General features: G+C 38.2%; 1 protein-coding gene across 2 annotated transcripts; it reads left to right on the top strand.

Moving 5' to 3' along the window:
* The first annotated feature begins 55,134 nt into the window (after positions 1 to 55,134).
* SENP6 (SUMO specific peptidase 6) lies at positions 55,135 to 141,050 on the top strand. 2 transcript variants are annotated; one of them, XM_086608266.1, is made up of 24 exons: positions 55,135 to 55,227; positions 77,022 to 77,115; positions 85,959 to 86,022; positions 87,079 to 87,221; positions 94,187 to 94,288; positions 99,123 to 99,143; positions 104,373 to 104,443; positions 105,997 to 106,142; positions 109,532 to 109,934; positions 110,807 to 111,039; positions 113,611 to 113,781; positions 114,607 to 114,649; positions 117,888 to 118,067; positions 119,714 to 119,940; positions 120,516 to 120,622; positions 120,707 to 120,823; positions 121,702 to 121,824; positions 122,077 to 122,169; positions 128,257 to 128,690; positions 131,672 to 131,775; positions 133,900 to 133,988; positions 136,806 to 136,874; positions 136,960 to 137,110; positions 140,013 to 141,050. In XM_086608266.1, exons 1-24 carry the CDS (start codon positions 55,176 to 55,178, stop codon positions 140,220 to 140,222), a joined length of 3,447 nt encoding a protein of 1,148 aa, XP_086464392.1. In that variant the 5' UTR covers positions 55,135 to 55,175; the 3' UTR covers positions 140,223 to 141,050. The 2 variants fall into 2 exon arrangements, with proteins under 2 accessions (XP_086464392.1, XP_086464393.1); XM_086608267.1 differs by lacking the exon at positions 99,123 to 99,143.
* Positions 141,051 to 144,179: the final 3,129 nt, after the last annotated feature.

Below are 144,179 nucleotides of genomic sequence, written 5' to 3'. Positions count from 1 at the left end.
ATAAAGTGTCAAATAATGAAATGTTAAAAAAAAAGAATGGACAAGCTGCATAGCTATATATGCAATATTATTTTTATTTCCAGATTCAGGTCCCTATTTCCATAGAGCGTGTGAGGCGAGATGAAGCAAGGGAAAGAAGAGAAGCTCTTGCTGTGCCATTAGTAACAGTGGGATGGCTGATGTGCTTCCCCAACACATGACCTGACTGCAGCCCTATTTCTGCGGCTTGTAATGACAAGGGACCAGTAGAAACAATTGCATAGTTACAGAGTTGCACTGTGATGAAGGTAAAGCCATGAGGAAGGCAGCATTTTCAGTGTAAGTAAGGGAGCCTTGAGGTAGGGTTGATGTTGGGGTGAACTGAAACGTTATCTGTCAGCTGTAGCTGTCAGCAAAAATATTAAAGAAAGAGCAGCTGCCTCATGCCACAAGCAGGGGAGTGGAGCAATCGTAGCTCCAAAATAGATTTTAGAGTCAGACAGAGTTTTCTTTTAATGAATCCCATTAATAGTCATGGACTGTTTATTTTCAAGCCTGCTTTGAGCCAGTTGATAATGCTGCTGCTTTTAAAATGTTTTAAACAAATGCTTGAGATGCAAGTAAAGATGAGCTATTTAGAATAGGACTTAGTATGTTACCACTTCTATAAAACGTAATTTTTCCTACTAATTATTTTCAGCTTCTGTAGCTCTAAATTTACCCTCATAATTTTAGTATATAAGTGCTGATACAGCAATAAAATTGATATGACAATATAAAATCATAACCATGTTTCTCAGCTGGAAGAAAAATTATTGGCTCATTATAGCTTCTGTAGCATTTATTCTTCCTTTTCACAACATTTAGTTAATAAGATACTAAGCTATCCTGAAAATATTTATTAAAGAATAACATCTTACAGCCTTTTTGGGTTGTCATTAAAGAAAATAATAAGCAGCAGTCTCTTCTGGATCTTGAATTCAGAGATAAATGTAATAAAGCTTGTGGTGGGGTGTTATTGTTTATTGCTTGGAAAAACTTATGCAACAGCAGAATACTGTTCTGATTTTTGAGCTGCTGCTAATGAAGTACAAGCAGACAGGGTACATTGCCATGAGTCAGGAAATCTGGATGTTCCTGGACAGAGGCCAAGGGAGCTTAAACACATCAGAGATGTGATATATATGTATCCTCTGGGGTCAATACATTGAGTTGTTTTCAAGCATCTCAAGCTGCCTGATTCAAGAAGCAATCAAATGACCACCCTGAAACGAAGTTACTAGCTGTCTGTTTCTCAGAGTGCCTTGTTTTTAGACCAAGAAAACAAGAATGAAGTAGGCTGTCCAGGGGAGCTTAGCGATTAGATACTAGGCTCAGCCTTGAGACAGTAGATCCAAAACCCTGAGGTTATGATTTTGTTTTTTCACTACAAAAAGAAAAAAGAACAAACAAATAAAGAAAAAAAACACACACACACACAAAGAGAATAAAACAAAACGCTTAAATTAAAAGAAAAAAAGCCGATATGCTACAATTTACTGTGAGACGTTAAACAAACCTTTTGAACTTATGGTCTGTTAAAGAATGGAGTTTTTTGTAAGAGCATGGGCGCTACTGTTGTACACATGGGGAGAAGCTCCCCTCTCCACAATGATAAATTGTTTGCGGAAACGTTTCTATGTTTTGGTACAACACTGTGGTGTGTTTGCAACTCCCTAGCATTTTTGGAGCCTTCAAAATATTGTTACCATGGGCCCCTATTTTTCAACAGAAATTAATTGGTTTCCTAAAGCTGGTTGGGATCACATAAAAGGGTGCCACCGATTTCTTTTCCTTTCTACTCCTCTTTCTTGCAGCTAAATATAACAACCCCAGGACACTTTGTCACTCTTCCCCTACGCTTGTTTGGTAGGTACATTTTCTTATCTTCCCACAACCCCTCCCCACATCTTGCCCCAAGGGAGGACTACAGCTTTCACTGCCTCTCGCAGCAGAGCTTTCACCCTACACAGCCTGTGCTGGTACTCCCAGGTACATGGATGGCTGCTTGGACTTCCACATTTTTCACCTTTTATCAGGGGAAGCTCTCACAATAAAGACTTGACTTTCCTTTCATGAAATCCAAGGAAATGTTAGTTATTACCCCATTCTTTTCCCTCCTGAGAAGGCTCTCAAGTAAACTAAGAAATAATTTCCAGACCTTCTGCTTTCATCTGGACTAGCTTCAGGCCTGCCTTCGCAGCTGCCTCTGCCATTACACCGCAGCAGAGCGTGGTGCGGTAGACTTGTGCTGCCTCCAGCAGCGTTTTGGCAGCTGCGGCTGCAAACCTTGGCCTGCCTCTTCTGTGCCGTGGCACATATGTGAGCATAGGACTCTATCCTGCTCTTGGACTCACTGCCCCTTCTGCCTACTGGGTATTGTCAACTGCACATATTTAAAATCTTGAGATAATCTCCCAAAGTTTTGTTTCAGAAGATTTTAAAGCAATACCTTGTGGCATCAGATCATCTAGAGCTCATAGACTTCAACTCTTTTGAAGCCAACAGGATTATTTTTTTCTGATTTTCTGTTTTTAATTAAAGCTGAGAGTCATGTAATGGCAACCTAATCCCTAGAGTAAATCCTTATCAAAAATCTCTAGAGAGTCACCTGAGCCTGTTAAAGCCATTGCTTTAACAAAGTGGGCAGGACTGGGGACCCTGGCTACTTGCTGAGTTTGCAGGAGACAGGCAGCACTGCAGGACAGTTCTGTTTTCCAGGGACTCTCCTTTCCCCCAGCCAGTATGTGGGGCTCATGTGGCCTCCCCCCAGCCCCACAGCAGCTCCAGGGCCAACTCACCACCAGGTAATTTGGGCAGTTGCCACCTGCCTGCCCCTTTCCTCAAAGGTCCTTTTTCCTCCAAGCTGGTTTTTTTTTCTTTTTTTTCCCAGCAGCCTCCTTCTTGTATCAGGAAGCTTGTCCTGAGCACTCTCAAAAAAACAACAAGCCCAGGAGCTGACAGCACCATCTTTACCCTATGAATTACTCTGGTACAACTGAACCAGAGGGAACAGTTTTGTTTTTCCTGAAACCTCTTAGTATTGACACTAGTTTGGTTTCTATTTTGGTACATTTTTGTTCAAGCAGCTTCCTGGCCACATCCTCAGTCCTCCTCTTTCCTTTTTCTGTTGTGCTTTACCATATGGCTGATGTGTTGCTACCTGCAACTCAGGGCACAGCTATGCTTCCCCCTGGAGAGCTCCTCTAAAAATACATATTCTTGTCATTCGGACTAATTCAACTTCTATTCCTACTTCTCCCAGTAGAATCTGGTTTCCAAGGAGGGCTATTTAAGTCTCCTTATTCAAAGCTGTTGACATGATGTTCAATACTGCAACATCTCAGGGTGTCAAAGTCACTACTATATTTATTCTTGTAACATCCTAGGTGTTATTAAAAGTGTAGAAGTAAATAACTTGCTGAGGGTTATACAAGGAGCCACTGATGTGAAAACCAGCCATCTAACCAGCCTTCCTCTCTCTCAGTATGATACTTAGCATCTCGCATTTTAAGGTAACATTATTTGAAAGGGATAAACAACAAAATTCAAACATGGCAGGGGTATTTTGGAGGCCACCTGAATTTAGCGAAGTGTTTCTGATTAATCGGCAGTCTATCAGATGTCCCCTCACTCTTACAGCCTGTTCCCTGCAGTGTCATCCAGTCTTTGTTTATACAACTAATGCTGGAGGTAGCTAAATTAACCCTCCTTGTGTGCAGTTACGCTTGTCTCATTTTTAGATACTCACTGCTGTCTTGGAGGGATTTTTTGAGTTGACAGTAGCAGCCTGTAGAATTGTTCCCGCTCTACTTATTCCTTAACAAACTGTTACAAACTGTTCTGTTTAGGGTATTCACTGAACACTTACGTAGATTATTCAGTTTATTTCTGATATTTTTTTCTGTGGTTCCTTTGTGCTATCTAAGCTAAGGAGAAACTCATTACACTATCTATAGTTAACATCATGTATTTTTCTAGGACTTCATTAGTTTTCAGAGACCTGTGGTAATACAGGTTTTGTGGCTGGTAGTGACATTGAACAGGGGCTAGAAACTAGTATCACTGCAGGGAATTTGTTTTCTTGGAGCCAGGCAGCTGTGTCACTGTCACAGAGAGGCTTCTGAACAGATCTTCTCAGGTCTCCAAGTACCACAGCAATCCTGTTGCATATTTCCATTTACAAATATATCATATTCTATATCAAAGGTACTTACATTGTACCCCCTCCATCTTTCTAATAAAAAGCTGTTTCCAAATAATTTGAGGTTTAAGAATATGTTCTCTGAAAGCAGGAAAATCAGTTTAGTTATTATTTTCTCCAATCCATAAGCTACTTTTAAAACCACTGCCCATATGAATCCAAGGCAGGGTAGTTAAAGATGCTGTTATCTGGCTAACCCATGGTTTAGAGTCCCCTAGCTTTAAAACTAAACTAAACTAAACTAAACTTCCTGGCCCCCTGCTGAAGCACTTCTTGTCTGTCCTAGCCTGTTCTAGTGTCTTCCAAAGAGTGATCCCTTCTTCCTAAATCTCACTAACTTTACTCCCACTGGTGCATATGGCAGCTTTTTTAATTAAAAAGCTGCAAGGGTAATTTGTATGACCTGTGTGTGTGTGCAAGTCATATTAGCTCCTCAAATTCCTCTTGGCAGCAAGTGCTGAGTTTGCTCTAGACAACTACAACGGGATCTGAGATCTCTGTACTTCTCCGGCTGTGAGAATTCCCTAGCCTTTTCCCACTCATCTCTACTGATGATGGCAAAATTTTAGTCACAGTATCCAGTTTTAGGAACATTACTTGCTGATTCATCTAAAGAGAAGAATACCTGTCTTCAGTGGTTATTTTTATTAGCTATGAGAAATCCTACAAGGAAAAACTGCCTACCGCATCCCTTTAAGCACAAGGCCACTACTTTGTCCTTGCTTCATGCTACAGTAATAATGACCAGGTAAATTTAGATGCTTCCACAACCTAGGGCTCTTCTAAACTGAAAGAGCCTCAGCTAGTCTCAGGTTAACCAGAACTCCATTTAGGAGTCCTGTTTGCCATATGTGCATCATGCTCTGTTCTTGATTAGGATACAATTGGAAAGAGATGTGCAGTAAGAAAAGTCTGCTCAGCAGTGGAGGCAGTCTCCAGGGTTTCCCTCCTCAAAAGCAGCATCTCTGTTTTCCTTTCTTATTTGCTTATTACTTACAATCTCAATGCTAGCCTTGCAGCTTACTGGACTACCTGGAAATGTGGATAGCGTATACTTAGCCTTTTATTAGAATTCTTTTGCATAGTGATGACATCTTAATTCTAAATGTTTGGCTTTCAAACAGAATGTGACAGGGAGGAGGAGAAGAAGAGTGTGCATTCTAAAAGCTGGAGTAAACCAGGATAGACAATTTCATACAAGATTTTTTGTTCTTATTATGCTTATTTTAGAATATAACACACCAAACATGACAAAATCAAACAAAAAAACCCTACAGGTACTGCTTCTTTTGCAATTTTGAAAGTGCCAAAGGCACTTTGTGTTACTATCAGCTGTCTCTCCGGCCATCTTTTATTCAGCGTATGGATTTCAGTACACTGATTATCATCACTGGCAAAATATTGCCCAGTCAGACATGTTCAAAACTTCATGATCAAATAAGATATGAGACTTTATAATCATTACAAATTAATAATACTCAAGATAACTGAAAATAATCATAAGCCCCAAGCAACCTGATCAGACTCTGGAGTCAGTCCAACTTTGGGTGAGACTCGATGACTTCTGTCTGTTCCTTCCACCTAAATTCTGGTTGTCTAATTCCATAAGTGGCATCTCTCATTCAGAGGACATGCTACTATGACCCTGTCTTTTACTGTTTGCAATGTGACACCTTTTGTGACTTGGATTCTAGCTTCTGGCTCCTGCTGGTTGAAGCAGCAGTGGTTCCCATAGCCAGCTGCCTTGAAACATGTGCTTCCTCTGGCACTCAGGAGCTCTGTTGCCATGCATGTCCCTCCATATAGAAGGGACATCTTGTTCTGCACCATGTTTGACATGCTTGAGGACATCTAGCACGGCATCATTCCTTTCCTTCCGTCTCCTACCCGAAGTCAAAAATTGAAGTGTTTATTTTTCTCTAAAGAATTTTATCAGGTCGTGGAACTGAAATCCTTATCTATTGTAATACAATTCCCATTTCTTTTTATTACAAAATTTCTTATAGAAGAATAAAAGCAGGACAAATAAGGCACTATAGAAGAACTACTGTAACCTTTACCTTAAAAGTTAGATTCAAGAGGTTTTGTGATTACAGATGGTGGGACAAGCAAGATTTTGGGGATAAGTATGAATGACAGACATAGGAATTGAATAGCTTTCGCATGAGAAATATATGACTAATTTAAAAAAAAAAAATTATTCAGCTCAACACTGAACCAGTCATGGTTAATCCAAATGGTGCTTTGCCACAATTATTTATGTCCTTGCTTATGGCTTTTAAAGGGATATTTTGTCAACAATCTGAATTAAAAATAAGAATGTCTTTTGAGTCACATAACTAGATAACATGAAGTTTTATGAATATCCTGTCTACTGCATTCATAAATTTGAACTTGAGGATAAATAGTATATGTTTTTCTCTAGTGTATATTCGTTGTCACAGTAACCGCAGTTTTCCCAATAAATGGAAATTGCATCGTTTCCTTAGCATTCAGGTTATTGCACTGAAATAGCACCATGAACTCACCACCACTTCTCCCTTCCTGTTGTCAAGCTAGATCTCATTTAGTTACAGGAACAGGCACTAAAACAGGTTAGTTTAGATATGTGCGCATTAGAAAGCTGCAGCAAGTCTGCTTAGCTCCATTACATCCTATGACTCATGCATGTGTGGGAAAGACCTTATTTTCACAGAGATCTCTTAGATAAACAAGGCAAGTTGGCAGCAATTCGATTACACTGATGTTAGCAGTCTCCTGCTTTCTATTGCATTTATTTGCTTTGTATTTTCTCAAAAACGCAAGCAGTCTGATAAACTCTAATGAAAATTCTTGTACCAAGGACACACGAGCTTTCATTTTCAATTACTTTTTTTTAAGAGGAGCAGCCTTAAAATCAGTCTCTAAAAAAATCCTTTTCTGGTATTACAATAGATTCCACTTTTCTCCTGTTTAAATTAAAGTTTGTTCATGAAGCTGTAGCTCTTCCTATTCACAGCCATAACACACTAGTTAGTTAGATACCTCTCCCCTCAAACCTACAAGTCTTTAAATGCTGTGGGCGTCAGGCAGAAAATGGATTTAGCTTCCAAAATATTGCTTTTACATACGCACTGGAACAAACTTTTGAACAGCATAAATCACAAAATATTGTATGCTTCGACACCATTTCCCCAAAAAGGAAAAGCAAAGAAAGGAACTCTTAGTGTATTAAAGAGCTCTTAAAGTATATAAATCAAACTGGAAAAGTTTATGGCAAATTCATTGAGGTTTTTGCTCTTATTGTGAAACCTCACTGGTTTATACCTGAGTGAGTTTGGCCACATCATAGATAATTAAGATTTTAGTTGCCATTTTATCAGCTTTGAAATGAAACTCATTCGGACAATGTACAGCAATCTTTTAGATTCACACACCCCTTTGCTTGTGTCAGCTAACAGCAACTAGACGGGTTGCCCATTTAAGGGAAAAAGTACAAGCTCCAGCCTATTTCCCTGTACTTTGGATGTGTTTGTCCCACTCCTTCAGCAATGCATTCTCTAATGCCAAAAAGCATTTCTTTTCTCACAAAAGGCATGCATGTGTACACACACATATGCACGTTTATGATTAAGCTCTCATAGAGCTCCAAAATTAAGGAACTGGATGCTGGAATTTTTCATTTTCTTCTCAGTTCTGTAAGATCACATTTAGCAATTTTCCATGAACTAGGAGGAAAAAAAAGCAATGCTATTTCATTGCCTCAGAACACTACTCTAAACATCCCAGGATAAATCATGTATTTTAACAGCTGTGTATCTATACAAGAATGATTTCGAAATAAAATGCAATTGTGCTTTTAAGAAACATGCTTTTAATGGTAGGAATTGTCTCTTCCTCTGTATTTGCAAAGTATGTAAACCATTTTGGAGGCGATCACAGTCTATGTAATCTTAATACCATTTTTAGAGCTAGCCCTTGCATGCTTTACTTGTGGAAAAGATTTAGAACTATAGTCCAGCCGAAACAGAACGAGACTGATAGGGCAAAGTCACCCTGAACTTAAAAAAAAAAAAAAAGTTGCCCCAACTTAGGAAGACTTTGTATTTGCATTGATATTAATACTTATTTTATTATGATAATAAGAATAAAAAGTAACACAGAAAATGCAGATTCTCTGCAGAAGCTGAAAGGGTAGGTCACAAGACCCAAAATAAAAAGAAAAATCTAACAGAATATCAAGAAAGGCACAATTTTCACAAATACATTAGGTGTCACACATTCTTCAATATGATTAGAGACACCCACTGTCTCTCCTGAACAGGAAATAGGTACAACTGTTCGTCTCCTTTAGACACCAGTACCTCAAAGGATAACTACAGGACTGTGATATAAATGCTTTATTTTTCTAGTGCCACTGACTTGGTACAAATACTAACTACTAAATGAGAAAAAAAAGATATTAATAAATCTTAATTCTTTACTAATTGTTTCCTTGGTTATCCAATATCCTCCAATATCAAGAAAAAACTGTATTCCCCAAATAATTCCCAGTATTTTGTATAAAATTAGAAACAACTTTCCATAGAAAACACTGAAAGAAATGAAAAGAGAAATGGCTAAAAATGAAAAGCACCAGAATAAAGTGATGAAGCTGAAAAGTATAGGTGTTTGTGCTTCTTGTAAAGAAATATTTAAACTTTTCTGTACAACAGATTATAATTGTATCACATACACTATTTTACCTTTCTAGCTTTCAGTTCTTATCTTAGGTTTTATATACCAAGTATTTTTGGTGAAATAGGACATATGAATAGATGAAGTGGAATTCCTTTTCCTTTGTCTTGTTGTTTCATCTGCTTTCTTCACAAATATTATAGCTGTCTTTCTCCAAATGGCATTTTAGACACTTAGAAGAACAAAATCCCTGCCCTCAAATTCAATTTATATAGTAAGATAGCATGGCAAGCTGCAACAAAAGACTTTGAGAAAGGAGGGGAAGAAACAGGAAATTAGTGAAAAAGTAAAATGTCTCTTAGGAAAAAAATATTTTGGACAGGAATATAGATGATCTATTTTGTTAAATGTTCTTGAGGGGACTGGAAATGTATCTGTTAATTATTGAACACTAAGAGCCGATCATTAAACTCAAAGGAAATCTCATTCCAAATTCAGTGGCATAAACCTGGCCTCTGACTCAGCACACCTCTAAGGCAAATTCTTAATTTATGCCTGGAGGCACATCAACTGAGTTAGACGAGATTATCAAAAGCCTTAAATTAAGCATATGTGGAATCTATGTTGACAGAAGGATCCTGTAGTTTTACTGACACATCTTTATCATTAAAAAGCTTTCAGTATAGAAATGGCTACACTGTCAAAATTATGACCCAAAGGAACAAAACAGGGCATACTAGTAAAAGTAGATTTCACAACATTCTTAGGCTTACTTCACAAGCTGCTTCTAGGAAGCACAACTGTATCTTCAGGAGTCCTGCCTTGGTAGACATAGCTCTGTCAGTAGACACATGATATTCACGTCAGGTGCAACAGTGAGAGGCACTGTTTTCACTAGTATGTCATCAGGTCAGTTTCAAGATTTCTAAATCTAGTAGCATACAGGTTGGACCAGTTACCAGCAGAGCCGAAGGTTAATAGTCTACCAGATAGGAGCGGGAGGAATATAGGAAAATCAGGGAAGATGTAGGCAAGGACAGAACAGTGCTGAGCTTTGAAGATGAATTTCAAGTCTTTGAATGTGGTGTCAAAAAGAGCCAAAAGTTTTATAACGAGATTGAAAGACTGAGGTGATGACAAAACACTCAGTTAGGATGATGTCTTTAGCTGTGCTAGATAGGTTAAAAGAGGCCATAAATTATAATACTGCTGTAATGAAGGTGAAAGAACAAGCCACAGGCAGTCTGGTAGTGGATTCAGATTAGGAAGAATACACAGTCTTTAGCACCATGAAAGCCACCATTCATTCCACAGTTACAGGAATATAAACAAAATCAAAATAATATATAATGGGGAAAATAAATGGGTATGCTATGTCTACTTGTCTTCCAAGAAAATCTCTGCAATGGAGTGTATTGCCAAAACCTAAATTACTTTTTGATTTGATATAAAATTGAGCTTGGTTTCACTATAGTCATTAGTAGAATTGGCTATTTTTCAAATATGAAACCATCTGTCAAATAGCCACATTACATATTCCACAGATTTGATTGGAAAATCCCAGAGCCTCTTTGTGGACACCTGTTGAGAAGAGTAATTTTAGCCGCCTCCTCCATTTTGAAGTGGAAAGGAAGACAGATGTATGTAAAACCACAACTCCATGTGTTAGAGTTGGAAGTTGCTATCAGACTGTTCAAAAGTCACTTCATTTGATAGTTATCAGGCTAACAAATTTGCTTTTAAAAACTTTGCTAAAAGTAAATTGTGCAAGAAAAGTAAAATTGTAAAACCATATATTATGCTGAGCAACAAATAACCAAAAAAGCAGTTAATAATTAGCATAGCATTTTCCCAGATTTTGTCATCCCTACACATTCAGAAGGTCAAATTTGCCTCTTCTCCACAGATTATTAGTTGTCAGTTAACTCAGTCAAAATAAGAACCAGTAATTTTCACTCTAACGTCAAGATGACAAGAAGTGTACAAATCATATTGTCTCAGTTTTAGTTCTCACTGTACAGATTTCTCACAAAAAAAAAAAAAGAGAACTTTCTCAGGATATGTCTATATTAAAAAGTAATGCCAAAGTTTCCTTTTGAGATTTAGATTTGGGATAACATTGTGCTGTAGTAATTCCACAGTAATGATTATCACATTAAATCATGACCACCAAAAAGCATTCCTATTTAGTGCATAAGTAGTGTGCTCCTTGCTATGAAATAAAATGTAAACTATATTCTTTTTCCTTTTAAGAATTTTCCTCCATCCTAATACTTCATTTATCTTATGGTTTCACAGGCAGTTACATTCTCAGCCACCAATTCAAAGTTGCTTCAGAGTATTTTGATTTCACCCAATCTGTAAGTATGTCACTGCTAAGATGTGGTATTGATGTCATTTCTATAGTATGCAGGGATGAAACTAGAATTATTTAGCTAAAGCAAGACCTTCTCATCTTCCTGAGGCAGTCCTAGAGTCCACAGACTAAGTGTCAAACACCACAGACAGACAGCATAGACTCGGTCAGTCCATTCCTTCTTTAGGACAAATATTTTTCATCTGAGACAATTCTACATAAATCTGTGGACAGGGTTTTTGCACAAGTTAAGTGCATTCTTTAAATCTTTGCCTTCATAACTGAATTCATATGGTATACGAATTCATAATCAGTATGTCTTTTAAAAATTCATGCTTACTGGATTTCTTTTGTTTGGAGAAAATGGCTTTAAAAGACAGAGTGGGGGGGATTCATTCTTCAACTGACCAAACAGTTTTTGTCAGTTTAGACAAAGCAAATCATACTAAGCAATTCCTCCCTTAAATTACATGACCGTTATGGGACCACAGGATATGCATTTCCAAGAGACAAACAGGCTTCCATTCTGCTGTCAGGGTACTACATCTGAGAACTGGTTTCTCATTTATTTTGCTAAAAGAAACAAACACTTGAACAACAATGACCTAGCTCGAGCACATTTCAATAAAGTAAACATAAGGTCAGTTTTTAGGATGGTTTCATTATACAGCTAATCAATTGAACAGAGATTAATATTTGTTCTATGTAAAGAAGTACAAGAGGAAGAACCAAGATTGTCACAAGGATAGTATGAAAGGCACCAGGTGTGCCTCTGTGCTGAAAGTAGTAAGGAAACAAAAACTACAAGTGCACTGGGTCACAAAGTATTCAGTTAATTCAGTTACCGAATGGTTATTTTCTCTTACTTATCACACAGGCTGTCACTGTTTTTAATCATTGCTAGGCTATCACCGGTAAAGAATGATATGTATTCTATTCTTAAATGTTGGTTTGTCTTCGGTCAGCATGTAAGCAGATACAAGAAGGTGCTTGTCAAAATCCATACATATTTTTTCATATTACTACTAGCTGCTTGATTATGCTTGTTCTAAGAAGTGCAGAAGTTAAATTTAAGCAATGATTCTCTTTGATGAAAACATAAAAAAAAAATTCTAAAACTTTTATCGCAGCTTTCATCTACTGACACTTCCAAATCATGCAGAAGATTGTTCACAGAAGGGAAGAGAAAATAGTCGGTAGAAAAGAAAATCCTTTTAAAAAGAATGCATTGGAGTGGTTAACTCAGTCTTACCTGTCAGCACGAACACGAACTTGGGAATATGTCCTTTACACCACAAGATCGCAGTAGCTTGTTCCACAGCGCTACCACAGTAGTAGACTGATCCAGTGCAGGAGAACACAAAGAGAGAAACTTTTCCTACTTTTCTAGGTCTACCAGCAGCTGAAGTAATGAAGGAAACAGGGGAGAGAACAGAAGACCGGAGCTGCTTCTGGTAGAAATCCCCGGCAGAAGTAGGAGGTATACTCTGCCTGTGTCTCACCCAGACTTTTGTTTAAAAGTTTTTTCAACTGTTGCTAGGTGGTGTTAGGCTTTGGCAGTTTAGTTCTCAGATTGTATTTCCCCTCTTCTGGTCTCTTCACACAGTGTTACAGCAATGACTTTGTTGAGCTCAGCTCGCTTGTGCTATATTTAACCAGTGTTCTCAGCAAGTCAAGCCTGTCAACAGCTGAGAAGTTTGGAGCGGGCTTTGCTGAGTTCCTCAGCTGCTGAATTATCAGTGGATGTAGCACTGCACAGCCCAGCTACTACATTCCCTGAAAGATTGTGGGGAAACTGTCAAATCCTTTTAAGGGCTTCCAGTGACTTCATGGGAGTAATTACTATTTAAAGCACTAAGTACAAGATGTGTATTTAGGCATATATTTTAGACTGCTACAGAAAGAATACTTGTGTTCACAGCAGATGAGTTCAATTATTTATACAGTGAGGATTTTCCTAGGACAAGTAGGAAGTTTATAATTTGAAAGGTATGCACTTCACTTGAGGAAAAATTACACATGGGGACAACTTTTTGCAGCATAATTTTTTACAGAGTTTAAATACATTAAGATGATACGGAGAAATTACTGAAAGGCTTAGGCTGGAAAGTTTTCAGTGTGATATTTATTCCAAATACAACCTTTTTGTCCCAGACCAAGAGCTTCCTACAGTAATTCCTACTCTGTCTCTGACTCTCACTGAAGAAGAAAAGGAAGCAACACAAATCCTGATTTATTTGATAAGGAACACACTACTCCAGGGCTGTATGCATTCTGATGTATCCCCACTTGCTTCTGGATCTAATTACGGTTCCTAATTCTAAGCCATACGTCTCTTAATCAACAGACCAGCGGTAACATTGGGCAGCTTTCAGCCCACAAACCACCATGATATCAAGATTCTCCAAAGATGTTGCAAATCTCAGACTCCAGAGAGAAGTTCTACCACCTCATGGCAGAACAGCGCCTGTGAATGTCTCTGGCAAGGAAAATTCCTTACTCCAACAACTCTGTTCAGATCTGAGCTGTGCTTCAGAGTGAAATGCAGAATGGGCTTCCTTTGGAAGTTTTTCCCTAGTGATGATTTTCAATATTCATCTAGGGTTAGATGAAGAGGAAAGAAAGAAAGAAGAAAGAGAAGAAAAAGCAGAAAGATGCTAAAAAATTTGCTTGTCAATATTTATACATGGAGACATCCCAACCTCTCACAGCAAAACAAGAAGATTCAGGCAAGTCACAGCAATACCTTTCAGTGATGCTGGGTCACTGCGCAAATAGTAGGATGGGTAGTGAAAAGGTGTCATGCTCTTTGTGGCAATTTCTACATGTAGGAACCTAATTAGCCACAACCGTATGAGATACTAGGGGGTAAGTACAAGGCTTTACATGAAGCAGCTGCAGGATTAGCTGTAGCCTGGTGCTCTAACCCTGTCTCTGGAGTGACTTCTGCTTGATCTGTGTTATTGTCTAATCAAGCAAGGAACAATGAAAAAACACTTTCATTCCCAAGGAACTTATAAGGAGAAAATTAGTTAAATATTTGGTATTATATCAAATAACTGATATTTTGACATTGATGACACATTTATAAATGCACCAAACAGTTCCATCATGTCAAATGCTTTGGAAGTGTTCAAGGCCAGGTTGGATGAGGCTTTGGACAACCCGGTGTAGTGGAGGGTTTCCCTGCCCATGGCAGGGGGGTTGGAACTAGATGGTCTTTGAGGTCCCTTCCAACCCTAACCATTCTGTGATTCTATGATTCTAAATATATTTTATTCTGGAGACCAAGTACTAATTACTAATTTCATGTTGTTTATTTCAATATTTGACTTGGATAGAATAGCCAGAATTTATAAAAACAGAAACACTTCTATTTTACAGAAGAGGCTATGTGGAAGATTATTGTAGAGACAGACAATATATTGGCACAAAGTTTGGTGTTACATGCTTACACTTTGAGTTACATATATCCACATTCTAAAAGAACATCTTACTTTGTTCCCTCCTATAAAATTGAAGTACTCCAATCAGATGAGTAACGTTTTGACTACTCGGGCCTTAACTTCTTGCTCAAAGTGTAATATTAATAGTATTCTATCTGTTCAAGTATAATAAATCAGGCAAACAAAACTATTAATTTGGCTCATAAATCTCATAAAAAAAAACCAACGAATAATTCTCAACATTTCTCTCCCATTAGTTCGTGGCACATTCACTGAGTGGAAAACAATACAACTTCTTAGGAGGCAATCTCTGCTGCCAGCCCTCGTGGGTGGGTTTTGATAGTGACCTGCTGATCCAAGCCTGCTCATTCTTGTACACTTGCAAACTTACTCCCCAGCTGTGCACCATTGATATTAATCCTGTAACACAGTGGGAGTTTCAGTAAAAATTTGGGGAAAATAGGAGATTTTGCAAATGAATCAAAGAAAATATAAGGAAAGAGCGTAATTAATCTGCGTTACTGGAAGTGTAAAACTTTTAACTTTGTGCAGTATGAAAGTGGTTCACATCTAATTATTTCCCCTACTGAATGACAGAAAAAAATATTTATAAATGGATAGGTTGTGAAGACTGGGGAATAAGAGAAAGAACAGAACCACAAAACAGATTTTTAAGTTTGGCATCCTGCATTAGGTCCTAATGTCAATATACAGCATCATCCTAAATCCTAGTGATATCCAAGTCTACAAAGTGACTTTCTGATAATTTCTGATAATTATGTTATTTCTTCATTAAGCAACCAGAATGCTAGAGTCAAAAGTAAATACTCCTAAGAAAATTTTTAATGGAAGCTAAAGCTCTCAGCACTATTTCAATTAAAACACCAAAGGCCAGAGCAATGCAAAGCAAAGCAGACTAAATGTGGCTCTAGAGAGTGAACAAAAGCAGCAGCAAGACCTGTTGCCACTTTTGGAGATAACGTTAGTCACAAATACAGAAGAGGGATTGTCATTGTTCACACTATCATGTTTCTCTGCACTTACTTTACTAGAAAATGGAAGAAAAACTTTTGTGACCTGTGCTGTTCTAGAGAAGTTCCAGGCTTGAGGCAGAAATTTCTGTCAGAAAATCTAGATTACTTTACAGAGAAGATCAAAACATGTCGTCTTCTGACCTTATTGGTCCCTCTTGACCTTAAATGTGTGCCTATAAATAAGCTTTTTCTGGAACACATACAATAGTATTACTACAGAGTTTTTATCTCAACTGTACATCACAGTAGTGTACGAGTATATCTCATTCTCTTAAGTCATAGTCATATAACCTTCTACCTTTGTCCTTTTCAAATATTTTACATCATAATTAACTGGACCAATATATTAGAAACAAATCTACCTTAATGGGCTTATAGTTTCTTAATTGTATGTCCTGAAAAGCTCTACATTGTGTATAATTCTGCATGAGCAAACACTGTCAGTTGCTCCTTAAAAGGCACTGAAGTAAGAGTCATCAGTATTTTAGTTTCTAAAACATGAATTTTTGTTTTCTTGAAGGGCAAATAGAAGGCATAACCTTTATATAATTTAGCTAATAGATTTAGTTTAGCTATTTTATAATCTTGCCAAATTAATGAAAAAAACCCCAAAACTTTACAATATTACACGATCTAGATGTTTTCCCAGGTACGTAAATTATTTTCCTAAGAAAATCATGTAGAATTAAGAAGTGAATTTCATAATTAACACTTCTATTTATATTTTCCTTACACTCTTTACTCCCTTTTATGACATCTGCAAAACATATGCCATTAATCTTAATTTTGCGAGTGGTAAACATGTCAGATGTATAAAGAAAATCCGTACCTTTAGATACTTTCCACAGTCACAAAACTTCAGGAACAGTTACTGGAGTTTTATAGTCTTTCCTGTAATAGTATTGCATACTTTATCAGTGAAACAAAAACAAGCTGACTTTCATTTTGATTCTTCATATGCTGTCTTGATCTATATTATGTCTTCAAAAAGCATTTTTGGTTTGGTTTTATTTTTGGAAATTTTAATGAAAGAATCCTATGAAAAGCCTTGCCCATTTCAGTTATTTTGTATTTCTATTTCTCCATTGCATCAACAAAAACACTGGCATCTCATAAGTCTTCTCCAAATGAAGTGAGGTGCAATTCAAAGACGGCTTGAGACAGATACATAGTCACATCAAGAACATCAGATGGCCCATCAGACTTAGAGGGGCACAACACTGCCTACGAAAAATGACAGAAAAAATAGTGATAACTTTAGAATCATGTTTGGGTACTTTTGAGTCCAAAGCCTCAGAATCTGGCTCTCACTTACAGCTGGGTCAAATGCAGACAGTCCAAAGCACAAGTCTGTAGGGAAATGCCAACTCAGACCTCTAGAAATGGAGTAAATCATCCTATTTGCTTCGCTGCCACACCCCAGGATTGGTATGCAACTTGCTCAAAGACTATGATAAAAATGAGCTGAACATGGATTAATTGCTTTTAAGGCCAGAATAAACTATTTTCACAATCTAATACAACCTCCTACACAGGAAAGGCTGTGGAATTTTCCTCATGCAAAACAGCAAGTTGCAGTGAATTAAAGCACATCTTTTAGAAAGATTATATAAATCAGCTATGGATAATTTGCCACAGCAATGTATAATGCAGTCCAGCAGTTAATTACACTTAACTGTTTCAAGCAAATTGAAACTTTGCAATTTATTTCCAGGTTGATGTTGGCTGACTTTAGCTCCTAGCCCATGAAATGGCCAGTCAGTGGCCTTCAACCTCTCTCAATTTGTTCAATTCTAAAAACGTTCCTGTGGAGATTAACAACCCTGCAGACAAAATTTAAGCCTACAGGAGCTAGCTCTGTTCTTTCTGGGTTTTGTGTCCCCCTTGGAAATAGCGCACAGATGTCCTTGGACTACAGAGTGAAAACAATTCTACATCACTTTTCGCTAAGTAGGTAATTAAAAATCATTATCAAGTCAGTTCTGAGCCTTCTCTTTTAGGGACTAGATACAGTGAGCTTCTTACTGTCCCTTAGCAGATATTTGTATATTATGAAAGGATCCACTCAGATTACCTACAGTTGATAAAAAATAATCAAGCAAATCAGCAAGCATCCTACTTGTCTAATCCCGTGACATTAGATTATCCATCAGATAAATATAGATAAAAATAGAATACTCTTTCAAGGCTTAAATATTTCCTTGAAAGGACACCTAGAATATGTCTCATGAATAGTCCCGTGATGAGATGTTGTACTGAATAAAAATAGTCTTGTATTTTCTCAAGATTTTTTTGTGCACTCTTCAACTCCGAAGGGAGTCCAAAAGAATTGTACAGATTTTTGTAATGTAATTGAAATATCACCTTCCATTTAATGTCAGTAATAATCTTACTTTTATAAAGATGTATCTAAAGGGAAAAACACTTGGAAAGGAACATGAGGATATCAGCTATAGGTAGGCAATTATCAGTAGCACATGCAAAGAATGTTATAAACACTTGCCCTTAATGAACCGAACACAAACTTCACTTACTTACACTTTTAATGGAATAAGACCAAACAAAACATTCTTCTCCTTGTAGCTCAGCTTAACTGTATTCAACCCTCTTAGCATCCCAGTATTTTCAGAAAATCTAACAAGCCGTGAATCAGAAAACTGTAGTTGAATTGCAGTCATTAAATCAACATCTATTTTATTTCAGTGGAGGGTCTGGCCATTTATCTTTTAAGATGGCTTCAGTTCTTTCTCTAATTATGTAACTGCACAGATATTGACAGAACTTCGTAAGATCCCTGTAGATGTGCTCTTTACCAAATCTCTCTCCTCCATGCAAAGGAATGATCTTTAAATGAAATGCAGGAATCTGAGGTGAAACACAGCAGTCTTCATAAACTAAGAACATTTCACAATAAATATGCAGACCAGAAATAACAGGGTATTTTCTCAGATAATCTGAAAATATTATTAAAGCTGTGACACCAAGGAGAGCGCTTCTATCCTTGCAAACAGTGTCATGCACTATTGGATGTCCCGAGGAGGTGAAGCTCTGGTTTTGGCATCTCCAAGAACACAGTGCCACCTATCTATACGTTAGGGTTAATTCATGGTAGACGGTGGGAGAGGATGGGGAGAGAGGGCTGTGTTCCTTGCACCCAATTCTGCACCATCCTTTGCCCCCTCACTTGGTTTCGTGCGAGCTGGGGGGAAGATTCTTCCACTGCACGTCCCCAGACAGCAGCTGCACTTCCCATTAGACACTGGTTTCTGTCATCAACTCAGTGTCATTAACATGTTTCAGTTCAGGTTCTGATGGGTTAAACCTTACTTTGCTTAAGCTAATGTAAGCTAACACTCATATTATTAGTACTCCTGCAGATTTTATTGACAGAAGCCTAAATTCATTATTACATTATCTTGTGGACCTGCAGAACTTGAATTGCTGAGGAGAAAGGAGTGGCTAAAACGTGTCTAAGCATCCTGATAGCTTCAAAATAAGTACCTGCCTGGAATTCTCTATCTATCTAGGAAAGGGTAAGATAGCAGGAGCAGACTGCCTTTTTTTTTTTCTTTTTTTTTTTTTTTCGTCTTCCTGGAAGCCTCAGGACAAGATACCCCAGAGATGAGCCACAAATGTACTCCAGATGTAAATAGCAGTCCAACTGTCTCTACTCCCATGGCCAAACTGTACACATACACCTCTCAAAGACAGTCATAGCGTTTGCAAGAATAATTTGTGCTTAGCAAGCAGGAGAACAAGAGGGAAGGGGTAAGATACTTAGACTCAGGCACAAATTCATGCTTTAGGAACACTTCTACAAGGGGCCAGAAGGGTTTTCAAATTCAAGATTATAATCTCCATGAAGTATCAAATACATACCATTTTAAATATAATTGACAAGTCTTTAAACTAGATTTGAAGGGAGAGAGGGATAACATCAGGCTTGATCAAGAGAAGCTGAGAGCACCTGAAGAGCAGTAGAAAGAGATTCTGGACACTTCAGTCAGTAAGTCAGCTTCATCAGGGGCTCAACTTAAATGCCTCTATGCAAACGCACAAAGCATGGGCAATAAACGGGGATGTGCGCATGGCTGCAGGGCGATGTTCTTGTTGGCAGCATGGAGGTGTCCCTGCCCATGGCAGGAAGGTTGAAACTAGATGATCTTTAAGATTCCTTCCAACCCAAACCATTCTATGATTCTATAATAAAAAAAAAAAAAAAAGAGGGTACATGCAAAATAGCTTGCTTCTGTTCAGCAAACTATAGATCTTGTTCTCCAGATACCTCTGAATCTTTGCCATAATTTGCACTTTGTGGTTTTACTTCTGCAGATGTGTGGAAGAGGAATCTGCTGAAGCACTTCTTTCTACTTCCTCTTATCTAAGAATTTGGTGAACAATAACGAAGGGGGCTCAGTTAAATTGGTGTTCCACTTGCATGAATAGACATTACTTGTCAATGATAGACAAAAATAAAAGTCTTTCCAAATGTCTTGGGCTTAAGCATTGATGTTTAGAACAGTTCTCTAAGCAGACAGTTTACTGGGGAGTGTTAGGAGAGACTTGTTTTGCCTGTTTTATTGACTGTTGAAAGGGCAGGAGAATTTAGGTAACAAAATTTTAACATAACAAGCAAGGATGAAAATAGGAAGTTTGGGAAAAAAAAAAAGTTTTATTGCTTTAGGGCCAGTTTTGCCCCAACTTTTCCATATTAGCATACAAACTTTCTGTATATTTTGGCACTAAAACTATATAATTACTTTTTTTTTTTTTTTTTTGAGAGCAGCAGGAGGATTTGTAATTTTAAAACATATCTGTTGGAAAACATTCTCTGTAAAAATAACCCAAATGTTACTCCTGTTATTACCAGCAAGTCAAGCAGTTGGAATAACAGAAAAAGTTTAAACTATAACATGTTTGTTCCGAATATAAAATCTGCCACCTTCAATCTGACTACAAAACATCATGTTAGAACATCACCCATGGGAGAATTTAGCACTGAAGTAGGAAAAGGGGACCTAGATCACATCAGTACATGACTGACTTAAACCTTATGCTCATAGCGCTAAAGAACAAACTGATAAATACAACCCTTTTTCTTCTATATATAGTGACTATGCAATTGCTTAGAAAATCCATCTGAACCAAAACCTACAATGAATGTCTCATAATCTTACTACAGACTGGTGCCCAATACCTGTCTACTAACACAAATTACTGAGATGTATTAATGTTAGAATAAACCACTTGAGGTTCCTATCTGTCCTTGTAAATAAGAATACAGTTTTTTAGAGAAAGCAAATGAGTGGCAGGAGGTGAAATGGGGAATCCCAAGGCAACAGGGAAATGTGCTTCTGCACAGCGCAGAAATCAAGAGAGGATACACGGAGGAAACTGAACCTGCAGTAGCAAGAGCACTGTAGAATGCCTCCTTGCAAGGCACCTCTTCCTGGAAAATGAGAGGCAGAGAAAGCACCTTAAAAATTCTGTATCTACTAAACTATTGGCTTTCAGGATATAAGCAACATCAACAGAACGAGGTACATACTACGTGAAATGTGAGCAACCATCACCACTGATAGCCACGTAGGTTTTCTTCTTTTTCATTACCTGGCTAATTTAAGCAGGTCTATATTCAGCTAATTCCTAAGTATCCCTTCTTTCAGTACTCAAAAGCATAACAGCATGAAGACTGCTGAGCAGAAAAGTCAGAGTTAGCACTGGCTAAAGAAATTTGTAAGGAAATGTTATTATACTACTTACTTAATTAGGTCACCTTTCTTTTTACAAATTAACAATACTGCTACTTTCTACTTACAATGTCATTTTTTCAAAAGAGATGTCACAGAATCAGACAACAGTCGAGATTAGGAGGGACCTCTGGAGATCATCTCATCCAAGCCTTCTGCTCAAGCAAGGTGACCTAGAGCAGGCTGCCCAGGACCATGCCCAGACCGCTTCTGAATATCTCCAAACATGGAGTCAACATACAAAATGAACAGTATATCAAAGCAGACTTCATCTCACCTTAATCAGCCATGAAGTTAGGTATACAAAACATATGTTTATGCTTCCTCTGTAGTCAATCAAAGTGAATCATTTCATCCAGAGGAGGTGATTAAACATTAATTTTTGGATAGTCTGAGTAATATGAGAATAATCTAGCCTGCAGCACAATTCCACATCTTATATTCATCATTTTTCCAGAGTAACAATTTGTATTATTTTCATTAGTGTATTTAGTAGCATTTTTCATGTTCTATTTTATGTAACACATTTTCAAGAAGTAAATAAAGTTTAAGTTTGACAAGAAAGTAAATAAAGCAGATTTTTTTTTTCCTCAGAAATTCCTGAAGTTCTGGTTATTTTTATGTTTTCAAGACTCATGTGTCAAGACCTAAGTTTTCACAGTTAGCTAAACAAAACAGGGCCAGGCAGCAAGTTGCACTGCTGATTGTTCAAACCGATCGTGCTCTCCTGGTCATTTAAGTGCTACAGGTCTTCCAACACTGAAGAGCACAGTATCTAACTGCCTTTGAAAGTCAGAGTTTAACTACCTAAAAGAAGTCCAAAGAATCTCTTGAACTACACATTTAAGTAATACTGAGGAAACATATGATTCAATTAATATTGAGAGTTGATGCACTTTGTGCTACTTCTGTTGTATTATCCCTAGAATCTATATTAAGTCTAAGATACCTTTAACCAGAAACAGATCTCTTTTTGGCAAATATTACCCTCACATTCCTCCTTTTACAGAAGGTGGGAGGCCAAGATTTTTAAGTGTTTTGTGCTTCTCTCCCACATATATACCTTTAAAAAGAGAGGCTTACTTTATTTTGTCATGTTTTTCCCACAACTCTCTCCTATTAAGTAGATTTTTTTTCTCCCTCAGGTCTAAGTAAATCCTTCTAGAAACTCAAGAAGACACTCATGAATCACAAATTATTCTTCTATATTCCTGTCAAAAGGATGCTCTGCAGATCCACTAAGTGCTTCTGCATTGCTTGGTTTTTAGTGTTGCATGTATGATAGGTTGGGATATAAAAAATTTCCAGCAAATAACAAATCTCCAGGGCACCATCACTAGGACTCTTCTAGGGACAGTTTAATCTTCAGAAAACAAGTAATAGATAAAAAAGCTAATACTCTCCAGACCATAGTGACATAGCTGGGAATTAACTCAAACAGAACAGAATAACATGAGCATTTTAAGTTAAAAACAAGACAAATCAGAAAAACATTGCAAAACAAGTAAAATAGATCATTCTCAACAGAGGGTAACAAAGTACTAAAGCTACTGAAGCAGAACCTGAGCACTTGAAGAAAAGATTAATTCTGCTGCAGCTGGATTGTCACATACAGCTGTAGTGATCTATAAGACAAAGAAACCAAAATAATTGCTTGCTAGTCAAAGAAGGAGCAAAATCTGACGAAGAGCTCTGTATCCTTCACCTTAAATATTAGTAGGAATTGTACCTTCTCTATTAAGCAATAAGCTGACAAATCTGAGAGAAAAAGCTTTTCAGAAACAGTCAAACAAACCATCCAACTCAGAAGGGGAAGAAAATAGAAAAATGTCCTGATGCAGACAAGAAAAGAAATGAGTGAAGAGGTGGATGGGCAGTTAGTGCACTCAATATGTTGTAGCAGCAGTGCAGAAGTTTCCACAATGAGAGTAGTCTAAGAACCTAACTAGACGTAAATGAGTGTTTTGTGCAATCAGTTTGGCTTACACTGCCAGCTGACAGACATTGTTAAACCTAAGTGTCTCCAAATCCAAGAAAAATAAACACTCTTTAGTAGGAGTATGAGTTTCAAGCCTTTACCTGCACTGAGGTTTATTTCTACCATTCATAGGAAAAATGGGGGCCACTACATGGAGCAAGAGACGGCCACCAAGACAGACCTTTAGCTGTAAACATGGGGATTTGACTTTTTTTGATACATATATGTAGAGGAAGATATATAAAGACATATAATAAACCAATTTGCCTCCAAACACCTAAATGAACTTCAACAAGCATTAAACCATTACAATAATCATGGATTATTGTAACATCAGAAGAGAAATATGATGAGAAATAATAACGTAAAATTGTAAGGGATTTCAAATACTTTTCTGTATTGATAACTGAAGCCAGTTAACTACTACACTGAAGTAGAAAGTAGCTTCCTGTGAACATAGATTACTGTAAATACTCTAGCTTCACTCAGGTCTGAGAGAAAGACTTTAATTCAAGATGTTGAAACCTATTTGAGGTTCTACCTGTCCATCACTTCTAAAAGGCCAAAATATTGTACAAATGTTGTGTCTTCAAAACAGTTTCTTTCTGGAAGGGAGCAACAGAAAGAAATGGGCAGCCTGTCTCCTTGTATGGTGAAGGTAACAGGCAGGCAGTGTGTGTGTTTTCCACTTGTTTCCGCATAATCATTTTACATCTTACCACTCATAGGATCAGCCTAATCACAGTGTTCAGATTGCAAAGGAAATACTCTCTGCAATCCTTCAGGAAGTACAGAAAAACTAGAGAAAAATACAGAAAATAACTGTTTTGCATTTGCTAACCAGCATGTTTGGAGTAGGTCTTGGGAGTAACAGAGTGCACCAGGCAGCAGCATACAGACAGTCCCTGGAACTGCGTGATGTGCACAGTACAGCAGCTCATCACAGGCCTTTCACACCCTATGAAGACCTAGAACTGATGGGACCAAGCAAACCCGGACACACTGCATTGAAGTGTAGTTGGTAATCTGTGTGACACTCCTGGGCAACCAAACTACTGATCTCAAGTCAGTTTTACCAGGCTAGTAGGAGAGGATGCAGTTTCTAAGAAGCTTCCTGCTACACATTTTTCCTCTTGAATCTAAAGGAGTTACCAGTAGTTGAGTGTAGTAGTCTCACAGAAAGGCAAAGGAAGGCCGGGGATTGAAGTTACAAGCAGCATTTGACCACACAAAGAGAGTGAGCCTCCACTATGCTGGCAAGGACATAGGCAGGACAAGTCACCCTCAGGAAAACACTGCACCCTAAAGAAAAAGGGACTTGTTTCCCAGTGAAGAGCAGTGTCTCCTTAGTTTGTGATCTTTCTCCATCAAAACCAGTAAAACCTTGTCATGGTTTCATGTGGGGGGGTTCTGGTGGCAGGAGAGGGGATTTTCTCCCTGTGACCTCCCTGGTTTTGGAACTGGGTTAGACCCAGTTCTGGCCACCAGATTGGACTTCCATCCCCCTCGGGGTTGAGCCAATCGGCACCTCTGTGAATTGCCCTATTTAAGTCGGGACAAAGGAACCGGAAAAGGTGCTTTGCCCAGGAGTGAGGAGAGAAGGCAGGAGGGCACTGCCCCTGCTCCCTGGCTCCCGGCCGGGTGGCTGCCTGCGCCAGGCTGGCGCCACCCGCTGAGGATGGCGGCGGCGGAGCCGCTTGGGGAACTCAGGGAGCACCCCGCTCCCGGGGTGCCCACTGGGCCCAGTTCACCCAGAGAGGACTAAGACCTGAGAGAAACGGCCATATAGACACCAGGTCAGAGAGGAGGGAGCAGGACAAGGTGTACCGGAGCTGAGTTTCCCCTGCAACTGGTGGCAGGACAGCAGGCGGCCCCCCTGCAGCCAGGACGGTCTCAGTGGAGCAGAGACCCACTCGCAGCCCGTGGAGAAGAGATGCCTGACGGTCGTGAAGCATGGGACACACGACAAGGTAGAGAAGCATCTTGTGTCTGTGTGACAACCCACTCTCCAGAGTGTTGCGAGTGGCAACAAATCCCCAAGAATCCAAAACTATGGTAAAGGCTGCACCAGAGCAATCTGATGGGGAAGGATTGCATCCTGCGGGTAGGACTCAACGCTGGAGAAGTTTGTGGATTTCTCCTCGTGAGTAGGGGATCCACTGGAGCAAGGGAAAAGGGTGTAAGGAATCCTCCTCCTTTAAGAAAGAAGCAGTAGTAACAACATGGGATGAACTGACCTGCACTCCCCCATTCCCTGTCCTGCTGCACCGCTGGGGGAGGAGGTAGAGCCAGGAAGAAAAGGAAAAGGCCGGGGGGGGGAGGAGAAGGTGTTGTTTTCAAGATCTGGCTTCGTTTCTTTTTGTCCTCTCAAGTAACTGGTTCTGTTTGTCCTTGTTCTTTTAAATAGTTGTTAATAAATTGTTTTGCTTTAAGAAAACAGAGTCTGTTTTGCCCGGGACCATGGTTGGTGGGTGCTCCCTCTGTTCTTGTCTTGATCCTCAGTCCCTTTATTACATTTTTCTCCTCTCCACTTCACTGGGGAAGGAGTGAGAGAGTGGCTGTGTGGAGTTTAGTTGCCGGATCAGCCTAAACCACAACAAACCTTTACAGAGTCACAGTGGGAAGAGGTCCTTCCACTACTGTCTTCAGGTGACGGACAGAAGCAGGAGGGTTTTTAGTGAATACCTTCTGACTGTTTAGTCAGTCTTTTTTTTTGTTACCACTGACTTCCTGTTTTTTGATTTAATCCTAGCTAGTGCATGTCCTTTCATTCTCTCCCAGATTTTTTTCCTGGATACATTACAAGAATGAATGGAAAAATAGGTTACTGCACAAATACTGAGATCTGTACTCTTGAGAGATTCCACAAAGAACAAAAACTAGTCCAAACATCACCATATTATTACATTCCTACCATGGATCATATATATTATGATCAGCTTGGGATTCAGCTCTACTACTATAGAAATCTGTATTGTTCATGAATGCTTTAGAGCTAGTTGCCCAGTCTCCCTGTGCTGTTGAGAAAAACTAGCATTTCTAAAGTGTAGCTCCTCTCCTATTAATACAGTCATTGAAATCACTCTCTAGAAGTGTTTATTTCTCTCCACTGGTCATAAGATACTGAGGTTAAATCAGATGTCCCTGACATCTGAAATTAGATGACATGATTCTCACCCTTACCATCTTAAGCGTTGCTTTGAAATCCCAAGTATCTGTTTGCAACCCTGAAAACAAAACTGTGTTTCCTTCACAAACCCGAAGTTTTCATTTAAGCATCTATTTTAAACAGCTAATTTTCTGTTCTCCGTTTTCATTACATTAAGCAGCCCTGTGTTTTCCATTTTATCTTCAGCTCTTCTTTCTAGCCAGAAAATCATGCCATAGATAGTGAAGACTACTCAGACCAACTGACTAAGGGTCAATAGAGATATGTACCTTGGGAATAAATACACTTAGCTAAGCTAATAATGTTTTTTTCCAAATTTCAACCCATCTTTTCTACTTGAACTTGAAGTAAACTAACTCTGTGGTCATGCTTATATCAGCTGAAGCCATTATAAACAAGGAAGGGCACAGCACAAAATACCAAAACCTCTTGAAAGCATCCTGGTTAACTCAGGAAAGTTTAATGAGTCTGATCCAAGCCTTGTTTACATCAGATCTTTATAAAGAACACTACATCATACTCAGTGTATGCAAAACCAAAAACAACAGAAAAAAAAAAACCCTAAATTTTTAAAAAGCCAGAAAATAATTAAGCTGCCTCAGACAGACTTAGGTTGGTAGGAGACAGACTTACTATGCTATATTAGTTAGCTACATTTGTGTATATGTATGTTCCAGTACATTATTGTTATGGTTTGAAGTGGCGGGGGGGAGGTCCGGGTGGCAGAAGCTGCCCATCACACCGGACTCCCGTCCCCCTCGGGGCTTGAGCCAATCGGCGCCTCTGCGAATTGCCCTATTTACGTCGGACAAAGGAACCGGAAAGGTGTGCCTGTGCCCAGGAGCAAGGAGACGGGGAGGGGGGCACGGCCCCCGCTCCCGGCCAGGCCGGGCCCGCTCCGTCGAGGATGGCGGCGGCGGAGCCGCTTGGGGAACTCGGGGAGAGCCCCGCTGCCGGGGCGCCCACCGGGCCGAGTTCACCCAGACAGGACTGAAATCTAAGAGAAACGGCCACACAGATAAGAGGTCAGTGAAGATGGAACGGAACAACATGTGCCGCGGCTGAGTCCCCCTTGCCAGCAGCCCCTTTGCAAACAAGTCCTCGGTGGAGCAAGCAGAGACCCACTCAACCAGTGGATGACCCACGTCGGGAAGAGATGCCAGAGCCTGAGACTATTGTGAATCATGGGCACAGGTAGAGACACTTTTACGCATTTTACGCATTTTACGCATTCAGAGTCTGTACGGAGACGCATTTAAGGTCGACATGACGACTCACGCCGGAGCACATTTAAAGTTTGTTGATGACCCACGCCAGAGCGAGTGGCTACAGCTCCTTAAAAGCCCAGGACTGGTAAAGCCCGCACTTGGGGCAAATCCGATGGGGTAAGGATTTGCCCCCAGCGGGTAGGATTCACGCTTTCGCCGTGAGTAGGGGATCTACTGGAGCAAGGGACAATGGTGTAAGGACTCCTTTTCCTTTAAGAGAAGCGGCAGTAACAACTTGGAATGAACTGACCTGCACTCCCCCATTCCCTGCCCCCCTGCGCCGCTGGGGGGAGGAGGTAGAGCCGGAAAGAAGAAGCAAAAGGGCGGGGGGAGTGGTGTTGTTTTTAAGACCTGGCCTTGTTTTCTTGTTATTCTCTCAAGTAACCGTTTTTGTGTGCTTTTCTCTTTTGTAGGTAGCTGTTAATAAATAGTTTTGCATTAAGAAAAAGCCTCTTTTGCCCGGGACCGTGGTTGGTGGGTGCTCCTCTGTTCCTGTCTTGATCCTCAGCTCTTTTATTACATTTTTTCTCTCCTCTCCATTCTACTGGACTGGGAGAGCTGCGTGGGTTTGGTTGCCGAACTCGGCCTAACCCACGACAATTATATAGTAAGTAAGTTGAGAAGCTCAACATGAGCCAGCAGTGTGCGCTGGCAGCCTAGAAAGCCAACTGTATCCTGGGCTGCATCCAAAGAAGCGTGGCCAGCAGGTCGAGGGAGGTGATTCTGCCCCTCTACTCTGCTCTTGTGAGACCCTACCTGGAATACTGCGTTCAGCTGTGAAGTCCCTAACACAAGAAGGACAGGGAGCTGCTGGAGCGGGTCCAGAAGAGGGCCACGAAGATGATCCGAGGGCTGGAGCACCTCTGCTATGAAGACAGGCTGAGAGAGTTGGGACTGTTCAGCCTGGAGAAGGGAAGGCTCGGGGTGACCTTATCACAGCCTTCCAGTACTTAAAGAGGGCCTACAGGAAAGCTGGAGAGGGACTTTTTACAAGGGTGTGTAGTGATAGGACAAGGGGCAATGGATTTAAACTGAAAGGGGAGATTTAGATTGGATATAAGGAAGAAATTTTTCACTCAGAGGGTGGTGAGGCAGTGGAACAGGTTGCCCAGAGAAGTTGTGGATGCCCCATCCCTGGAAGTGTTCAAGGCCAGGTTGGATGAGGCTTTTGGCAACCTGGCGTCGTGGAGGGTTTCCCTGCCCATGGCAGGGGGGTTGGAACTAGATGAACTTTGAGGTCGTTTCCAACTCTAACCATTCTATGATTCCATGATTCTAAGTATTATGCTACTATACTATCCAGTGCAGATTGAATGAGTGTGATTGGTAAAAAAGAACAGATTATGTTTATTATAACTGTATTTGAATAGGTTGTATTGTAATTGTAACCTAATTGTATTAGGTTAATCCTAAAAAGAATAAAACTGAAAATAACATCTGTTTTTTAATCTTTGGCTCACATATCCTAACGACATATATTAAAAGCATATGAGATGGAAAGCTTCTTCCTGTAGTGATCCACTGAAGAGTTTGCCTACTCTAGCATTCACTAAAAAAGCTGTCTCTTGAATCTGACAGACACTTGTGCCACAAACGGAGGATTTCCACCACAAACAGCTCTGGAGACGGATGTATCTCTACTCCTTGCTGGTATGACTACCAACAGCCCATTTGAACTACTTAGCACCAAACTGTAGTTATTATTACTATTCCTTTCTTCAGAGAAATGTATGTTATGCAGCAGAAACTTTGGGAAAGATTAAAAAAAAACAGCTCACTTTCTTGTTTTGTAGGTAGTACGAGGGAACAACATCTCTTTTCTCTTACTAGACCTGTCAAATACCTTACACAGAGTATGATACTCATTTCACAGGAGTTTCAGGATTTCCCAATGCTGCACCTCCACCTCAAAGACCAATAGTTGCCTGTCACAGTAATTCTCTTGCCCCAGCACTAAGTATACCACATGCAGCTGGCTGGCCTGTTCCAGCTACATTTTTGCCTGGGGTTACAGACTGACAGGGACCTGCAGCAGGCACATCACTCAGTGTGGTCCCAGGCTCATAGAAGCCCCACTGGCAGGCGTGAGCCCAATCTAAAACTTTATGCTTGAAGCCATCCCTACCCTATGACAGGTCATACATGTGTCATAGACCTTATAGCTAGACTTCTCCCTACCCTAACCAGGCAATGTAGCATCCAGGAGCTGAAATACTGGGACAATACAAAATTGAGACAAAGCTTGGCCTTTCCTCACCTTAAATAGTGTCAAGATTCATTAGTCTAGTAAAGGAAAAGGACTACACAGTTTGCTCAACATAAGGATTGTTTCATCTATTTAAAATAGATCAGAAGTAAGAAATTTTTTAGGAACTTAAAGCATCTACAAACAAGACATACAGATAGGTAAAATTTGATTTTTTCATCAAGATTCTTGAGAAATTTAAAGACTAAATTTGCCCTCATTTACTAAGGTGAATCAACTAGAGCCATACGCCTGTAAAGAATGGGTCAGAATTGGAGCCATTACTAATAGCACAAGCCTTTGGGCTACAGGCATTGTCTGCAGAACTGAGGCATTTGAAAATTAGTTTCTCATGGATATTTTCTCTCATTATGAAGCCATCATAGCAACTGGTAAACTGAATAGACTTTGTTAAAAAAGTCCCAAGGGCTGCAGTGCTCTTGGTAGAGATATACTGAGGCTGCAAATTTTGCATCTGAGACTGGATTTCAAGCACACTAAGGTTCATGAATAATTGGTTCCAGGAGGTAGTCTGATTCTAAACATGGGGAACATTTGCAAAATTCCTAACTGGAAATGAGTGTTGAACATCATCAGGGTTTGAAGTTATTCATCTCCAGGGTTTTAACTGAGACCCATCTGTAGCTGTAAGTCAAGGCTGGATACAAATGGAGGAACTGCAAAAGAAACCTTACATTGTGTGAGTGCATTGCACTTGCAATGCCTTTTTCATCTGTCCCCATTTTTAATATTACTAAATTTTCCAGAGGTTACCTTAAGTGTGTATACACTGCTACTCTGAGCTAATAGCTAGCAATTACTAGCATGCTGTTACAAAAACAATATTCAAATATCATATCTTATGTCCTGCCCTTACAGTGATACCATTAAAAGCATTATAAGACATGTTTATTACTACCTGAAAGCAAAAGGATTTATTTTGGTGCCGTAATACTTGGCGGATTTCACGTTATCTGTCTGGGTTATTAGTATTCTGTGCCTTTCCGTAGTTCCTAAATGACTACACAATGCCATCTAGTGGTGTATGACTTCAGTTCTTTAGAAAACTGCTAAATTGGAAGTTTGTTACTTAATGATGTCTAGTTGTCTCACTTGTGACGAAAATTATCACAATTATGACTTCGGTGTTTAAAATAAAATGATCCTCTAAACTTAAAGATTTCAAAACTTATTATGCATTCAGATTTCAGAGCATATTGTTATCCATTTATAACAGGCACCATAACCAACCAGTTATTTAGAGTCTCAGGGTAAATATATAGCAGCCATTCTCACAACTGATGCAAATATATTTCAGCTATTAGTGAAAGAAAACACAAGGTGCATAGCAAAAAAATAATAATAGTGTGATTATATATTGATAACTCTTCACATTTAACACATATGCTCCACCTGTGGAGGTCATACCTCAGAGTTGGCGGAGAATAGGCCACATGGTACACGGCCCCCTGCTCTATGGTCTCTAAACCAATATGAACCACAGGGGCTCTTATTCTACTGGATCCTTTATACAACTCTTTTGGAAATAAATCCTTTTCTACCAGCCTTTAAATGCCTCCACTCAGCCTCATTACCCTGAGACTGGATTTCTGGCTTCACCACCCCTGGGTACACCTGCATTAGTAATAATACTGTGGCCGCTTGGCTCTCCTTTACCTCCTTCCAGACTGCTTACTAGGAGTGGACTGTGGCCTGTGCTAACCTGACCCTCTCCCAGGCACTTTCTAGGAAATGTTGGTTGGCACAAACCAAAAATTGTCACAGAGTCTGATCCGATACTTTAGTGGTACGGTCATGTGTCAGTGCTCAGGCCCATAGTTTGGATCAGTTTAATTTACCAGTAAAGATGTACCCTCCATTTTTCCATAGCTGTTCTTTCAGCTACATCCATCAAGCTGAGTTTCTATTGGAGAGTTTCCTACTCGGTAGGAGTACAAACCTCTGATGTTCTGGGAGATAACGGGGCAGCCTTTTCAGATAGTCTGCTGGAGCAATAAATGGTGTTAAAGAGAATTCAGATTAGAATGGAATCCAATTCCAATCCTTCTCAGGCCTACAGTATGGTTAACCACAGTTAACTACTGGACAGCAAAATTCCTGTTTCAGAGACTTGACTCAGAATTGAAATTTAGGCACCTGGAGCATTGCATGTGCATTTCCCATTTTCTTTCCAAGGTAAAACTACTTACAAGTCAAGATTCTCTAACAGCTCATGTGTACGAATACAGCCCTGAATACATGAGCTACAACCTTCTCTCATTGCCCATTCTTAAGAAGTTGTCAACACTTTTGGTCTTAGATCATGATAAAAAGTGAATAAAATGAAACATCCATATTTCTCATAAAAATAATTTCAGAAACTCTCCTCCCTTTTCCACTTGCACCCTGTGGTCTCCAAGGAGATCAAAAAGGGAGCAGTTCTGGTGCTTTCTTATGTGATTTTCCCTGAACAGCCCTTTTCAGTCGAAGCTTTCATTTTAAGATGGTGTATTCCTAGCCATTTTCACTGCAAAACTAAATAACACCTAAAGCAAATGGTACCCTTTTCAGTTTGTTAATGACTTTATTTTAAACACTATAGTTCCCATTCAGTTGTGTGCTCCCTGCCTTCTTGCAGAAATGTATGAAATTTTACCATGAGACCAGTAATACAGTGATAAAAAGGCCTTCCTAAAAATTAGAAGCTAAATTATTTTTTCCAACGGTGTTAAACGTACTAAATATCTTATTATCATACACTTTACATATATGCATATGTGTATAAAAGTATATATCACCAAAAAATCGAAGTCAAACAGCATAACCTTTAACAATTATATAAATGACATCTGGTCTTCTTTAATACTTTTATAACATAAAACTTAATTAAAAAAAAACCACTTTCTTACCATCACCTGTGTCACTGTTTTCCAAAAGTTTCTGGGCATTCTACTTTGTGACTGAATTCAAAATCAAAGAGAAAAGATCAGATCTACATCCTGAATGATGTTTTAAAGTCCATAGACAGAAAAAGTCCATTCAAATCCAGAAAGGGCTCAGCTGAAATTTGCAAACAGAGTATGCTGAATGTTTGCCATCTGGTCTGCATCACTGGTTAGATTCTAGAAAATGTCTTAAAGAGTACTTTGATTCTGTTTAAGTGTGGGATGTACTGTCCGCAACAACATTATGCATATTTTTCCCTTACATAATGTCCTGGATACAATGAATAAGGTCAGTACACACCAGATTTACCAGTAGGAGTAATGGAAGCATGGAATAAATATTTGGCATAATAAATACATTTCTGTTTCTCTCATTAACTATTACCATGGGACACTTAAAAACATGAGAAGTATACATAACAATGTATAAATTTAATTAATGCTGTTTTGATGTAAAAAAAGGCAAAGGCAAGCTGACATCTTTCTCTTTTAAAAAAGAAGCATAAATTTCAACAAAAGGCTTTTTAATGCCTTTCTTTTGATCTTAGAACAATCACCACTCTGTAGTTCATCCCACATACACATGACCTGCCACTCGAAAACAGATATCTAAGTCTTTTGCTTATTTGTAACAAATCCTGACATCTGAAGATGCATTTATATATATATGAAGATATAGAAATCCATTTAAATAATTTGTGTTTTAATTTGGCATCAGAATTTAAGATGTCCAATATTTTAGTCAAATATAACTTCTTTTTCCAGAGCTTTTATCACTATACATATATAGATTTAGACACAAATATATACATGTAAACATATATATAGTATGTAAAACTACTATCTAGATTGTTTCCTATAGTTTTCTCATATCTTAACTATCTGAGCTGAAATATTCTACTTGTAATCTCAGTTTCAGGCTCAGGTTATTTTTGAGACACTTTTTTCAGAAAAAAAAAAATTGCTATCTTCTATTGAAGGTTGATTGCAACTCTGCTAAAATTAAGGTTCTTTTTTTGTGTGTCTTGTACACAGAGACCTGATACTTCTGAAGGAGGGTTGCTTTTACAGTGTAAAGCCACCATTTGTCATCAAATTATAACTTTTGAACTACCTTATTTTCACATACTTAAGAGGCAAGTGCTTAAAACTTTGCCTGCTTGTTAGAGTTTTAGAGATAGAGGATTCTGTCTGTACAGACTAGCCTCCATGTTGAAATCTAGAAAACAGACAAATTTTGGCAAAATTCATCCCTGAAACTCAGGCTTGCTTTCATTTCATCATTTGTCTTCCTTTTATTTTCTTTTTGCCAGGTGACACTGGTAATGTTTCTGTTATATGTGGTCAGAAGTGGAAGATACTTTTATCTTTCTCCTGTCAGTAGCTCCTTAATATATTGATTTGTTATTTATATATTTATTTTCCTAGAATCATAGGTATTGAAAATGATATATTCTTTAGTACATATATATGTTCTAAAAATACTTGCTCGAACAAAGTGCTATAGCGCATGTTCAGTCTAAAACTGCTCAGCACAGGAAATGGTGTCATGCTACAACAGAATTTAGCAAGAATTTTAACAGAAATACAATTTTCTTCTTCCTCTTTACAGCATACAGTGAATTCAATGGATTTATTACTTTTTTTCTCTGGTATACAAAGCAAATTTTTGTTATTTATTTTCTAGTTGAAAATTCAGGGTATACTTTAACAGCTCATTTGAGTCAGACACTAGCTTGTGCTAAGTGTTTCAGGTCCTGAGCACAGCCTTATCTTGAAAAATCTGTAAGCTGGAGCACTATTCCTCTTTCAGTATATATGTAAACATAGTGAGATCCAATCATAACATAAATAATTCTGAATGCTCTTAGTTCGAATTCAGTAAATATCAAAAAAGGAAACTTAGTACATTACTTTTCAGTAGCAAATGAAAAGCTAAAAATTAGTAGAATTCTCGAAAGAGAAACAAGAAATGAGGAATATTCAAGTTAAATTAATTTACATCCTTCAGCTGAGTGGACTATTGAGTTATGTTTCTAGCAAACAAACAGACAGGGATGCATTTTGAGGTAAGAATATACTGTTTGAAAAGTGGAGAGTAAAGGACAGAATAAAGGTTTATTTTTTTTAAGAAGGTGGTTTATTTATTAAACTAACTTTCTACTATTTTAATTTACCTTAATAAATAAATTTTATTTTTAAGGGGTACTACACACTATTATCACACGATTACTAGAAACTGTGAAAGAGTTAGAAGTTTTGGAAAGAAGCTTTAATGAAACAAATCTTTCCCATTTGCATTTATAAGTTATAAAAGTTACAAAAAGTGGCAATACTACATTTGCAGTAGTCGACCAGACGCTATGTGAGAAGTGTGATACGTAGAATGGAAAATCCGTTACACTACAGTGTATAATTTCATTTCTTGCATTAAAAAGTTACAAATCTCACAACTGGTTAGTGAACCGACTAGAGAAGGAGCTCCCCTAGACCTGCTGTTTGTGAACAGAGAAGGTCTTGTGGGAGATGTGAAGGTTGGAGGACGCCTGGGGCTTAGTGACCACGAGATAATAGAATTCTCAATTCTAGGGGAAGTTAGGAGGGGGAACACTAAAACGGCCAAGCTGGACTTTAGGAGAGCTGACTTTGGGCTGTTTAGAAGTCTGGTTAACAAAGTCCAATGGGAGACAGCTCTCAAGGGTAAGGGGGGCGCAGGAGGGATGGTTACTATTCAAAAAGGAAATTCTGGAGGCACAGGAGCGAGCTGTCCCTGTGTGCCGGAAGTCGAGCCGCCGGGGTAGAAAACCAGCTTGGATAACAAAGGAGATTTGGGAACATCTCAAAAGAAAAAGGGATGTCTACAAGTCTTGGAAGAATGGGCAGGCATCCAGGAATCAATACAGGGAGGAAGTTAGGGCATGTAGGGAGATAATCAGGGAGGCAAAAGCCCAATTGGAACTTAGACTAGCCAGCTCCGTAAGGGACAACAAAAAGTCTTTCTATAAATATATTAATAACAAAAGGAGGGCTAAAGATCACCTCCAGCCCCTACTGGACTCAGGGGGTACGTTAGTCACTAGGGATGAAGACAAGGCTGAGGTCCTTAATGCCTTCTTTGCCTCAGTCTTTAATAATAAGGTCAGCAGTTCCCAGGTGAGCTGGCCTTCGGTGTCTGAGTGCAGGGAGGGAGAGCAGATCGAAGCTCCTGTGATCCAAGAGGAACGGGTCAAGGATCTGCTCCTTCGGCTGGATGCCCACAAGTCTATGGGGCCTGATGGTATCCACCCGAGAGTCCTGAGAGAGCTGGCAGATGTCATTGCCAAACCCCTGTCCATTATCTTTGGGCAGTCTTGGCTCACTGGGGAAGTTCCGCTGGACTGGAGGCTGGCGGATGTTACCCCCATTTACAAAAAAGGGCGGAAGGAGGATCCGGGGAACTACAGGCCTGTCAGTCTGACCTCGGTGACGGGCAAAGTCATGGAACAGGTTATCTTGAGTGCTATTAATGAGCACATACAGGTTAACCGGGTGATCAGGCCCAGTCAACATGGGTTTATGAAAGGCAGGTCTTGCCAATCAAACCTGATCACCTTCTATGACAGGGTGACCCGCCTGGTTGACGAGGGAAGGGCTGTGGATGTAGTTTTCCTTGACCTCAGTAAAGCCTTTGATACAGTTTCTCATAGTGTTCTGGTGGAGAAACTGGTAAGTGCTGGCCTGGATAGGTACACCCTCCTTTGGGTTAAAAACTGGCTGGATGGCCGGGCCCAAAGAGTGGTGGTAAATGGGGCTAAATCCGGCTGGAGGCCGGTCACCAGTGGGGTTCCCCAAGGCTCAGTGCTGGGTCCAGTTCTGTTTAACATCTTTATCAATGACCTGGATGAGGGGATTGAATGTACCCTCAGTAAATTTGCGGACGACACCAAGCTGGGAGGCTGTGTCGATCTGCTCGAGGGTAGGGAGGCCCTTCAGAGGGATTTGAACAGACTGGATCGTTGGGCTGAGGCCAATGGCATGAGCTTTAATAAGGCCAAGTGCAGAGTCCTTCACTTGGGGTATAAAAAACCCAAGCATCGCTATAGGCTCGGGGAGGAGTGGCTGGAGAACTGCCTGGCGGAAAAGGACCTGGGGGTGTTGGTTGACTACCGGCTTGATATGAGCCAGCAGTGTGCCCAGGTGGCCAAAAAGGCCAATGGGATACTGGCGTGTATCAAGAATAGTGTGACCAGCAGGAGCAGGGAAGTGATCCTGCCCCTGTACTCGGCACTGGTGAGGCCGCACCTGGAATATTGTGTCCAGTTTTGGGCCCCTCGCTTTAAGAGAGATATTGAGCTCCTGGAGCGAGTCCAAAGAAGGGCAACTAAACTGGTCAAGGGGCTGGAAAATAAAACTTATGAGGAGCAGCTGAGGGAGTTGGGGCTGTTTAGCCTGGAGAAGAGGAGGCTGAGGGGAGACCTGATTACGGCCTATAAATACTTGAGAAAAGATGGTGGGGAGTTAGGGGAAGGGCTCTTTACATTAGTGATGGGTGATAGAACAAGAGGAAATGGGCATAAGCTTAGTCAGGGGAGATTCAGGTTGGATGTTAGGAAGTATTTCTTCTCTGAAAGGGTTGTCAGCCACTGGAAGAAGCTGCCCAGGGAGGTGGTTGAGTCCCCATCCCTGGATGTGTTTAAGAATAGGGTGGATGAGCTACTTGAGGATATGGTTTAATGGGGATTAGGGATGGTTGGACTCGATGATCTCTAAGGTCTTTTCCAACCTAGAAATCTATGAAATCTATGAATCTATGAAATACAATCCCCCAGAGCAAGCATTCATTCTGTGATTGAAATATTTAAATAAAAACCTCCTCATTCAATATTGGTAAGAAAATCAAACTGTAGGCAACCATGTATTTCAAGATTCATCAAATGATCAGTCTGAACATATGTCTTCTCTTGTAGATTGATATTGCTAATTGCTGGAAAAAAAATATACACTTCAACAGTACTAATCTGCCCCCTAGTGACAGACTAAGAAAAAGCATTAGATCAATAAAATCCTGGCGGCTTTACACTAAAAAAATTAATTGAGAGTTCAGTAGTGAAACTGAAATCAAAGTTGGGCTGGCTGTATCAAAGCTTCTTGATGCTGTTGTGAGAATTCAGCATCACTAAATGCAGTCCACTAAAAGTCCACCGTAATGCATCCACTAAATGCCAGTCATAGAAGAGGTCTGTCATCAAATAGTGCTCCACCTCCTGATGTCTTATACCAATTCGGGCTACTTTTATCCTAATATTGTGGCTCCTTGTGTCACAGAGTTCAGTGATATGACAGGGCGCTTGAGAAGATTTGTAAATTCTCCTGAAGAGTGAAATGTTCATACATAACTTTCATGGTTACTTTAGATGAACACTGTCAAAACAGAGGGGTTTGTTCTTGTTTTGTAAACGGTACAATTTTTGTTAACGGTACAATCTGGTCAAGACTAGCTTCATAAAAATGAAATATTTTCACCTGGCATTCATCTGAAAAAAAAAAAAGTATAGTTCTAAAAGTACAATTTGAAAAGGTGACGAGATCACATTCAAGGGCACTTGCTTTTATTACTGCACATGCGTAGTTTAGAAAGCCAGGACTGCCTAACTATTGACAGTTACAGGAGCTGTTCTTCAGCTCACTAATTAGAATACTTCCTCAAAAACGTGAAAAGTGTCATTCTTCAGTTTCAACTTTATAAGGGAATGAAACATCAAAAGAACATAATCCTTTAATTTACTTTGTAAATGACTTGTGAAAGCACATTGTTCCACTTTGCTCTGAAGCATAGACAAGTAGTCTATAAATTCTTAAAACTTTGTAATTATGTTCATCAACTGCATAGGACAACACTACAAAATATGCCACAAAAACATAATTTCACGAGATGAAAAAGTTATGAAGAAATTTTCATTCCAGGGATGACAGAAAAGAGAAGTCTTAACTAAAACTGATTAAAGATGCTGCTTCCACAAGTAAAATGACATCTGTGTGAGGCAGGATAAGAAAGAATTTGCTCCAAGCTCTCTATTCCCAGGAGATAACACAACAGTTAAGGGAAAATGTCATATAGCTGTTTCCACAGTAAGTGACGAAGCTAAGAAAAAGGGGGAATAATACTGTGGATGCAATGATTATAGATGCAGACTGCATGAGGTGAAGGTATCACTTGAATTTCCTGAGGAAATTAACACATCATTTTTGTAAAGGCCATCTCACTGGAGAATCTCAGTCTTAACAACACCCCAATGACTGTACATCACATCCTTTGCCCAGTAAAGGACATCCTCTAATCTTAATCACTCTGATTGCAAGTTTAAAAGTAGCTCTTGTTAGTTACTTGTTACTCACACTGATGTAACACCAAATTTGGCTCTCCCTATCTAGAAGACTGGATATTCTTTTCCTTAGAATTATCTACTCAATCAGATCACACAGAACAAAGAAGATGCTATATATTCACCAATTCCAAGACATCAACAGATCTTTTCTATTTTACTTATATGCAATGATCTACTCTATTAAACAGTCATAATCCTAATCAGATGACAAGCAGACTACACAGCTGCAAAAGAGCAGATGGATCCATCCATGGTTTTAACCTTTCAGCAGCTCTGTCTACATGGTTACTTTAGATGGGCCTCAGATCTCCCTGCCTATGTTCTGTGCTGATCGAGTGAGCTCGATAATGCTGCACCATGCCAGAGCTAACGAGGCTGCATGCGGCACGGCTAATTAGCCAGGGCCAGGCACCGAGCGTGCACGCTCTCGGTTGGCTCAGAACACTTGCAGTGTGAGGTGGCATCAGCTCTCAGCACCGGCATAGAAGTAGACTGTGTCTACTCACAGCACGACTTGTAGGCATATTCTGAACATAAAACAGGGTCTGAGATCATTAGAAAATAAAACCTGTCCAGAAAAATCAGTGAGGAAAGGAATAAAAAATGAAGTTAACCTTGAGACACTTGGACAGGGCATAGAAATATAACGTTATCCAGTACTTCCCTCTTTAAGACTAGAGATGTATGGGTGTGATTCTGGAACTCAGATAGACAGCTCATGTTTTCTAATAAGTCTCTCAAGACACAATCCATCTAATCAAATAGGGACTCCTGCACTACAGAAATCTACATCTGAGCTAGACATCTAGATACCCTTATAGTTAATGGAAGGAAACAGGAGATATGAGGTAGCAATTCATCTCGTTCTAAAGCAGACATCTAAAAATACCTCAAATGAGTCATACTTTAAAAGTGCCTATTTCTCACCATTAAACAGAAAAGAATGCCAGACCTCTAGCTCAGATGTAGACTACAGTTCTGTAGTAATCTAAAGATGAGAAAGATGAATACCACTGTCTGTGCCTATGTTCCTTTAAGTGAGGATGACTGTATTCCTTAACTTGTTAGAATAGAAGCTGTGAACAGTACAAAGACTGACTTCTCATGGGCCAGGTAGCTATAACAGAATTTTATTTTTATAATAGCATTTATAAAAGAATTCTTACCTCTCCAGGTAGGTATTTTGAGATTATATGTGAGATATTTTGTTTTTAATAATACCTGGCTTCATCCACATATTTTACAAATATCAGTCAGCATTGTCTGTATTATGCAGCTGTTTCCTAAAACACAAACTAAAGCCAAGTGCTAATTTTCTGATTTCATATTTAATTGCCCAAGTAAATTGCCCAATTCTCCAAAACATTCACCAGCTGGTCCTGCTGACGGACTCACAAGCTTGATTTGGATCTCCTTGTCCTCTCTCATGTATTCTCATTCTCATTATCTTTCCTCTTTCAGCTTAAGCCCTCCTGTTTTCAGTACTTTAGATTCCTTGCTCCCATAATTGAAAGAGTTGCTGTATTCAACTGTCTGAAACCTGAATTACCTTATCAACTTTTTTCAAGATCTTGTATTAGTGATCAATTTAAAACTGAACAAGAGTAAAAGTGGGTTTTCCTCTCCCCAGCTGACTTCTGGTTCTTAACTTTCTTAATGGTGCATCAAAGCAAAGAAGTAGTAATCTAAGTGTTAATTATCTCATGCTGCCAGGTTAATGTACCTTGCAGCACTGATAACTCATTGCTAGTCTTTATTGTTTCGATCTATAAGAAAACAACTCATTTAAAAGTTACATTATTGCTGAAACAAAACAGTAATTATTGCACCAGTAGCTCCAATTAAGAAGTAGGCATGCCTCACACAATCATAGACGGTAGATCTCTAGCAAACTAACCCTGATCTCTGCTGCAGAAAGGCATCCACAAAATTTTACCTCTGAAATGTAAGTTGTCAGTTTCTGAGTTCATTTAAGTTAAAAGTGGTGGTTATTTCTTAAGAATAGAGATCTGTATCAGAATGTCATTACACTGTTTCAAAATGGCTCCATGATATCTCACATGTTGACACTTCCCATGGCATTATAGCTTGCAAATGTCCCGTCCATGATATATGTGGAGTGTAAAAGCATCAAGAAAATCTTCATGACCCAAGGAAGGTAAATGTTGATGATAAAGCTAACTTCATCTCTTTGCACTTACCTTGGTGGTAGGCTATTCTTACAGGTACACATCAATTATGGGTAATTCAACATACCCTTCAGTACAGTTTTTGCTTATGGGTTACTACTGTTTATAGATACCGAAATATTGCATTTGTTATTTGCAATGCTAGTATCATAGATTAGTATATATCTCAACTTAAGTGTTGCAAGATGAATAGATTTATTTATATTAACCTAAGTGCTATGACCAGCATACTTACAAATATCTTTTCACATGATGAATAACAGTGGGAAAGTGTAGATGTTTATGAAGTTTGGAACAAATAGCTTGAGCAAAACAATGATGATTTGACCCATTGCCTAAAAAAAAAAAAAAAAAAAAAAAAAAGTCTTGTGAGTTTTCCAGTTGAAAATAACGCTTATGTTCACCCTATTTGTAAATTGCTTTCTTAAAGTAACACAGTGTCTATATTTAACCGTAGGTTAATTACAGTTGCATTACATAGACACGAGTACGTTTCTACACTCGGCCAAGATGTTTCCTCCCCTTTTTTCTTGACAAGCGCGGACAAGACGGCATCCTGAGCGCCATGCCAGACGCCCTTCCACCACCAGCATTTGCCGCGGGAAGTGCGGCCGCTCCCTGCGGGTGTGGAGCCCGGCGCCTCCGGGCAGCGCCCCTGCGGGGCAAACAGCCCTCGTGTCCCGCCGCCCGGGCCGCCCTTCCCCAGGGTGAGTCCGGCGGGAAACCGGTGGGGCCGCCGGGCGCTGAGGCGCGCAGTGAGGGCGGGGTGGGCTGAGGGCGGCGGGCGCGGGGGGACGGCTGAGGCGGGCGGGCGCTGAGGCGGCTGCTGGGGCGACCGTTGGGCGGTTGGGGCGACCGTTGGGCGGATCCCGGCAGCCGCCAGGGAAGCCGCGCTGCCAGCCTCGCCCAGGCGGCCGCAGGCGTTCCCGCGGGCTCTGGAGCAGGGAGTCGGGCAGGAGCTGCCTCAGGGAACCTCGCCCAGAAGGCTCCCCCGACAGGTGGCCTTTGTTTCTGGACCAGACGAATCTTTTTTGGTTCTTCCCACGGGTCGAAGCTTTTCCTTTCTTCTCCGGACACGTGGGCCTTTCCCCTGGCAAGGCAGGAAAGATGTTTTGCCATACTTTTTGGAAATCCGATTTCTCCAGGCAGTCGCTACAAGCCTGTAAGTAACCATGTGTGAGGATGTTTAAAAAAAGATAACCAACCTAAAACCCGGTAGGAAAGCAACACTTTTGCCCGTGGACCCTCAGGGCTAACGAGGTTCTTGTCTCAGGATACAGTTAGTTCAGGCATATGGCATTCCTCAAGTGCCGGCCGGTGCCCATGGTTGGGTGCCGCTCTCCTAGTGAGTGGGAAGCTGCAGTCATTCCTGTCTTAGAAGAGAAAATAATATGCTGTTGTCTGTGAACTTTGTAATATAGGTTAAAGGTATATTGACCCGCTATAGAGAATGTTTTGAACAGTTTCAACTAAGAGGACAAATTGGTAAGGAGGTCAAATATCCTCCTTGTTACTGCGTTTACTTAAGAGAATGTGCAAGGCTCTACTCCCCTGGGTATAAGATTTAGAGTTCCTCTGCTCATAGCATCAGAAGCCATTTCAGCCTGTGCTCTGACATACGAGCCTTGACTTAACGACAGTGGTCACAACACTCATACTCTTCTAACTCTCAAGCTTTTTTTTCCCCAGTATGTTTCTATTTGTTGTTTTTTATGTATTTTCATCTGAGCTATTTCCCCACTTTGCCTTCCTGGACTGTACCTAGCTGAAAGCTTTTCATTCAGAGCATTCAGATCCCTAGGATCTCATGCATTTGCTTTTTGTTTGGGTGAAAAAAAAAAACAAACACCTTAACTTCCTCTCACTGCTATCTTAAATGAGGGTTTACAATTAAATGTGCTAGTTCCAACAAAGTTTAATCCAGCATAGCACAGTATGATTACTGCCTTGTAACATGCCAGTGTGAAAGAGGATATTAGTTGAATAGTTCCTCATTATTATTTCTCTGGGGAACTGTTCAATATTTCAGACTCCTACCCACTTTTATTTGGACACGATGTCTCATTGTTGTCTATATATTATTACAGGAAAGCAGATACTTCAGGGATTTGCCAGTCATCTAATTGTTGAGTGTCGGATTTCTTAAGAGCTAACGGTGGTTGAATGCCAGCAGTATCCACTTGCTTAGCTTCTAACAACTGTCAGAACATTAACCAGGTCTTCTCTGTAGGTCTTTTTTACAAAGAAACTGAATATAGAAAATGTATTCTGCAGCTCAACTGAGGAAATGGATGACATTTCTCTCTTTTGTGTCAGGAATATTTCTTTCAATGTTATTCCTTGTTTTCGTTCATCATGTTATTCTTGTTTTAAAATCCTCTCCAAATCATCTGATTGCCATCTGGTTTGCCAGAGTTTTGTATCAGTGTCATATAAAACACTTCAAATTCCAAACATATATTTCAAGGGTACAGATAAATTACCAGGGATCTCAACTTTGCCACCCTGATCTAGATCTAACAAAAACTTAAGAGTTTGATTAATTTTGAGCTGCAGCAGCTAGCCCAGTATCCAGAAGTAGAAATCAAAACTCATGAGCTGGGTGCTGAGGTACTTTATCCAATGCCTGTAAAGATGTATTCCTAGGTTCTCTGAGAGAGTCCTGTATCAAAAACGTCACAGATGAAGAATGTAAAGTGCTGAATCAATGTTAACTCGTTCTTCTGGTTCAAATACACACACACACACAAATGAAATTAAGTTCTTCCAACAGTCTTTATATATAAATCAGGTATTATTGTCTGCATCATTTTAATATTAATTCAAACAAGGTATAATTTGTCTTCCTGCAGTCAATGTAAACCGCAAATGATCACAGTGCTGTTCTATATCTATCAAAAGAGATGTCCTGTATTGTCCTATCTAATCCAGAACAAATTTGTATTGTCAAGTGAACATGAAGTCCTGGATTTAGACATTGATATCGGTGTAGTCTGGGGAGACTCCTGCATCTCACCCATAAGACACATTAAGTACTCAGAAATGTCTGAAAATCTCATTCCTTTTTCTTAGGCAATAAATTGGGCTCGGAAGGAATCTTTAGACTAGATTCTCCAGACCTAATGTATAGTCAGTAGAGTAACATAGGCAGAAGGCAAATTACATCTCAGGAGGACTGAATCATCCTCTGGAGATGCCCTTCTACCTCCCTAAATTATGAAGAAATTACAAGGTATATATAACTTTGACTCCTTTATTTTAGTGCTTACATTTAACTGAGATGATTTCAGGCCCTGAAGTCTGACTAAAGTTTGCCTCTTTTGAGTTCCCATATGCCTTTATGTAGCTGCCTACTCTGGAAAATAATCACTTTATATTGAAGAGTCTCCTTGTATTACTTTAAGAAATACCAACAATTTTCCTCCCATAGTTATTTAGCCTTTATATTTTCTATATATACAGGGAAATAGATAATTAAGAAACTAAAAACATGCCAAAAATTCACTTGCAGGCAGGATTTATGTTAATGATGTTGTAATATCATACTGAAGCTTACATGAAAATTTCTTCTAGCATTTATATATGTACAGTACCTTTACAAGCCACACTGATTTAATTTCCTTTGAAGACATATATATATAATTTTGTAAGTCCCTGTGTAGTTAACTCACCTATTAAACTGATGTTCTATTTATGGAATAATACAGCACATTCTTTAGGAATATGTGGTCATGTGAAAAAAGACCGTTATCACAGAGACACAGGAGGAGATAGACTAAGGTTGCTATGGGAACCTTAGCTCTAAATGGTCTGGCTTTTGTTGGCTTAAAATCTCAAACATTGTATTGCATTAATTATGTTTTTGTTGAGGTTCTTTGCACTGAGTATGAAATTTGTTGGATTGCTGTTTCAGTCTTACATATGTATATGCAACATTCTAAAAACCAAAGTGACATGTGTTAGCTAATACAAGAAGAGAAGAATGTGTTTTATTACCAAACTGAATTATCGCACTGAAGAAAATACACTCATGAGAGAGGGACGAGTTTTTATTTTTATTAATCTAGCTGAATTTCAGCTATCACTATCCTCAGTTATTGAATGTGGATCATGCATCCTAACAAACTAATATAGCTGAAGCAGCAGTGGGAGGGAGCCACAACAAAAAGCAGGAATGGGGTGGCAATTGTGGGAGAAAAGGATTGGAGAAATCTTTTTGGAAGCATGGGAGGGATTTTGCTACTGAGAGAGCAGGTGAAAGGAATCTGAAAACAGAAACTGAATGAAAGGAAAGAGCCAGAAAGATTTTAGGGAAGACTGAGCGAAGGGAAAAACGTGAGCAATGACAGAAAAGAAGTTGAAGGATTGCATTTCATGCAGGAGCCACAGGGAAAAGTGAAATCAAAGTGGATAAATAGACTCTGAAAACAAGGTTGAGTCTGTCTGGGGAGGAGGAGAAGATGGTAGCTGATGGGTTGCTATTAAATAAACTGATGACGACAGTAACAGAACTCAAACCACCCCCAAATTATGAAAATATTGTTAATCAGATCCTACAAATCACAAAACCATTGTAACATCGCTTAGTATAGATAGCAAGTATATTGTTCTAAGGCCTCTTCAAATCTTCTGCTGGATGAAAGCAACAAAGTTTCATGCAGTAAGAAAGGAAACATTCTACAGCATTGAATTTCTTCCCCATACCTTTCAAGCGTCATTTTATGATTTTCCTCTTGGAAAACTACTTATGGGTAATGAATAAGATTTAATTTTCCTTTCTTTAAATTATATTATCTATTCTTAAGAAGATTATATTCTATTCCTGAGTTTTCCATAGAATGATTACAGTCTTTATTCATCCTTATGGGTGGTACAGAGTCTGGAAATTTTATGACGAAAACTGATACAGCACTTTAAAACTTTCCTATGCTGAAAGACAATACCTTTAGTTTCTATACTACAAGGCAGCAAACAAGACAGACGTTAATAATAGGTCAGCTCCACTTTAAATATCCTCATATGGTAACCGTAATTTAAACAGTCTGCTAAAGTTTCACATTGTTTTAGCAACCATAAATCCTCAGTCAAACTACATATATCTTCAAACTGATGGATAACTGATTAGTTTTCATATCTTTATTTTGTTTAGAAATAAAGAAAATAGTGCTTGTGATCTAGGCACAAAAATTCCAGAAATTTACAGAATTTGATATATTAAAGTAAGCAAATGTAATCACAAGTTACAGGGTTTTCTCCAAAAGAAATAGAGAGGAATGTCTTCATAATGTTAAAAGGAACAGTATCGTTCTTCTGAGCCCTAAATAATAGCCTGAGTAATATGCTTCCATATGTTCACAATATGCTTACAAACGGTTGTGGACCTCACACTCTCAGAAAAGACAAATAACTACCAAAGTGACTCTCAAGAAATTTCAGCAGAAAAAGGTGCAAAACACCAAAACCAGTTTAAGCCACTCCTGTAAAAATCTGCAGGCTGACCACATACCAGTTATGCTCATAGTAGTTAACATCTCCTTACCTTCTGACAAAATCAAGCAATACTAGTGACATTTTTATGTGACATGAGTGTGTCATTATAGGGGCTTCAGCGATTTCTGACAGGACTCAGAGTGGTAGCAGCTATTCCCTGACCCCACTGTCTTTTAGCCTCTTGGCCTCCTAGTTTTAGCAGCTACATGGGACTACTTGAAGAACGTGACCTGATGGTACCCATTAGGAATAATACACCAATGACAATCAGATTCGTCTCATTTTTATACATGCAGCTAATGATAAGGACGATATATGCCTGGATTGAATCAAAGACAGATACATAATGACTGATACTGTCATTTATCACAGAGCATTAGGACTTGGAGAATCTTTAGAGTTAAAACAAATACTTGTGGTAGGCCACTTTATAAGCTGGGACAGCTTGTTAACAAATACTGCAGAACTCACAAATCACTATGAGTTAGAATATCTCTTCCCACTGAGATGTCCTTATACAGTATAGCTGTGAGAGCATGAGACAATTCTAATTTCTTTAACCTCCTCCGTCTCAGGGCTCATATTGCTTACACCAATCAAAGTTCCTTACAGACTCTGTGAGGGTGAAGGCTATACGCCATTAATATTTTTTACCTCTCATTTCATAAGGATTGTACAGGGGCTTGTTTGGTTATCCATACAATTCTGGACAGAATTTCATCTTGCCTTGAGTCTTTCAAACATACATTCCATCACTTGACAATTACTATATGTATAACTGAGTATTTCATGTGGACTGGTGCTGTTAGGCTATACCCCCAATGAAGAATGCAAACAACATCTTCAAAAATGGCAGTGGACATTCACATCCTTCTAACAGAGGAAGTAATGTCTCAGCATGACATTCCTCATCTTGTGGAAAAGAGGAAAAGACTGAGAAGAGCAGAGAACTTTGGACTTGCAAACTATACAGATATGAATGTCTTCCTACACATCTCTGGGACTCGTATTCCAGTCTCCTGAGAATCACTGGAAAGCTCTGATGTCACACTACAGTTTTGTCCACCTTCACTGGAATAGTTGGTGTGCAGGATCAACCTAGGGAGAGAACGCAGGTCATACTGACTCTAGTAAGACATTAGCCACTGTCCTGTATGACTTCTTAAAACTGAACCAAGAAATAGGCTGAAAAAATGCACTCTGTGTTTTACTGACAGTCCGAGAGAGGCACTCGATTCTGCACAGGTTCATCCCAGCTGTAATTCTACTATTATGTTCACTGACAGAGCACAAGTGTTGCAAGCACCTAACAGGTGGCTAGGTTAAGCACAGGATTAGACCTCAAAGTGATCTGGGTAAATGAAAAGAAATTATCTAACACCAGCAAGATGATATGCAGCAAAGACAAGTAGAAAATCATACACTCCAGAAGGAGAAATCAAATGAGCTAATCCAAAATGAGATATAGCTGGCTAGGGAATAATAGTACGGAAAAGGACCTGGGATTTATATTGGATTGCAAATTGACTATGATCTAACTGTGATTTGTTGAAAAATATTTTAGGATATATTAAAGGGAATTGTAGTATGTCAGAAGCAGAAGACAGTCATTCTGCTTTATTCAGCTTTGGAGAGGCTTACCTAAGTAGCGCATCCTGTTCTGAAAGCCCCACTTCAAATTACAGACAAGTTAGAGACTCCAGAGATTAAAAATAATAATGAAAGAAGACTGAAGGAACTGTAGAAGAGAAAAGACTGAGAAACACAACAGGAATCTTCCAGTATAGAAAAGTTACTAATTGAGGTAGAAGAAGAAACTTTTTTTGTAGAAAAGATTATTTAGGTTAGCATGGAAAAAAAAACCACAACCCAAACAAAAAACACCTTTGTAATACATTTTCTATGGAGACTGAAAAACAATCTCAATCTGAGACTTTTAAGGGTATATGACAATGACATTTTAAGTCTTTACAGCTTAACTCTCTGCAGAAGGACAAACAAAATGATTCCATCTTTCAAATCCTGTATTTTGTGGATTCTATTCTTTGCAGTACAGTCATTCCTACATATGCTTTTACTAGTTCCACTTCACAGATGAGACTGGGCACACTACTGTACTTAACCACTGAAGTACACAGACAGAAGCACATACATCATTATAGTCCAGATCTCTAATCTCCTTTATACATTGAGAAGGAGGTTTCAGAAGTTCTTCTGATTAGAAGGGGAATTTGTAAGAAAAAGCCTCTGCCTTAGCCAGCAGCATGAGCAGTAGAGAAATAAGTCATACGCACTGACTATAGGGAGGACATAGTGATTTTTTGCTTCTGCTTCTATTGTGATTATGATACAACTGCTTATACACAAACCTGACCTTTTTCTTTGCTTTAGTATGCATTTTTGCTTGGTATGTGTGGGTTAATATTTGCTGGTTTATGTGCCCTTGGTGTAGTTTATTTTTATAAACATGACATGATTCAGATACATACATGTTTCCTACATAAAACATGTAGTAACTTTTGCTAAAAGATTGCCTTAATTGCTCTGAAACCTAAGGATTCTTAAAGCTTTAGACAAATAGACATCTAATGAAACAGGCAGGGGAAAAGTAATCCTCCTCTAAGACGTATGACCTTACTGAAACAATGGCAATTAGATATTTTCTGTTTATTATATGCATTTTTTAAATTAGACATCTCTACTAACATAATCTGCTAAGATCTTAACGCTAATGATTATTGACAAAGTCTCTACAAAGATTTCAGCTACAAAACAGAGTTTCCTGTTCTGATAGATGTGAGACCATTATAAAGAAAGACCATCTGCAAGTTCCGTTTTGTTAGCTGGAAATTAAGAACATGAATTTCTTTCCATGTGTGATTTTAAGAGTGACTTCTGAATAACTTCATACAAAAAAAAAAGTTTAGCTATCTATTAAATGTGTTTAGAAATTTAGGAATTTAGAAATTGACTTAGGTATATTTCCTGTTGATTTGAAAAGCAAAATATTAGAGAAAGGATCTGACCCTGTGCGTATATGCACAGTATGTTTTGAATGCTGGATGGTTTTGGATGCCTGACATGCCTTAAGTAACAATCTGAGTTTTGCTGTGATTTTATTTTTATTGTGGTAAGAATTTCTATTATTTTATTTTCCTGATTACATAGTCTTTGATTTTAATATTTTGTGCTGTAGATGCATTGTAATCTTTTTGTTATTAGATGAAAGACTATTGTGATTATGACATACTATTTATGTTGACAAATGCAACATATTTTCCTCCTTTAAATCAGTTAGAACTTCTGCTCTTATTAGTACAATGATGAAAGAGTATGCTGAAAGACAAGCAAGAAATTTACACTGTTGCCTAATCATAAGCTTGGATTGCAATCAATAAATGTATTTCATCAGTCTGTACGCAAAAACATACTTCCATTAGAGTATCACCATAAAAATATTACAGAAAAGTTTATTTCAGATTAACGACAGAGTTGCTTCAGGAAACTTACAGCGAATACGATAAAGTGTGCCAAAATATATTGAAATATCTTTTATACAGACATTTTGATATACACTGGGAAGTATATTCTACGTATCTCAGATCCGATGGATTCTCTTGAGGCTTTTATGTGCTCCCTTTTTCACACAAAAGTATCAACAGTTCTGCTTTTCTCTAGTTAAAGATTAAACTTTGCCTCAACATGTGTCATAAAGTAATTACCCAATGTACATTATTAAGGAATAATTAAAAATATAGAAGATTATCCCGAATTTTCCAGGCAGAATATATCTCATTTATAAATGGTCATTTCTTCTTTAGTATGATTCTATGCATACATTTTAAATAATTCTCTTTTATAAAGTTTTACAATTTCTCGCAATCATAATTATAATTCTTCTATTTAGGAGAGCTCACTGATGTAATGTTCTTTGGGCTGTGCACCAAATAGGGTTTTTTTTTCTTCAAGAAAAAATGGCCTTCCGAGTATAGCGTAGACCCTGCAAAAAGAAATGTTTATTTCCAAAAGTAATAGCTAATGCTGTGTTGTGGCTAGCAATGCTGACACATCTCTCAATCACTCTTTTATCTCTATAAATCTCACTTTGATGCTTAATAAATCATCTTTTTAGCCGAAACACAGTTGCTTGATCTCACTGTCCAACAAGAGAACTTGAAGATTTACGTCAAAACTGTTTCTCTTTGAATGGTAGTAATGCAGTAATGACTAAGACAGTGCAGCGCATATTTAAGCGACAGCCACAGCAATGAATAACGGGATTTTTACTTTCAAAAAGGTTTATGACAGCTATAGGAAACCTAATAGGAATTCGTTTATTGTGGTTATTCTCCTGCAACACAATATTGCATTTTGAGGTAGGCTGATCAGATTTAAAAAACGGCTTTCCTTCAAGGAAGAATTAAGAAAACATTTTAGACAAAGTCCTGATGATCTTAAGTAGTCCGTAGTTATTTACTACCTACTTGACAAGCTATCTTTGATACCAAAATTTAACAAAAAAACTTCTCCACATCCTGATGCAGCATTATAAATCGTAGCACATAGGCGAATAGTACTCTTCCATTTAAGAATGTTCCTGAAGAGTTAACTACAGTATGTGAGCTATCCTGGAATAATATCAGGTAAAAAAAATGTAAAATTAAAACACAAGCTTTAATAGCAAAAACAAGACGTAGCAAGCACAAAAAATATATCTGATTTTGCTTTAAAAATGCACAGAGAAAAAACAGCCATCAGGTCATGAGGACAGCAACAAAACTTTTTTTTAACAAAGGACATGGATTGTACATCATTAATACATGCAAGGAACAGTTCTAAGAACAACAGTGGAAAACAATGAAAAATAATTCAGCTCATAACTATTATTTTCTGAAAGATGGGACTATTAAAAAAAAGTTGATTTATAGTCTGTAAAATAGGTTTATGGGTTTTAAATAATAAAAAATTATCCAAGGTGCCTATAAATTCCCTTAAACTTCTATATGCAGCTTCTGTAGCAGTAAAGAAAATTAAGTAATGTACAGTACCACAACTATAGAAGCTGCAAAACTGTAATCCCGATTCCATTTTATTCCTTAAATAAGGAAATAGTTTCTGTGGAGTAGTCACCTCCATTTTGTTGTCTAACCTTACAAAACATAGAGGAAACAGGAAGTGATCATAAAGAACTAGAAATACACAGAAAAAAGACGTATTTTTACCATCATTTCAATACGGAATCATCTAAGCCACATTCATTAATAACAAATTTTTCATTGTGGGACGAGAAGGAAAAATTAGATTTCTAAGGTGAAACAAAAATTCTTCACCGTTGCCTAATGAAGTAATCAGCTCATCACTCTTTGCAGTGCTGTGCCAGCACTTGCCACGTGCAAACGTTTGTAAATTCAGGATCTTTGATTGTGGCCTGTGATTGCCAACCACCCATAGTGGGACTAGTAAACTTCTAGTGGCTGCTAAAGGCCAGGAAGTAACGACCTGATGCATTTAATTCCTGGGCTCTTACTCTGTGAACACAACTAACATTTTGGCTGAGAGGAGAAGGAAAACTCAGTAAATTCTGTATGATTTCCTCCCAGCAGGAAGGGAAATGCTAATTTTCTCTTTCTCATTGATCACTCAGTTACTTCGTATACATGGAAAAAATCCTCTGGTTCTAAGCAAAGTTAAGAGGACGCTGAAAAGACTTTGTAAGACTTGAGTGCCATCAGTATTGCATTCCCTCAAAAACACTCAAAAAAAACACTCTAAGGCTGAGAATAGACTACTAATAAAACCTTAAGGAAAAACAAATGAACAAGAGATTTGACTACATACTAATCTCTTGCATCCTCCAAGAGCTTTAAAATAAAAAATACTGCAGTGAGATGTAATTTTGGGGCAGCTCTTCTGCATAAAAAATGTTAAATTATCAATCAAAAAGTCTAAAATCAACCATGCACCTAGATGAATATTGATAACTTCTTCATTATTTCTTTAAAAGGTGTTTTAATATTCTATGCCTCAGTGCACTAAAAATAAGACCACAAAGCTGTATTTGATGCCTTGTCTTGACCAACAAACATATACCACTGTGTGTCAAACATTTATTCAAATAACTCGTAACTCACAATCCTTACTTTTTAGAAAATTGTGAAGAGTTAGGTAGACCTGAACCGGTCTGGTCTCAACTGTCACGAGGAACTTGTTTTTGCGGATTAATGCTGTAACCTCCTCAGTAAACCCTCTGTCTAGACAATGCCCTTCTGAGATACAATAGGATACTTTTTGAAAATTAGATTATAAATTTCCTTTTTTCTGGTTTTGTTTGTTTGTTAGTATTAGTTTTCTATTAAACACATCGTCTTCTGGTTTCTGTATAATTAGCTTGCACCAACTTGTCCTAATTGTTGCCTGTTAATTTTATTACTAATGAAACAATAATATATTGTGATCCTGCTTTCAGAAAAAGTCTTTTTTCTAGGCGATTTTGAAGATCAAGATACGCGGGTTTGCCAGCACTGTTCCAGCTTTTGGAATTCTAATTGCTCATTAGCTCTACTAGCATGACATAGCATTCAGGGAGCAATCTGATGTGTCTCCTGTCTTCTTCTAGGCCAGCTCTACCCTCTTCTTTGCTTCTTTTTACTTCTTGTTTGTGTAAAAACTGAGCACTCTCACTTAGAGTATTTTTAAACACTTTGGCTTATTAGTATGGTTGGTGTCAACAGAGAAAATTTGGGAATGAAAATAACAAATTTAGAAGACTTAAAGGAAAGCAAAGAATTTTCTTCTCTGTAGTTTTTAATTACCATATGCAGTAGGTAGTTGAATTTACCTAATTTAGGATTTTAGTCTACAAACTCTTAAATTCTAGCATTTTTGGAAGCTCACTTTTTAGAGATTAGTTATTTTAGAAACTAGGTACTTCAAATTAGACATAAAAATTCCCTGATTCTGTAGTAAAAGTGGGGTCAGTAGGATTCCAGATGAAGGAACCTGTCCAAGAAAGGAGTACCTAGTTTTCTCTAACTTTGTTATAGACTGTCAGAATTTACCTTCCAGTTTTTAAAGGATGTATGGTTCTGGTACTTAAGTTCTTGTGCTTCACAGAAAGCTTTTTAAAATAGAAAACCTTACACGCTAAAAAAATATTTTTTAATCTTAAAAGTCAAGTACACCTGAGGGCCATGACTTGCAATTTCTGTATAGTTGGCTTGTAAACGTCGTATGTTTTGCAGAATCCCAGTTTTGGATTTAAGTATGCTTTGATGGGCCACAGAGGATTTTATGATTTTAAGAATTTGCCAGAGTTTTGTGGCCTTTTGCCCGAGTGTGAGCGAGGTGAGAGACCAGCGGGCCCGGTCCCGCGCCGCGGACTCCCGCACTCCTGAAAGTTCATTCATTTTGCGGAGTCCGATCCACCTCCTCACCTCCCAAAAGCGGCTGCCCCCGAGCTGATCGAGGGGGGAGCGCGGAGCCCGAGGCATTACCGGGCGCAGCCCTGCTGCGGCCATTTTATCGTCTGGGGGCCGCGGAAGCCGGCGGTCGCCGCAGCGGGTGGCGGGCCGGACGCCCGGCGGGGCGTGCGAGCCGGGGATCTCGGCGGGGAAGCGCTGGTGAGGCCCCGCCGCGCCGTTCATGGAGGAGAGGGGCGGCAGCGCGGCGCGCACCGTTCCCTCGTCCTCCCCGTGTGCTCGGAGGCGCCTGCGGCGGAGCCCCGGCCAGGCCCGTCTCCCCCGCCAGGCGCCATCGGCGGCTGCTGGGCCAGGCCCGGCTGGCAGCGACTCGGGGGGCTGCTTGTGGCGGACGCGGTGAGGGAGGAGCGGGCGCGCTGCCGCCGCTTCCTCCTGCGCGGAGGCCGGAAGGCAGCGCGGCCCGGGCCGCCGTGCGCGCCGACTGGGGAGCGGGAGAGGGCCGGGCCTCGGCGGCGCCGCCGCCGCTGCGGGTCACCCAGCCTTCCGCAGTGGGGGTGGGCGGCGGAGCGCGCAGGCCGGGGGAAGGGCCAGGCCCCGCCGCCTCTGGGCGATGGAGTGAGGGAGCGAGGCTCGGCAGCAGGAAGATGGCCGGTGGCGGCGGCGGCGGCGGCTGCAGAGACAGCTTGTTTCTGGAAGGTGCGTGCATGGCTGGGAGGGGGCGAATGTGGCCCGTGGGCTGCCTTTCCCTTCTGGCAGCCAGGAAGGGGCACGGTACAGACCGGGGAATGGGGGAGGCGGGCGTATGTGTGCATCTGAGGGGGGGGAATGGGTCCCCTTTGGGGGGCGACGACAATGAGAGGTGGCTTCGTGGTGGAGGAAGGGTGGGTGCCGTAAGGGGTGGCTTGATTTGGTGAAAAGAGACCTGCTTTCGAGGGAGGGGTTAGTGAGGGCGATGTGATCTCTCTTTATTTCTTTCTTTTAATTTTCTGAGGCTTTGGAAGTGCAGTATTTTCTTTGTAGGGGCAGAGCGCTCAGAGCAGTCTGGGCTTGGTGCAGCAGGGCCGGTTTTGCAGCGGGAGAAATCTTCTCTCGGAGGGGCGGTGGGCTGGTGGGCGGCCGGGCAAGGTTAGAGCTAGGTGAGGAGGGGAAGCGAGGACTGCCGTGCCACCTCCCTGCTGCATTCCCCTGCCTTCAGTCTGCTCCCAGGCCCTGGCCTAGCCCATACCCTTTCGCCTCATCATAAAATGAGTCTCATCTGCTTCTAAAATGCTACTTTAAAGGTTTGGGACTGAGATTAATTTTGAGAGGGGTATCATTCTTACATTTGTGATACGAAGATGATGATGAATCAGTCAGCTGCAACTGAAAGAAACCTTTAGCCTTTATAAAACCTCGAGTAATTTTTTTTCTATGTACGGGTTTGGTGGGGTTTTTCGTCACTGTAAAGCTCTTAATTATAATGCAAAAAGTCTCCTGAAATTCGAATATCTTTAACTGTTGAGCCCTTATAGTTTCACCGATTTAAAAAAAAATAAATCTGCTGTTATAGTCTTGCAAAATTGCTATTAGCACATATGCTGATGACATAGGTCAATAGTTTGCTAAATTACCATGATGATAACAAAGAAAAATGTGTGTTAATGAAATAAGTTGCTCATCATAAGTAGAGTTTTTCAAGTCAGGGATAAGTTTAGCATCGGAGATTTTGTAGTATCTATGTTATACAGAACATACGTCTTGCAGATTTTCTCTTGCTGAGGGATGTTGGGTTTTGTGCTTTCATTACTAGATGTTCTGGAATAGAAGCACTGTGTGAACAAAATACTACTTGTTGTCTTGAATAATTAATCTGAAATTATGATGTTCAGAAACTCTGGTTAATAATGGTTGTCCCATTACCTCCCTTCTACCTTTTAAGTGTTTGGTGGTGAAATGCAGACACTCCATATTCTCCTGAACTCTGTCCACGGTATATAGTGAGGTTCGCACAGACAACGAAAAGTGTCAGGGTGATGACTAGTCACTGTCTTCTGTGTGTGCCTTGGTTACTTGCTGGTTGGACACGTGGCTAAGCAGAGGCAGATTTCATATGCAACACTCACACATTTTTTACTTTTAAGTTCTTTTTCCAACAGCAGGACCAACACAACACTGGATAGCATCCCTGTTCCAAGCTTCAGTATTCCACGATTGGTGAACTGAGCTATCACCTAGTTTTGTGTTTCCCTGTTGTTTGGAGACATGTTAATTTTAGAACTGATGATGTGATAGGAACCCTGAGTGTGTGAGTGTGCAGAAAAAGTGTGTGAAGAAAACCTAGCGTGGATGATGGTGACAAAAATTTCTGAGGGTGGCCTAAGTCCAAATGGGATGATAGTACTGTAGCAGATCTAGTAGGAGCTGGTAAACTTTGTACTGTTTTGAAGCAAAGGAAAAAGAAGGCTTTCAGATGTTATTTGAAAGGTTCTTATTAGGGATGTTGACTTTATAGGAAAAAGTAAAGGCATAGAATGTATATGTAATAGAGTTTTTTGGCAATCTGTAATCTGGAAACATACAGCAGCATATTAGATCAGCCTAATGATGTTAGAACCACCATTATCCAAAGGCTAGACAAGCGTGAGAGTGCCAGACTTGTGAAACAAGTGTAACATGGACAAAAACGGGGATAAAAGCGTATCGAGTAGGAAATAGGGACCTCCTATTACACGATGACGATTAATACATGAGCCTAGAGTTATATCTATAACTAGTCTGAGTGTGTGTATGTCAGGGTCTCTGTAGAAGTCTGTGTAAGCAACAACCAAAAATTGTTTACTTGATGTTTTTGGAAGTGTTATGTTAAAGGCTAGTAAAGAGGAGGGGGACTCTTGTGTCCATCCCTGCCATTAATCCGCAAAACAAATGAATTACGTGCCAAATGGACGTTAAGTCTTTCACTAATTGAACTCAGTCTAATGGAAACTGTGCTGTTTAAATATGTACCTGTGTACGTACGTGTGTATACATATCTGTACACAGAAACTTCTGGTGCTGTCATGCTTATGTTGACTATCAGTCAGACATACAGTTAAATGGAAATAATTTGCTTTACAGAATTTGAGTTTTGATTCCACTTGCCCAGTAAGATACTGCTTTTCTCTCATTTAGTGTAACAGATGTTGCTGTGAAGAAATATGGCTGTCATTCTGTTGTTAAAGTGCTTCCTTTTAATATTTTTATTATTTTATTCTCCAATAAAACCAAAATTGTCTTTCTGGTGGGGTATTCCTTGAGTGATTTACCTTTCTGGTGGTGCTGTTCTTGAACACAGTGATTCATATGAGTATATGGGTTTTGTCCAGTTTTGCGTATCTAATGTGTCATCATTTTTTATGCTGTGTTGTATAGACTGTTTAATGGAAAATGTGAAAAAGATCCCTAGAAATATGTTTGACTCTTTTTAAAACTGCATTTGTTATCATTCTGGCAGTCCTAATTGTTGATATGTATCATATACATTGATGCACATGACCTGTGTGTTTACTTGTTAGAATTTAGAAGTGTGGGAAATACCTTATTTTTGTTATTTATGCTAGTTTGCAAGTGGAATTAGTAAAACTTCTCTGAATTTACTTTCTTACAGTAAGGTTTCAAAGTTACGGGCAGAATACGCAGAAATTCACCGTAACAAAATAAAGTGTTGAATGGGAATTCTTTCCTGATTTGGATGACTAGAAATTTAGTGAATAGAGATTTCCTTCTGCAGGAATTCCTGTGTTTTTTTAATTGCTAGTCAAACCTAAAATATAAAGTAATGATAGGCAAATCAATTTGGATTTAGAGTAGGAGGATGTTCAACGTGTAGGAGTGGAGAGTACTGTTGATCATTACCCTTGGAGAAAAATTGTGGGAATTCTTGTTATATGCTGCCTCCTTGGATATTATTGAGTTGCAAGGGAATTGTAATTCTCTTTTGAGCCTTAAATTTAAAGTTTCCTTATGTTTGTGCAGTAGATAACTGGCATACTTTAAAGTATTCCTAAATGCATATATTTTCCAGAAGAAAGGAGAAATGTTTTATTCCCTCCTGTTTTCTTTTTTCAGTCTCCTGGTGGTTACAGTAGTGATATTGAGAACCAATATTGAAGTTTCTTTTTGAGGATCTCCTGTCTGAGGAATGTTGCCAGTCCCTACCTTCAGAGCTGCTGAGATATTTCAGTGCAGTCATGACAGGAATTTGCTCAATTTTCATTCCATCTTCTTGGCTACAGGTTTCCTAATAACAATAGAGAAAACTATGTGGACTACCCATTAGCAGCAGCTTCACAGTTTTCTGCCGAAGGACTCTGGAAGACTGTTTCGTTTTTCATTCAGCTCGTGTAAATAATTGTCTTCACCAAAGCAAGGGTTGTAGACTTGTGTATTTTCTTAAAGGTAGCTGAGATTCTGGAGTGGTACAGAAACACAAAGCGTTTGTGTATTAGTGTATAGACACAGAGTTGCCATTTGAAGTGATAGTCAGCCTTTCTAGCTTTTTTTTTTTTCTCTTAATCGTATCAGGAAATCTTTCACAGGAGTAATGTAAATTAAGAGGGCAGAGTGGAGTTTGTATTCCAGATAGAACTCTTGAAAATATTCTACCTGCTATGACTCTTCTCTTTGTTTTTCTCTTAACAGTGAAATTTAATTATTAATTGTTTTAATTGTTTCTGAAGCAGTCTCTGACACTTCGTTTATGACCTAGTAGAGATAAGTAGCTTGAAAATGAAGGGAAGGGATGTTTCAGGTATCATTCACCTCCTGTGTCTTTATCATAATCCATACTCCTTCTTTCTGATGTTGAATTCTTCTCTGGGTTCCATCAATGTCTAGAGATGTTCTGTTCCTTTCTTCTGTTTTTCTTGAGAGTAGCTTTCTATCTGAAAGTGGGAAATTCATGACTCTTCCATGTTTTGCTTATATCTCCTAGTCCTCTGACGCATTCAGAATTTCTTTCCAGCACATCAAACCTTTATTCAGCTGTCCTTTCCAGTGGTTTTAAGAGTAAGAAACCTTCTCATTGACTTCAATGACAGATTATTTTCTAGGAATGAAACTCATTTATTGAGCACTGTTTCTCAGCAAAGTCAAATTGAAACTATCTTTTTACTGTCTTATTTTTTGTATGTGCCAATCTAACTTAGGTGATAGGTGGCATGAAATACGAAGAAAGATGGCTGCTTCTTAAAGCTTGTAGAAAGATACCAGAAATAAACTTCATTTATCTATTAATGCTCTATAAACACGTGTTGTAATATGCTTGGTAGCACATTCTAAAATAATAACCTGTTTCCAAGCCCCCTTCCACATCATCACCTCTTTTTAATTTTGAGATGTGGAGTTCTAGGAGCCCAGGCTTGTCCTCAGCTTTCTGAATTGCAAAGCATCTGTGTGCAATTTTTCGATTTTCGTTATGGGGCATTTATTATTCAGTTTTTCTGAAGTAGCTGCTGCTGTAATGATTTTGCACAAAGTGGCACATAGAATCTTCAGGTGTAAGAGTAACCATCTTGTGTGGGATGCCTCATCTGATGTTTTTTGGCACTTGAATTTGGTAGGAAAGCACTACTCTTTCCTCAGAAGTAGTACAGAAATTCTACTGGTTTTTAGTGGCCAAAAAAAGAAATTTAAATTGTGAATATTCCTTTAAAAGAGATCTTTACACTTTTCTTATACATAAGTAAGTATAAATACAAAAGTAATAACATAAATAATATCAATATGTGACTTGATAGCAAGCATAAACCAACATTTTGCAAATGTCTTGCAGGCACAGATACTTCTATGATGAGCCTATTTGGATATTTTCATCTTTTGCTTCTTGTTTTATGTACAAGGATAAAACATAATGGATTATTTATTGTTATGATTTCAACAACAACTTTGGCTTTTATTACTATTGTTTCTGGAAGACTCTGCATGGATTTCAGGGGAGTATCAGACTTCAGTTTTTCTGTAGAGTTTTAACTGTGTCTCTTAATTGAGATAACTGAAGGGTGTCAAGGTGTTTTGTGTTGTGGTAGGTCCTATAATGTGAAAATAATCACCAAACTCGTCACTTTTAAATACTGCTTTATAAGAATATGAGGAGTTTTTGAGTTGTCTCTCATCATTTGATCTCCTCTCTTCCCACTAATAGCTATTAAACCCTTTTGTTTGCAGAGGAGTAGAGATGTCACAGGTAGATAGCTAGAAACTTTGTGAAACTTGGCGACTTCCATAAACTAGAGAAGTCAAAATTAGTGTCCCTGAAGCGAAGGTTTCAGCATTGCCTCAGTGTGGTTTGATTTGCTGCTAACTGGTGCTGGTACATCTGGCTGGGATGGATCAGCCAGGGTCAGGGCAGTCGGAGGACTCGATACTCAGGACAGTGTATACCTCCATCTGTGTGTGTTGCAGAAAGGAGTGGAAGTGTGTACGGGATAGCTTAAGATACTGCAGGAGACTGAGAAAACAAGGTAAATAAAAATGGAGCTATTGTGGTGGGGGAGGCTGTAGAGAGATAGAGAACAAATTATTTTTTGGTGAAAAAGGGCAAATATAATTTTTCTATTGATTGTTCTAAAAGGCACTTCCATTGGGGGTGGGATGTGGAGCAGATTTGGAAAGTTCCTTTATTTGTCTCATTTTTAGCACCTATTTGGATTCTCTTTGGAGGTTTTTTTTAAGGTAGGGATATTCTTACATAGGTTGAAATCTGTCTGATGCTCTGTACTTGATTACTTCTTGCTTAAAATTAAGAAAATTAAAGCACTAGTAAAAAATATTACTATTCTTATTCGTCATGTAGAATTAAACATGTTTTTATCTTACACATTTAATTTTTAAAAGGGTGTGTTCTGAAACTTCCTCTTGCTGTGTTCCACAGCCTAGCATGTGTAATGTTTTCAGGTGAAGCTGATCTTAAGCTGTGGTGAAGTTGAGGTTGGTGTCTTGTGTTGGTCAAGTCGGTTGCTTATGAGTTGAAGATTATCCAAGGGCTGTAACACCCCTCCTAGGAAGACAGGCTGAAGGAGTTGGGGTTGTTCAGCCTAGAGAAGGCTATGGGGAGACCTTTTAGCAGTCTTCCAGTACCTAAAGTGGGCCTACAAGAAAGCTGGAGAGGGACTTTTTACAAGGGCATGGAGTCCTAGGGCAAGGGGCAATGGATTTAAACTGAAAGAGGGCAGATTTAGATTAGATATCAGGAAGAAATTCTTCCCTCTGAGGATGGTGAGGCACTGGAACAGGTTGCCCAGAGAAGTTGTGGCTGCCCCATCCCTGGAAGTGTTCAAGGCCAGGTTGGTTGAGGCTTTGAGCAATCTGGTGTAGTGGAAGGTGTCCCTGCCCATGGCAAGGGGGTTGGAACTAGATGATCTTTAAGGTTCCTTCCAACCCAAACCATTCTATGATTCTGTGAATGTTGTGTTACCAGGAGTAAAGGACACTTCCATAGTGGGTGCTCAGCAACCTGCATTGTTGGATATCATGATGTGAAAAGAATTACCTGGCAATCTTTATTTCCCTGATCCTTTACAAATATAAGATAAAAAATATTTTTCATTCTGCTGCTAAGACCACAAAATTTTATTTCGTTTAGGAAATGTGGGAAAGATAACCAGTTCTTAAATAATGAGTTAAAATCAAATAGTGTATTTTTAATCATTAAATTTCTGCCTAATTCAGACACACATTTAGGTTGGAAGATTTTTTTGAGAACTACTAACATGTTACAAGTAGAGTTCAGTAGTTTATTAGTACATAGACATGTTTGTGAGATGTCTTTTGAGTACTTTCAATTGAATGTCATAAGTACTGAAAACTTACTTAATTTTCTTGTATGGTGTGGTCTCCCTGCACAGACTAAGGATTATGCCAAATGGAATTCAGTTTCTAAATTACAGTCTAGTGTAAATCAGAATAGAGAATGGCTAATGGTTATTTGGGTGCTGTAGCTAACAGGAATGATTAAGAGCAAATAACTTTTGAGAAGTTGTTTTGGTTTTATTTACAGTGTAATGCCTGCATTACATAACTCATTACATGAGTTAAAGAAATAGCATTTTGGCAATGCTAGTTTTGAATAACTTTTTTCTAAATAGTCTGTGGAAGGAATTATGTTCTACTATATACGTTCTTACATACGAGGATAGTTGGTTATTAAAAGGATGCGTTGTAGTTAATGTACACTAGCAGTCTCCGGGATATGGAGAAGACTGAGGTACTCAGCGACTTCTTTGCCTCAGTCTTCACTGGCAAGAGCTCCAGCTGCACAGCCCAAGTCACAGAAGGCAAAGGCAGGGACTGGGAGAATGAAGAACCACCCACTGTAGGAGAAGATCGGGTTTGAGACCATCTAAAGAACCTGAAGGTGCACAAGCCCATGGGACCTGATGAGGTGCATCCGTGGGTCCTGAGAGAACTGGCAGATGAAGTTGCTAAGCTGCTATCCATCATATTTCAGAAGTCATGGCAGTCTGGTGAAGTTCCCGCTGACTGGAAAAGGGGAAACATAGCCCCCATCTTTAAAAAGGGAAAAAAGAAGACCCAGGGAACTACAGACCAGTCAGTCTCACCTCTGTGCCCAGCAAGATCATGGAGCAGATCCTCCTGGCGACTGTGCTAAGGCACATAGAAAATAAGGAGGTGATTGGTGACAGCCAACATGGCTTCACTAAGGGCAAATCCTGCCTAATTTGGTGGCCTTCTATGATGAGGTTACAGCATAGATGGATAGGGGAAGAGCAACTGACATCATCTACCTGGACTTGTCCAAAGCATTTGCTACTGTCCCGCACGACATCCGTGTCTCTAAACTGGAGAGACATGGATTTGTCAGATGGACCACTCGGTGGATAAGGAATTGGCTGGATGGTCATACTCAAAAGAGTTGTGCTCAACGGTTCAATGTCCCAAGTGGAGGCCAGTGACGAGTGGTGTTCCTCAGGGGTCGGTATTGGGACCAGTGCTATTTAACATCTTTATTGGTGACATGGACAGTGGGATTGAGTGCACCCTCAGCAAGTTTGCAGATGACACCAAGTTGTGTGGTGTTGTGGACACGCTGGAGGGAAGGGGTGCCATCCAGAGGGACCTTGACAGGCTGGAGAGGTGGGCCTGTGAGAACCTCATGAAGTTCAACAAGGCCAAGTGCAAGGTCCTGCATGTGAGTCGGGGCAATCCCAAGCACAAGTACAGACTGTTTGGAGAATGGATTGGGAGCAGCACGGAAGAAAAGGTCTTGGGAGTGCTGGTGGATGAGAAGCTCAACATGAGCTGGCAATGTGCACTGACAGCCCAGAAAGCCAACTGTATCTTGAGCTGCATCCAAAGAAGCATGGCCAGCAGGTCGAGGGAGGTGATTCTGCCCCTCTGCTCTTGTGAGACTCCACCTGGAATACTGCATTCAGCTCTGGAGTCCTCAACCCAAGAAGGACATGGAACTACTGGAGCAAGTCCAGAGGAAGGCCATGAAGATGATCCGAGGGCTGGAGCACCTCTGCTATGAAGACAGGCTGAGAGAGTGGGGGTTGTTCAACCTGGAGAAGAGAAGGTTCCGGGGTGATCTTATTGCAGCCTTCTAGTACTTAAAGGGGGCCTACAGGAAAGCTGGAGAGGGACTTTTTACAAGGGTGTGTAGTGATAGGGCAAGGGGAAATGGCTTTAAATTGAAAGAGGGGAGATTTAGATTGGATATAAGGAGGAAGTTTTTTATATTGAGAGTGGTGAGGCACTGGAACAGGTTGCCCAGAGAATTGTGAATGCCCCATCCCTGGAAGTGTTCAAGGCCAGGTTGGATGAGGCTTTGAGTAACCTGGTGTAGTGGAAGGTTTTCCTGCCCATGGCAGGTGGGTTGGAACTAGATGATCTTTGAGGTCCCTTCCAACCCAGACCATTCTATGATTCTATGAATCTGCAGTGTGGATATCAAATTTGAAAATAATTTTTCAAAATAAACTGTCCAAAGAACAGTAAAATGATTAAGATGCAATACTGTTGTCTTTTATAGATAGTGATAAATCAGGTGTATGGATTCACTGAAGCAGTGAGCTGTGACGTTGCTGCTTGTGTCTTACCATGCTGCAACTCCATTTTGGACATAAAGCTGCGTGCCAACTATTTATTGGTTCTGTTTGCAAGGCTTAAAATTATTAACTGGTTTGGGCATAGGAACTAACAGAGCATCATTAACCGATTAGAGGGAATTATGTGTTGCAGCTGTGCTGCTCGTAGGGCTCTCTGCTGCAGGCGAGGGAGAGGTCTGCTGCTCTTCCCCCTTTGCCCCCTGCAATTTGAGGCTTGTGGTGTGTCTCCTGCTGTCCACCACCCCCGAGACTTACCAGTTCATTGCCAAAGAGATTTAACTTGCTCGTAGTGTTTTGCTGGATTGGCACTTTGCCAAACCTCTGTTGAATTTGCTCACTGAAGGGTAAGGGGGAGAGGTAGGACAATGGCTTGGATTGGGGAGGGCAGACAGACTCTGCATGTGAGAAGGGTTGATGTTCCCCTTTCATCTCTCTCTAGTGAGCTGTTAGATTAAGGCGTAATACATAAGTTAAACTTTAGAATAAATACTTTTGTGTAGCAGCAGCTTTATTTTGCCCAGGGAAATTAAATTATTTTAAATAACAGGTGAACTTCTGCGCAAACACGTTTATAGTGAAGGCTGGAGACTGGAGGGAATAAATTAGCAGGCTGTGGTTATTCTGCCCTGGTTGGTCAGCAGGCCTTTAAAACGTTTTTGTTGATGGGCAAGTGTTGTTAAGTGCTGCATGAGACAAGGAAATGTTTCTGAATGCATGTCCCAGTAATTCCTGTGAAAGAATAATCTGGAATGAAAGACTTTGAATTTGGGATATCTTTCTCTGACTGAATCTGAATGATTGTAAATAAAGAACAGGGATGATTCAGAAACTCTGTGTGAAGCTTTCCTGGGTCTTTCTTTGTTTTCAGACCATATAAGTTGTTGCTGGAGCAGTCTCCCTGTTTGTTTTTATTTGTTTGTTTGTTTTTTTAATAAGACTTGTCATAATGATGTTTTAGGACTGATAAATGCCAATAATATTTTGCTAGTGTGGTAAAACATAGTATTATACAATGTGATTAATATTATATAATCTTAGACATTTATGTCTATAAGAAACAGCTGCAAAAATATTTGTTATTTTCATGAGAGTGTTTTTATCCAGTGCCATACAGTTGTTTCACTTGTACTAAAATTCATTCTACTGATGTATTTTTATTAATGTTGTAGGATATAATGTTGCATTTGTTTATCATGTCCAATTTTTATGGCCCATTTAGCAAAATATGAATATCCTGCTGCTGACAGAATTTAGTATGACAGTCTAACAGAAAGAATATTCAAGAGCCCCTTAGATGAGAGAGAATTTGAACTATGCAGTAGATGTTAGGTTTCGTACTTACAATTGCCTTTGTAATTTCTGAGGCTCACTTCTTTTAGAAACAATTACCAGAGTCCACTGTAATTTTATTTCTACCAAAGCTTACTGCTCAAGAGGCAATTTAAGGATCCTTTAAAATTGGGAATAAACTTTAAAAAATGAACTTCTGGACTACTCTGGTCCAGTTTATTATGGTTGCATATACTTGGCACAGTGGGGCAGTAAACCTTTAACTGAGATTACTAGTTCTACCCTAAGGCAAATATGTTGTAGCTGAATCTTTACCTCATCAATGCCACACACACACAAAAAAAATCTGTTGTTAATGTAGTAGAGAAGTTCTTGGTCGTCTAGCAAAGCCTATGTTAAATGGAAAAGGCACTACTACTTGTTTGGAAGAAAGACATACTCTGTGCCCTGTGTTAGGCAGAACTGTTAGGTCAAGGTAAGCATGAATTCCATGTTTGGGTGAAGGTGGCTGAAACTCATCTTCAGTTGGTCTCTTAAGAAGTTGGGTGTTTTGCTTCAGCTGTCTTCTGAGAGATGTTTCTGGAGAAGTAGGTTGATAACTGGGTGCATTTAGCAAGCTAGCACGTGTTATTTTGTTATATGAAAAATTAGTTGATTGATAGCGCTTCCTGATCTTCTCTGCCTTTACAAGTAATTACTGAGCAAATGTTTGTTTTTCCAGGGATGTTAAAGTTATTTTTTAGCTTTTTAAAAATAAAGCCTGCTTAGTGAATTTTAGCATACTGTGGTTTAGTTAGCGGTTGTCAGTGTTCCATAAACTCGTTGTTGTTATGTCTGCTGAAGTTTGAGACTTCCATTACAAAGATTTCTGTGTTTTTAATGAAGTAATGTAGTTGCATTACATCATGCCTCACCTCATTGATGATCTCTAATTGCAAGGGCAGTTGAAGTATATAGCGTATCTAGTGTAAGCAGGAGGCTATTGTTTTATATTTGTGTTGCATTTCTGTCTTCTTTTTTTTTTGTGTTTTATAAACAGGCATGGTTTACTTGATTTTTAGCTGTGTGTGTATTTGCAGGATCATTTTTCTAACTCTTAGCAGTGCCCATATGTGGGTCCTACTGTATGGCCATGCGAGTAATTGTGCCAACAATGTACAGCACAGCCAGACCTACTGAACTGCTCCATGCTGCACACCGTGCGTCCTGCTGCCCCTGCCAGAGCCAGTGCGCCCACAACTTCGCTCCAGTCAATGCTGGCATTTCTCTGCCTTCATGGCAAGTTGGCTGAAGGAACTAAATTGGCAGAAAACTATTCTGGGGTGGAGGGAGGGAAGTGTTGGTGGAGCTTGTCTGTATTGCTTTTCAGCCGTATCAGCAATCTAATCCAGCTCACTGCCCTCTCATCTGGGTATGAAAACTTGCCAGTGTCGCTGAGAATAGGGGAAAAAACAGGTCTTTGGCCTTTACAGGAAGGCAAATGCAAATTTTTCTCACGGCTTAGAGTTTAGCTACCTCTTTCATCCTCTTTTCATCCTTTCTCTACTCAAATTTTTCTGAGATGTGCCTTTTTCATTTGATCAAATTATTGAGGTTTTCTTGGTTGTTGGGAGCTTTCTTTTCGTGTGCATTTTTTGCTGTCCGTTTCTTATGAATTTTGAACAATTGGTAACATCAAAGAAGTGTCTGCTTTTTTCTTAATTACATTTTAGAGTTTCTTCTTCTGTTATTGTCTTGTAGAAGTCATGGTACCATTCTGGACTTTAATTTCTGCATGTTTTTATAGAGGGGATAATGTCTACCTGACATCGTCTTTGAAAGTTTACAGGATAAATCCACAAGTGTTAAATAATACAAATTCTTGGGTTTTTTTCTTCTTCCTTTTGGTATGTAGATACAGTGCTTTTATTTCAACCTGATGTTCCAATTATTGCAGAAACCTGGAAAACTTCTCAAAGTGTTGTTTGTCTAATTTCCAGGTAGTTAGGCTAGGTGATTAATCTTATTCGGTACATAACCGCCTTTCAGCAGTTTCTAAAAATAGATTGCTGTTTATTTAGTGCTGCTGTAATCTCAGTTGCACAAGCTTAGCTTTTTTTTATGAAGATGGATCCCACAATGCATAAACAAATCTAAAATCAGAAGTGTGCAAATCAGAGGCATAATATACTGTAAGTTTCCTACTGTGTTTTGGTTATCTTATACAACTCTTCTAGTATTTAGAATTTGAGATCCTATGTGATTAACATCACATACTGATTTGCCACAGAATTCCTGTTCTCGAATTCTTATTCAGATGTCATCTTCCTTGAAATGGCTTGTAAGCTTTGTATACTTTTTCACATTTTGAGAGTAAATTGGCAGTTCAGAAATTGTCCCTAGCCTACCCTAACCTTTTATCCTCCAATTTTTCCTATAAAATAGGAAGATATCTCTCCTGCATTTATCTCTCCTATAAAACCACTGAAACTTTCTTCTTCCTTTCCGCATTTTTAGTATATCTCCAGTCTAGCAATAAAGGTCTTATGTAAGTAGAAAATGATATATATTAATAGTGCTAGCGATGAAAAAATTACTTTTTTGTTTATTTGTTTCTTTTTTTTTTCCTTCTATTGCTATTGTTGGATCCTGCTTTTGATGTTACTTAAATTATTTTACTTGTGTGGAAAGTTCGAGTGCATGGCAGACTTAGAGAAAGGAAGGAAAGTGACTGAGGTACTTAATTTTGGAAGTGTTTATGATGATGGTGCAGTTGCCTCAGGTGATCGTTTGTACCTATGGGTAGTCACTGGTTTTACCAGACTGCTGGATGGAATCACATGAGTTGGAACCTCCTATCCAAACCAAGACCAGTTAAGAGCAGGTTGCTCAGGGCTTTGTTCAATCTCCATGATGTCTCAGATCAACCTGGTCCACTATTGAGCACCCTCATGGTAAAAAAATAAGTTATTTCATTGAGTTGGAATTGCCGTTGTTCCAGCTTGTGTCCAGTGCTTCTTGTCCTTTTACTGTGCGTCTCTGTGGAGAGTTTGGCTTTATCTTCTCTCTGTCTTCTCATTAGGTAGTTGAAGATGGCAAAAAGATCTCCCCTCCCCCTTGTTGAAGGCTGAATAAACCTAGCTTTTTTAGCCTCTTATATGTCATGTACTCAGTCCTCCTGGGTATCTTGACAGCCCTTCGCTGAACTTACTCTAGTGCGTTGGTGTCTGTGTTACACTGGAGAGCCCAAAACTGAATCCAGTACTCTGGTTACAGTTTCATGTGGAAGTGCCACATGGAGGGAAAGAGTCACTTCTCTTGACTGCTGGCTAAACTTTTTTCAAGTAGTTGGCCTTCCTTGCTGTGGGCGTACACTGCCGACCCGTGTTCAATTTGCTGTCCATTAGGACCCCAGATCCTCTTGAAGAGCTGCTTCCTACCCAGTTTTCCCCCAGCCTGCACTGCTGCATGGGCTCGTTTGGTCCCAGATGTAGGACTTTGCATTTGCTTTTGTTGAACTTCGTAAGGTTCTTGTCAGCACATTTCTCCAGCCTGTTAGGTCCTTCTGAATGGCAGCCTTGGCTTCCAGTGTGTCAGCTCCTTCCCCCAGCTTGGTATTGTCTGCAAACCTGCTGAGTGCACGTAGTCCCAGCATCCAGATTACTAACAAAGACATTGAACAGTATTGGTTCCAGTACTGATCGCTGAGGAATGCCAGGATTTGTACTGGTAGACATCATCCTTTGACGCTGGTGGTCTAGCTGGTTTTCTCCTCACCTTCTCATTCATTTACTCAGTCCATGTCTCTCTAGTTCTGGCTATAAGGAGCCTGTGGGAGACCATGTCAAAGGTCTTGCAACACTCATTGTTCTCCCTTTATGTACACAACCAGCCAACTCACTGTAGAATGCAGCTGGCTTAGTTGAGCACAGTTTGCCCTTGGTATATCCATCTGGGCTGTTTACCTGCTTATCGTCACGTAGCTGGGAATAGATTCCTGGAAGATTTGATCCATAACCTTATGAGGAGTTGAGGTGAAGCAGACTAGCCTGTAGTTCACAAGATCATCCTTGTTGCCCATCTTGAAGATAGGTATGATGTTTTTCCAGTCATTAGGAAGCTCTCTTATGCAGTGACTTTTCAAAGATAATGTAAGTGGCCTAACAGTGACATTGGCAAACTTCCTCCACACCATCAGATGCGTCCTGTCTGATCCTGTGGACTTCTGCATGTACAACTGTCTTAGGTGTTCCTTAAACGCATCTTCCTCAACAATGGATGATGTTGCATTCCTACAGATTCTGCTGGTAGAGTTGGGGAAGTGGGAGGTTAGAGGGCAGAGCTTACCAATGAAATCTGGAGGGGAAAAAAAAAGGATCAAATTCTTCAGTATTTTCAATGTCCTGTGTCACTAGGTTCCTGTCTCAGTGAGCAGTGGGCCCACATGTTCCTTAGCAGTCCTTTGCTGCTAGTGTAGATAAAGAAGCCCTCTTGAAGTACTTCTGCATTGTTTTCTGATGCTATCATAAGGGCAGCATCCTTGAGTGATACCTCTGCATCTCTGTTGGGAGAATCAGTAGAAAAGGTCAAGAACACTAGTTGTCCACTGTGTGGTTACTGCCGCTATCTTACCAGAAAAACCTTCAGAGACATTGCAAAGAAAATGTTTGACATACTTCAAAGCTCTAGCCTACTTTTATCCTCCTCTGTTACTCTTTGTTAATGCTTAGAAAGTGTTCAGCAAATGATCGAACTTACGCAGTTTTGTGTTCTTGAGTCCAGTCATTCTACATTATATTCTGCATGGTAAGCAACCCAATGTGTATGAATTCTGTGCTTCATGTCTCACTTACTGTCAGTTTATTATTACTACCTATTATTGGAAGTGATTTTTGACAGGTTTTTTGCGTCTCCAGCTAATTTAGGGAGAGGAAGGTTAAATCATATTTTAAGCAATAGATCTCTCGATCTGTACCTGTAAATGTAGGTTAGGCTATGGTTCCGTGCAGATTTTTTTGATATCCTTAGTGCTTCAAACAGTCTTTGTTTGTGGATGCCCCTTAACCTCTGCTGTGCTGTCATAGCTGTGCTATGGTAGTGTAGTTGAACAGAAGAGGGAACTGGTATGGAAGAAAAATAACTTTCCCCTTCCCCTGCCGCTCAGGGTATTTTTGCCTGAAGTGGTTTCCTTCCCTAGGTTTGCTCACAGTGAAGAAACAGCTGTGCTGACACACACAGAGTGCAGGATGGAAGCAAGAAGCCCCAGCTTTTAGGAAGCGTGAGGAATAAGTAAAGCTGTAGTGCTGCTTCAGAATGTGAAAATGCAACCTCACTGTGGTTACACAGTTAATATAGTCAAGCTGATGGTATTAAAGCTGGAAGATAAAAAACTATTTTGCTTAGGAGCCTGAAGAAGCCTATCTGAAAGAATAATGAAGCAACAGGGATAGTAGAACAATTAAAAAATATTTCTGTGTCAGATTTTTATGAGTACTTGTATCTTCTTAGCAATATATGTGATGACTGTAAATGAACAACAGATTAGAAAGCTCAGGAGCATTCTTTTTAATTTACTTAGAAATGAGTCTAGATGAAAGCAATGATTCTGAGCACGTTTAAACTAATTTGTGGTTTTTGTAGGAATGCTGCATTATCTGATACTGTAGTTGTGATGGTGTAAGCATTTGTAAGATGAGGCTTATATTATTTCTTTTTTTTCAGACCACTGTAACTAGGGAAAAAGAGTGTAAACTTCAGGTCGTCCTGGAAAAAAATCTTTGGTCCTGAACCAAACCTTTGTTTGATTTAGGTTTCATGTTTTCGGTGGTTCTTGGACACAGAGAGAGAGATGTGATCTCAGCAGATGAAAGACTTGTAAAAGCTTCTGCGTGTTGTAACATAAATCTTAAGGTCTCTACTGTTGTATTCCAGGGGTGATGGGGAGTTCTTCTGGCAATCCAGTGATATGTCTGAAAAAGTTACTTTCCTAGAAAAATTGGTCTTTGTGTGGACAGTAAATGCATCTGGCACGTGTGGTGGGTTGACCTTGGCTGGTCTACAGGCACCCACCAAGCTGCTCTATCACTCCTCCTCCTCCTCAGCTGGTCAGAGGAGAGAAAATACGATGAAAGGCTCATGGGTCAAGATAAGGACAGGGAGAGATCACTCAGCAACTACCATCATGGGCAAAACAGACTCAACACGCAGAAAATCAATCTAATTTATTACTAATCAAATCAGAGTAGGATAATGAGAAATAAGAACAAATCTAAAACCACCTTCCCCCCACTCCTCCCTTTTTCCCAGGCTCAGCTTCACTTCTGATTTTCTCTACCTCCTGCCGCGCAGTGGCACAGAGGAACGGGGAATGGGGGTTGCGGTCAGTTTGTCGCACATTGTCTCTGCTGCTCTTTCCTCCTCACACTCTTCCCCTGCTCCAGTGTGGGATCCCTCCCACAGGAAATAGTTCTCCTCAAAATTCTCTGACGTGAGTCCTTCCCATGAGCTGCAGTTCTTCATGAACTGTTCCAGCATGAGTCCCTTCCATGGGCTGCAGTCTTTCACTAACAGACTGCCCCAGCACAGGTTTTCCCATGGAGTCATGGCCTTCTTTGGGCACCTGCTCTCATGTGGGGTTCTCAACAGGCTGCAGGTGGATCTCTTCTTTGCCATTAATCTCCATGGGCTGCAGGGGGACAGCCTGCCTCACCATGGGCTGCAGGAGAATCTCAGCTCCAGCACACCTCCTCCCGCTCCATCTCCATTGTCCTTCGTGTCTGCAGAATTGTTTCTCTCACATATTTTCACTCCTCTCTCTGGCTGCAGCTGCACAGTTTTTTCCTCCTGCTTAAATATGTTATCCCAGAGGCACTACCACTGTCACTGATTTGCTCAGCCCTGGCCAGTGGCGGGTCCATTTTGGAGCTGGTTGGTATTTGCTTTATCAAACATGGGGGAAGCTTCTGGCATCTTCTCACAGAAGCCACCCCTGTAGCCCCCCCACTGCCAAAACCTTGCCATGCAAACCCAGTACAGCATCATATCCAAAACAATAAAAAGAAATAGGTATGTTTTTCTGGTCATCTGTAATATGGATTCATATGGGATGATTGTCCTTAGAGCATGAGGTACAAGACATGCAAAAAAATCATCTAAGATATTATCTTCTGTTGAACACTAGAACTTTACTAAATACTGTATATTTCGCTCCTCACTTCAATATTTTAGGCAGAATTTTAAAGGATTTTTTTTTTTTTTGGAAATGCACAACTCTGCTCTTATTTCATGGAGATGCACTGTGAACTTTTTTCCTGCTATTTAGGAATTGCTTAACGACACTGTTAAATGATAGTAACTTCTGCTAAAGAAGCTTACAAAACAGTGTCCACACACAGTAACTTAAAGGTGTTAATCTGCTTTCTGCCAGTCTTTCTACAAGCATACTTTGTTTTGTAATCCAAAATTTTTTGGGGGGTTTTACTCAAAAAGACTATGAGGATTTTTAAAAGCTGACTTCAGGATGTGGTTAATAATACCATAAAGGTTTTATTAAAAAGTAAAATAATTTTTTTAGCAAATTTTTTAATTGATTTGTAAAGAAATTACAAGTAACTGATCACAGTTGTTTTTAAAAAAGCAATGAAATATGTTAGATACACCTTTTTAAGATGTCCATTTAAATTCCATCTAGACTCACAATTGCTCATCTCCTTTGGTATAACACACCAAAGGGAGCTTGTAGTGGGAGGAAAAATGATTTGTCATTGCTGGTGAAATATGCTCCAGCACGCTGCCTTTCTTGGGCGGAGGTATAGCAATTGACTGCTGTCGACTAAACGTCTTAGGGCCAGGTCTGCTTATTTGAATATTTTTCACCGTCTGGGTAGGAATGTGTATTGCTGATTAAAATGACCTTGATAATAGTATAAATGGTAAACATTGCAACATGGAGGTTCCAAATTTAAGTCTTACTACAAAATAGTTAGAAACTTAGCGTGTGTGTCAGATAGCTTGTTATCCCTGTATAGAATCAGATCCCAAGTGACCATTCAGATCAAGTAACTCAGTTAAGCGAAGAGTCTGGCTAACAAGATTGTTTACTTCTAGATTTGCATTTTTGGTGGAACCAAGAATGCTAGAGAGAGTGAAAATTGATCCAGAGCTGAAGGAGCAGAGTGGGGATACTAAGACTGTTCTTCCGTAGACAACTGAGCTGGTCTGTAGCAGTGGACAAACCATCCAATATAGAAGTACTTAATTCAAAAAAACGACTACAGAAAATCTTAAGAAACTTTTTGGAAAGGAACTGAAAGATGGAGCTGCAGTGTCAAATATGTGCAGACAGCTTGGGAGTTTTTTGAAGAGACTCTATTGGAGGCCTACAGCACATGCGTGGTGCTTATTTAAATAGACTTTGAAAGGCCCCCCAAATGTTGGCATGGCTAACAGCAGGGTAAGGGGAGATGTCTGAAATAAAGCATCGTCCTTCTTGAATCTGAACTTTCGTCCGAATTGGGAAAATAAAGAATAATAGAAAAGCTGCTAGATTAAACCTGTAATTATAATGAGTCACACACAATTTTTTTTTTGATGAATAACTCCTTTGGTGAATAACAGACATAAAAGCTATTGTTAAGTCATTCTTCAAATTCAGCAGAAAAGTTTCTGGAGTATTTGTAGAATCAGTAGACAGCCAAGTTGTAAAAGGTGGCTTTGGAGAATATGAAGTCGTAGCTGAAAAATGGAATTGCTTGCACTCACTTTGACAACACTTAGAGGTCTTCATGCCAGAATATTTCTGAAGACGGAATGTAATAGAGTATATGACTCTAAATGAAACATCAGTGGAAGAAATTGCAGTACATTAAGCAAAAAATGAACAAGGCAGCAGGATCAAATGGCATTCATCCAAGTGATGTAAGGATCACGGGGATAAAGGAGCTAATGACTGTAGTGTGTTGCTTGTTGTTTAGCATCGTCTTTTTGCTACAGGTAAAGAAGGTAGCTAGTATGATAGCAGCTTTTCAAAAATGCAGAGGAGGAATTTAAAGAACTTTACATCAATGAGCTTTGTGACCATAGAACCAAATGCATAGAAATGGTAACGAAGACCAGAATTAATTTCATTGTTCACTCTGTAGAGTTCTTTACCAAAGGGGTTTTGGAAATGCTAAGTTACCTCTGGATAAAATGGGAAGTTTTGTAAGGAAAGGCTGGCAACAGATGAAAAGAGAGGGCAAAAATGATTCATTTTGTTAATAGAAAGAGTAACTGTGAATTGCACAATGTTCTGTCTTAACATTGGGTACAGAAATAAGGAGATAGAGAGGCAACAAAGTCTGTACGTGTTACAAACTTTACTTGGGTTAGTATAACGGCCAACTACTTAAAGAAAATTGCAGATGCTCAGTTTTGGGGTTATGTGGGTTAAAGTCATATATGAAATTCAGTGTAGGTAAGTGCCAAGTAGTCCAAGTGAATGAGAAGTAGGAAAGAGAATTTTTGTAGATGGTGATTGGTTCTGAACTGGTTCTTGCCAATCATGAGTGAAAGATGGAATTATCTAGTACATCAATGCAGTTCTCCATAGCAGTGAAAACAGCAAATGCAGTGTTAAGACTTTCTGGGAGAGGAGTAAAGAACAAAACAGAAACATCAAGCTACTGCATGTATGTGTCTTGGATATTCCTTATAGTGTTGGTATCCTCTTCTTGTCTCAAAAATAGTACAGTAGACAAGAAGAGGTTCAGAGAGAAGCATTGAGAGTTATTTAAAAGCATGAATCAGCTTTTATGTGACGAAAAATTAAAAAGATTCAGTTTTTTTTCTTTTTCTGCCTGAGAAAAGGATGACTGTGAAAGAACACAACAGAGATCTATGCAATCTATGAGTGAATTGGAAAGGATAACTTATTACTGTCTTCCAAAGTACAAAAACTGGAGCAGTGGAGTATTAAGTAGGAGCAAATGATGCCAGATTGAATCAGGACAAAAAAAAAGGAGATACTTACTCATATACTGTGTAATTGAGGTACTATCTGCTGCAAGATGCTGTTGGTTCTGTAAAGTAGGGTTGGTTAAAAAAGCTAGCAGGGAGAAGAAAACGTCTAGCAAAGGCTGCTAAACACAAAAATACCACCCATGGCTCGGGAAGTTCTCGGTAGATGCAAGTAGCTGGAAGTAGAGGTTCAATATGCAATAAATATTTCTGTGTGCACTGTTTATACTTTACCCTAGACATCTGTTGTTGCTTGTGATTTTTTTTTTTCTTTTCTATCAAAACATACAGTTGCATTCATTATTTCTAAATGCATTTCCAACTATTTAAAGAAAAACATAGTAAGAAAAGACAGATTTTAGTTATACCAAAATCAAAGCTGCTTCATAGAGAATTCGTGTGAGACAGCTTTTAGTCGCAATAACTAGGGCCCAGGGTGAACGGTGCCTTGCTTTAGTGAGTGCTGTCTCTGTCCTCTGGACCTCCTTAACGTAAGAATACTCTCATATGATCATATTATATGAAAATGTCCATACTTTTGGATATCGCAGTAGATAAATCAGAGATTTGATGTAGTGTGACTGTTCTCAGAAAGTTCCAATTTTTACTTAGTTGATACTAAAGCTGAAATTTCATTTAGCATCAGATGTTAATTCAAGTCAATGTCAGATGTTGAACTGAAAAAAAAAAAAGTATGTTGAAATTGTGCTTGGTGCAGTTCAGAACTGTTGCTTGTATACGGAAAAATAAAATATGTTCTTGGATATTAGACATTTAAATAATAAATGTGAATATCTTTTCTGCATGTGGCATATTCATATCAGAGAAGGAACCCTTAAATTTACAGGTGTCAGTAAAAGAGTTGAAATCCTTGTAAAACTACCTCATGTCATCATTTTTAATAGCTTCCTAACTTGTTCCATTAGTAATCAAGGTGTTAACAGATACTCACTTGTTTTTATTTAGGGAAATGAATCACCACTGCATTGATGAACTTATTTTGTCAAATGATAGTTAAACATTAACATCAACAAAATAAATACTTGGGGAAAATATATACATCTGGTTTACTCCTCTAGTTTGTGTTGATTAATAACTCAGGTTGAAATCAAGACTTATCTTAACTTGTTCTCATTTCAGCTTTGGATAGATCACAGTCCAAGAGAGATGGAGGTTTTAAAAATAATTGGAGCTTTGATCATGCAGAAGAAAGTGAAGGAGATGCAGAGAAAGAGTAAGGATGCTTTTATCTAGGCTATTAAAAGTATAAGTGTCTATTTATAAATAAATATTTTTTGTAATTTATGAATAAGAAACGATATATAATATCTTAAAAATTTTAGCAATTAATAAAAACGGTTTCAAAGAAGTTATTTTAAATAGTATTGCCGTATAACAGTGTATTATAATTTAAATTTTATTGCGAACGTGTGGCTTACAACATAGGGCACGGCACATTTCAAAGTGTTACACAGAGCTACTGTGTAAGTCTAAGGAACACAGACAGGAAATATGTCAACACGCAAGGTAAGGAAATGGAAAGGTAGAGTATCCAAGCAGTTTCAACTTTTCCTTTTAGTGGTGATGCTACTCAGTACTTCACAGTTATGAAGGTACTTCAGTGGCTATAGGCCTACAGCCAGTTAAACTGAGTTTAAAAGACTGTGGTTTTTTTTCCCTTGAGCTTATCTCACTGGGTCAAGTTAAGGCTGTTTTTGTTTCCTGGTCATTTAATTCTTTACTTCATATTTTTGACTAAAACTTAAACTCTATTTGTGTGGTTTGAATACAGGCTTTGTCCTTGTGACATTTTATTGTTGCTAATATGTTTTCTTGGTATTAATGTATTTATTTCCAAAAAGACTAATGAATTGTTAAAAGAACAAGTTTCATGCATGAAGAGTGCATGTTAGGTTTATTTGTTGTCAGATATTTATTTGGAAAGTAGGACCTGCAAGTTTAAAAAAGATGCTATAGTTCTCTAGTAAGGAGAAACTGAATCCTGTGGTTAAGTAAAAAAGATAATTCTTATACAAATTTGTATCTTGTAATATTCTACCAAGTATTGTGCATTGGAAGGGAGATAGGAAAGTAGACACTTAGCCTGCTGCTGCAGCCTAAGTGGTTATGCTGTAATCTTATAAAAACATTAAGAAATTTGAAGTTTTAGTCACTAAAAAATGAGTTCAGGAGTTCATTGAAGTGTGAGGTAAGCATTAAGAGCTTTAGTCAAAACAGGACTGTATCAGAATTTAAAATAACTTTTTAAAAGGTTCTCAAACTCAGGGAATTTAGTTTTATAAAATTACGCTTGCTTTTTTTAGCAATTTTACATCCATTTGTGGTGCACAGCAAGATGTTCTAAGTGTAGTAACAGTTTATACGATGCAGTTAGTATTTGCATTTTACTTGTCTTCAGAAATAAAAGTAACTCACATTTGTAAGCGTGGCAGCTTTTTTGATTCTACTAATTTACAGGTTTCCATCTGTCTCCAGCTGATGTTGACTTAAGAACACAGAATGAGATGTATATAGTGTAGTGATGCTAAGAAAAAAGTTTGAAAAACTGATTATGGAACGTATGTTTTATATAATTGTATCTGATACTAAGATGGTATTTCTGAGTGATTTTTTCATTCCTTTCAAATATTCTGTATGATAAACAGTTTTCCTGTAGCCAATATTGAAATTTTATTACCACCTCACATCAGTAATTCATTTTTATACCTGTAAATTATGCAGAATCGTATCTGGAAGTACAGATAAAAGAGTAGCTGAAAATTGATTTAAACTGGAGATCCTGCCTTTTTTGCTTACCCATCCTCTGATATAATTTCAAGCAACTTCTCACTCCCTCCAGACAGCTATATGTTTTAAGCTCCCAATATATTTACTTTTGGTAACACCTGTTTGGGTTTGTTTTTTTTTTTTGTCTTAATGACATTGTAAGCTTTGAGCATTTTGAAATAATTTGTGTATTTTACTTTTCTGACACGTTTTACTTTGTGTAACAAAATACTGACAGAAGGGAATCTTTATTTGACAGTAAATTGTCCTTTTCTTTCTAAATTCCTTTTACCTTTAGCAGAACATTTAAAAGATTAGCAGCTTTAGTTCACAGAATTGTTCCATCATAAAACTTTGTGTTGTCCCAGTATTTTGAATATACTATGCAATAAGTACGCATTCTGGCAGTTTTTTAAAAATGTCATTCTTATTTGCTGTGGTATGCTGATATTTACTAGCAATGCTTGTAACCTCCTGCATTTCTATGTGGAGAAAGCTGTAAATCTGAAACAAGCGTCTGGATGCATCACATGCTTGTTGTTGAGGCACCAGCATTTTAGTGTCTGACCTTATCACAGCTTTTTGCCCTCTTAATGGCAGACACACAATAAGTTTGTTTTGAACTGGCCCAAGAATAACATTCCAGCACTTAATGGGTTGGCTGTATTCTTGTGTTACCCCATGAGATCTGTGCTAATGTTGTTGGCCGGTACTGGATGTCTGCTTGGATTGTCTTTCCTCAATGAGGTGAACACAAAATATGTGGCTAATGGCCTCCTACCAAAGCAATTTTTAGAGTAGGGAGATTATTTTAAAAGTGTGTCATTTAACTTACTTGCAGAATTAGATGGACTGTGTCATAATAAGGTGTCAAGTAATGAACACAAAAGAGTAAAGAACTTTTGTAAGCTAAAGAAGATTTGGAAAAATAAAATAATCACCCAACACAATATAGACATTTTTAAACGCTGCTGGAGTTCATAACCAGCATGGAACTAAAGTGATGGAAATTCAAATTGTAATTGACAAGTGTCCCAAAGTAAATGTCTGCAGATAATCTTTAGTCCACTTGAAAGAGTAAAAGTAACATTTTTGATGATTTACAAGATTTTATCTACTTAAGAGAATAATCAAGATGATAGCAGGTGACTTGAGAATTTTCTTGCTTTCTACTTGGAGGTCATAGAGGAGAGGAAGCTTAACATAGAACAGTAGTAAAAAAGACCAGTTGGTCAGTTGAACGCACTGAAACCTGTGTAGATGTCACAGAATAAATGATGGAAACAATGTACATCTTATGTGCAGAAGACATGAAAGGACGGTACAAACCTGTCAAAAGTGGTATATTAAATTGGTTGCTGAAATTAACATAAGACACTTTCTGGTTTTACAGATGATTGTTCTTGAAGTGTCTTGGATAATCTGTCCAGGGACATCAAGGGCCACAAGAAAAACTTCTATAGATATGTCAGTGATAAAAAGAGGTCTAGGGAAAATGTAGGCCCTCTCCAGAAGGAAATGGGGGACCTGGCTACCCGGGATATGGAGAATGCTGAGGTTCTCAATGATTTCTTTGCCTCAGTCTTCACTGGCAAGAGCTCCAGCTGCACAGCCTAAGCCACAGAAGGCAAAGGCAGGGACTGGGAGAATGAAGAACTGCCCACTGTAGGAGAAGATCAGGTCCGAGACTATCTTAAGAACCTGGAGGTGGACGAGTCCATGGGACCTGATGAGGTGCATCCGTGGGTCCTGAGGGAACTGGGAGATGAAGTTGCTAAGCTACTATCCATTATTTCCATCATGGTGAAGTTCCCACTGACTGGAAAAGGGGAAACATAGCCCCCATCTTTAAAAAGGGAAATAAAAAAGACCCAGAGAACTACAGGCCAGTCAGTCTTACCTCCGTGCCCGGCAAGATCATGGAGCAGATCCTCCTGGCGACTATGCAAAGGCACATAGAAAATAAGGAGGTGATTGGTGACAGCCAACATGGCTTCACTAAGGGCAAATCCTGCCTGACTAATTTGGTGGCCTTCTATGATGAGGTTACAGCATTGATGGATAGGGGAAGAGCAGCTGACATTGTCTACCTGGACTTATCCAAAGCATTTGCTACTGTCCCACATGACATCCGTGTCTCTAAACTGGAGAGACATGGATTTGTCAGATGGACCACTCGGTGGATAAGGAATTGGCTGGATGGTCGCACTCAGAGAGTTGTGCTCAACAGTTCAATGTCCACGTGGAGGCCAGTGACGAGTGGTGTTCCTCAGGGATCGGTACTGGGGCCAATGCTATTTAACATCTTTGTGGGTGACATGGACAGTGGGATTGAGTGCACCCTCAGCAAGTTTGCAGATGACACCAAGTTGTGTGGTGTTTTGGACACGCTGGAGGGAAGGGATGCCATCCGGAGGGACCTTGATAGGCTGGAGAGGTGGGCCTGTGTGAACCTCATGAAGTTCAACAAGGCCAAGTGCAAGGTCCTGCACATGGGTTGGGGCAATCCCAAGCACAAGTACAGGCTAGTTGGAGAATGGATTGAGAGCAGCCCTGAGGAAAAGGACTTGGGAGTGCTGGTAGATGAGAAGCTCAATATGAGCTGGCAATGTGCGCTGGCAGCCCAGAAAGCCAACTGTATCAGAGAATCATAGAATGGCATAGGCTGGAAGGGACCTCAGAAATCATCTAATCCAACCTCCCTGTGATAGACAGGGACACCTCTCAACTAGATCAGGCTACTCAAGGCTCTGTCCAACCTGGCCTTGAACACCTCCAGGGAGGGGGCATCCACAACTTCTCTGGGCAATCTATTCCAAAGTCTCACCACCCTCGTACTGAAGAATTTCTTCCTAAGATCTAATCTAAATCTGTTCTCCTTCAACTTAAACCCATTTCCCCTTGTCCTATCAGTGGACACTCTTGTAGAAAGTCCCTCCCCAGCCTTCCTGTAGGTTCCCTTCAGGCAGCTATTAGGTTCCCCCAAAGTCTTCTCTTTTCAAGGCTGAACAATCCCAGCTCCTGCAACCTGTCCTAGTAGCAGAGGTGCTCCAGCCCCTGGATCATCTTTGTGGCCCTCCTCTGAACACTCTTCAACAAATCTATGTCTCTCTTATGGTGGGGACACCAGAACTGGATGCAGTATTCGAGGTGGGGTCTCACAAGTGCAGATTAAAGTGGGAGAATCACCTCTCTTGACCTGCTGACCACGCTTCTCTTGATACATCCCAGGATGCGGTTGGCCTTCTGGGCCGCATGAGCGCACTGCCGCTCATGTTGAGCTTCTCATCTATAAACACCCTGGGCTGCATCAAAAGGAACATGGCCAGCAGGTCAAGGGAGGCGATTCTGCCCCTCTGCTCTGCTCTTGTGAGACCCCACCTGGAATACTGTGTTCAGCTCTGGAGTCCCCAACACAAGAAGAACAGGGAGCTTCTGGAGCGGGTCCAGAGGAGGGCCACAAAGATGATCCAAGGACTGGAACAACTCTGCTATGAAGACAGGCGGAGAGAGTTGGGGCTGTTCAGCCTGGAGAAGAGAAGGCTCCGGGGTGATCTTATTGCAGCCTTCCAGTACTTAAAGGGGGCCTACAGGAAAGCTGGGGAGGATCTTTTTACAAGGGTGTGTAGTGCTAGGACAAGGGGCAATGGCTTTAAACTGAAAGAGGGCAGATTTAGATTGGATATAAGGAAGAAATTTTTCACTCAGAGGATGGTGAGGAACTGGAACAGGTTGCCCAGAGAAGTTGTGGATGCCCCATCCCTGGAAGTGTTCAAGGTCAGGTTGGATGAGGCTTTGGGCAGCTTGGTGTAGTGGAGGGTTTCCCTGCCCATGGCAGGGGGGTTGGAACTAGATGATCTTTGAGGTCCCTTCCAACTCTAACCGTTCTGTGATTCTGTGATTCTATGTTCGCTTCCTTTTTAGTATCTATTTAAATGTTTTTGAAATATGTCACAATATATTGTGGTTTTGTAAACTGGTGGGCTCAGTTTTCTCTTGGCTGTCGTAGTGGTTTTCTAATAGTCCAGACTTGGACCTTCCACTGAGATTTCTTCAATAACAGCCTTATCAGAAAACTGAATACAAATGAATGGGTCTAATTTATTTGCACTTTGGTATCCTTTCTTAACATTTTCTTTCCAAAAGTTTTAGGTTTTTTTTCTTTCATTTCAGGGATAAAGTGCTTATTCCCTTCTATTCCAACTGGAAAACCAATAATACTTTTTTAAATTTCTGTTTAGGTTTTTTCCAGTACTTTTTCCCGTTTTATTCCTTTTTCAAAAAAAAAAAAGTCTCATATTTATATAATGTTTTTGCTTCTTTTGTGACCCTGTTTAGGCACTATAGCCTTAAAATTGATAAAACTCTTTTTGTTCAGAGCCTCAGTTCTTAATTTTTAGCAGTTTTAGTTAAGGCTATTTTTAACAGGATGGCATTGTGCATGAGCTGAATAATACCACTGCTTCTCTTGTGGCTCTGGTTTTAGGGCTTTTTTTATTGTGCTGCCTACCAATATGTAATTTAAAATAAAGAATGTACTCAGTGCACTGTGAGGGGAAATATGTCAGCCTCTAGTTTTTGTATGTAAGAGTTTTCAGAAAGAAATTCTGATTATGTTTGAAATGTGGCTGAATCACTTGGTAGTTGATAGAAATATGCTTGCAGCTTATTGGAGTGGAACTTCAGTGATAAGGGATTTAAAGTTTGGGTTGCTTGCAGATCATAGTAAAAACATGGTCTATTAAACTGAGGTATCTAACTAGCTATTGCACAGTTCTGAATGTATTAAAACATTAAACAAATGGTAAGTGATTAGAGATAAGGAAAGAGAAATATTTTTTTTTTTCTTGTTCAGTGCCTAAATGTGAATGCATAATTATGTACTCCCCTTTGGAAAGAGCTCTGTTTACCTAAATTACTTACTTCTGTTTTTTCTCTTAATCTTAGGAAAGCCTTAACTTTCATTTGTTCTAAAATTTTAATTGAAGTATCGCAAAGCTAGAAATTATTGTTCTCTTGAACAATATTGAAACTCTGGTTCCCTGGTTAAAAGTGACGAAGTGTGGAGGCATAGCCTCCTCCCAGCAAGACCACTGAGATTTCGTTTCAGTAGTGATAAAATGTTACTGTCTGGTATGTGGGAGTGTGGTACAGTGTTTTTTTTCCTGTCTGTATAAATTGCATCTTTTAAGCAGGCAACTGTGAGCATGTGATACATGAGCAAATAGACATTACTCAGTTGCTATGTATTCTGCTCTCTGAAAAAACAGCCTTTCTGGTACTGATGCATATACTTTGCATTCCTTAAAATCTAAAAATACTAGTTCTTTAAAAACATTCAGTTCCTAAATATTTTTCCAGTTATGTCATCTTAGTTACATCATACAAGAGTTATTCTTGTTCAGTTTGATTTAAGGATTTTTTCAGTGTTTTGCTCATTTGTAGTCTATTACCTTCTCTTCTCTGTCACCCACCTAAATACCCTTTAAAATGCTTGCAGCATTGTGGCATCTTGAAGCCTTCAAAGTATAGGTTACTGTACAGGGGCATTTTGAAAATCGTCAAGATTTTTCTCCAGGCTGGAGCTGAAGAAGGAAAGTGTATCTAGAGGTGAAATGATCTGACTAGGTCAGCACAGTAGGTGAACGCCAGAGCTGCAGGTACCATAAGTTGCTATTCATGTCTGTGCTGCAGTGTTTTATTTATTCTTTAGAATCTGGAAAATTTCTGAAATCATTAAACTCATTGTCTTCTGATGAAGGGTTAAGAAAGCTCAGTGACCCTCCCTCGAAAGAATAATCTATTCTGAAAGACAGTTTAAAAAAAATGTTACAGTATTTTAAAATGTTGATACCCACGGATAGTCTGTACAGAAGTACAGCTATACTCTTTTGTCTTTGGGACACTTTATCCCACAAATTAGTGATGATCCACTACACTGTTCATTTTACCATTACACACCTAGAATTGTAAACGAAAGGGAAATGCAACAGTGCTCAGTGTTGATGTTTACATCGTTCTTTCCGTATCAAAACCAACTGTGCACACAGTCTTATCTCCCAAACTTTCAGGGTCTGCAGTTCTCACCCTAGGTGTCAAGAACTTTTTTCTTTTATTTTATTTGATGCAGTAATATCTATATTGCATAAAATGCAATAAGTTGTAACAGGAAGGGAAATCTTGTGCATGGAAGAAGTTTTTCAGAAATTGGAGCAGGGGGCGAGTACTGAGTAGTTGCCTTATATATGAAGAGCTTAAGTCACTAGGTATGTTTCAGTCAGTATCTCATGCCTGCAGCTAAGAAACGTTTCCATCTTCACCTCCATCATTGTTTCTCTTCTGTAGCTGTTCGTTGGAACTCCTGGCATAACTGCTTGTATTTTTAAGTAATTTCTGCCTGAATGATCTTAAGCAAAAACTCCCCAAACCACGCAATTACAAGTTGGCTAAAAGTTGTTTTATTGTGTCGCAGCCAAGAGAGGAGTAACCTTATCAGGATTGATGAGAAGGGATTATCTGCAAGTTGCTTCTCCTGGAAGCGAGAATCTATTTAGCCTAATCTAGCTGCTATCAGTATAAAATGCATGATTGGGGTTTTAATTTAAATACTTAAGATTACTTGAGGATAATTGCCTATTACTGAAGAGAGTACATTTTCACAATGTCATGGGATAGGTTTCTTTTTTTGTGTCTTCTTCTTCTTTATAATAGTTGAAGATTACAGACATAGAAGTACCAAAGAAATACGTTTTAATGAGCAATTGAGTCAAACTGAATACACTATTTTTAGGAAGACGTATTTTGGCAATAATTGCTATGGGCTAAAATTTAGTTATACGTAAGTTCTTCTCGTAAAGCACTGTGAAGCTTGCAGTTTTAAACCACACGTTTGAACATTGATATGCATGAACAAACTTTTATAGATCAATTTAGTTTTTGACTCAACTTATGCATAGGGATTGTATAGAGTATTTCATGTCATCAGTAACATTACTGTATCAATATTGAAGTTTCCGTAGTATTCTCTACTTTGAATTAATAACATCCTTTTAATTTTGCTTTCTATGAAATAATTTGATGTACACTTTTAAGTTCAGGTTCACATAATGCATCTGGATCACTATCTTGCCCACTTTATATTCCTGTTATTTTGGACCTATATATACAATGTGTATGTGATACATTTAAACTTAGAGGGAAAGAAAAAAAAGGGCTTTGTGTGTTTGAAGTGTTTTGCTGGTGCTCTGTTGCAATACAATTTATGTACCTTTCTCTCCCACACCTATCTAGTGAGGCAAATCTGCTCAGCGTAGATGACAGTGATGGGCCTTTCAGTCCCAATGAAGAAAGAAAGGTAAGTGCTCTGTTTATCTCTCCTGGTGAAAATGTATCTTTAAGGCTTGCTAGGTTCTTAAACAATGTTGCATAGTAATCTGTGGGGTATTACAAAATGAAAGCTTATGTGTTGGTTTAGCAACATATGGTCAAGCTGTTTATCTCTCTACCCATAATGTTTTTGTGCCTCTGACTCCTATAGATCTAGTTTATTTGTATAGTATTCTGAAAATATGAGCATGGACAACTAGTTTTAAGTTTTACAATTATCATTAATGGGATTATGTTTTTAATTAAAATATTAATCATTATATCCCATGATTGCCTACTGTCAGATTCCAAATTTTGTATGCATATGTGTGTGTATATATATAAAAGGAGAAGATTTCGTAGAATTTCTAGGTTGGAAAAGACCTTAGAGATCATCGAGTCCAACCGTCCCTAATCCCCCATTAAACCATATCCCTAAGTAGTTCATCCACCCTTTTCTTAAACACATTCAGGGATGGGGACTCAACCACCTCCCTGGGCAGCCTCTTCCAGTGGCTGACAACCCTTTCAGAGAAGAAATTCTTTCTAACATGCAACCTGAACCTCCCCTGACTAAGCTTATACCCATTTCCTCTTGTCCTATCACCCATCATTAATGTAAAGAGCCCTTCCCCCACCTCCCCACCATCCCTTCTCAAGTATTTGTAGGCTGTAATCAGGTCTCCCCTCAGCCTCCTCTTCTCTAGACTAAACAGCCCCAATTCCCTCAGCTGCTCCTCATAAGTTTTATTTTCCAGCCCCTTCACCAGATACATAGGCAAAAGCTACACTTTTTGTGTTTTTTGATGTATACTGAAATAGCTTACTGCTCTAAGATGCTTCATAATACTTTGAAAATATTCATATTTTGTTTAGTAAAGAATCCTAGTGAGTAGGGGTGTAGATGGGATATATTGTACATGAAAATTGGTACAAAAACAGTCTGAAAATGAAGCCAAATTAATATTTATATAAATATTTTACATTTTTTTTCCTTTTAACTTTTATACAAGTATTTTAATATATGTGAATTCTCTTGTTACAGTCACTTCGTTTTCGGCCTGGAGCTGTCGGCACCAGTGGTGATTCCATAAAAACATACGCAAGGCGAGGCAAAGCTGGAGGCTTGAGATTTTTCAAAGGGAACTCAATTGGCCTCAACATGATGGGAAACAGTAAGAAACTGAGGTACTACATTTAGTTTTATGTTTATTTACCTACTTGATCATTGATATAAATCAGTGCTAAATGAGCAGAACTAGATTGTTAAAGTCTTTCCTCTTCCAAAATGTTAAATAGCACATTAGTAAAACACTGGAAGATTATTAAAATACAGTTAAAGCATTCACTGACATACTTGTCAGTGCCTTACCAATGTTGTCTGCATGTGCTATTGTTTCCTCTATACAGAGCTAGGAGGTAGAAAAATATTTCTAACATCCTCTCAAGAATTTCTTCTTTCCATGACTGAATTGCCAAGGCTCACTCAGGATGCATGTTCTGTTTTCCTTACTGCAAGATATCATTTGATTTAAGAGTCATGGACTATTCCTTTAAAGGATTCAGCAAATATTCATACCCCTACGGGATAGCTTGAGATTGTCACTTGTGTTTAAAGCTGACAGGAACAATGTTTAAGCATTTAGTGTCTGCTTGCTTGTTACTACTGCCCCTAGCTTGTAACAGACTGATCTCTTTATTTGGTATCATGTATAATAAAAAGTGGTATGTTATTGTAACTTTCTCTGGAAGTGTTTCATATTGCTAAAGTGCACTTGATTTGGTTACCTTTGCAGGAAGGAGAAGTTGATAAGATAGCTAGATATAGTTGGGCCAGTCATCAAATATCCAACCCATACATAGCTGAGGGGTGTCCTTGTCTGCATTCTTGTATGCTGATCCATATAGCATTGTTGGTTAGTGAGGCTGTCTTATCACAGAGTCACTTGAGAAAATAAATCCTTCAAGTTCTATGTGATGTGTGTCCTCTCCTGCTCTTTTGATCTTTGAACCTAATGTCCAGGGAACAAATCCAGAATTTCCAGTCTGGACTGGTTTCCATCAGTTTGACAGAGAAGAAGGAATGCAAGAATTGTATGTACTTCAGTCAAAATAAGGACTCTTCTTGCCTTTATGTTGTAATTGTAATCTATTCCCACATATTTATCTTGTGGAATTTCAAAACCTGGATGACCCTTCACCTGCTTATCTTAACCAAATGTGATACATAATGCTCTAATGTGTTTTTTTTCGTAGCTTGTGGATTGTCTTAAATACATGCATACGCTTAAATAAATAAATAAAAAGCCAAACAACAAAACCAAACCCCAACTAGCCCCATAACAGCTCCTGAATTTTTCTGATAAAGATGACCAGTTAGGAACATTTTCTTGTTAGGGACTACTGCTCTAAGGACTGCAAAAACAGTAGTTTGGCTTACTAGGTGAATGAAGGATACTCTTATCCTGCATTCTTTTTTCAGTGGCTTAGTTTTGACAAAGAACAGTGGAACTTTCACTCATGAGTAGAATTCTGCACTTGCAATAGTTCAAGTTATTGTTATTATAACCAACATGCCGTTGTATAACGGGTTGTTTGGGTATGTGTAATGTATGTTTGGAACAGTAACTACAGGATATTAAGTATTACATAATAGGTTATTTTGAATAAGCTTAAGTGTCTGTCTTTAATATTTTATTTACAGTTTATTAAGTTTTCAATAAAGAACTTGTCTGAAAAGTCATGATTTTTAGCTGAATGTTACATTAATGAAGACAAACAAAGGCATGTAGACTTGTATTAATTTCTCCCATCACTGTTTAAAAATTCACCTCTGCTAATAGAGTTTTTTTATATAGGGTTTGTTCATGTAAAAATAAACCAAAATCACTGCCTTCCCAATGTCCAATGAAACATAAAAGCAAACATTGCATTCTCTCCACAGATGTTTCAGACCTGATCAGATCCACAGATCAGACATGGTCAGATGTTTACAAAAAAGATTTCACTAAGCTTTTTGATGAAAGTACACCTACCTTTTTCCTTCTTTTCCTTTTATGGGAACATGGACAGTGTCTTGGTTTTTGAGACAGACTAATAGGATGTTATTTGGAACTTAAAAGTTTTTTAAAAATAAAATAGATTTAATAATGGCAGGTTTTTTTGTTATAGGTTAAAAGTTGTGTCATTGCACAGGGGTCTGTTATTTTTCAACATGCTCAAGCGCTTCCTTGGAAGCTCTTGCTAACTCCGATCATGGCTACTTCCTTCCATCCATTTTTAAAATTCTTTTTACGTATACACAAATTAGCACAGTCCTTCATTATCCTTGATTTACACTACGCAAATGATGTTTTGTGTTTCAGTCTTTAATTTTCAGTACACACAGGAGATTTATAAGATTATATCCAGGTTTCTGGCTTGCTTCTCTTCAAATTGGCCAGTTCTTATGGAATCATCCTGGTTACTTCCATTCTTTAGGATTCTATTCTTGAATGTAGACATAAAAATGCCTGTTATAAATCTGTCAGGACTTCTTTGCTCTGTTTTAGTAGTGAAAAAGCCCATGCATATACATTATATTTGTTGGTTGTTTTGAGTACACCTAACCATTTCAAATATGATTCTTCTAATCCTCTGGAAACTAGAACATTCTTCTGTCTGGCTGTGTGATTTGTAGTGAAATCCAACCTTACTACATAATTTTTCTCCCTTTTCTATTAAAGCAGTCATACTTGACTGTGAATGTGGGTGTTTTTCTTAAGTTCCAGAAAGGTGCATGGGTTTTGTTTTTAAGGTAAATAATCGCTGAATATTTTTTAGACAATCTAAACATTTACTTCAGACATTCTGTTACCTGGATTGAGACTGCCTTCTGTTGACAAATACTACATTATAAACCTAAGACTTGGTATGATTTATAAAATTCAACTAAATAAAATAAAATCTGTTGAATGTATGTTACCTTACGTAAAGGTCACATCTACTTTGAAAGCAGGTGTGCACCTTCTGACTAGTACTGAGCTGCATGTCGAATTTTAAATGGAAAATATAAATATCCACCTTCTTCTTAATAAACTGTCATGAATGGAGGAATTTAGTAGGGGATAATGGATGTGTTTAGATCACTGTGACTGCCATAAACACTTGGAAGTTTGATTAAAACTCATACTACCAGCATTATTTAACTCATTTTCAGATTTTGGTCACTAAGTCTGCTTGGAAATGTGTGTCTGTGTTTAGCTTGTATCCGAGGCTAAACACTAGCCAGCTGTTCTATTACTGAGTGACCCCTCTGCACTTGAGAAGGCAAATTGGGGAAAAGGAAGGAAGACCCGTGGGTTGAGATAAGAACTATTGAATAAATAATTGAAATAAAATAAAATCAAAAATAATAATACTGTATACAGACAAGTGATGTATGGTGCAGTTGCTAACCACCCCTTGACCAATGTCCAGCCCGTTACCATCTAGCGATCCTGGAGCAGGAAAATCCTGAAACTGCAATCCTGGAAGAGAGTAGGCCTTGGGAGCAGAAGGAAGGCGAGACCCTCACAGGGATAGTGACCATTGAGAAAGAGAGGCCAGCCCTAACAAACTTTCACATTTGTAGTGTGCATGATGTTACATGGTATGGAATACTTATTTGCCAATTTAGGCATCAGTCACCCTGGCCATGCTCCCCCCAGGTTCTTGGAACATCTAGGTCATTAGCAAAAACAAGTTGGAAAGGCCTTGATCACTATGGGTACCTGCATATCACGTCTGGCTGCAAACTAAACCAGAGTGTCTTACCAACTTTGTTCTCACCAAATTGGGTGCTGCAGTCGTCTTAAAAATGCAGCTTGCTTGAGAAATTTAGCTTTTCTGAACAGAAAATTCATTCTGTGATTCTGTCCGAGTGAAACTAGGACAATGTGATTATGCTACAAGTTATTGTCTTGATTTAATACTTTAATTGTGATAGCGTCTTATCTTTCATAACACATATATCACAACAAAATCCCCAGATCAGTAAAGGCTTGTTGTCCGGTCTCTGTAGTGAAGATTGGTGGTGTATTGACTTTGACATGCAGCACGAAAGGTGCTTAATATTTATCTTTTCAATATTTGGATTCTTCAACTAGAGAAAATTCTGAAGGTCGATCATGCAATTAAGCTGATAGATTAAGTCTAAGACGATCAGATACTTGAGATTCTTGAGCTATTCTTGGTACTTTTAATCACAAAGTTGAAGTCTCTTTTTTTTCCACCTTGTCAGCATAATAGGGATTAAAACCTCTTCAGATCAGTGGGGCTTGGCTCAAATTAGTATTATTATTATAGTACAATATTCCCTGAAATTCAGGAAATGAGTGACAGGAAGAAGGGATATGCAAGGACAGTGAGAATTTTTCCCTGTACATCTGCACTTGCACGTACTAAAATTTAAACCAGCCAAAAAGTTATCATCTGTTATCTGTTTGAGTAAGTGCAGTATCAAACTGTAACTTTATCTTAGTAGTTTTGTGGTTTGGGTTTTTTTTAATCATGAGGCCTTACTTTGACTTGCTTTTATCTTTGCTAGTTTTCAATAATGTGAGAAATTTGATACAAGCTATTAATTACCTCTTTTTTTGTGGTATTTCTTAAAAAATGTTACTTGATGAGCAGCAAGATTAATGTAGTCTGTAGTTGTGTCCTGTGCTCCTGAAATGTCATACTTCCGTTACTTCTAGAACACACCCTTTTGAATCTGTGGTGTTAAGAAGTTCCTAGGATCGGTTGATAGAATGATAGTGTAACCTTGTCTTCATCAAAGCCTAGGCTTTAAATAATTCTGTGGTTTCTGAGATCACTTAAAGGAGACATATATCTTTAATATATTGTAAGTTCTTTGAGACTAATAGAAAATTTGAACATTTGTTCTTTCAAGTATCTTTCTGACCATTACATCACCCTGGGTTTAGCGTTCTGTATTTCTTGAAACTGTGCTGAAACTTGCAAACCCGGATTTCAGTTTGAATGTGCCCGTTTTGCAACTTGCTAGAGTTGTATGATTAAATTTTCTGGTGATGCTGTCTGCACTGGGTATGTTCTGTTCGAAGAACAGGATTATAGAGCAGATTGTATTTTACAGCTGTCCTACTTGGAAGCATATCGGGCGCCATATGAACCGTTAAGTGTGCCATCTAGAACAGTCTGCTTTGACTCAAATCTGATCTCTCAACAGGCTGTGATATTCTATTCCAGCACCTACTGGAGCTTCTCGGTACATGAGTGTGAGGCAGAAGGCACAAGCACTACTTAACAGTTTTTTTGTGCTGTGGAGGCACAAGACTTAGAGTTTCCGATCATGATAGTTTGGCAAAGCTCAGATTCAGTAAATAAAATGATAAAACATGATAGGTGTGTTTATAGACGTGCTCACGTGTTTAAACTCCTTTAGTCTTAAGCATTTGAGAAGGTATTGCTGCAGTCTGCTTGTGCTTTCTTTTCTAGTATCTCTTTCAAAAACATTAAATTGGAAACCAGAGAGGATTTGAGACACCCTAAAGTGTTTAGGGCAAGTAGGCTGTCAGCTTTTTTTTTTTCTCAGGTGACAACATTAAACAGAAGGTTTACTGTGAATTAGTCTGGATGATGACTGGCCAGCTGGAGTTGCATACTCTTGATTTGAAAGCACGTGGGATGAGTGTATTTACTTTCAAGAGGCTGGTGGTTGAATGGGATGCTATTAGGTTAGTTTTGAGGAAGTTGCTATTAGAGTATTTATGATGATTTTAAACTTCACATTCTAGAAAGAGAATTTTACCATTTGGTTGGTTTTGATAGGTCTTGTTCTGTTATGTTCATAATTATGTCATGATCAGTCAGATCATACCAGTCATCTTATGATCAGTCAGAAATGCTCTGAAAGCTTCTGATATTGACTTATGATACTCATATAAGGCTCTCAAAAAGTTTATATTGCTAAACTGAAAAATTTTAAAAGCCAGCTAGCAGTTGGCTCACTTTCATCTTTTGGGGGAATGTAAACGAAGGATTAGGAGTTCGAGGTCAGCTTTTTGGGGAATTTTGATACTTAATTTTTTTTTCATTGTTCACAATAGGACAAATGGAGCAAAATTTCTGCTGAATAATATTTCTGAGAACTGTTTTGAATTGATCAGAATGCTTTTTGGCATCATTTTGTTTATTGCAGTTAAAATTTCCAGGCAATTTTGCAAGCAAAATTTAAGCGTTGTATTTCCATAATTTGAATCAGTTTGCATTATCAACATGGTGCCTGTTAAAAGTTGCATGTTTTTTGAACTCTTCAAATGTATTGTTGTGTGTCCTGTCACAGAAGTGTGCAGGATAATTGTTAGGATCTAAGAGTCTTTGAAGGAGTACTGTATTATTGATCTACCATATCTTTATATCAGCTTTTAATAGGGAGGATAATGGTAAGTAATCTTCCCTCCGGAGTTACTTGTTTTACACAGTAATGAGATTAAAGTGTCTAAAGGCAACAAATGAAGCAACCAAAAAAAAAAATGCTAAAAGGCATTGATAAATATACTCTGTCTGTGCAGAGCCCTGCTGAGATACTTGGAACACCTGAGAATCCTTCTCTTTTCGAGATGTGTTGTGTTGTTTCAGTTACCAGCCATTTTACGTCCATAGATCTGCTCTGTTTGTTTTTCCCTTATGAGTAATAAGATGAAGGCAATTCCTGAATGTGCAATTCAATCCGTTCACATGTTGTGCCCTTTAAGTCATTTTAAAGAAGTTAATATTATGCCTTAATAAAATGTACGGATAGAAGTATAAAATTAATTATAAATGTTTATAAATCATTAAAAAAGGTAGTGTCTTTATGCAATGGCAGGAGAGGTAAAGGAGAGCTGGTTCATAGTGTTTTTGAAGGTGATAAAATTTTAAAAAATCTTTTCCTTTTCTTCCAGGAAAAAAATAATGGTGTATATTCTTGTCTATTTTATTCTAGGATTGAATGTTTTTATGCCTATCACAGGATCCTAACAAGTTGTATTATTGATTAGAAATACTGTGTTGATTTTTGGTTTTTTGTATGGCTGTTACTGTAAAAGCACGATGCAACAGTTTTTAGCTAAGACAATGTACAAATACACCAGAGTCTCTTCTTAAACCATTTTTCTGTGTGTTTGCAGTGAAAATGCTCAGAATATGTCTTGTCCTGTAACCGTGGTACATGGTAGACGTTTTCACCATGCCCATGCACAGACAGCAGTAGTAAAAACAGCAGCCCAAAGGTAAGACTACATTTGTTTTCTCCAGATGCTCCCATGGTAAAAAAGTCCTTTCTGGTTTGTATGTAATGTTTTTTCTTATGCTATGAAGTGTTTTAAGGAAACATAGGTAATTACATGGTGTATTCTTGATCATGAGCTTTGAGCTTAATTACTAAAGTTTCATAAAACTTTACCATTTAGGACTTATTATTATATAATCTTAGAATTTACTAATTTTAAAGCACACTATGACACATACTCAGTAAGAAGGCACCTGGTAATGTAAACATATTTAGAAAATACTTTGAAATGGACAAACGTAGTATGCAGTAGAAATTCATATAACTGACAACATGATCATCAAATACTAATTCACAGAAACTCCAGCTTGTGTAAGATCCATGTACAGATTAATTTATAGATTTGTTGATCATATGTAGCCTGTAAATACAGCATAAAACATATAAGCTATGTCACAGAACCATGGTTTTGCATTTATATAAATAGTTGTTAGAATGGATGACTGGAAACTGGGGAGTCTTACTCAGCTTTGCTGAATTAAACTTCATTGTTTTGAAAACTTAAAACTGTATCAGACTTCTATAAATTGCAGGATTGTTTTTTAATTTTTTTTTTAACAGGCTTTTCACATCCAACGTGTGTTACAAACATAGAAGCTAACCATTGCTTTAAGGAATTTACTTTCAAAATTTGTCCATGCAGAGTTCTTTTTATCTATGAATTTCAAGGATTTCCACCAGCCTGTATGATGTGCCTTCGTCCTATCAGCATTTTGTAGCCTCTTCCTTCTGCCTCTTTTTTTTCTCCTCTCTTTTAAGTGTAGATTTTTTGGAGTGATGGATCATATGTAGGCATCATCCTCTTTTTCATCCCACTTCTTCACTTTCATTTGCTGTCTTCAGAAAAACAAAGCCCATATACTAATGTGAATAATGATGTGATGTAGATGTGTACTAGGGTGATCCAGTATTGAAGAAACAGACCGAAAAATGGATTTTACAGTCCTGTCCCTGAGGACCTACGCCATTGTTGCCTCCTTCTATTTCAACTGTACTATCATCTGTAAATGGAAAATAGCATGGGCATTTCCTTCCCCTTAGTAATAGCAGATGCAGTAATAGAGTCTTCCTTTTCTTTGTTTCTTCCCACCATTGCAAGGCAGGGATGACTAAGACAGATTGACAGAACTTTTCCTGTGAATTAAAGTGAAAGATGAGGTTTGTTGTCAGTGTGGTTTAGGCTGAACCACCTGTGCTCTTTTCTTACATTAAGTCCTTCTTGAAATATTTCTGTTCAGTGTTCCATTGAGGAAAGCACTGGCATCTCTAAGCATTCATGCCTTACCTTTCGCTTTTTTTTTTTTAATTCTAAGGGATAAAATCTTGATCTGCAGTGCAAGTTAAAACGATTTGAAGTAAACAAAATCATGTGAGGCTGCTTGCTCTTAGATCTCTGAATGCTGACCTTAATAATATTAGTGTACTTGATTAAGTTTTGTTTAAGATGGTTCTTTGAAAAGGCCAGTCAACATGGATTCATCTTACCTAGTTAAGTGCTGTAGGCTTCTTCAGCATGCAGAGTCCGCTCCAGAGACTCTTAACGTTGAGGGAGATGTTAGACTTGCCCACTTGCCTTTCTCACCTGTGGGACGTCCTTCTTTATAAGCCTGCAATGTAATGTGGAAAACAAAAAGTAGCGACTTCATATGTGTGACACACAGAAAGGAAACTAATGCGTAATGTAGGTAAGCTGAAACTAGTGCATGAAGTAATTGGATAGTGGTCATCTTGAACACTTCTAAATACGTTTTCTTTTAGAGTTGTTATTGTAGTTCATTTACATTAACAACAGACAATTAACTCGTATGATAAGAATATTTTAGGAGTTTCAAAGTCAGGAAATAGTCATAACAATTCGAAGCAATGTTTTGCTACTGGAGGACATCAGAACCAGCATGATCTAGTTGACTTGAGGGTGAGCTTTAAAGGGAGCTGTGCAAAGGATATCTAGTTCCGGTGTCTTTGCCAGTTGACTCAACTGACTACATTTTAAAAGCTTTTAAATCTGTTTCTGAGTTAGAGGATTGAAAATATTAGAACATGGCCTTCTGTCATACGAGTTTTTTTAAATTAACGAAGAGAGGGATCTCAAGGCTGGTTGATATGGAAAATAGAGGGTTTATGAATGAGAAGACAATAGTTGTTAGAAAAAAAAAACAAACTAAAATAGGTGACTTAAACTGTTCACAATACAAAATTCCAGTGCATGTGAAGTGGGTAATTTTTTTAGTCATGTATTTTTATTATTTGAAATTTTTTATATCTTTTTTTTGCTAGTTTTACTGACATTAGACAATCGTTGAGTTTAAAAGCAATTTTCCGTGATGCCTGCTGAGAAAGGAGTATATGCAGAAAATGCGTGTGGCAAACCAAGACTAAATTGTAGGTATATATCAAGACAAAAAACTGGTAGCGTTGGAATTTCAGTTCTAAGTGTGTGTGGGTTTTTTTTTTTCCCTATACTAAACATACAGGCAGCACAAAGTTGTGTTCTTTTACATTGTTGCATTTGTAGAATTGTTTTGTGGTATGGTAATCAGGAGCAACATGGGAAAAATAGTTTTAACTACATAACATACTGTTATTAAATCTATAGTGGATTATTGAAAGGATAACCCAAAAATAAAAACATGATTAAATTAGTTCTGAGCAAATTGAGTCTCTGGCACTGACGTTACAGATTCTGTTATTTATACTAGGTTCTTTGAGTGGTGATGATGTCACATGGGGCAAGCTAATTATGAAACGCAGTTGTAATCTCTATCAAGTTGAATTTGGAGCTTGTAATGTGTACTGTATTTCTCATTTCTTTATCCAACTTTTTTGCACAAGCATGTTAATTTAAATTCTGGCTGAATTATCTGTTGCACTCATATTTAAAATCTAAGTTCCAGTAAAATAGAATTGGGATTTCAAAATAATATTTTGATAAATATATTCATGTTTTTTTTTCCAGTAAAATCTGGGGATGAAATTAAATTTGTTCACTTCTCATACAACAGATTTTCAGATACAGCTTAGCCTAGTGTTGTAGTTGGTTCAAACTATTTTGCTTCATGTAATGGATGCATAGTTAGTCTTATGCTATTGACTGACTGTTCTCTAAGACTTGGCATCGGAATAGCATGTGTGTACAGCATGTCTAACAAATCTGCTGCATGAGCTGCATGAAGCCATTTGTAGGGCCACTGCTTGTTATTAGTTCCTGGATCTGTCTAGGATTCTCATTTCTTAATCCTTTCTGAGATGTGAAAGTGAGGAATTCCTTTTAAATGCATTATATTAACATGGGAGTTTAAAACAAGCAAGTGAGGCATCTAATGTATTACAGTGTACAGTATCAGGCATTCTGGAAATTTTTTTCCTGCCTTAGGTTTCCTTAGCATTAAAATTTACAGTTCTTACTGTGAGTCTTAACAGCACCTGTAAGCAGTTAATCTTTACATATTAACTGTGCCCAGGATACAAAGATACTGGTATTGCCTCCATACAAATATGGTATAGATCTGACTGGATTATAAAACTCCGATGTGACCTGCAGAAAAATGGTGTTTGTGTTCGTGAAGGCTAGCTCCAGTTGGAAGCAATTTTTTTCCTACTTTCATGCAGCATTGACTGATTGTCCCAACCCAGTCTAAGTTGCAGTGGTCATGTTCAGTTTTTAATTCCTTTTACTGTCTTCCCAGAACCCAGAGCATTGAATGTGTTTTCATACTGCGCTCTGTAGGATTATCAGGCTTACTTCTTTCCTGGTTTACTTTCAATCCTGCCATTCCTCTGTTCCTCTGGGTAACAGAGAGTTAGTTTGCTCTGTTCTTATGAGTGTTCTGTTTGTGAAAAGGAAAGGAGAAAGAGTTTATATTACTCTGTTTAATTTGACTGAAGTAAACCAGGAAACAGGTTGAATTTGTTCTGTTTTAGAATAATGTTAGCACATATGACAGAAGTTTATTAGTCTTCTGATATTTGAGAGGAACAGCCACAAAGATTAAAATCTTACTGCATTCTACATTGCAAATTTTGAAAAGGCAGGAGAGGTAAAGATCATTGTTTTCAAGTTTTCTTCCTGCTGTGCTTAGTTAGATCTATTTTTGTATCAGTCTTGGTATACAAAGGACCTGAGTCGTGAGCTCCAGCTACATTCGTTGATGTTAAAGGAGACACTTCTGAAACTAGCGGTCCTAATTCTTAAATATTTTTGGAGATTCTTTTTAACCAAAACCTCAGGAGGAAGCTGGTTGCTTCTGTTCATCCTGCTCTATCCTGGTTGCATGTGGTCTTCTAAATATTTAAAGTACTGCTTTCTGATTTTTTTTTTTTCTCAATTTAAAAACTTAAATTTTTTTTGAATAGTTGGAAACAAGTTATTATGTAAATTTGTTTAATTTCTTTTCCGTGGTGTTCAGGGATTGGAAATGAGGCTTGACCTTAATTCATGTATTAGAACCCTGTCATGTCACGTTCTACATTGCAGTGAATTAAGTGCCAGCTTGAGTTCAGAATTAATCAAATTTTACACATTGAAAAGGAGGCAAGACGATGTAGCATTTAGACCGCTGATGGCGGCTGACTGTGAAGTAACATTTGTTTGTGTGTTTATAATTACCGTTGCAAAAATGCTGTGAAAAATAATAACGCTCATTTGAAAACTAGTCCGGTGAATGGAAGAGGCAATGAAACAGTTATAGTTTATATTTAATAATTTTTTGATTTAGTCATGTGCAAAACGTGGGGCTTTGCATCTTATGCTTTTTTTTCTTTTTTCATATTCTAAGCAATCTGGACCGAAAGGAAAGGTAAGCTTACTGTTGGATGAAATAAGCATGGCAATAAGCATTAAGAAAATTACCTGAATGAGTGCTTTATCAATGCTAGTTAAAGAATATTCAAGCCAGTCAATCATATCTGCTCATGTGTGAGGGAGGTTGGTTGTTTTTTTTTCTATTTTTTTGGTTCACTTACTCCCTTCTACCAAAAAAGGACCTTTACATCCATCTCAAAATAATGCCATGTTAATGTGAACTTTGGGTATATTAACATTGGAAGTTTATCTGTCTATTTATATATCCAATGCGAAAATAGATAAATTATAACTTTCTCTGGAATTTAAGAATTTACTGCTAATTCTTTTTGTAGAGCAGCAAACTTGCGTAATAGAATGGTTCTGAAGAATAGAATGTTTCTTAGCAGGGTGTTTAACAGCTTTCACTCTGTCATCTCAGCTTGGTTTGAATAGCATTAAATGTTTTTATTGCATTACTGTGTACATTCTGTTCATGAAGCGTATAGCAAAACCAGGCACACTCTAAAGCTTACTTCTCACTCATTTTGCATCTGTTTTACTGCTGTTAATATTTTGTTGGCAATATGAAATATCATACATTTGTTTTTCCTTCTGTATAGCTTAAATTTATATGTTAGTGTAAATGTTTTGTTGATAGTAATGAATTTATTGAGTTTTTGTAAATATCCTGTCTGTGTAGGTGGTTTTTGGCAGTGTACACTTGGTATCAGGTTGAATTGTTTAAACAGCGTATAATGTTTAACCAGTAATGATGCAAATAACACAGAAATCTCAGGTAGATCTGTTCTTGTGAATTCAGGATTTTCTAGGTTTATTTCAAGTACAGTAGTAAAATCAAGCATTTCTATTTCACTGCCTTTTGTTATTTCTTAAAAGAAATATCGAAGAGATCCTTACTGGTTAGTTTTGGCCCTCTAAGAAGGGATTTGATCATCCTCTCTCTGCCTGGGCTTTCTGTTCATGTTTTTTTTTCCCTGTTTTTCTTTGTGCTGCATTTATATTATTAGCTAACTGTTCAGCTATTAATGTTTTTAATTTTGTACTGTAGGTCATAGGAAGACTAGGGTTGAGTTGCATGCTGGTGATCTTAATTTTCCCTTGGGGACACCTGCTGCTTCATCATCTGGTACTGCTGGATATGTTCTTTTTTCCTTCCCTGCTTTTTGTTGCTGTCCTAGCAGAGGATGAGGATTTAGGCAGGAGCTGCTAATTAGTGACTTTCTGGGCCCAAGGGGCTACTGACCTGCATACTAAAGACCCAGCTCCTGGTGCTGCCGCTTCTCTCTTTCAGCGTTTGACTTTTGTACTCTGCTTTGCCTGTAAGACACACTGAAGGTGAATCTCACCTCAGCAGCTTGGTGCTTCATATCTTCTCGTGCTTCACTCTGTTTTTGTATCATTATGTAGAAACCAACAGCCTGCCTACGGTGGTATACCTCCAAGTAGCAGTGTACTGAGGCAGAGTGAGGAAAGGCTGAATAAGGCAGCCTCTCGCAGAGCCAGGCTGCTCATTAAACACAGCTCTCGAGTGAGCCTGCACCTCAGCAACGTTAGGAGCTGGTGCAGCCTTGCACAGACATGCACTTTGGTGTGGCTCATACCAGATATTGGGTAGTTTTGAAAGCTCGGATCTAAGACAGCACTGTATCCTAAATTCCCAAATCCAGATGTTTCTTGGTTTATTCTGTTGGCATAGATAGAAATTGTCCCTCCCTGTCCCTGTCTTGCTCCCTTTTCAATGGCAAAATTTCTTCTCTAGAAAAAAACCCTTCACTTTGACTAGAGTGTGTCAGAGATGTCTGTCTGTCGGCCCAAGGTGAAGATCATAAGGTCCAGTTCCATCAGCAAAGGAGTATGGCAGGTAATGTTGAATGTGTGCTGAAAAATATGGAATCAGTGACACCATTCTGTCTGGGCAAAACATGTTTGGTCAAGAATGCTATACCATTCAGCTCTTAAGATGTGTCAAAAGTTCAGGACTCTACACCATCCAGAATACCTCAGTATTTTTGTCATGTCTGTTTGAAGAAGAGCCTGGTCTTACTCTTGTAATTAATGTTTTGCTGTTTGATGCTTTACTCCTTCTTAAGGTTGCTTTTATCAAATATTGGTCTACCTTAAAGGTATTAAAACTGCTTGTAATGGATGAGATAAATTAGATGTGTGAAATTATTTAACCTCTGAGCATGGAGCCTAGTTCTTAAAGCAAAATCTAAATCTCATAAGAGAAATTCTTTTTGAAACCTAACAGGCAAAATAAAATTTGTGTATTTTTAGTATTTGCTAGGATGGCATGAAGAGCAATCAATATTGTATTTGTTGTTTGTTCTCTTAGACACAGTATGTAGATAGTTTTGAATCTTCATCTGTTTAGCTGTTTGTTCCCTCATTTATTCCTTCTGAAATGGAGACAATTAGTTTAAGTTAGTATTTAACAGCAAAAAAGCATTTGTTTTGAAATGCATTATGTTTTTTAATATCTTAGATTTTTTTTCTTTTTCAAATAGTCCTTTAAAGTTAGATGTCATGTTTGATTTAAAAATAACCCTATAGTTTCCATTCTGTTTCTGCACTCACACACAATTAAACCACTCAGTGTACGAAGTACTTTACTGGAGAAGGTATCAATGGGTCTGCAGCTGTTCAGATGGCAGCAAACATTGTGTTGAGAGGAAGGCTTTGTTTTGTCATCTGTAGAAACCTATGGTGGTGGGTTCTACCTTTTTGTTCATGAGTGGGTTTTTCAGGCTGGGAAAATAGTAGGAGGTGCTTCAAGTCACTGCGCTCTTGAGGCTTCCCTCAGTTGGCTTGGAGCTGTTTTTTTTCATAACTTAGATTTCAGTGTTACTGGTTCAACAGGAGTGTACGAGTGAAAGTCTTATATTGTGGGAGAAGAAAGATGTTCATTTTATGCTGGCCCTTATATATTCTTGTGAGTGTTTGGACATTTAATAAGTATTGAGTCTATGCTGATAACACAAAATTCAGACAAGGATACATAATACTCCTGTATTCTAATTTACTGTCAAAAAAATATTTAGCAATATATGGTGATTAATTTGTTATCTAACGAATTAAGTATATGTTGCATGTTAAGAGTGTAATACAAATACAAATGTAATATAAATACAAACCTGTACAATTTTTAGAAGAAAAAAAAATCATAACTTAGTAATGTCCATATAACTTGAATTGTCAAACTAATTTTTAAAAGCAATTTAAGTATTCTAAATCTACTGTATGGTTTTCGTTCCTTTCAATTGGATATCAAATAATTTCATTATTGTTTCTCTTAAATATCAATTAAATGTTTTATATTTAAAACATTTTACAGAACAATTTTTCTAATAGTGGTTATGTTCAAAACAATACTTATTGTTGTGAAATACTACTAGAAGATAATTATAATGTGTCAGACAACAGCTCACACATGCTTACTGCAAAGCTTATATTTTTCAAATCTCCTATAATGTTTCAGGTTTTTTTCTACACTTCAGAATGTCATTTTTATTGGTTTTGATAGTAAGAGCTGCTCAGTATGTAATGATTAGTTTGAGCTCCGCCTTGTATTTCCACCAATTCTGCCTTTAAAGTAATCTCTTGTGATTTCAAGTTTTAACAAAAATGTTAAAAAAAAATAATCTTACGCTGAATTCATGAACAAACATTCTTGTTGAGTGTCTAATTTTGGTTCAGTTTTTGTGTGTGCAGGCATTAAAAAAAAGCCCTTGGGAGGAGCAGGATTGTTTCAGAAACATGCTTGACACAATCAGTAACAAATAAACTGCTTACTCTGTCATCTGCGATGTGCTTGTGGGCGCTCAGGATAAAGTACTGTGACATCTCTATATTTTGTGTTGCAGTCCAGCCACACTTGTTTCTCACTCCTTCTTTCTGCCTGAGTTTTTCTTTACACTGCAGCCCCTCCACACAATGAAGTGTGTTTGTGTTTAGTAGTGGGCTAATACATTTAGAGGCCAGATTTGGTAAGAAGTAATCCCAAAGGGCTTTGTAGATAAATGTTGTTCCAGAGATGCTAGTTAATAATAAAATATGGGAAAACCTGAGAAGTATTACCTAGAAATGAAGAAAATGCAAAGGTTTTATAATTTGATGCGTTAGGAAATGCTGTGCTGAAAGAAAGAAAAACTTATGCCTAGTGCTGGAGTCTGCTTCGGCCATAGCCAAACTGGTGTCAAGTAGGTCCTCATAATGTAGCTGTTAGTTTGAGGCGTTACTGCCTACAGCTGTTTTCCTTTCCCCCTTGCTGTTGATTAATGTCCTTGTAATCAGAGGTAGCAGTATGGGATGCGTCTGACCCGTTTGCAGCCCAGTGCACTGGCTCAACTTGCCCATAAAAAACAGTTGCTGCTGAAGTTGTTGGCAGGGCCTCCTGTGTTTCAGGTGCGTGCCATCTTCTGTTATTGCAGGAGGAGTAATCTCCAGCTGCAGAGCAGGGTAAGACAGCTGAGAAAGAGAACTGCCACAAACAGTGACTGAGGTGCAGTGAGCTTCAGGAATCTTCATTTGGTAGTAGCATGATTGACATGCTTCTGTGGGAACTGAAAATATCTTTCAGGAGACTGAAAAAATCTTACTATAGTGCTTTATATTGCATTAATTTGCACAAAAATCTGTTATATGTATATTTGCAAATTATACCAACAAAAGTTTTATTATTCCCTGATTTGTCTATATTATTATATTTTAAAAACAAATATAGAGGAATTATGTCTTCTTCTGTCTTGTTCTTTTTATTTTTTGGCCACAACAATTTTTGACATCAAATCTCTGTCCTCTGTTTTGCATCTTCTCTTCCTGTTTTTTAAGTTGTGGAACTTGTGGAATCTACTTTAATATTAAAAATAATAGTCATTTCTATTTTTGGATTTTGAAAGTATCTACCTTGTATTTTCATGAATGAGGAGGAGGAGATGCAGGCTTCAGTCTTTGAAGACTTGTGTCTGAAATGGAGAGACTCCTGAACTATTGATTACTGTAAAAGGGAATTTAGATCAGAAACACTTCTAAGACCTTTACTATAGCTGTTCCTAGCATTCTGGTAATATTTTTTTTTAAGTGTACAAATAGCATGTAATAGGAGAACTTATTTATTTGTAGCTTTCAAATACATTTCAGGTTTATTTTGTTCATGTATAATTGTGGCTGAATTCTAATGGTGTCTGTCCCATGAAAAACTGTATATCTCATTTATTTCTAGAAAAGAATACCCTCCTCAGCTTCAGAAAGTGGAAGCAGACCACATTAGGTTACCACGGTCTCAAGGAGTGGGTAAGTTATGTTTAGAGTTCTCATTTGTTTTAAGCAGAATAATTTTTGAGTATTGCTTTGGGTGAGTGTGTTGCCAAACTTTGTGTAACCTTAATGTATCTATTTATAATCCTCATATCATGTTATTCTAGATTTATACAAGTTTGTGCATGAAGGGAGGACTTTGCCTCTTTTGTCAGATTGCTGCAACCTATTCAGTCATGTTATAATTATTTTAAATTAGGCTGCAGTTATTTTGAAAACAACTGAAACTGGGAAAAGTTAGAATCCTAGAACTGTTGGGAGTTGGAACAGATCTCTGGAGATCATCTAGTCCAAGACCCAGCTTGTTCTTGAATTATTGACAAGGAACTTCTGTAGTGCTGTTTGTGCAAAATGTAATGTGGTAACTAATGCTTGATATGAAGTATGTTCAGGCACAGAGGTAGTGGCCCTGTAGCTCAACTGAAATATACTCTATATTATTGATTAGGGGCCATTGATGGAGATGAAAGAGAAAATATAATTTGCTTTGAGGTATGGAAATCAGGAAACAGGAAAAGAAAAATCAGTGTGTTCGGTTGAGCTTTGTCAGTACGGATACAGATACAGTCTGTAAACCTGCTCCTCAGCTGCTTAGACATCTGTGCTGGCGAGCTATTCTGCTGTGCCTTTTTGCATTAATGTTAAATAGAACTTCATCAGATCTATGCAAAAGTAAGTTAACTTAGAATAAAAGTACTTCTTATTATTTCTTTTTTGAAACAAGTCATTCTTTAGCTTTGCGATATCTTCTAACAGCAGGATGCTTGCGAGACTATCAGTATGTATATTGAAAAAGTGTTCCTCTCTGTTAAAAAAAAAAAAAACAGACTTAAAAAAGTTCCAATATGGAGACTGCAGTTAAACCAGGGAGTAAAAATAGCACTTTAACATTAAACTGAATTAAGGCACTCTTGTACAACATACTGCACTTCTTAAAAGAAAATCTCGCTCTGCACATGATTAGTTTAAGTAGATTATGGATTTCTTTGTTCTATACTCTTCCAATATTTATATGAATGTCTCAACATAAAACAGGATATGGCAGTATAGTTCTCTGTGCTGCTGAGTCTTGTGTTGAAGGAATGAATCCCAATTACACAGAACATTTCCAGTTGTTCTAAATGTATTCACTAGCAGTCCTTTAGTGAAAATTACCATCAGCATAATTAGCAGATTCCCTCTTACTTTCGGTAGTGGATGCACCAGTCTAGTTAGTTGTTGTGAAATTAGTATAGATTTTCAATAACAAAAGAAAAGCATCCTCCAAAGATATTAAGCTACAAATTGTCACGAAGAGACACTGAAATAGTATAAATAAAACAACATTTTCAAAGTTACTTTGTGGAGCTTTTTTCTTATTCATACAACAAATCATGAGACACTTGAAACAGTGTAGTTTGGGTATTTTTTTAAAAAGTGGTTTCTGTTTACTTCAAGTTAGCGTATGTGAAGAAATAAGTTGATCATAGTTTCAACAGCATATGAGTAGACGTTTCGTATTAACATTTTTGCATTTTTTCCCTCCCTAGACAGTATAATGGAAAACACGGAAGAGTCAGAATCAGAATCAGAATCTGAAATTAAAAGAAAAGTGCAACAGAAACGTCACTGCAATTCTTATCAATCTGACTTGCCTCTATCTTCTGCTACCAAAAAATGCTTAAATCAGTTAAAGGTGGGTTAGATTTTAAAACTGTGTAAACTTCTGTTTAACTTCAAAAGTTGTAGCCTATTTTAGAAACAGGTGTTTAGTTGTAAAATGTGTTGAGAGTTGGGAGAAAGATTTACACATTAAATTTAAAAAAAAGTTATGATCATAGAGATATTTAAGTGTTAATGTTGATACTAGCTATTAAATATTTATTTTCTCATTCAAACAAACAGGTGCTGCACTAGAGAGCAAAACAATCTGTGTTTAAATTGATTGGCTGATTGATAAACCAGAAACTGATAATTTTGGTTTGCTGTCTGTGAAATAGAGGACCAATATTTCACTCTGACAGATTTGGGGTTTTTTTAAAGTGTTAGGATTTTCTGTACTCGTTATAACAATAAGTGCAGAGATACTGCAAAGATGCAAGTACTTCTTACTAAGTTGCTGTCTTTCTCAGTGAAACTGGCACAGGTATCCAAATGGCTTTCTGTGGTATAGATGCAGCCAACCAGTATGTGTTGTCTGGAACTTTTCTGAATATCAAGCTCTCTGTATTTCTTACCATCTTCCAGGGTTACTGTAGAGGATTCATAACTCCCACAGACAGGTCACACTGTATGACTATCAAAGCAAAACTTCCCATTAAAAAAAAAAAACAAACAGCTAGATCCATGATTATTATATATAATCAACTTTGTTTGCTTCTGTGCATTAGAAATTAAGTCAGACTATTTCTTTGTTAGGGTGCAACACTTGGTACTACTCTTACACGTTTCCATTATATATTTAGTTAATTAATATGATGTTACTTGGAAATTTTAATAGCTGAGTGTTTGATCTACATACGAGATACATATAGAGATATGATCTATAAAAGCTAAGTAATGAAGTAATAAAGTAGTTAAAAACAAAGCAAAAGACATTACAGTTCTGTGGGTTTTGTTTTCTTCATTACCCTGATAACTTAGTTTATATTTGCTTAAAGAAATAAAATACTCATTGCTTATATCCTGTCAGGTAAAGGACAAAAGCAGAAAACAGTATTCTACATTGAAATGCTCATTGAAGAAAACAGTTTAAAAATAAATGGAATCTTGTCACTGCCTTGATAAAACAATAGTCAATCCAAAAATCTAACAAATGTAATCTTTTAATACACAGTTTCCTTCTTACAAATTACAGGAATTAGCATGAGAGAAAGGAGAGCAGCCTCATCATTTGTGGCTGGATTGTGATCTGTGTAGGCCACTTGGAGTAACTCCTAGCTCTGTCTAGAAGACTCATATATATATTTGTGTGTGTATATATGTAGAAGCAAGGTGTACTTTCAACATATTACTCCTGGTTACAAAGCCATGGTACTGACTTCCAGAACTACTTCCTGCATTGTATACATGTGGAAAGCGAGGGATGGAGCTGCATGTAGAAGCATCAGAAGCTTGGTGTCCTTCACCCAGACTGCACATAGCTGATCACATTGCTGTTCTCTGTCTCCTTGATGAAAAAGCAGCACACTTGATTATGTTGTTCCAGCAGTGTGATTTCATTCCCAAAGCCATCAGACAGATGCACTTGTAAACAGTATTTAATAGTTAGATCTGGTACATATTCCTATGCTTCTGTTAGAAATCTGTAAATTTGAGAACACAACAGTCATGAATGGAAATGTTACTTTTTCTCAGATACAAGAGCTTAGTGCCTGTGTTAAAACTGTCAAGCAGTAAGCTTAAAAAAGGCAAAACCCCCATATTTTTTACGTGGCATATTAGGAGATTTCAAAAAGAGATCGGTAAAATTTGTGAGGCTACATATCATTAAAGAAATTGATTTAAATTCAACTACTAATTCAGGAAATGTCTAAATTGGTAATTATTACATCAAGTAAGGAGGGTATGTCCTTATTCGATTTATTCCCTGTGCTATCTTATCCCACCACTCCGGTTTTAAAGGACACTTTATACACTGGGCTTTTTTGAATCTGTTTCATTATAGGGTGTGTATTATTATATATCAGAGAGGGACTTTTTACAAGGGTATATAGTGATAAGACAAGGGGCAATGGCTTTAAACTGAAAGAGGGCAGATTTAGATTAGATATAAGGAAGAAGTTTTTCAGTCTGAGGGTGGTGAGGCACTGGAACAGGTTGCCCAGAGAAGTTGTAGATGCCCCATCCCTGGAAGTGTTCAAGGCCAGGTTGGATGAGATGTTGAGCAACCTGATGTAGTGGAGGGTGTCCTTGCCCGTGGCAGGGGGGTTGGAACTAGATGATCTTTGAGGTCCGTTCCAACCTTAACCATTCTATGATTCTATTAAATTGCAAAAATTTTGTAAAAATTGTATATTCTGCTTGTATGACTTTTGTCTTTACATTTATTTTTAAAAATTACTGAAGATCCCATATCTGAGGAAGTACTCTTCATTGGAAAAGTGTTCATGGCTGGGGGTGGGGAGTGCAAATTGTGATAGCTATGTTTTGAAAACAGGTTCAAAAAGTTTGTGGTGGAATGTATTTATTTAATTATTTATTGTCTTCAGTAGTTCACTGTGCAGTGGTTATGTCGTTTGAACTCAGTGTTCCAGGAGACAATAATATACAATAAATTTTAGTTCTAGAGGTATCCCATATTCAACTCAGTACACATTCAGCAGCTTATGTGTTAGTATTGAATCCCTTAGACCTTTCAATCCAAGTTCTGCACTTGTGATACATAATTAAGTAGGACCTAGTACGTGTGAGAGAAACAAAACATCTCTCTGTCTTTGCAGTGATAGGATATATTTTCGCTTGTAGCCCCTGCTTTCCCCTTGAAAGTTTAGGGACTCCTTTCCTGAAGTCCTGTCTTCTTCTCTGAGATACTGGACTCTAGAACAATGTATTTCCTTTTCTTTTTCTTCTCTCTCTCCCCTCTTTGAGAGGTGCTTTTTCCGAATGCTTTGCTAGACTTTTAGAAGATATCTTGGGAGGACAACTGAACTTCATGACCTAGGAGGCTGCTTCTAGTCCTCTTTAGCATTGCTCTGTGGATCCTTAGGTTACTTTATTTTTGTCCAATGAAACTTTTTACAGAAATGATGTAACTGGACCTTCATATTGATGAATAGAATATATCTGAACAGTATGCAGCCTTTTGAAAAGAAAAAAAAGCAAGAAGAAAAATCTGAATTGTCCAGCATTAATCACTTTTTAAAAATTGCCACGCACGTTTATTCCGCTTAGAATATTTTTCGTTTTCTTAAATGAAAAAAATCAATCTGTATTTTAATGTTTGCTTTCTGTGCTTACTGTAATGGCTAATATAGCGTTGTCAATCTTCATTCCGAAAGAAATTAAATGCAACATTTGGGAATGATATCTTTGTACTTACACATGCGCTGATGGTTTTTTTTTTTGTGTACGTGTCCCCTTTAGCTTTTGGAACAAATTGATTATTCTACTGATTGCCCAAATTGCGGGCGGGCAAATGAAAATCAGACCAAATGCCGACATTGTGAAAGTGCTTCTCTAAAGGATTTGCAAAGAGTCTCCAGACAAACTGTGTCACTAAGTGAATCTGTGGGACCTTTATCACGTTCTTCAATACATCAGAATTCAACAGGGCAAAAATCTTCAGGTACAGGGTTCAACACAAAGAAGTTTTATAGTTCTGCTGTTGGGAAAGGTCCAACGGATATTCTACTGAGTAACGAAGTTGTAGGACATTCTATGTTACGACAGAATGGAAAAGTTGGTCTTATAACTGGGACAAAAAGTCCTAAAATTACAGGAAGCTTAAGACAGAGGAGTACAAGACCATCTGAATTAAATGATCCAAGTAAGTGCCTCTTAATGAATATGACCATAAACTGAAAACCCAAAATGTTGTGTAGTGGAGGAATTGTCCTTACAGGCTTACATTACTGATTTTGCATGGAACTTTTTTGTGGGTATGTTCTTGAGGAAGAGAGGCCAGACCTTTTTATAATTTCCTTTTCATATACCGAGATACACTCTGAGAAGGATGAACATTGGCGAAAACAAAAATTATTTCATGATTTTTTTTTTTAAATGGCTCACATTTTAGAATTTTTAAAAAAGCATTTATTTGCAGAATTCCATCATTCACTCTCCTAAAAGGAAAGACAGTCTTTGATTTTATTTTTCCCCCTCTTTCCTTTTGAGCTACACATCTGAACACTATCCAGGTTTTCCCATTTATTTAAATTTCATAATTTGTAAAATGTTATTTTTTGTGCTTTCTCTGAATGAACTCAAATTAATTTATAAGCAGGAAAGAACTGGGATTTGGGAAATTATGTTTCTAGTTCTATGTTCTTAGTATAGTAGACCATGTTGTCTTACTGATTTGAACCATTTAAGTCATAATTTCTCTTGTCTGATTTTTTTTTAAGCGGTATTATTCACTGTCAGTCCTTGATTGAACCAAAAAATGTATGACTTCACTTCTCTGTCTAGAGGTGGATTAATGATACTCGTGTCTTGTATAGTTAGTTATGAGAAATAAAAAATGAGGGAGAGTCCCTGTGAGCAGATTAAAAAAAACCACTAATAAAAGCATAATATAATGAATGTGGACTTTTTTGGCGCTGCAGGACAATAACATAAATTACTTTTAAGCCATTGCTTGAAAAGAAATTTCTGTTACAGAAAAATGTAGTGGTTGAGAATTTAATATTTTCTGTTTAGTTGTTTTGTCTAGTGATGATGATGATGAGGAGGATAGTGGCAGCACTAGGAGAATGGAAAGCATTTCACCTCGTCCTGCAGATTCAGCGCGCTCCTCCCCAGCTCCTTCTACAGGAAAGGTGGAAGCAGCGTTAAAGGAAAACAGTTGTGGAATAGAACAGAGAATAGGTAGTATAACAACAGATACAGAAATTGCAGTCACACTACCAAGAAAAGCAAGAATGAAAGATCAGGTACTATTTAATGCTTTGTTTAAAGAAAACAAAAATCAAATCATAAATGGAAAATGTAAAGGCTTATCGTGCATTGTCAGAACTTGACTGTGTATTTGACTACCTTTCTTATTTAGCAGCTCGTCGAGTAATATCTCTGCTTACACAGTACTGGAAACATAAGGAAATGCATTCATTATATTTTTACAAGCATTTATAATGATTTGAATTATGCTTTTAACATAGATGCTTCTGTGTTGAATGTATACTCTTTGAGACTGGGCAGGGTATCTCTATGAAACTCAAGGGCTTACTTTGTTTGCAGAAGAATGTCAGTACCAGATGTTGCCTGGTAAGACTTTGGACGTTGAAGTTAAACATGAAAAGAGACACCAGGCACAATAGTGGCACTTCAAAACGAAAATACCTTGACAACTGTCCCAATTAATAGCACTTATTTTAAGGATTTCATGGTGGGGCTTTTGATTTTTAGTTGAGTACTACTTCAAGAATTGGATAAGCAAAGACAAAAAATGCACCATATGCAGACTCCTTAAATGTTGTCAAAAGGGACAGCTTTCACGGTATGTTAGGAACTTCACCACCTCAATAGTGAGCCATTAAGAAGAATAAATTCCCTGTGGCAACTGGTGTTGAATTAATAGTGCTGATAAAAGCCACTCTAGGGTCACTTGTCCAGTTTCACTATTGTGAGTTTGGCTCAACAAGGGTATGTGATCAGATTTCCACCTGCAGTCTCAAATCCTTTGTGATTTCCGAGTTAGAACGCTAAAGTAATGATGCCAAAACCTTCGTGCTGTGTTGAGATTCAGAAGCCAACATTTTAGTGCTGTAATTGATGAAATTATGGATGTTTATAATGTGGTGAATAATTAGTCATTGCTATCAATATAGAGCCGTGAACCTACGATAAAGCAGGGGGACTAAGCTTGGGTGATAAATAGATTTGAATTTCAGTTATTCTGGCATTATGTGCCGGATTAATTGAAAGCATTGCATCGTGAAGGCACTGGTGTCTAAGACTTCTGAAACTCTCTCAAATGTTTTCCTTTGTATATCCATATATTCCTGTTCAGTAGTGTTTAAGACCCAGTTGTAACATTGGAAATTAACTATGTATTTTAGACAAAAATAGGGAAGAGCCTGCTTTTGAAAAACAAGGTAAACAAATTTTTTTTTGGTGAAATTTAACACAAACTTTGCATTGCTTCAAGGAAGCTACCAAGAATTGCAGGTATGACTGTTTTTGTCAGATATGATAGAAGAAGCTTTAAGCAGCTCTGTTCATTTATTTTTCTCTCAGAATAGTCATTAATTCTTTACTGAAGAGTCTCTTCAGTACCCGAACATAGCACCACTTTAATGTTTACTGTCTTAGTGTTGTCTGTGATTTGAGTTTTGAGCTTTTAATAACACTTAGCTAGTTCAGCAGGCAAAAATGAAAAACTGTCTTCAACAAGAGTCCTGGGAAAATATTTTAATTACAGGGATTTAGAATCTCTGCCTTCTCCACTGTATGTAAATGAAGCATCCAAAGTATATTTTGAATTATGGCCAACATAGGCTAGTGATTAGGGTCTTTGAAGTGATTGTTGAGATTTAGTCTTAGTAGAAATATTAAATCCCTTAAAATGTGTTTCTGTGGGAGTTTAATTGTATTTTGTAACCCAAAAGGATGTTTATTAATAGCCAGCTTTATGAAACAATATAAATACCAAAGAAAAGCCTAGTGTACAGAAAATCCTTCAATAAAATAGAGCAATGCAACCAATACAACAAATTAATTTGTTAATCTGACAGCTATCAGCCAGCTTTCTTTCATTTTAATAGGTTTTTGTAAGATTGTTCTGTTGGTAAATAGGAGATTTCATTGAGATTACAGCTTCAGTCAGCATCTAGAGACTTTCTTGAGCTGGAGCCAAACTTTACGTGGCCTTCTTTCAGTGTCTGGTCTTCTGACCCCGGCATCTGTTCTAAAAACATCTTGATAGTTCTGCAGAGTTGCTTTAAGGAATTTTGATTTGGCTTAGTTATTTATATTTCTTGAAGATTTTACTGCTGTTAATGGGGTGATGTGCTGTACTTCAGTAATAACTCAGTGTTTTCAGTGAGCGAAAGCTTGAACTAATAAAAACCTAAAGAAAAAATAAAACCACCAACGTCGTGGTGCTTTTACAGCATTAGTGGTTTTATATAAATAAGCAAATAATATGTATTAAAAATAACCTTGTTTTGCTGGGCTGCACAGTGTTTCAAAATGATGAAAACAAAATTGGTTTTGGCAATTTTAGAAGGATTATTTGTGATTTGGAAATGTTAATAAAATGTCTACAAGTGTCAGCTTATGTTTTTTTTTTTTCTTGAATCTCGCAATATTATCATCTTTAGGTGTTCCAAAAAGTTCTTTAGGAAATGTCTACCTTCTGTGTATGGTTGAGGTGGATGCTATAGTAAGTAATCCCATTGACCAACAGAAAAGTAGCCAAAAATTTAGTCAGTAGTTTTTAAACAAGCTTGTTTTACCAGTAAATCTTAGTGAGACATTCTGAAATCTTGAAAATTACTTTTCAGTTTGGGAACATTGTGTCTAACACTCCAATAAAACGTCGTAAAGTTATTTCTCAAGAGATTGTAACTGAGGCTGTACCTGTCAATTATCAAAATTCCTGTGAAAGTGTCATTCTGAACTGTCGAAGTATACGAATAGGAACACTACGAAGAATGGTAGTGGAACCTGTAATTGTAAGTAAACTTGTTATTTGACAAATCTCGTTTCAGGTTTTGATGGACTTTTGTTATTTTCATACTTGAACAACATAATATTTTGCCTTTGTCTGTGGAACAGTAAGTTTGTCTTAATTTCAGAGGCTGCGATTCTCAAAGAATCCCAGAGTACTGCAATGTCCTAATGCATGTGATCTAGTTCGAGTGTTTAATAGAAACATCATGCCTGCAAAACCCTTGAAAACCTTGTTTACTTGGTTGGGAGGGAGCTTGCGGATTAGCGTGCATTTGTTAACAAAATTGAAGGTAGCAAATACCAAGAAATTAATATTCATAGGTGTGAGGAAGAAACATGTCTGCAGGTGAATAATTTTGCTTCTATAGAACAATATTTTTTTGGTGTACTTTCTAAGTTACATGGAGGCTTTCAGGAAGATACTGAACGTTAGTTGTATGCAGTAAGCCAGATAAAATGCAGATTTCTTGGTAGGGTAACCACATAAATAGCAGAGAGGTGTTACTTTTTCTTCCTGCAAAACCCTATTGTTTGATTTGCTTAAATACTGATAGATGACATTCGCTTTTGAAGATTTTTTTTTTTCCCCCTCCCTATAATTTGTGGTATTTTTCAGAATATTTTAAACCTTTTTCAAAACAGAGTATTTAGGATACATCTTAAGTTTCAACAGTTACTGACAGAGAGAGACACTGAATAGTAAAGAATAATTACATTTTACATTTTTATTTTAAAATTTTCATTACTCGAGTACTTAGTCAATTGAAATATGTTGACTAACAGTTAAAAGGCATTAAGTCAATTTTGGTTTGTGTTGTCTTCCACAGTTTTGCCTGGATTATATCAAAATACGCCTAGAAAGTCAAGATGGTGAGTACATCTTTCATTTTATATTAATACTCAATATATATATTTTGAATGAAGTAAATTTGTCGAAGGAGTTAACAGGTGAATCATAACAAAATGTCTATTCTGAGTTTATGTATGTAATAGATTATACTGGGTGCTTGTAGTCAGATAAGAGAAAAAAAAAAAGAGCATAATTTCACCATAAAACCCAAAATGATTTTGCATTATCTCTGCCTTCTACTGACAGAAAGAAAATTCAAAGGTAGCAGAAATCAGCAATTTGTGGTTTGTGTGCAACTGGGTCATTAGTTTTCTCCTTCGTGGTAGTCGAAGAGCTGTATATATTCTAGTGATGATCAGCAAAGGTTATCTTGGAAATTGTTAAGAAAATGATCAGCAAGAATGACCTCCTGTAAAACATGTTACCTCTAACACTTCATTAGTTTTTTTTATTTCAGATGCATAAGTAGAGAGTAAGTTTTTACACAGATGCCCTAAACCTTTCCTGTTTATATCTCCCTTTACCATTTTTTCTTCTTTAGTCTATTGGTTGTCTATTTGATGTTACTGAAAGAAATGCAGTGACATAGTGTAGGAAATGGTGAGCTTACAACTACGATAGTAAGTTTTCATGCATTAAATGCATTTTACAAAAACACCAAAAAGCTTAGTAAAACTTGTAGAAAATGTCTATCAATTTTTATTCAAAACAGCTGCATAGTGAAATTATTTCCATGGGACTTGATCCCTCAGTCGTATAAAAACGGTGACTCATTAAATGCTGTGTTTATTGGAACATTTAACACTTTTTCAATTCACTTTTTTTTTAGTTTTACATCTGGAAGAAGATGGGTGTATTCCCAGCTAGATCCTTTTCTATTAATTTCATAATCGTAGCATGATTTATTTAGTACAAGAAAGGGTCTTGAAATAAAAATGACACCTAATATATCCTAATATATTTTTTTTTCTTTAGATCGATTATGGTGGTCATGGTTTTTCAGAGAGAGGCAAATGCTTTCAACAGCTGTAGAAACAGCAGTACTATCCTGCCTTGAGCTTGTTTTTGCATGTATAAATCTATAGTGTTTCAAGGAAACAGCTTTGTGTTTCTAAAATGTAAAAAGCTATTCAGTTTGCCTTTAATAGATAAGTCCTGTTGTCTGTCTTATATCAGTGTTGCAGGATATACTGTTCACAGGTTAAGGCATTTATGGTGAACTGTATTATAAGATGCCTGTCTTAATGCAGAAGGATGAACATGATTTAAATTTTCATCTGAAGAGTAGACAGTCTTCCTCTCACATGAAATTCAGTATGCTTCATCTCAGTGCAAACACAGCTGCAAGGATTCCAAGTTTTCCTCGAAGACCAACTAGCTCATGTTTTGTCAAGGACCTTCTATCTAGCTATCTAGGCACCATTAGAAAGACCTGTATGCCTCAGTTAAATGGGTTGAATCTGGTTTTAAATTGGGATTGTCATTATTGCAGTCTGCCTCTGAAAATGGGAATTTAGGTGAAATTAATTAAGGTAGTGGGTACCTTTAGGAAGGAGAAAACTGAAGTATTACCACAGAGACTGTAGTATTACAACCTACTCTTGGAAAGCTGTTTTGTTGTTTTAAACACAAAGGAGAGAAGACCCTAGGAGTCATCTATAAACCTTCATTTAATTACTAGTTTAATTTTCCTGTGTAAGTCCCTAGGGAGATTATGGAGGATCAGTGCGAGGAGATGGACTAGTTATATCCATGTAGCATATTTCTGCTGCTCTTTTCCTCATGAGATGGCAAACTACTGTTCTGAGCAGTAAATGCTGCCCAGTCAGCTTGAAGGAGGCAATGTGGTTGCTGCAGCCTGACTCAGAGCTGGCCTGCTTCTTCCCCAGATAGTGGGACAGGAGTATTGAAGGTTTAGAGGGAAAGGACAGCTGCTTTGCTCCACAGAAGTGATGGTGACCCACCACTTCCAGTCTGCAGCCAGTGGATGCTTCGCTTTGGGTAACTTTTTGCCCTGTCTTTATGAGCAGCAGACTTCCTTTCTGGAAGGCACAGGGATGTGAATTCAGTTGCCAACAAGAAGGGAGGATGTAGAGGGCTGCTGCTGGACATTGGCTGCTAAATGCCAAGAGAAGCGTAGCAGAAACAGTTTAAAAAGAAAAGATGGGCAGTGAGGGACTACAGCTAGTGCTAGTAAGGTAGAAAGTAATGATATGTCTTTTATTTTTGGGGTTTTTTTTCCCCATCAAATGGTTTTGTGCAACTGTGGTCAGGGGGATGCCAATTAAACTCTTTATGTGGTAAAGTTACTAGTTTTTACTCACCATCTGTCTGGTCATGAAATATTTACTAGAATTTAACTTAAAGGCCTTAGTCTTTTCAGGAATTCCCTGCAGTGTCTCCTCCCTTTTAGAGGGAAAGGAGGACGAGACAGACTTCATGGATTGATTTTTGATTTATTAGAAGGGCTTTAAGTTGGCTCTATTTCTCCTTCTATCCTGCTTATGTTTTGTCCCCTGTGTCAGGGGATATAGTTTTTCTGGTGGAGGCTGCTGTCAAGCATGTGGTAGAATGGTGGAAGCTACCACGAGCTAAAGCTTTAGGTGACTACCATTAACCATTTTTCTGATTTAGAAATAATTACTGACATTGAACTTTTTGGGTCTTTTCACCAAATTCAAAGAGCTTGAATGTGTTTTTCCTTCCATTTTTATAATTCAATACTTTATACTGGCACCAGCAGCATCAGATGCAGTGTTAAAAATCTACCGTGTTGCTGACGTTTCTCTTTGGTAGTAAATTGAGATCAGTACTTTATTTTCCTCAGGCAGTCAGATAGTTTCTCTGCATGTATTTATTCTCCTCTTCATTTTAAAGTTATTTTTCATAAGGGAACTTGGTCAAAGATAAATTTACAAAGAAAGTTTTACAAAACTATTGTAAAATGTGTCATGGCAACAGTTGCAAATATAAATTGTCACTGGAAATGCTGGTGTTTTTTGTGGAATAAAAACTAGATTAAAGTTGGTGAAAAGCAAACAATTTATTTCTGAAATGTGACAGTGGAGTTCTGTTCATCTTTTAAGATATTAACAGTTACCACTTCCTGGATACGTGTTAATTTTAAACTTTTAAAAACTTTCTTAAAAGTTAATGAGCATATATTGATTTCTTGTTAAAATAAATCAAAGGGGAAATTGTAAAGGAAACCTACATATTTTTACTATAATTTAATAGAATGTCATAATTTTCTTCTAGAATCAGAAAGCGATATCCGAGAGATTAACCTGAAAACTTCTGAACTTACCAAATGTGAATGGTGCAGTGTCCGAAAATTACCAGTAGTTTTCCTACAAACAGTACCATCAACCTGCAGTAGCCTGAGAGACCAACTGAAAATGAGTAAAGATAACGTCTGGTACGAATGTAAAGGAGACAGTAAGTAAAACAATTTTGGTCTACTGTTTCACTTTAATTTGTGTTTTAAGGTTTTGCATCATGACTGACTGCACTAAGGAATAAAACTGGCATCGTTGTCAGGGACAGGTGTAGTGTTTTTCCAGACATGATGAGGAGTACAGTTCAGAACAGCTTGGCAAAACTGTAGTCTTCTGTTTGTCCGGACGCATGCCAGTTACAACCTGTAGTCAGTTTAGTGTAACTAAATACTATAATATACTAATATTATTACTGAATGAAAGCAAGTTGGTTTGCTTAGCTTTTGTACATGGGCCGTTACATTTATATGACAGCTTTTGGTATACTTCCTTCTGCATTCTGTGCTGTTCTGCTTACAGGCCTTAGTTTCAGTGGAAACTACTGTGTGGGTTGGCTTAGTGAAGTAGACAAATACCTGCTTGGAAAATAAGTGGATTGTCTTCACGTATCTTAAAATTAAGTTTAATTTCAACATAGTTTTTCTCAAGAGTTTAGCATCGCTGTTTTTTAAAATCAGTATAGAGTCCTCACCCCCTTAAATAGGCTTTTCTTTAGGTTAAATTTGGTGGTTATTTATACTTTTACTCAACTTCATAGATACATGATGCATTCAGATGGAGGAAGAATGCTTTCAACCGTCTCAGAATTGTGTGCCTCTAACCATAATACTGTTACTATAACCTCATCCACCTCCTATAAAAAGTGTGAGCTGTAAGGAATATTAAAATTACCAAAGTAATTGGGGAGCATGCAGGGGAGCTAGAGAAAGTCTTGGGAGCAGGCAGCCAGGTGAACGCAGGTGTTCACAAGTGAAAAAAGGAAAAGTTTCCTGAGTTGTCTGGGTAAGAAATCCTTCTCTTTCCATGTCTCTCAGCCTTTTTCCCCCTGAGGCCGTGGCTCTGAGCTGGTTTTACACCCAACTGCTTTATCGTACTTGATACTTTTTTTTTTTCCCTTCCCTTTTGGCAATCATATCTATTTGAAAGTAGGAGAAAACGGAGTGAAATATTTTAATATAAAATACCGTGTAGATGTTGACGGGGTTAAGTAGATGAAAGTCATTTTTATAGTAAACATTGAGACCACAAAAGCCCATCTACGTTCTTAATATAGTTCTCTTTTTGTAATAGATTTCCACAGATACATGTATGTTCATAGATTTTTGAGAGAGCTTGTTTTAGACTTTTTACTGTTGACCTGGGAGAAATTAGGATATGGTGTTTCTCTATACAGAGGGGAAATTATGCTGTATACATAATTTCTGGAATTGTATTGAAACAATAGGATAGAAACTGTAATAAGAAAAAGAAAGTATTGATTACAGAGTCTTGCTGTCAGTGAGCAGAAAAGCTGTTATTTCAAAATGTGTTTTGGCTTTGCATTCAGTGTCTCCTAAAAATTTTACCAGATGTAAAAACCAACATTTCTAGATTAAGGCAGAAGTTGAATGCACTCTTTTTGAAAATGTAGGAACAAAGTTTTGAGAGTTAATCCTTTAGTCTCTCTTCATACATGCATGTTATTGCTTGTATGTAGTGTCAGCAGTGTGTAAACATGTTGGCCCATGATTCTCTGAAATCTGTTTATAATTGTGACATAGTTTATTTTGTTTCTAAATGAGTGATTTTCTTTCTGCTTTTTTGTAGGTCAAGAAGAACAATATATCATTTTAATTTTTGAAACTGGTCTTGATCCTCATGCAAACTCGATATTTGAAAAAATAATTACTGACATTGGTATTAGAAATAATATTTCTGACTTCTTTGTGAAAATTTCCTTTGAGGAAGCCAATGGCAGGCTTGTTGCATTTACTAAGTGCTTGGAAGACAATTCCAAAGGAAGCCCATCTCACAGAGAAAACAAAATAAAAAATGTAATTATGTTTTTGTTTTAGAGCGAAGTCATTATATTACTTGGGTTACAACTGTACTAAAGATAGTGTGCTAGACACTAGACCAAAAAAAATCCCAACAACTTCTGCTGGCTTTTATGTGAGGATTCCCAGACTGGTCCATCGTGGGTTGTGAGACTATGGGAAATAGTCTGTGCATTTGCAGTACTTTCTAAGTGTGTTTAGTTTGATCCTAAGGTTGTGCAATGGTCCACAAGTGATGTTGTCATTTAAAAATTTTTAAAGGACAAGAAATTTGTACTGTATCTAGACAACATAATTGTTTCCAAATTAATTTACTGGTAAAATTATAACATTTCAAATAAGAAATGAAGTTGCAGTGTTGAAGTTATTTAATTAATGCTTTCTTTAAACAAAACTGCCTCTTAAAGAATTGGAAAGTTTTGTGGCTCTGCAAGAAATGACTACAGACCTAAGTGTAATAAATGAACTAGGAAAGGAAAAAAGCCAAACTTGAATTCTTTCTCAAAACCTTATTACCTTTTTGGTAAATTTGAGCACAGTATGCAAGTTAAGACTGACTTTATTCTTTTAAGGTTGCTTCTGAGTCCAAAATGCAGCAGCGAAATAAGCAGTTACCATATTTTGATGATGATGAAGAAATTGGAGAACCACATACAGTATTTATTGGTCCTATAGAAAAGTAAGATATTTATCTTTGCCCTGTAACAATTCTCTGAGTTTTTTGGCATTTCATATTTATTACTGAATGTATTTTTCTTTCCAGGTTGATAGTTTATCCACCTCCTCCAGCTAAAGGTGGTATTTCTGTGACCAATGAAGACCTGCATTGTCTAAATGAAGGAGAATTTTTAAATGATGTTATTATTGATTTTTATTTAAAGTAAGTTTTATTTCAAATCAGTTTTTGGTCATCTTTTACTTTGAAACGTGAAAAGTTCTAACATTAAAAATTCATAGGTCAGTGAATAACACTTGGTCTCCAACTATGTATAGCTCTGATTTTAAAAGTTGTTTTGTATTTTTGCAAGAAATTTTGTTTCTTATTCTGTCCAGTGACATTGTTCTCACTTGGAGAAAAGGTTCTTTGAAATTTCTTAGCATCTGAAGAGGAATTTTAACTGCAAGAGGGTGTGGGGGGGGTGTGGGGAGGGAAGCCTTTTGAAGTTTAATTGTTTTTTCCAGAGTATTTGTGTTTCCTGAAATTTCATTTGTTTTGATGAACATAATACATAAATTAATTTTTTTATGTCACTGATGCCACAGGTGTTAGAAGCATATTAAATTGTTGCATGCTGCTCTCTTTATGCTCCATATAATGTGCATATATATAATTTATTCATAATAAGATAAAATAATATAAAATGTTTATAATATTTTAGATGTTGAAAGAAAATTAGTGCATTGCTCTGGGAGCGTTTGGAGATGTAGTGGTTCAGTTAAAAAGTACAGGTCTTTCCTAGATAGATCATATGTAACCCATTGAAAAATTGTTTTCCTGCCATGACATAACAATAAATACAACAGCAGCAAAACGATCTCTTGATTGAGCAGAACACTTAATACCTTGGAATATTGACACAGATATTGCATTAATGAGTTCCTGTGGTTAGTTAGCTCTAATATTCTTACAGCTATTTTGTGAAAGGCTGCAACAGTTTGGTGAGGAGATAGCACTCTTGGCAATCCTTTTTACTCTGGTGATGAATACTTCTGAGTTAACACCTCCATGAATTTTTCATATTTTTTTTAACTGATTAGGTATTTGGTACTTGAAAAACTGAAAAAAGAAGATGCTGATAGAATACATGTGTTCAGTTCATTCTTCTATAAACGCCTTAATCAAAGAGAAAGAAGAAATATTCATGAAACTTCAAACCTTTCGTAAGTCTGTTGATAAGTCAGTTTCACTAAGAGCTAAGTACAGTGAAGACTACAAGAACAGATGCTTTACAGAGATAAAATCCTTACAGACAATATGATGATACCAAGAGAACTCTGGGAAGCATCCAGTCCTATAACAAACATAGAATGTGCCTTGAAAATCTTAAGCTGTTAAGGTGAAAATATCTGGAAAAGTAGTCTTTCAATTAAAACGAGCCACCCTACAAATCACGTGTTGGTTTCTTCTTGCAGAATACAACAAAAACGACATGGGCGAGTAAAAACATGGACACGGCATGTTGACATTTTTGAGAAAGATTTCATTTTTGTTCCTCTTAATGAAGCGTAAGTAAACCTACCTTTTTACTGCATTTGGTAAAGACTTAAGCTTCATAATTCTAAAATTGAAAGTTATATTATAGTGTGAATTGAAGTTAAAAATAAACATATTTTTCCAGGTGATAAAAACAAAACAGTAATATGAGACGTTTAAGTGCACTGTTGTAGTATAAGTAGTATCAAGACAATATAAAGACTGAGCAAAAATGAACTTTTCTGAGTACTATTTCTGGGTTTTACCTGGTTCTATGGAGTTCTTTCTTCTAAGCTGTTGTTGTTGATAACTTTTGGATTTTCCTTTTTGAGTCCTTACGTTTTCTTTCAATGAGATCTCTTTGGTATAGATGAGATCTTTTAGTTACAGTAAACCTGTATCAGAAGAAAATGCAGTTGAAGATCTCTACTGCCCTGTATTGGGACCTCTATTATTTTTCTTTATATCCTTTTGTCCTGATGTTTTTCTTAGGTCAGGAAGCAGACTGTTAGTATTCTACTGGTTGTTAACTTTTAATGATATTTGCTTTCCTTAAGATCAGAGCAAATTGTCACAAACACATTTCTACGTTTCACAAAAAGAATCTAAGCAGCCCTTATGCCAGAATATTTAGGAAAGTTCAACTAATGCATTTTGAAGATATAAAATAAAAGCATAAATAAAGCAAGGACAGAAAGACAGGAGAATTGTAACTGACTTATCATACGCATACCTAACTGATCTTTTGAAAATTAAAGGAATACGGTGGGTTTTTTTTTAATTAAAAGCTCTTCAAAGAAACTTATATAGATACTGTGCCATTGTGCAGTGGGAGAAGAATTTCTAAATCTCTTTTCCCACCTCCTCCCCAGCTGAATTCTGAGGCTAGCTGTAGAGAGGCAGTTATGAGGTAACGAACCATAGATCTGTCTTTGTTATAAAGTTGTAAGTAAATTCCTGAGAAAGCTTTTAATGAGCAATGACTTTAGATTTTGAGATGCTCTGATGTCTGTACAGCCATGGGAAGACAGATGGTCCTTAGGTGATGAAAATGACTTGGGTGTAAGATATTCCTCCTGTCCACTGCAGACTTCATCCTTGCCATCCTTCTTCCCCGAAGCTCTAAGTACCAGAACTTTAGTGTCTGTCACTCAAATTTTAGTTGCCTTGGAGCTTGTTACATAGTTTACTTCCCACCGTCCTCTCTCCTGTCATTCACGCATCCACATTGGTTATGTGCAGGAGAAATGAGACTGATTATGCTGCAAATACCAGACAGTGTGATTTAGGAGTGACCTGAAAATGAAAAGAAATAGTTTTGTGGTTTTACAAGAATTATTTATATTGCAGGTAACTTAGCACATGGTAGTTTTCACTGTTTTGTTCATTTTACTCATTTATTTTGTACATTTACTGTTAAACAACTAAAGCAATGTCTGCCTTAGTAGTGCAGCTCAGTAGGAGTGAATTTGCAGAACGAAACAGTTTGTACTGAAGGCATGATGTTCATGCCATGTGTGGGTTGGGAATTTTGCTTTGGAGTAGCTTGGTCTCATAGACCAATCCAGTAGTGAATAGAGTGTGAAAAGTAAACTCTTGGTGTGCATCTTTCATCTGGAAATGATCCTGTTCACACTTTTTGAAACTGTCCTTCACTGTTAACTGAAACTTTTTAAGTAAGTAGTGATAGTAGGACTTTTCGTTTGCAAAAGTGGTTTCCTGATATGTACAGTAAGAACATTGCAGAGTAGAAAAGTAAGTATCCAGGGAGATGAAAAAGTGGTGGCTTGATGGGGGAGATTGGGGGGGGAAGTGTGTTTGTTTTTTATTGTTGTTTTTGACCTGCTTTCTGGCAAAGAAAGTGTAAGTTAGATCTTCCATATTTTTTTTTTTTAATTTATTGTTATTAGCTGCTAGTATTTTTCTTGGAAGCACCTTGCTATTCTGTTTCCCTTCAAATACATCGCTTCCCTCATCCCCTGAAACCCAGCACTCCGTTTTGAGAAACAAAAAGCTGAACTTCTTTGGAGGGGATGCTAGCATATTGAGGAAAGAATCAGTGACTTGACAATTAAATATTCCCATTATGATGAGTAATTGGTATCGCAGGACAGAGAGGAGGTTGGGGAGCTACCTGGGGAAGAACACAGAAACCAGCAAGTATGAAGGCTTCTAGGCTCTATCCTAGTAGCAGAGGTGTCACTTGCTTAAGTGCCTTCTCCTTCCTTATATTGCCATGACACAGAATAGCAGGTTTTACCAGGTTACTATATATTTGATTGCTCTTTTCCATGTATTCTTGTGTTTCAAAATGGGTCAAGGGCAGAGAACCGGAGTTGCCTTAAATTATTCAGTCAAAAAGTGTTTTGAGGTTTTGCTGGTTACCTAAACCAGCGAAGTGTCCTCTTACTTCTATATGTAGCTCCTGTCTTTACGTTGAATTGACATGTAAATCGTGTTTTATTTTCATTAACTTCACTACAATTCCACTTCAGGTGCTTCTTAGCTTCTCTGATACAGAACCAGAAAGTTTTATTTTTAGAACTAAACATACTGCTGACAAAAGAGGCAATAGGTATCAGTGCTGATTTTTGTTTCTTAATGGCAGAATACTAACCTGAAGGATTTCTGATCTGGTGAGCCAGTACAGTATAGATTCGGTTTGTGTAAGTTACAGCCTCAGGCAGCATTCTGCAGCTGTGTGTATAATGCGTTGTGAAATATATAGCCCCTGGACTTTGTCTGGTAATAGGACTGTGAAACCTTGCTTTTGTGCCAAATACAACATTTTTAGATATTTGTGGTGCTGATTTGTGTATTAGTTGGGTTCTTAATCTGCAGTGAAGTCTTTTGGATATGCAGGTCTTATGATGAAGGCTGTGGGCTGGGACCTAACCTCTATACTAGGTTGCAGCTTTTTCAGAAACTCCCTTGTGTGATTTCTTTTGTGTTATGTAATTTCCCCACGCTTCTGTGGGGAAATTACAGAGTCCTCCTTCACGAGGACTGTCACGCTTTGTGTTGACAAGAATGGAGATGTTTAGATGCTGTATGTTCAGTTGAGTGTAACTTCCAACTACTTGGTGTTTGACTGTCTAGGTGTTGTTTGGTTTGTTTTTTTTTTTTTTTTCAGTCGAGGCGTTGTCTCATAGCTTCAAGGGATTAGTGAAAACGCTAGAATCACAGAGAGTCAGTGGTGAGGAGGGAGACCAGTTAACGCCTGTGGTGTACAGAGAGCAAAATACATGCCATTCTGTGTGGGTTTTGGAGGACTGGCTTTAAGAATTTTTTCAGCATGCCTTTGCCTGGACACCTGTATGTGCAACTTAGTGTGGTGTAGCAAGGCTTTCATCACCCACTTCTTTTCCATCAGTTTATTCCTTTTCTTCATAGATAATGATTACAGAATTCGCATACAGCCTTGAGTTGCCTAGACTTTCCCAGTGTTTGCAACTTGACGCATTGAAGCACTGCAGGTATTTTTCAGGAATTTGCCAAGTGATTTGATGTTGATAATTAGTCTTTGTCAACAGAACCTTCTCTATGTGGTACAATAGCAGACCAAAGGTATGGAGGAGTTTCTTTGGTTCCAGTGAAAGATCTGCATTCATTACTATTATAAAACCTTAATCTGTGGCAAAATTAGTCTGGTTGAAAGCCAATCTCAAGAGTTTCTTTTGCTTTTTTGTGTCTTGAATTTAATATGCGAAACAAGTTATTCTAGGAGTTGAGAAAACTTGAGAGCTTCTCTTGCGTTACAAGAATGCTGCTAATGGTTGCTTTTGATAATGCCTCTCCTGTGCTGCCTAGAATTATGCTTTTTTTTCATTTAGGACACAGGTGTTTATTGTGGCATCTGGTTTTAAGAGTACCGTGTGGAAATTATTGCTTTGGAGTTGCTGGACTTCAGTATCTACTTCCAGAAAGTCTTTCCAGTCTCTTCTGTAACCACTAGTTTAGGGAACGTGGGCTCATCAACTAACATGTTGTCGAACTGCAGTAACTGGAGGTGGGAAGGATGAATCTAGGGGAAAATTAACTTCAGACCAGTATGGCGGATTTAACCATCAGTGTCCTTTCGCAGTACAGTCCTTTTTGTTCAAGTCTCCAATGGAAATAGGTTGTTCTTTTAAAAGTTACAAGCTATTTTTAGATCCAGGTTAATTTGCTAGTCTGTTTACATAATTGGTACATAAAGCCTATATTAATACAGCACACACAAATTCCAGGGTTTGACAATGCTTAATATATTCGTTTACTAGATGTAGTGAATGCCTCCATACTTCACATGCTGCTTTCAAAGGCTGCTTACTTCAACTGCCATTGAGTTTTGATGTAATTTAGGCTTCATAATGATCTAATTGTTTTTTGACATGTCAGTTAGACATGCATTTCTAGCTATTGCTTTTTCTTTTTTCTAAATCACATTTCAATGTGACTTCACCTGCATAATACATAGCTAGGTTCTGTTTTGTTATTTGCTGTAGGGAATCAGAGAACCTTCAGAAAATTTCTAAATCAGGTCAGTCGATATCTCCTTGCAATGCTTCAGTCCCTGAATTTGCTGCTGCTCCATTTCTGATTGAGTGGCAAGTCAGTGAAGTCTGAAGAGGCAAGGAGATAAGGAGGAAACTGGGGCAAAACTTGGTTTGTGTTGGGAGATACAACTATTTTTGATCCTGAAAGGGTTAGAATATTCGTTCTGCAAAGGGTGTGGAGGACAACAGTCTTGGTGATGGCATTACAAACAATCTGTTGTCCTCTTTTTTAATTCACTGTTAACAAGATTTCTTTGAAAATGTGAAGTGTCATATAGAATTGGAAGATCTTATAGGCAGAAGAATATGGGCTATTCAGCTATACCGTTAGATCTGACTACTTGTGTTGCTAGTGATGAACTACTAGAAAACTTTATACAGCCGTAAAACAGGAACTCTACAATCTCTAATTCATGCAGTGATAAAGAAAACGTTAAAAAAGAAATAAGCTTTAATTCAAAGAAGGAAAAGAATGTATCAATGTATCAAGTATGGGCAAATTGAAATAAATGTTTAGACAGCACCTGTTTTCAACTCACTGCATCATATTAATGAATTTGTTGGTAACTACTTGCATGCCACACACATCTGGGTCGTGGCAATCCCAGGCATAAATACAGACTGGGTGGTGATTGGATCGAGAGCAGCCCTGAGGAGAAGGACTTGGGAGTACTGGTGGACGAGAAGCTCAATATGAGCCGGCAATGTGCTCTTGTGGCCCAGAAGGCCAACCGTGTCCTGGGCTGCATCAAGAGGAGCGTGGCCAGCAGGTCGAGGGAGGTGATTCTCCCCCTCTACTCTGCCCTCGTGAGACCTCACTTGGAGTACTGCGTCCAGTTCTGGAATCCCCAACATAAGAAGGACATGGATCAGTTGGAGAGGGTCCAGAGGAGGGCCACGAAGATGATAAGAGGGCTGGAGCACCTTTCCTATGAGGACAGGCTGAAAGAGTTGGGGCTGTTCAGCCTGGAGAAGAGGAGGCTCCGGGGTGACCTTATAGCGGTCTTCCAGTACCTCAAGGGGGCCTACAGGAAAGATGGGGAGAGGCTGTTCAGGAGGGCCAGTTATGATAGGACAAGGGGTAATGGTTTTAAAATAGAGGGAGGTAGGTTCAGGTTGGATATTAGGAAAAAATTTTTTACTATGAGAGTGGTAGAACACTGGAACAGGTTGCCCAGAGAGGTGGTGGATGCTCCATCCCTGGAGACGTTCAAGGCCAGGTTGGACAAGGCCCTGAGCAACCTGGTCTAGTTGGCGATATCCCTGTTCCTTGCAGGGGGGTTGGACTAGATGACCTTTGAAGGTCCCTTCCAGCCCTAACCATTCTATGATTCTGTGATTCTATGCTGTGATCTTACCATTAGAGAAGACTGTGGAGGCCTGAGTAAAACTAGCTCAGAAAAGTAAACAGCTATTACAGTCTATCTTTGATAACTATAGGTTGTAGGGTTTGGGGTTTTGGGTGCATGTGTGTGCATGCGCACTCAGCGTTTTGTTTGTTTTTTATCAACTTAAGGTTTAAGCGTGAGGATTAATGTAATTGCTACATTTTAATGTGTTTTTTTTTTTTTTCCTTTGCAGTGCTCACTGGTTTTTGGCTGTTATCTGTTTTCCTGGTTTAGAAAAACCCAAATATGAACCAAATCCCCACTATCATGAAAATGCTACAACACAGATAAAATCTTCCTCCTCAGATGGAGAGCGCAACTCACCGTCTCCTTTGCCAAATGAGTTAGATGCACAAAACTCGCCTTCCAAGTCCACAGCAAAGAAGGCATTGACCAAAAAGTATAATACAGCTTTAATTGACCCAAATACTGAAACAGAGGACAGCGAGTCTTCATGTTGCAGAAGAAGTCCTTGTAGGGGAAAGAGTGCTTTCAAAAAAATAAGTCAAATAGACAGTGACGTGGAAGAACCTAACACTGTGGAATCAGCATGCCATAAACTTGACCATAGGACTCCAGATGAAAATGGTATACAGGGTGAATTCACAACTGCTAGCCAATCTATGGGTATGTAATTGTAAAAATATGCATATTTTTATGTAAAATTTGGAGATTTCACATCTGTTACTACTTTTGCAATTCATACTTTGAAAGTTTAGTATGTGACTAAGTTCGAGTGCTTGCAATATAAGGAAGTTATAGCCATTGCATATAAAATGTTTCTGTGGCTGTTGACATAACTTTCATGGCATAAGGCTGGAGATAAAACACTATTTTCCTGAATCAGATTATTTTTTCAGTCATGTGACCTTTTTTCACACAAAATCATTTTGTGGATATCACTTGCATCACTTAAGACAGTAGTTGTTAAGGAAAGAACAGAGGTTGACCATGGATCCTCATAATGTATGTGCATGGGGGGAGCTGTGCAGTGTCTTCTAGCATTTGAAGTTTTAATGGTTCAACACCATTAAGTTCTTTAATGTCTTGACAGAAGGTATGTAGAAAGACTGAGAAGAAAAGAATAAAAAAAATTCTCTCACATCACCTTCATGTTACGTTTAGAGAGGCTTTCTCCATGCCTTGCCGCTCTGGAGGCTGATTTCAGTGATCTGGAACAGCGCTTGTACCAAAGTGAACAAAGGAGATGACGTACTTACTTTTAAAGGTAGATGAAGGAATTAGGAAAAGATTGTTTTCTCTGCTTGCTGCAAAGCGTGTGTCCCCTTGAGGCACACAGTACAAAGCATATGATCATGCAAAAACTTTTACTTTGGTCACTGACAGTATTGCTATTGTCTTAATCTACACAGTAAGTAATTGCATAGTTTATAGTACAAGATCTGAGAAGATTATCAATCGTATGGTCTAATCTGTATCCTGCAGACCATTACAACTTTAATATCTTTTTGGGTGTAAACACTCTCCTACTGTCTAATCTAAATTTACTCATTTGTGATAACATTCTCACTTCTCTTAGGAGGTCTTGGAGTCGGGTGAGAGGTTAGGGGTATGTGTAGATCTCTCATTTGAATTGATTTTTCCTTTTAAATGTGATTGTTACTGTTTGTGATATTGATGCTGTATGATATGATCTGATATGTCTTGGATGCTGATACTGTTACTTGTCTGTAATTAGTTGGAATGTACTTGATGACATATTTTTGCTAGGATTACATTTCTTTTTTTTTAATGGCTGCATTGTATTGGTGTCTGATGGTCATTCTGTTGCTGACAGAAACGCACAGTCTCTCTTGCGTAGCTATTGCAGATGCTGCACCCTTTCATTAATGCAGACATTCTTGCGGGTCACGGTCCCAGCTTAAGGGTGAGATTCAATTTGGGATTGACACTAAGCATATGTTTAGGCGGCTAAATTTAGATGCGCTGTGTATCTAAACTTCCAGATGGAAGATGGTGATGTAGGCCTTGGGTTTTCTGCCCAGCCTTCAGCTGTTGCTCCAGAAGGGTGTGGATCTTGACTCTTGACTCTGCCAAATCCATATATATGTCCTGGATATCCTAGGATATGTCAAAAGACAGCAGGTGCTTCTTTGATAGTATAGTCAATGAAACCAAAAGACCTTCTCTTCTTACCCTAAAGCAGACACAGAGTAGCTGTTCAGTTGAATAGCTCTCTGCTCTGATTATGGTCTCCACTTACCATTGTGAGACCCTAGATGCCTACCATAGATGGGAACCTAAACTTAGATGTCTCAATCTCAAACCAAATCCTGGTGTTGGACTTGTAAATCAGTAGGAGTTGATATCTAAATAACTTTGAAGTGATCATCCAAAAAATATTTATTTTTATTACTTAACCCCCTTTTTATTGCTCAGTTCTTGTATGAGATGTGATTCCTCTTGATACTGATTTTTATTTTTTACGAATCTGTCAGCAGTAAGTCATGTTAGTATATGGCCTACTTCTTGTGCTAAGGTCTTTTCAAAGATACTAAGTAAGACTAATTCCCAAGTTTGTCTCTGTGGAACTTCACTGGTAACCTCTTTCCAAAGTGTTACTTCAGCTTCTCTGTTGAAGTGTTCTCAAATGCAGGTCGTCTCCATTTTTTCCATTAGCTAGTTCACTGCCCTATTTACTGTTCTTACAGAAATCCTGGTTTTCTTTAATAAGTAGTATGTCCTCCAGTGACACCATAACCAACACTTATTTTTGTGATTGTTTAGGTATATTATATAGCCCTTTTCTAGGAAAAGTTTTCTTATGAAGAGTTCAGGTTTTGCTGAGTTACTCGTTTTTCACTTATTTTCACATAGTTTATTTCTCCTCTGAAAATGTGTTCTGAAGTCTTACATGGTAGTATTCTTCTTTCACAGGTATAGCTATACCATTTATTATTTTTTATTTTTTCTGCTGCTGTTTCCCAAATTACTAAATATGTAGAGGGGTAGGGAGTAAATTTACAGATACTCTTTTATGTAGCAAAACAGTGAAGTTTCACAAACACTTCTAAGCTGCTGCTCCCAGGAGAGCTGATCCTGCATTCTACTCTCCCTAGCAGCGTGTTCCCAAACTGCCTTTTCCCTTTTACCAGCACAAGTCTTCATTATAACTGCACAGTGAATCTGATCAAGGAACTGATTCAAGTTAAAAAATAATAAGCTTGTGACTGACTTTCTCAGTGTGGTGCACTGTGCGTGGATGTATTTGGTCCCATGGAAGGAACCAGATATAGATGGGAATAGCGGTTATATGAGGGACCAAATGAGACTGGCCCTTTTGGTAGCAGTAGCAATTTATACTGTTGTAGAGACTTCATGGAACTACAGGGTAATTTCATGGTGGGTTTTGGTCTAGGTCCTTAGAATTTTTTTAGGCGTTTCACAGAATAACAAACAGTTCCTGCTGGGTTACTTTGAAGAAACTTTTCACTTTTATTCATATGCATTAATAAAATATTATGTTAGCTGTAACACAGTTACTGTGAGAAATCCTGAGCAAATCTGAGGTGTTTAAAATTAGTTTGGTCTTCAATGATGATGGAGCATTTGATGTTTAAGTATACTACTGTCTGTGATTGATACAGATGGATTGCACAAAATCAGGCTAAACTATAGTGAAGACTCAGCTGATGGCAGTAAACTAAATGAAGACGAGCTTATAGATTTTTCTGAAGACCAAGATAACCAGGTAAATAATTTAGCAATCTTATTTGGGAAATGTGAACTGTCGTGTTGGTATTTTGAATGGGCAGCTTAAAAGCTGTGTACAGATTGTAAATGTACATTGTCTAAAGCTGTCCAAGTGTCAAATCCAAAGTACTGGTTACCGACAAAAATTTGCAAATTAGCTGACAGGAGAGGATTGTACATTCATTCATTAAATTATTTAGTAGGAAACTGCTGTACTGATCTTACATTTAATTTTGTGAGTCTTTTGCATAGTGACCGTATTAGGCAATGATTTTTATAGAAGCGTGTTGACTTTGAGAGTTTCCATCTTTCATCTCCCCCACCCCCGTGTTTATCTACCAGACCCAAGAACAAGTTACTCTTCTTTCAGTTGCGTTTCCTGGACATAAACAGACACTTTTATAAGTAGGTGATACTCTGCTGTTTTGTTTCATCGGTGCTTCTAAGCAAATTTAAACAACATGGATTAATAATCAGGTAGTGTTCTTGTTCAAATTGGAAGACGTTTAGATTTTAGCGCTGTGGAAAGACTGATCATTAAAATGTCTTTTCCTGACTCACTCCTGGGTATGAGGGCATTATTCCATAGCCCTGTTGCTTCCACAGGGTAAGTTCAATGTGTGCAAGCTAGGAGTTACACATTTTCTCTTCCTAATTGGCCTTCCTGTTCACGTTCCAGGTGTATGACTCCAAGTTGTCCAAAATAAAGAATCAGAGGCTATCAAATATACGGTCTAGGAATTACCTGTTTTTCACCTTTGAGTCCAGAACAAACAATCATTTTCTCAAGTGCAGCTATTTGTAATGGCTTCCAAATAGTATGTATATGTCTGCACACATATAAAAGCTCCAGTTTATGGTGAAACCTAATTACACTTTTCATACAGGCTCAACCCACCTCTCCTGTTGTGCCACTTGCCCAAATGTTCTGTGATTCTCAGCTGATGGAAGTGGCTTTCTGTCTACTTTGTAGCAGTTAGAGTTCCCTGAAGATGGAGAATGAGTAGTAGAGCATTTCAGATTTGTAGTACATGGCCAGCTGTGTTCCTTGAGAGGAGGAAGAGATGCTGAGTTCCCTGTTTGCAGTGTAGCTTAGAACTTAACTCAGAGTGAAGCTGTCACTGATACCTTCTAGAACGCACAAAGCAAGCGTGAAAATGGTAAACCATGACAGGCTGAGTGCACCTTCACATCTGCCAAAAATGGAGTTGAGGCTGCAACAGAAACAAGTGTATTAGGAGCTAGGCAGTAGTTTCTAATATGATAGCAACCTCATGGCATAGCATGAGGATTTCAGTCATAGTGTTACGTGTTAGTGAAGTGTAGTGTACGTAATTCTCACCAAAAATTTCACAAATCGTGCTGATATGGGGGTTCCCATTTTTGGAAAGCATCTCTTTCCCTATAACATAATGGTCTGTGGTAGCAATAGTGAACTCAAGAGAAGGGTAAGAAATCATGGATCGTTGGGTTACTTTTAGATACAAGAACGTAGTGGTTTTGTTCCTAAAACTGCCATATCCTTCATAGCAATCAATATTGAAATCAGAAGGTCAAAGGATGTTCCCAGGTTTGTGGCATGACTGGTTTTGCAAACTGTGATGTATAACATCACGGTGGTTTAATTTCCCTTGCCCTAGGAACAAAGTTGGTGCATTCTGGAGCAAAGATCAAATTTTACTTCCGAGTTCATTGCAGATTTTGTCTCATTTCATCTAGAAGATAACATACATGAAACCGCCAAGCAAGTTTCTAGTAATCATTAGCAAGGGAAAGTATTGCTAATTTAGATTGTAACTAAATAATGGAGATGCACCTCATTTTAAAGCAGCAATGCTTTGAAGATGTCAGTTGCAGCTTTTTTGTAGTTTGTGCGGTCATTAAATAAATAGCACTATTCACTCTGTGTTGTTCCAGCATGGATTTGAGAAACTGTGTGACTAAAAGTTGGTAATGCAAACTTTACAAACAATAAATGGTTTCAGGTTAACGCTACCAGTTCTTTATTAAACTTGAATTATTGGTCTTGAATAAAAATGGTAAGTATAGCAATAATTTCTTTTGCATATGTTTGAAAAACAATATTAGCTTTTAAACACTTGTAAACATGTTGCTTCTGTAGGAAGACAGTAGTGATGATGGTGGCCTTGCAGATGATAACTGTAATTCAGAAATGGGACAATGGCACTTGAAGCCTACTATCTGCAAACAGTAAGTATCATAACAGTTAAAATGGAATTTTCATTAAAGGTTATGAAATTTAAGACAGTAATTATGGGAAATGGTTATGCATCAGTCTTCAAACACTTAATCAGCACGCTATTAGTGTCTGAGAGAGCATTTTATACTTCATAGTATCATCATCTTCAGTGAGCAGAAAATTTAATGAATGAAACTACAGGTGAAATTATAGCTTTTTGGGTTTCTGTTAAGCTTATAGGCTGCTTCAGGCAATTGAAGATTGTTTCTTCAAATAAGGCTGTTTGATATCTTGCACTTAGATTCCAACACAAAGAAGGTACAGAAACATGTTTAAATGTATCCTTCTGTATAAAAAACCAAAAGTCTTTAAAATCTTTAGTATTAATTTATGCTAATTAAAACCTTCGTCACCACTCACTTTAGTACAGGAAAATGGGAATAATTTTTAACTGCCTCCATTTCTTATCTAAATGTGTTCTAGCTGTTTCTCTTTCTTGTCTCTGTTCTTAGTAGTATTCTATTTTTTTTTCTCTCTGTTCTTAGTAGTATTCTTTTTTCTCTAATAAGAATGTTCCACAATACTAAGTTCAGTTACATTTTTTGTTTACTTTACCTGTTTTGGATTTTAAAACTCTTAATTTTTGATGTTTGAAATCCAAAAATTATTTATTAATAATAGTTGACTGCAGTTGCTTCTATTTTGATGTGACATGAAGATGATCCGAGGGCTGGAGCACCTCTGCTACGAAGACAGGCTGAGAGAGTTGGGGCTGTTCAGCCTGGAGAAGAGAAGGCTCCGGGGTGATCTTATCGCAGCCTTCCAGTACTTAAAGGGGGCCTACAGGAAAGCTGAGGAGGGACTTTTTACAAGGGTGTATAGTGATAGGACAAGGGGCAATGGCTTTAAACTGAAAGAGGGGAGATTTATATTGGATATAAGGAAGAAATTTTTCACTCAGAGGGTGGTGAGGCACTGGAACAGGTTGTCCAGAGAAGTTTTGGATGCCTCATCGCTGGAAGTGTTCAAGGCCAGGTTAGATGAGGCTTTGGGCAACCTGGTGTGGTGGAGGATTTCCCTGCCCATGGCAGGGGGGTTGGAACTAGATGATCTTCAAGATCCCTTCCAACCCTAACCATTCTATGACAGAAATGCGTGATTCCAAATCTAGAAATATTGTTACTAGTATTGCTGTCTTCGCAATTTCATTTGTATTTTTTTCACAATTTATTTATCCATTTTTATATTTCTTTTTTTGTGGATATAATAGTTACTAGAAAGGTAAAGGCTTTCATCATACATTCTTATGGTGAAGGATAAAGTTATATATTTATACATGGTATGGAATGTGTATTAATTGTACTTAATATGTTTTTATGAAGGGCTAAAAATCTATCAGTACATTTTCATGAAGGGGTAAAAATCCATCTGTGTAGTGGGTTTAAGCATATTTATGAGCTTCTCATTATAGCTTGGCTAAATTTGTCCTGTTCTGGTGATGGATTATCTGTACATAATGCTTTCCACCAGACATTATTTTAATCCAAACATGAAATTTCCTAAGATCTTTGACACTTAAGTATCAGAAGTCATTAAGGGCACTTAAATACTTTACAATTAGCATATTTTAAAATTACTTCTATATGAAAAAGAAAATTACTTGAAAAGGCTTTCACTTCTTTCCCTCTCCCCAGACCCCCAAGTCCTGGGTTGTGCCTTTTTAAAGACCATTGCCTGTATCAATAATAACTTTTTAAATCAAAAATTAAAACAAATACAAGTAAAATTAAACATCATTCAAGTGCTTATGCCTAAAAAATTGCATACTTGTAAAATAGTTTATAAATGCAAACCTGTACACAAATGCATGCAGATATTGTGTCTGAATTTACTAGTTTGCAGTTTCTATAAAGGACACCTTGTCTGAATGCATGCGTGTTACTGTTAGAAAAGAGAAGGCTGAGCTTTGTGAAAAGTAGTTTGCATCGTATTTATCCCTCAAAATGCATCTTACTGATACCTGAAAAGAATACCTGCTTTCTAAAACTCCAAAACGAGTCTTGGAAAGTTCAGTTTCCTTTTCAGGTATCATTACATCTAATGCTCAGATTCTGAACTCTGGTATGAGTTAGCTTTGATGTATAAATCCAGCTGTTGCATACAAGGCAGCTGATATGATTGTAATATTTATAGCTACTGCAAAGGTGGTATCCTCTAGATCAAGTGATAGGATGTAGTGTGCAAGAGAGTGTTCAAGCAGACTTGGTTGTCTCAAAAATGTTTGTTTATGGATACATTACTTTCCTAAAGTCTATCAGTGTGTGTTTCGTGGGTAATTATGAGGTAGATTTCACATTCATTTGTTGGGATCACTTGCATACTTAGTATCTTCATAGGTGCTGTGGACTGTCCCATCTGTCCTCCAGCTGCTACTCCAGAATGGCCTCTGTGCCTTACTTGAGTCTCTTGCCCATGTCTCAGATACCTTGTGCATCTAAAAGAGCACTAGACACTTGAGGGGGTTTTAGGCAACTAGATTTTGCCTGTAACAAATGCTTTCAGTCTGACACTACTATATTTTCTAAGTGCATCCCGAAGTTCTCTGTACTTAGTTTATGGTTAAATCTAAAGATAACTTTGCATTTAGATATCCCAGTCAGGGGATTATAGCAGCACTGGCAAAACTTTATAGTATTGATCTAGTATTGATCTAGTTTTGTTCAAGGTCACTCCACAAATTATTTCATAGCTAGCTAGCTGTGTATACCACTGCGTTTTCCAAACTGCTGTAAAATATTGTGTACTTAAAAGTCTGTATTCTCTCTTAGACCCTGCATTTTGCTTATGGACTCCCTGAGAGGCCCTTCGCGGTCAAATGTTGTGAAAACACTACGGGAGTAAGTTTCATATCTGGGTTTTGGGGGGTATTTTTTGGCAAAATTCTGCAAGAAAAGTTTTAATTTGCATGGTCTTTTATCATAGATATTTAGAGGTGGAATGGGAAGTCAGGAAAGGCAACAAAAGAAGCTTCTCCAAAGATGTCATGAAAGGTTCCAACCCAAAAGTGCCACAACAGAACAATTTCAGTGATTGTGGAGTGTACATACTGCAGTATGTGGAGAGCTTTTTTGAGGTATGTATACCTCTTTGTGTAACTTATTTTCTTGCAGCAATCAAATATGAGCTATTAAAATTATTATTTTTATAACTATTTATTAGTTTATGCATTCTAGACTAATGTATACATTAATATATAACAATTACTTTTGGAAAACTAATTATCACTGCTAGTTGCACATATGTATCAGAAATTGGAAGCCGTGGGATTTTCTGAGAGAATGTTAAGAAAATATACTTAGGGTCTCCCTTTTTGTTCTTATCGTGCATATACTCTTTAAAATTATCCAGTAAGAATCAGAGTTCAAATCTGAGTTCAAAATCTGAACTAAAGATGTGGTACAAAAAGCTTGTTCTTTTTCCCCTCGGAAATGTGACTGACTCAATTCATTAATGTGATACAGCTTGTTATTTTAACTTGCATTAAGACATATAAGTGGAATCGTTAGAGCTCCCTTCACAAGTGGAGGCTTTAGCACCTTCAGGCCCATGTTGGGAGGAGAAACGATGGGCGAGATGCTGCCTGCATGGGACACTAACTCTGCTTACAGCCCGTAGTACTTCAGAGCACTGTTCCTGAACTCTTCTGTAACTAACCTGTCCTGAGAAAGCTGGTGGCTGCTTCTCCATTGCCCCACTCCCCCCTGGTTCATACTTAAAGAGGGCAGCAAGGCTGTAGCATAGCGTGTCCATGCAAATCGGAGCCCAAAGCTTTTGGTTTATCGGGGAGTTCTTGAGAGCTAAGAACCATCTTTGAGTGCCTCCCATTTTTTTTACGTGGGGCAAATGAGGAGTAATCAAGTTTTAGTAATCTTAGCCCCTTCCTTGTTCCAAATTGATTGCTGAATTACAGCAGGCCGAAGCCCTTGCCCTGCCAGGTCTTGCAGCATGCGGCAGCGTTGCCTGCTGGGGAACAGGGATGGCGTGTAGATGTGTCAGACAGCAAATGACACGGTATTCTCAGATGTGACACTAATGGGAAAGGAAAACCTGTGCTGGCTGCACAGTACTTGACTGCCTTACAGTTACCGAGCCAACAAGTTCAGCTGCTGATTTATTTGAAGTACCTTCGTTTTATTAATAAGGGTTGAAATCCCGATGTGTTTCCTAAAACCAAGACCCGTTTGACACAGGGTAGGTAGTGCGGTGAGAAGCGTACCTGTCGGCTGTCACGGCGAGGGGTTTTCAGCCCTCCCTCCACACCACCCCTTCGGCCCGCGGGGGACACCTCTCTGTCCCGCCGAACGCGCCGCGGCCCCCGCTTCCCCGTGGGCGGGGGGGGTGCGGTGAGCGGGGCCGCCGCCAGGGGCCGCCGTGCTGCTGGGGCGCGGCGCCGTTCGGCGGGGCTCCGCCTGCAGAGCCAGCCGCCTGCGGCCCCGAAAGCCCCTGCAGTAGGAGCCGGGGTTTTGGGGGGTGGGGGGAATGGGTAGTGTCGGTTCGCGGTGAAAGAAGCTGCAAAGCAAGAAGGAAGCTCCGAGGCAGCAGAATGCATGCGCAACTGGCTTCTGACCCGTATCCCTGCTTTTCTTCTTCAGACTGAATAACAACAAAAAGGGTTAAGGGTGCGTTCAGATTAATTTGAAATACCTTTCTATTCTTGGTAACCACAGTAATTGTTTTTTGTTAATGTTCTTATTCCTTTGTCTGGCCTATTTCATGATTGAAACAATGGAAAACCTGTTCAGTTTTTGCCCATGGTTTTCTGCATCTTCAGTGTCATTCTTCTGAAGTCTACTTACTGCTGGTCTTAAGTAGCTTCATTGGCAGAGTCAGTTCAACATAGGATTTTTTTATTGCCATAGTATCTTGCTGATGTTCTGTTTGGATGCGGAGTAATGTTGTTAGTGCAGCACTAGGTATTGACGTGTTCATTTGCAGAACGTGACTATTTTTTTCCCAAGTAGCCTTGATAGTGTTAGCTCAGTGGATGAGTGCAATTCTCTCTTTAAATAACCCAGTTAGTGATGTAAACTAGAATACACAAAGGGAGGAATTTCTTTGAAAGAAAACACTGTTCCACAAGCTGTTGTTTGGTTAGCTTGAAATTGTTGTACAGTGTCACAGAAGTGGCATAGATAATGTTTCGTAATTATAATTCTCTTAATTCTTTGGATGAATGACCTCTAGCAATAAAACAGATTCATAGAATCATAAAATGGCATAGGCTGGAAGGGACCTTAGAGATCATCTAATCCAACCTCCCTGTCACGGGCAGGGACGCCTCTCAACTACACCAGGCTACTCAAGGCTCTATCCAACCTGGCCTTGAACACCTCCAGGGAGGGGGCATCCACAACTTCTCTGGGCAATCTATTTCAAAGTCTCATCACCCTTGTACTGAAGAATTTCTTCCTAAGATCTAATCTAAATCTGTTCTCCTTCAACTTAAACCCATTTCTCCTTGTCCTGGTGGTAGCCGGGAGCTTTCACAGACCCTGTTTTTTAGAGTGAAATGTAAAACCAATTTTCCTAGTCACTTGTGGTCTTAAAGGCATTTGTAAGACCAGGAGTATTTAGCAACAGATTCCTAATCAGCTCTAGATTTTGATGCAAGTTATCCTTAAAAAAAAAAAAAAAGTAGTACTATATCATTACAATAATTTTCTTTTTTTTTAATTAGAGCAATTTTACACATGTACGCAGTCAAATGCTTTGTCTAAAAGATGTAGCAAACTAAGTAGATTATTTGGGCATTCTTATAACCAGAACTGTGATCTGGATGAATGTTGCTCTGTAACATACTGAGCTTGGTTGATTTTACCTTAATTGTACATGTACAAAACACACAAATTGTAGAAATTTTGTTTCATGCTGATGGAATGAGGTGGGGAAGAATGTACTTTTTCCCCACTACAGTACTCTCCAGTCTTTTAGGTAATAACTCCTTACTGTAATATCCAAATGGCCTTTCTTTTCAGAATCCCATTCTGAGTTTTGAGCTACCAATGAACTTAACAGACTGGTTTCCACGCCCAAGAATGAAAACCAAAAGAGAAGAAATACGAAAAATAATCCTGAAGCTGCAGGAACAGCAGAACAAGGAAAAGAAGGGACAAAAGGACCCAAGTTCAATGGAAAGATCTTTGCAGGAAAAAACAGAACAACTTATCAACAGCAGCTCAGACTGAATGTTGTATCTGTTGCATGTTAGCCCCACAATCAAACCGAAATATACATTTTTGTCTGCCCAGACTAAAAATTTGGCGTATTCTCTGCTCAAAGTTACTTGGGAATGTTTAATGCCTGTATAAATGTGTGTCATAAAATGATTTAATTCCCACAAAGATGTGTATTAAGTAAGCAAGTCTGTACATATGTTAATGAGGCCAACTTTTTCAGCATTTGTAATTACTTTTTTCCACTTGTTAGGGAGCTTTTGTTATGTATTTCTGTTAATAGAACTTAAATAGCAACTTCTAAACATAAAGCAAATAAAGAAAATATTTATAGGATAAAATGGTTAACTTTTTCTTTTCCAGTAAAGTTGTAATGTTACAGGCTTAAGTAACACATAGGGAATGATTTGGTAGTGAGATAATGAATTCATATTTTGACCCTATTTAGTTGCCCTTTACAAGATTATTCTGCTTGCGCTACAAACAATAATATGGGTGTCTCAGTGTACCATGGCCTCAGAGAGGGTGATTCCCATCCTCCCAGTATCTAAGTGTAGGCAGTGTAATAGTTAATAGGACTGCTTCAGATTGGGGTTTTAAAAGATACGCATTGCAATTAAAATTCCACACTTGCTTCAGTGGGATGGGCTAGGGAAAGGGGGAGAATGCTCTTTGACCAGAGATTACTATTCAAACAGTATTATAAAAGTGGTTTCAATGAAGTGATCTTGAGTGATACTATTAAATCATATTTTGTGGATCCCAATTGTTGTACAGGTGTATTTTGAGACTTTCTTCATTATAAAATTGTATTTTGGTAAGTGTACTTGGAATAGCAGATTGCCCACATTACATTTTCTATGTTACAATTCTGAATGTTACATTCATATGTGCTTTATCTAAGTAATGAACATTTAAAAAGAAAAAAAGTGTATGATTACTATTTTTTGTAATATCCACGCAAAAAAAACCCCAAAATACCAGTGTTCATTGCTTGCTTGCTTGTTTGTCCTTGGCTTTAGGTAGCATCAGACTGATGTTGGGATTTGTTTGGATATTTCCGCTGTATTTTGATTTTACAACAATCTAAAATGCCATCGTTGCTTGAAGTGCAGACGTAGCCTTTTATCCTTGTTATAGAATGGCTTTGGTATTCAAATGAGGAAAAGAAGAAATGAGATTTTGCAGGGATCTTTCTCTCTCTCTCCAGTCTTCTACTAATACAGGTATCTTTGAAGGGCTCCAGAAGCTGTCTCTTCCCAGGAAGGAATCTGTCGGGGAAAGAGAGGGAAGGTCCCTCCTTGCAGATAGTATTTTCTCATCTGATTTTCCCACTGGCAATGTCATTTGTCATACCTGACTCCTAAAGAGAAGAAGCAGAGAATTCATGACCTGAACTGTGTGTCCCCCGAGATCAGTTTTTATACACAAGATCAAGTCTAACCCAGTACTTCAGGTTCTCCGTGACTTCTCATTCTCCCTAAACGCTGAAAACGTGGCTGCTACTGACGTTACTGCCGGGGCGTTTCTGCACAGATGATTATCTCTGTGAAACCCTCTGTTTAAAAGGGGGTTCACTCTCCAAGGCAGAGCAATACAACCGTGGGCTGCTGATCTTTTGCACAGATAACCTGTGAGATTTAGGGGAGTTGTTCATTCCCTCATCCCTTTCTTCTCGCATAGACCCTGGGCCCTGTGGAGAACATGTAAGCACCACATACCTCTGTTAAGTTGGAGATGACTCCTACACAGGTTTATTGTTGAAAGTATGTGGGGGCAGTCTTTTGGACTACAAATTAAATATGTATTGTGCACACCTCCGAGTTGTTTCCTCCAACAAATTTATTCAGTATTCTTGCCATTGGTGGGGAAAAAAAATAAAATAGTTTCAGATTGTTTCCCTGCAGGGTCTTGTATATTTGGCTTTCGTGCAACTGACATACTGGAATAGTAGTTTATACAAATCCAAGTAAATCAGTGATGGCTTGTAGAGAAGGAAGGAAAATGATTTCTTGGAAATACAGAGAAGAGACAATTGCAAATAGAATGTATTCCTTCCCAGTCTGGTCTTTCCCAATGGTATTTTCTAATTATATGGAATATATCCAAATTTGGTCAATATAATAGTTGGGTTTCCTTTTTCTAACATTCGTGATGCAGATTCATAATTTGATGCTGTAGAACTATTTGGTTCTCTTGCTAGGAATGGCCTGGTGCTTCCTCCTTTTCCTTCCTCTTTCCTGTTCCCCCCTTCTTCCTCCCTCCCCTTTTTCAAAGCTGTGAAGAAAGTGTTTGATTTATTATTTAATGTTAAAGGTCTCAACATCTTCAGTCATATACAGCAAGCTAATATACATGTTAAATATAGGAAACTTATTTTTTTAATAAAATGTGATGTTAATAGAAAAAACGCACAGAATTAAGAATGAGTTATTTAAAACCTTACTGACTTGGTTTAAAAAGCTCACTACCGCATGTGCTTGCTAGGTGTTTGTTCGTAACATAATGGTCAGCTACGCTACAGCGTTTGGAAATCTAACAAGGGGTTTTAGCAGTGAATTTTCGAAATCCGATGTATTCAGTGGAAGTTAGTGGAGCGGGGACTAGATAGGTTTGTTTAATAATTATATGACAAGACATACACTCTGAGTGTATAACTTGTGTATTCCTCTATAAGACTTAAGATTACAAATGGTTTAAGAGAAGCAGGACTGTGTTCTGCAGTGTAAGGTATCAGATGGCTACCTAATTAAATGTATCTGGATTGTTTTTCAGGTCAGGTAGAATAACAGTTAAGAATTCTTATAAAAGTTTTAGATTACTTAGCATAAAAAATGCATGTACTTGTGGTGCACATTTGCAGGATAGCTGCAAAAGCAGAAGAGACATCTAAGTAGTCCCTTGTGACATTCCTATTTTTCTTGCTTAAGAAACTGAGTACGGTCTTTAAAGAGAGACTCCAAACAGAAGAACTGTGCTGTTGATTTTTGAGGTTGCACCGCTTTTTCGTTTTGGAAGAATCTTAACTTCCAAAACATCCAGTGAAGAAAGAGTTGAAAAATCAAGCAAACCTTACACCATGATGAGAAAACCATGCTGATGTTTTTTGGTTTTAACGTATTGCGCAGCAAACGAGTAAAGCAGAACAAGATGCTTTTGCGTGTATGATTTTTAATTCCTGTTAACATAGTTCCTCTGGAACTGAACTACTAGACTTCTCTGATGAACTGCAGCAGTTTCCTTAGTTTACCAATCCACTGCAATTTTTTACTCAGATTTTTAAATAGAATGTATTTTCAGTCGCTGGTTAAAGCTTTACGCTGCACTTCGTTGATAACATGATACTTGTGTTTTAGCATGTGAACAGAAGAAGTAGCTATAAGGGTGCTTATCTTCTGGAGTCCTGATTCCTGGGGCCGTACTGGAGTCTGGATAAAAGATTTTATTTCATTTTGGTATGACACTGTTTATAACAGTCTTTCTTAAATTCTGCATACTCAGTACCTCTAAAGAACCTCTGTGCAGTGACTTGGGTTCACAGAGGTACTTCATCTATGATCTGCCCAAGTCTTTTGACTCTTTCCATCTACTACTGCAAATCAAAGGGGAGCTGATGTTACAAACAACAACTTTGAAACAGTAAGAGTGAGGTAACAGCCATTTTACTTATCTTTCACCACCATATTTTAAAACCAAAGCCTTTCTGCTTAACTCGATCTTGCCTGCTCAAAGATGTGACGAGATGTCCGTTTTGTAGGCTCCAGTCTGGTTAAGTGAGGGTGTAATCTGGAAAGCGACTGCTCTCTCTGTTGTGGTCTCTTGCCATTTTCTGACAGGCTAGATTTTGCTTGCTTTTAACAAATTTCCATGTGGAGCCAGGCAAACCTGTGGTTACAAAAGGAAACTTGGTAATGTATACCATACTTCAGTGATTCTTTACTCAGTTGTGCGAGTAATTGCTAGCCGCAA

The sequence above is a fragment of the Tauraco erythrolophus genome, chromosome 2 (genome assembly GCF_009769465.1).
Source record: "Tauraco erythrolophus isolate bTauEry1 chromosome 2, bTauEry1.pri, whole genome shotgun sequence".
In the NCBI taxonomy this organism is placed as follows: domain Eukaryota; kingdom Metazoa; phylum Chordata; class Aves; order Musophagiformes; family Musophagidae; genus Tauraco; species Tauraco erythrolophus.
Note: the sequence above shows the minus strand (reverse complement) of the source record. Positions and strands in the feature narration are given on the sequence as shown.

Bases quoted from the DNA above. Each gene is read 5' to 3' on its own strand.
- SENP6 (XM_086608266.1), top strand. From the start codon at position 55,176: ATGGCCGGTGGCGGCGGCGGCGGCGGCTGCAGAGACAGCTTGTTTCTG. The intron at 99,144-104,372 runs GTAAGCTTACTG...ATTTATTTCTAG, and splicing joins AATCTGGACCGAAAGGAAAG to AAAAGAATACCCTCCTCAGC. The intron at 119,941-120,515 runs GTAATTATGTTT...TATTCTTTTAAG, and splicing joins GAGAAAACAAAATAAAAAAT to GTTGCTTCTGAGTCCAAAAT.